Source organism: Acartia tonsa, chromosome 10, assembly GCF_053477335.1.
Source record: "Acartia tonsa isolate MP-2025a chromosome 10, ASM5347733v1, whole genome shotgun sequence".
NCBI classification, from domain to species: Eukaryota; Metazoa; Arthropoda; class Copepoda; order Calanoida; family Acartiidae; genus Acartia; species Acartia tonsa.
Window position 1 is genome coordinate 12,357,669 of NC_137269.1, and position 144,179 is coordinate 12,501,847.

General features: G+C 30.7%; 3 protein-coding genes and 1 long non-coding RNA gene across 5 annotated transcripts; 1 reads left to right on the forward strand and 3 right to left on the reverse strand.

The window, feature by feature from the left end:
• Positions 1-9,523: 9,523 nt before the first annotated feature.
• On the reverse strand, positions 9,524-12,146 carry LOC145329419 (cytochrome c-like). 2 transcript variants are annotated; one of them, XM_080173535.1, is made up of 4 exons: positions 11,941-12,146; positions 11,289-11,367; positions 10,554-10,650; positions 9,524-9,922 (listed from the first exon to the last, which is right to left on the reverse strand). In XM_080173535.1, the coding sequence occupies exons 1-3, from the start codon at positions 12,088-12,090 to the stop codon at positions 10,565-10,567; spliced, it is 315 nt and encodes a 104-aa protein (XP_080029661.1). In that variant the 5' UTR covers positions 12,091-12,146; the 3' UTR covers positions 9,524-9,922; positions 10,554-10,564. The 2 variants fall into 2 exon arrangements, with proteins under 2 accessions (XP_080029661.1, XP_080029662.1); XM_080173536.1 differs by having other exon boundaries at positions 9,524-9,918; positions 10,550-10,650.
• Positions 12,147-18,081: 5,935 nt separating this feature from the next.
• Positions 18,082-108,738, reverse strand: Ca-alpha1T (Ca[2+]-channel protein alpha[[1]] subunit T). Its single transcript, XM_080173539.1, has 62 exons — positions 108,660-108,738; positions 107,648-107,682; positions 105,342-105,388; positions 100,303-100,359; positions 99,865-99,954; positions 98,070-98,167; positions 97,627-97,683; positions 86,192-86,297; positions 85,520-85,649; positions 83,833-83,886; positions 83,163-83,242; positions 78,292-78,389; positions 77,773-77,862; positions 76,969-77,068; positions 76,532-76,600; positions 76,182-76,262; positions 75,522-75,555; positions 74,832-74,924; positions 74,499-74,591; positions 74,000-74,050; positions 73,378-73,469; positions 69,263-69,350; positions 68,589-68,644; positions 67,132-67,238; positions 66,844-66,932; positions 66,465-66,524; positions 66,000-66,092; positions 65,432-65,517; positions 64,288-64,353; positions 64,035-64,097; positions 63,711-63,753; positions 63,049-63,182; positions 62,680-62,766; positions 58,111-58,230; positions 57,376-57,481; positions 56,447-56,602; positions 53,385-53,402; positions 51,672-51,801; positions 51,158-51,246; positions 50,107-50,153; positions 49,546-49,607; positions 48,914-49,013; positions 48,466-48,510; positions 47,875-47,943; positions 46,971-47,102; positions 46,384-46,474; positions 45,803-45,938; positions 45,456-45,521; positions 44,747-44,918; positions 44,382-44,517; positions 43,878-43,947; positions 43,196-43,275; positions 42,787-42,956; positions 42,446-42,525; positions 35,440-35,591; positions 34,832-34,941; positions 28,284-28,356; positions 24,770-24,898; positions 24,212-24,290; positions 23,859-23,954; positions 23,099-23,295; positions 18,082-19,630 (listed from the first exon to the last, which is right to left on the reverse strand). The coding sequence occupies exons 3-62, from the start codon at positions 105,362-105,364 to the stop codon at positions 19,460-19,462; spliced, it is 5,550 nt and encodes a 1,849-aa protein (XP_080029665.1). The 5' UTR covers positions 105,365-105,388; positions 107,648-107,682; positions 108,660-108,738; the 3' UTR covers positions 18,082-19,459.
• On the forward strand, positions 31,272-32,192 carry LOC145329420 (uncharacterized). Its single transcript, XR_013882896.1, has 2 exons — positions 31,272-31,660; positions 31,743-32,192. It is a non-coding gene; the product is annotated as an uncharacterized LOC145329420 (long non-coding RNA).
• Positions 108,739-109,040: 302 nt separating the features above from the next.
• Positions 109,041-114,669, reverse strand: LOC145330441 (uncharacterized). Its single transcript, XM_080175075.1, has 6 exons — positions 114,600-114,669; positions 112,993-113,100; positions 111,870-111,931; positions 111,277-111,449; positions 109,457-109,523; positions 109,041-109,107 (listed from the first exon to the last, which is right to left on the reverse strand). Exons 1-6 carry the CDS (start codon positions 114,651-114,653, stop codon positions 109,041-109,043), a joined length of 531 nt encoding a protein of 176 aa, XP_080031201.1. The 5' UTR covers positions 114,654-114,669.
• Positions 114,670-144,179: the final 29,510 nt, after the last annotated feature.

Here is a 144,179-nt window from a genome sequence, read left to right on the forward strand (position 1 = left end):
ACTAAAAGAACCGGCTAGCTATAAAAAAAAAGTTGATACACCTTCTTTATAGTTTTTTGCTGCATAATATTGTTATACTGACAACCAATATCAATTGATAATCACTTCTAATAAAAAGAAAGTGTATTAAAAACTACAAAATTAAGCAATTGATATTAACGCTTTATACTCATTTTACTTGCCCCTAGCCTCTAATTTTAAAAAAATTAAAATAAATAAAAAAATGGAGGTGCCCCTACTATTTTCGAACTTTTTTTTTTTTTTGGGGGGGGGGTTAGGGGTGTCCCCCCCCACCCAAGGAAACAGCCTGAAACCACCACAGGACCAGTAGGTATAATACCTGAAGAGTATAATCCGATCGGTTCAGTGGCTACAGAGATCTTAAGGAACAGACTGACGGACGGACAGACAGACATCGTTCTACTTTGTATTATAGATATATCAATTCGGTAACAGACGGACGGACGGACAGACAGACATCGTTCTACTTTGTATTATGGATATATCAATTAATAGTGACATATATATACAGTATTCACACAATATACATAATGCTTTGTATTTATCCCACTGTTCTTTGTTCCGATGCTCCGAGGTTACTATGAACACTTATTGCGTAGATTTCCTTTATGGCTAGGCTAATGAAATGGGAGTGGAAGAGAAGATCGAGAGAATAATTCAAAGATACCTTCACTATAACCTGACTATAACAAATATTATATACAATTTTTAAAAGCGAAGCTTTTCTATAATTAAGGTCGGTCCCTCCGTTCGTCTGGAACGGATAATTTTTTCGTTATTTTAGGCATGTCAGAATTATCCTATTGATTTCAAACTTTGCATGGCAATTCCTGTAGTAGTTAGAAACGACTTAGAACGCGGAGGAACTATTTAATCGTTTCCAGAATGTTCATACGTTCATTTTAAACATGATGATATTTAACTATCTTAACAACAAATTTTTAAGTGATATAATAATCCGATTGCTCTGATTTTTGGAATAATGAATTCTAGGACAACAAAGTAGAATGTTATGAGCGAATCATCTCTTTTATCAAGTACTAAACAAGTACAAGTAGGAATGTCCTTAAACATTATCCTGTATTTAAGCAGTTTTTTAAACAAATTTACTTTCAATTTTGTTTTGACTGTTATACATTTATATTCTGATTATTTAGTTCTGACACTCAACAAGTGTTAATGTTCGTTTGTCCTACCATTTCAAAGTTTTGCTTTCATGGATGTTTTAATCCTTGTTTATTTGTAAACAATCCAACATTAATATTTATCAACAGAAAATAAAGAGTAAATGTTTTCTTATTATAATCTTAATTTTTCATAAAGAAGGTGTATCAACTTTTTTTTTATAGCTAGCCGGTTCTTTTAGTAAGTAGTAGATGTAAAATTTTTCATAGAATTCAGATATGCAATCGGTTTTTTTGCAGACCTCTTATTTTTTAAGTAATTTAAGTTTAAAAAAAAAAAAATTTAGTCGATTTTAAGGTACTAAAATGCAACAAAAAAAAGAAAGAAAATGGCCATTATGAACAAAAATAGTAAGATCTTTATTTTGACTCCTTACTTTTTCAATTCTGTCAGGTAATTATTGAAAAAATCGATTTTTTTAAACCCACGAGAATAAAAACTTTGAACTTAATTTTATTATTTCACAGATAAAAAAATATGGGTTCATATATACCTTTAGAATCAGAAAAATATTACGAATTCATTGTAAGCAAAATTGAAAAAAAAGTTTACAATATAGTATATAAACTACAATAAAAGAAATTATGTGAAAATATCATATTATATTGTACAGGCAACATCTTAATTCTTGAATTGAGTATAAAAATGGGAAGGGGGTAAAGAGGGGGTAAAAAAGGGAAGACGATAGTGTTGCCTGAACAAAAAATACAATTGGCCATTTGTTTAATTTTTTATTTTTTTACTTTTTTTCAATTTTGCTTACAATGGATTCGTAATATTTTTCTGATTCTAAAGGTATATATGAACCCATGTTTTTTATGTCTGTTTGATAAAATATTTAGGTCTAAAGTTTTAATTAAACCAAGGTTAAAAAAATAGATTTTTTCAATAATTACTCAACAGAATTTTAAAAGTAAGGTGTCAAATTAAAGATCTTACTATTTTTGTTCTTACTGGCCATTTTCTTCTTTTATTTTGTTGCGTTTTAGTACCTTAAAACCGACTTAATTATTTTTTAAAAAAACTTAAATTACTTAAAAAATAAGAGGTCTACAAAAAAACCGATTGCATATCTGATTCTATGAAAAATTTTACATCTACTACTTACTAAAAGAACCGGCTAGCTATAAAAAAAAAGAGTTGATACACCTTCTTTAAACAGAGCCGTACAGAAGAGGGATGTAATCACCCCATGGCAGTTTTGCAGTGGGGTGTATACCACTTCATAGGGGTCTACTCTACACCCCCTTAATGCAGCCAAAGAAGGAGTCAGGTAATAAAGTCACAACCCCATTGAAATTAAGGGGGGAAGGGTGTATAAAAAAATTTCTATATAAGGACTATAAGGCTAAGGACCCCCCCCCCCACATCCACCTAATGGGAATGTTTATATTTTACATGATGGGAGTAGCTCCATTCCTAAACTAGGAAATTGTCTAAAATATCGGATTAAAACTAAATAATTTTCCAAAAAAGGTAATAGAAGTGAGGAGCCCTTCCATACATATTTATATTATATATCCTAAAATTCCCCGCTCTATTTTACTTACACCACTCTATGGTCCCAACTAATTTACATAAAACTGTAGTATGTATATCTCTCTATATGAGGAAAACATGCAGCGGTGTACTATAACTGACGCATACTATAACACTAGCTTACAATGACTCTAAATCGCAATTAATGCTAAATAGAAAAAACTGTACCTTCCTCTAGCTTAACTCACGTTAATAAACAACTATTATAATGTCTATACAAATATTAATATGATGAAAGGTAAAAAATTGGAGAAAAAACATGAATGAATCCATAATAGAGCAAAGAACACAAAGCATTATAGAACATACTTTATGAATATTAAATTTTATGAAATTCTTTTATATCTTTAATGTTCATAATTAACTATTTAAATAATTTATTCAATGTTTACTTTGCAGTGTTTCGGAGCCGTTTGATTTTGGTGCGGCTCCGGCACCGGATAGCCGTCTGTGATGCTGGCGGCTCCGGCCTAAAATCAAGAATGACTCGACATATTTTTTCCCCCATAAAAATATTTTTTATTTTTTACTTTTGAAGGTTTTAAAAGCCGGAGCCGTTTTTTAACGAAAATTACGGCTCCACGACTCCCGGTACCGAAACACTGTTATTTTGGCTATGTTGTAATTATAACTGTACTCAGTTTTAGTATTTGACTTGAGTACATTGTTTAAAGCATTAATGTCTTTCCCAGGGATATTAAGGAATAAGACAATGGACGAAAAATTTATAAACACTCCTAATGAGGATTAAGATTAATTAAGCTGTAGATTAAAATTATTGGTTGAAAAGTTTAGACTTTTGAACTAACCAATCAAAATTAAGTTAAAGTATCCAATTTTTTTGAGTCAACGAATAAGAAAACTCTAATTAACAGCCCAATGTTCCCTTCTACCTGGCTTTTTCTTGTTTAGGTAATGACCGACCATACAACTCTCCAGAGTAAAATAAGGCTTTGTTTAATGAAGCAACTTTAGATTTTAAGTCATGATAAGATTTATAATAAAGTAACAGGATGTTTGTCTGTGTGTTTGTATGTTTGTACCGAAGGATCTCGCTAACCGCTGAACCGATCGGGTTCTCCTTAACAGGATAGCTTCTCATAGATCCCGGGAATGTTTATAACTATTTCCTTGGGGGTTGGAACACCCCCAACCCCCCAAAAATGAAAAATCCCCCCCCAAAAAATCTTTTTTAAAAATCTAAAATAAGAAATTGAATTATTAAATTCGACTCTCTCCTCCTCAAGTGCCCCTAGAGGCCTCTAGGTACGTGGTTCTAGGTACTTTGCCAAATTTTTTTTTGGGGGGGGGGATTTTTCATTTTTTGGGGGGTTGGGGGTGTTCCAACCCCCAAGGAAATAGTTATAAACATTCCCGGGATCTATGAGAAGCTATCCTGTTAAGGAGCCGCTAGTATCTAATAATTTCATAGAAGAACTGTTACAGAAGTCACAGAAATGTGATAAAAATGGCCAAGAAGACATGCGAAATTTCTTACAGTCAAACATATACCACGTACCTATTATCTATAATACAAAGTAGAACAATGTCTGTCTGTCCGTCTGTCTGTCTGTCCCTTAAGATCTCGGTAACCACTGAACCGATCGGATTCCCCCCAAAAAACAAAAAATCCCCCCCCATTTTTTTTTTTTTTTTTTTTTTTGCTTAAGATTTCCTTGGTCCTTTAACGAATTTCGTCTTAATTTTTTTTATCACCCCTTGGGGCAAAGCCCCTAGAGGCTAGGGGCGAAGCCGCTAGTACTAAATATTTGAACATATTAACATCCAATTACTACATAACGCAATTTTTTAATTGGTGGAAAGATAGATTATTGTATAGATGTAAATACAGTTTAAGTTAACTACCTGCCCCCATTTTTCAAGGACCTTTTTCGTCTGCTACCAAATTGTTTTCAGTTACTTAGCTGTGTTAATATTTCCGATACTATTGGTTGATTTTCAAAGACCCAATTGAGAGTCAACACAAGGTCCTTGGAAGGGAGAAATGCAGTTATTTAACCCCTTCCCCCTCTAGTGTTTTACTCTATGGTGGAAATGTAAAATTCATAATCCATTTAAAAGACATCAACAAATTTTGTGAATATATAAAGAAATTTGTTTTGTTGTCTATTAACAAATTTGGAATGGGTAAACATTTTTTAACTTCAAATATAACGAAAGCGCTTAAGAAATTAGATTAGTCCATACATGCGTCCACAGGAGCCATCCTAAATTCTGATATATTTTTTAAGGTGCCTAAAAAATGTTTAAATACATTCTTATTAGTTTAGCGCCTTCAAATAAAAAATTAACAATTAATCAATTAGCAAACCAACGCGGATTTTGCATATTTACTATAGAATAGATTGTAGAAAATACTTGCTTCTGAAAAGGAATTTTACTTACGTAGGTAAATTACCACTGTTTCCAGAGATAAGAATATTCAAATTTGTATGAGAGAAAAAATCAATGAAAACATTGTTGTATTAAAATTATTAGAAATTTTAATAAAGTATTTAACAAGGACGATTTGTTTCTTAAATAAGGTAAAGTTTTATCCAATAATAGCAAAGCTGTTTGAAATATATAGGCAAACATTAAGTTTGGCAAATTCAGAGAAAAAGAAGAATATGTATAAATACAAGTATAAGTATTCACGAAAACTGATGTATTTTAAAATGACCTTGTATTGTGCCCCGAAGCTTGCAGACTGGGATTGTATCAACCCCCCTGTAAAAATTTATAGGGTTGAAATCCACCCCTCGTAACAATGCATTGGTGTATCTAATCCCTCCTAAAACAGCCAAGAGGGTATCAAGTTAGTAACACCCCATAAATTTATGTAGGGTGTGAAAAATACACCCCTCTTGTTGTCTGTACTGAAACATTTTGGTTTAAGCGGTGCGTCATCCCCCAAGGCAAAACCCTGTGCTTATTATTTGAGAAATCTTAAAAAATAATATGTTTAACTTAAATACAAATATAATTTAAAGGGAAGCATTTTACTGATATAATTTACTAAATAATCTTTTCAGTTTTTAATTTATTTTGATCTTTAAAAATCTATAAATCACGCAACCTAAATCTAAGTATATATTGACTGTGAAATAAGAACAAGGATGATAACATTCATAAGCAAATGGATGAAAGACCAGCGACGTGACCGCTGTACATCCGGCACAGTGCAGCGCATTGATGATCCTAGGAGCTAAACCAGATGAGTTCAACTGTACTGAAAGGTTCTAGGGTAAAGTTCTGAATGACTTCTGTTCACTTACCCCAGTTCAGGGGGTTTTGTTGGGGCTAACAATCCTTACCTAGAAAAAAACCTGCTCACGTTCAAACCGCACAAAGAAAAAGAATTGCAAATTAAGTACAAAATACAGATGTCTAGGGGTCTTAATTCAACAAAATATATGTAAAATCATGCAACCCTTCACCCATTTTAATATCAATATTTTGCAGCAGCGTTGTGGAGCCGTTTAATTTTGGTGCGGCTCCCCCTCCGCGGAGCCATCTGTTATGATGGCGGCTCTGGCTTAAACCTAAAATCAAGAAAAAACTCGACATATTTTTACCCTCGTCTATTTTTGACTTTTGAAGGTTTTAAAAGTTTAATTTCTAATAAAAATTAACTTGAAAAACTTAATAGGGGCATTTGCACATGACAAAACAGAGTTACCAAATTATAATTCATAAAAAAATCTCTTTATTTATCTAGTCCGGAGCCGTTTTTTAACGAAAGTTACGGCTCCGGCAAAATATGGCAGCTCCACGGCTCCCGGCTCCGCAACACTGTTTGCAGAATAGCTGTTCTAAACCAACAGACCAAGTAAATTATATACTGGATGCTCAATGTTATATAATAGGGTACCTTCACAAATAAAATAGCTGTCTATTTTAGGTAGCAGCCGAGAAAATCTTAATTCTTCCATAGCTTTAAGGACTGAATGACTGATGGACAGTAAAGTTAATTATTGAGTAGCTTTACTACTACAAATAAAGCACGTGAAGTGTATATCATAACTTGAAAATACTAGTCTTGCCACTGCTTATTCAACAATATTACAGTGATGGATATAGAAAACATGGATATAATGACAGTGCAAAATTTGTCGTAAATTTTGGTTGCTAATATGGACCTAATTATTGGTCAGTTTTTTTTTATCCAGCATTAAAGGTAAAGGGGGTGGTTGGAGGGTAACGCTATATTCTAGCCAGCTGGGAGTATCATATTAATAGAGTACATGAAAATGTGGTGCGACATCCAATTAATTATATATCGATTATTACAGTCATGACGTAAACCCTAGATTTCTTTGGATTAACAGGGACAGTGTGACAAATAAGCGAGCTTAAAAAAGGCATAATCCAATAAATTGATGTACATCCCAAATGATGATATATAAAAATACTCCTTGTGTAAATAACAATTAGTGGTTGAAACGCTTGGACATTGAACATGATGTTCCCACCAGCAATTTTATATTAAAGTAATAAATGTTGTTGAACCAACGAATAAGAAAACGTTATTGTACAACTTTGAGTATTAACAGCTCAATGTCCCCTCCATCCCTGACTTTAGGTGATTTATATTTTTGTCTGTACCTCGATATAACCTCGCTGTGGAGGCTACCTTCAAACCAAAAGTATAAAAAATATATCACTTATATTTTTGTAGTTTGTAAAAAAATACGTAAACCCAAATGGCTTGAAATCATGACAATTTATGTTAAAGGAAATAAAATGTATCTTTTCCCCAAGATAATAAGGCTTCAGTATGTTTTCTATCTTGTGTCATTTGTGGAATGTTTTAATGATTATCAGCTTAAGTTTCCCTGTAAATAAAACAGCTTTAGGTACTATAAAACATAAAAATAACATGTTGCTGTTCCGTACATCTCTGAATTTGAAAGTGAAGCCACATTTACATGGAAACAAATCTTAATTCTAGTAATTTATGCAATAAGAAAAAAGGATAATATTATTAACTAGCAGCTACGCCCCATCCATAGAGGCCTCTAGGGGCATTTATGGTGGTACAGAATAGAGAGAATTCTGCCACTCAATTTTCAATTTTGATATGAAAAAGTAAAAACAAAATTTTTGATGGGGGCATATTTTTTTATTGGCCATCTCTTGGGAGGGTGGTGATACCCTCCCCTAAATTAGTTGTAAACCTTCCAAGGACCTAAGACAAGCTACAATGAATATAGCAGCTATCCTAATTTAATCCTCCTTGGAACCTACCTAACCCTAGTCTGTATGTGGCAGGTGACCTACTCTAATCCTCCTGAGAACTTAACCCTAGTCTGTACATGGCAGGTGTTCTACTCTAATCCTCTTGAGAACCTAACCCTAGTCTGTATGTGGCAGGTGTCCTACTCTAATCCTTCTGAGAACCTAACCCTAGTCTGTATATGGCAGGTGACCTCCACTAATACACATGGGAACCCAACCGATCTGTATGTGGCAGGTGTCCTACTCTATAGTCCACCTGGGAACCTAACCCTTGTCTGTATATGGCAGGTGAGTGTGACATACACTAATACACCTGGGAACCTAACCAGTCTGTATGTGGCAGGTGTCCTACTCTATAGTCCACCTGGGAACCTAACCCTTGTCTGTAAATGGCAGGTGTCCTACTCTAATCCTCCTAGGAACCTAACCCTAGGGTGTTGCAGGTGTCTTACTCATATCAAACTAGAAAATAACCTAGTCTGTATGTGGCAGGTATCCTACTCTAATCCTCCTTGAAACCTAACCCTAGGGTGTGGCAGGTGACTTGCTCATATCAAACTAGAAAATAACCCTAGTCTGTATGTGAAAGGGATTCTACTCTAATCACCCTGGGATCTATACCTCTAGTAAGACTAAGTAGCCTGTAGTGTATATGGTAGGAAATCACCCTAGTTTACATTTAAGTTTAACCTTTTTTCAGCAAAAAATAACGATCCAAAGAAGTCTTTAAAAAAACAGGGACATTTCCTGCATTCCTTTTTGAGGTTTGAATTGCAGAGAAGCTATACTCCTAACATGCGATGTTTAGGTTGTTGGTATAAAGTAGTGTGTACAAGAATTCGCCATCGGGAATCCACATCACCCATTCCCTGCCCCTTCAACAAACTCTAGTAAAAATTTGACTTAAATTTCACATTATGACATACCTAAGAACAATTAAAGGGGGGGGGGTTTTTAATGCAACCATCTCGTAATCAGTGATTAAATGGCACTTAGAATTCGAATTTCGATCAGAAATTTTGCATGAATAATCCTTGGTAGGTCTATTTTCCCTAAATCGAACAAAAAGTTGTAAAAGTATCGGCTGGCGGCTCAGCCGTTTAGCCGTTTTTTGCCTATTTTCAGGGCAAATTCATCATTAATTACGTAGGAATCAACTTTTTAAAACATATTTTTGGTTTAATTCATGTTAAATGATAGCAATAACCAATTTTTAAATTTCTAGTACCAACAGCTACCGGCTAGAACCGTTTGATAAGGTTTTTGAGTGAGAAAAAGTATTATGTGAAAATAGGTTTCGTGACTTTTTTGCTCTTAAGATAGTAATAAAATGGCAAAACAGCTGAACCGCCAGCCGTTAGCCGTTACTTTTCTAACTTTTTGTTCGATTTAGGGAAAATAGACCTACCAAGGATTATTCATGCAAAATATCTGATCGAAATTCGAATTCTAAGTGCCATTTAATCATTGATTACGAGATGGTTGCATTAAAAAACCCCCCCTTATAGAAAAACTTAGCTTAAGATAAACTTTTAAGTCGGGTTTTTAAATTTTATTAACTAGCTCTAAAATACATTAATCATATTTTATCAACACGGACAGTCTTTAAAATGGTATTCCATACATAAATAATAATAATAACGCGTGGCTGTTGTACAATAGGTTCATACAACATCATAAAGTGATATTTGTGCCAGTTAGTAACTAATTTTCACATAGTCAACAAACCAGCATTCAGTTAGATCTTTTGTTTCTATTTAAACTACGAGTTTATTTTTGTTGTTGTCGACCTAACCAGATGGGCTGGTCAACTCTATTGGTGGTGGAGGGGATGTCCAGGATCACTGCCACACAGGTACAAAGATACACAGGATAGTGGTGTGAACAGGACATCAGACAGGACAATTGAATGGGGCTATAAGGAGTTTAGGCCTATCTGTAATTAAATAGGTTTCATTTTTGTATTTATAATGTTTGTTTAATCTAGTTGTCATGAAATTTGACAATGTTTAGGTAAAAAAAAAATAAAATAGGAAAAATAGTTTTAAAAATCAAATCTTGCTTAGGTAGGTAGTTAAAATGCTAAAATTGATCAAATTTCGGAAGGTAAGACACAAAATGTAGATATTTTTATTTTTTACTAGGTAGATACTAAGTAAATAAGATTTGAAAACAAATTTGGCATAATGTTATAAAATAAAAAAAGTTTCTGGTCCATAGCTTAGGTAATTAAAAACAATTTTCTCGTGTTCATTCGAATCCGGTGGACAGGAACCGGTTCTCATCCATACGAAAAAACTATGTCTAGCATAGTATTTTAACCAGCTTTCTACGAATATAAAAATGTACAATAATAAGATTAAAACCAGTTTTTTTAACCCGTGCCTTCGGCACCTTGGGGCTCCAAAAACTGGTTTTACCTATAATTGTACATTATTTATCCGCGGAAAGCTGTTTAAAATACGATGCGAGAAATAACTATTATTTGGCAAGTTTTATGTAGGTAAGGTATATAATTTTTGTTGAAGATTTTATTTAACAAGAATTAATACAAGAATGAAACTTTCCTAGAATGAATTTAAGCCTTGGTGGAAGCCTCCAAGTAAGCGATGAGGTCAGCCCTGTCCTTCTTCTTCTTCAGACCAGCGAACACCATCTTTGTGCCTGGACAAGAAAAAATATAATTTTTTTTTTCATTACCTATCTTATACATGGAAATAGATTAGAAAAGGTACATAGAAAAGACGCAATTATTTGAGAAAACTCAGAAAAGAAATGTTTTTTTTTTAATGAGTAGGTAGGATTTTAGAGATCTCATAATTGGATTCATTCTATAAGATAGGTAACTATTTTTTAAGCCTAAAGAATGATTACAACCATGGGGCAGATTAAAAAACAACCTTACAAAAAAACCGCGATATTTTTTACAAATTGATTCAGTTGTTGGTTACAGGGGATGAAATCTAAAAACTACTCAGAGGTGGAATCTTAAAAAAAATTTGACCACTAATCTCTTAGTGGGGCAAAATTGTTTTCGTGAAAAATCCACAAAAATCACATTAAAAATCTACAAAAAAAAATACCTAAACAAAATCATATGTTAATAACCCTTCTATGATTTTGTTTAATTTTTGTAGATTTTTAATGTGATTTTGGTGGATTTTTCACGAAAACAATTTTGCCCCACTAAGCGATAAGTGGGGCAATTTTTTTTTTAAGAATCCACCTCAGGTAGCTAAGTTGTAAAATACCCTTTATGGTTATATCCTTTCTCCTACAAAGTATGAATACTTATGGCTTACCGGGGATGTACTTCTTGGGGTTGATAAGGTATTCATCGAGGGTGTCAGCTCCCCAGGTGATTCCCTTGTTGATGTTAGCCTACATAAATACATTAAAATTAACATATCATTCATTAATTTACACTTCATTGAATGACAAGACAGAATCATAGATCTTACAAATCTTCAAGCTTTCCTACGATTATGGTCGGTCAGTCCATATCAGTAACGAAGAGCTCTATTATATAATTATTAGGGCATGTTAGAATTGTCAGATCTTTGGTTATCTATCTGAACCCCTCCTTTAAGATTTTTGTAAGGTTTTTTAAGGAAAGGCCAATAAGGTCAGACAAAGTATCTTCTTAGCTTTATTAGGTAATAATTTCATACCTACCATTACAATATAATTGAAAAATCTTTAAACTTTGTAACAATGGCATGTACAGAGATTCAACAAGGAGGGAGGGGGCGGGGGGTAGTAAAAAAATTAGGGGATAAAAAAAGAGTAAATGCAGCCCTTCCTATTTTCATGTTTAATGGAAGGGGGGGGGGGCTAACTATAGCAAGCATAGAATCTTAATCTAACCTAATTAAAGAATGATTCTATCGTTTCTTTATGACAAAGTTAAGAGCATGATGAACTCGACTTAACCAGACCTAACCAAACACTTACAGCTGTGTAGGAGAATCCATCGGCACCACCAGTCTGTCTGCCCCAGACACCGTGTAGGTTGGGTCCCTGCTTGTGCTTGCCTCCAGCCTCAACGGTGTGGCACTGGGCACAGGCCTTGGTGAAGATCTTCTTGCCGTTATCAGCAGACATTTTTTTGGATTTTTATTTTTTTAACTTCTGAAATATTCATGAAATTTGAAATAATTTTATAACCACATAATCTAATTAGTTTGCTCTTTTACTTAGGGTACTTTTATTCAATTTTGATTGGTTGGTTTATTTTAGAATTGTTCAAACATTTTAACCAAAAATTCTACTCGACTGAAGTGCTTAATTTTGTTCATCATAGATAAAATAATAGATATACTAAAAAGTACCATGCTCCACGTGTACTATTCACATGATGAAATAACTAGTACGGCCTAAAACGTGATTTATTTAACTTCTAAAAAAGGAATTTTAGAGTAAAAAAGGTTTATTTTATCACTTATTACTATTATAATATAGACTAAAATTATCTTACACCAAAATTTGAGGTCAAATTAGAATTAGACTGCCTTTCTAATGAACAGAATAAAATGATGAATATACAATATAGATTGAGTAAGAACTCAGCCTGCCTGACTGACATGCAGCAGAAACAAACAGACACTAAAGTACACACACACACCACTCTGTTTGCGTGTGTGTGTGAAGTAGTTGAGGTCGCTCGGTTTGTGTGTGAGTGAGGGGAAAGTACAACTTCAGAAAGCAGAGTTGTCAAAATGTACAAATTGTAAAATAATAAATATGTAAGAAAATTATATTTTTTTAAATGCAGAAAAAATGTTTCAAGTGATTTTAACAATTTTTTTTAATTTTTAAATTAAAGCGACAAAATTTGAAAACTTGACTGAAAGGAATATATAGCGTGGCTGGCTCAACACGCAATTGGTTGATCTATATTTATATGTTTGCCCTACAATTTTTAATTCATAAGCTTTCGATTAATTTACGTAATCTCTTTTCGGATAATTATATTTTTATTACTTGTAAAAAGCAGTAAACTTAAGTTTGGCAACCCTTATCTAGAAATCTCTAGAACTATGAGGAGTAACATCAATTTGCAGGTAAAGTGGAAAGCATTTTGAGGTTAAGGGGGAATGAATTCGAGGATTTTTGGGGGTAGTGTAAATTATTGGGGCAATGTAAAATTATTATAGGCAAAGGGGAAGTCTTTACTATGCTAAGGAGTAAGCATTGACATAACATTTTTTCTTACAAAAGTCGAAGGTTATCAAAAAATTAAACTTATCATTAGTTCAATGATCAATCTTACCTAATTTTGATGATTTACAAAGAAACAGATTTAATTTTAAAGAATTTAATCTTTATGTTTATATTGGTTGCAAAACACGTTAGCAAACTGCCAAAAAGGTTAGGATTGCAATTTTGCAATTGAAGGTCAGGGCCACAAAATTGCATTTACCCCCCCCCCCCCTCATTTTCATCCACCCAATTCGGCAGGGATTGAGCTATAAGGATAATCCAATGAAAGATAATTCATAAAAATCATCCATAAATTAATATATTAACATAACTAGCTGTATATTAATATGAAATATAAACAAGGATGACAACATCCATAAAAGCGAAGCAATAAAACGGTAGGACAAACGGACATAAACACTTGTATAGTGTCAGAACTGAATAATCAGAATATAAAAGTATAAGAGTCGAAGCAAAATTGTAATTAAATTTGTTGAAAAACTGCTTGATACAGGATAATGTTTATGGACATACTTACATTTTTAGGACTTGATTATAGAGTTGCTTTGCTTATAATATTGTAATTTGTTCTCCCAGGAATCAATATACCCAAAATCAGATCAAACGGATAATTAGATCACATAAAAATTTGTTGCTAAAAAGTAGAAAAATCAATATGTTTAAAATAGACGACCGGACATTTATAATCCACCCCTCCCCCTTCAAATACGGATCAAATGTTTTATATTTACGGTCACACCATAAATCTCAAGTGCGTACATCAACATTTAAGCTATTAATTTGTAGTTTGCACTTTTAAGTAAATAAAACAACTGCTGTAACTTTTTTTGTTTTCAAAGATAACTTCTTGGGATAAAAAGTATTTTAATTTTGATGTTAAAATCTAAAATACTATAAAGTTTGTTCAACCAAGAAAAACGAGAAATATATGCAATTTGTAAGGATCTAAAAAGCGTTTTTCAGAGAAAAAAAGGGAAATAATGACAAAAAATTAAACATGCACTTTCATTTACCCATTTACCATATTATCAATGGGATTTTAAAACTTTTTTCTCAAAAATTTACAAGTTATTTCAATCAAATTGATATATCAAATTTAACATCAAGCATTTTTCTCCTACATGTACCTATCAGAAAAGCCGTATTTTTAGAGATATTAAAAAACACCTTAAGCAAATCTGGTGTACATTTATACATAGAATATGGACCTATAATAATTTTTTTCATACTCCCACTGGTTGTTTCCCAAAACCGGAAAACGCAGTTTTTTTTAAACAATTTACAGTCCAATGTCCCCTCCCTTTCTCCCTGAGTCATAGAGAATTTTAAAATAAAAAACAAGTATTTTCTAGATAAGACTTAACTATTACGTTTATTTAAACATGTAAGATTAAAATGTACTTCTGACTTTATTTAACAATTTACTACAAAGATAAGGGAAAACCAGGACAAATAGGTCCAGAAGAATATTTAGTAATAACAATCTTAATATCAATTTAGATAATATGTATTTTATATGTTGCTAGTTGCTTCACATCTAGCCTCTAAGGAAGGGAATGAAAGGTGACAAAAATAGCCTTAATCCACCACAAGACAGGTATAAAAATTCTTTGAAAAGTATAGCCAATTCAGATCAACATCTCTAAAGATCTTTAACAACAGACAAAAAAACCTATTATATATGACAGGATGTGGGTAGATTTTTTTTATATTCAATGTTTACTTATAATGATATTATTCTTAACTTACACGGACATACATAGTGGGGTACAGACAAACATTAATTATAGAGTAGCTTCGATACTTTAATAGGATACTGGGGGAGAGCAAAGGAGGTCAGGAAAATACCACCCGAAGACATTTACAAAGCTTCCATGAAAAGTAAAAATAATTCGAACCAGCAGTTTCCAAGATCTTTAACTTTAGCCAAAGAGAAAACCTTACCACTTTATATTATAAAAATATATCACTTGTATAGTTTTCCCCTTCTTCTTTGCACTATAAATCTTGTGCTGTGTTGTGTAAAGAACTGTATTAACTGTGACAGAACTGTCCTAGAATCCTGGCTTTCCCACAATATATATACTCTACCTTTCTTTTTTTTACCTTATGTCAAAAATTATATTTCATAACTTTACTTCACATGACTCAACTATATATAATTTTTATAATTATATTTGGAAAATTATTTACAAAATTTAATATATTTAGCGTCATAAAGTTTATGGAGTTTTTGTGTAAAAAATTTGGAATTCGCCATATTGTAGAAAGCTGTAAGTCAGCCATATTGTCCCCGTATACACTAAACCTTCATTTTACACATGCCTAAAATGTACAATTTCAGTTCTAATTTCTAAAAAGGGACATTTGCATAACATTTAACATTACATAAAAATCCTATAAGACAATACACTTTTTGGAAAAGTAATATTTCAACAACAAAAAAGAGTTAGTTCCAACATATAAAATGTATTACATTGGCATTTGCAAATCCTATGTTTTGCACTTGCGGATTATTTTTTGCAAGACATATGTGTACTATACATATAAACAGGACATTTGGGTCGCGTGTAGAAAATCAATGAATTTGTACACTTGTGTATTATAGTAGAATTGTGTAGGCATTATCCTTTTAAATCCATTTGATGCCCTTTAGTCACAGAAGTACAATAAAAAAGAGAAGAAATAGAATACCAACATCAGTTTAATTTAAGGGACAGGGACTTCGAAGTGGGGGGTAGGGATATTTGTCCTTCCCCATCAAAAAAAAGTTTGGAAATATATATTAGATTTTCTCCACTCCCCATTAAAACTTTACCCAAACCTTTTTTTTCTTTTTTACTTGGCGGAGGGGGGGGGGGATATTATTTTTCCCCTCCTCTCAAAAACTAAAGAAATTAACCCTTCCACCCATGTAAAATTTAAAACAAAGAATCTAAAAAATTCTGGGTGGAAAAAAAGATTTAAAGCGCATCAATGATTATGAACAAAATAACTCCCTCTGTAGATTGAAATAATAGTTTGACCATGGATAGTTGGATATAACCAATAACCAAGTTTAATATGTGTACCCAAAGTTTTGGAAAGCGTTTTTATTTATAAAACTTGGGTGCCCTTACAATTAACAGTTCAATGTCCCCTTTCTCACTGCTGTAACAAGCTGTTGCTACAAAGAGTCAACTAATATGAAAAGATGTTGCCAAAAATCAAAAGTACGTAAGCAACATTTTCTCTAATGCTGAAATTTTTGCACGCAAAATTACTTTTAAGGAAAAGATGATGCTGGCGTTGCAAATAAAGCCATCATGTGATTTTTAGCAGCGAAGCTTGCAAAGATTTTTCGCATGTCTGTGCAGTTAAATTCGCGTAGAAACTGTTTAGCTATAGAAATATAGGCAGTTTCCATAAAAATTGAAAATAAATTTTGAGGGGGACAGTTTCATGTGTCTGTTTTCTACTTTAGGTTATGTTAGGTTATATTGGGTACAGGATAGCTCAGCAGGTTTTATGCACCGCAGGTATAGTCCCGGTAGGGGTTAGTTAAGGAGGAAACCCCACTCCCTTACTAATTCTGTGCTCGCTAGGATCATTAACGGAAAGTACCGAATTTTGCAATAAACTATAGCTGAATTATACATAATATAATTTGTTATTAGATTTGAGTTAGAAACTTGTCAACACTAACTGTTAAAGTATTATTTATGTATTTGATATAACTCTTTTCAATGTTTCCATCCATGTTAACCTCACGTTTAAAGAAGCGGACATGTTAGCAGCGCTGAAAGCAAGATGCCATATCTTTTATAAAAAAAACTTCTACCTGCAAGTTAAAAAAACTATTTAAACACTCTCATTTATTATCAAAAAACGAGGGGGTTGGAGATTTCCAAGGCAAAAAACAAAATAAAAATGTCTTCTCTGATAGTTGTGGAACTTTCTGTCTGGTCGTTTACGATATCTTACTAGACATACACACACATATAAATTCAACTTTCTAAATATAAGCAGCTACGCCCCTAGATGCCTTCAAATGTAAATATATTGCAGCCAACCGAAAACAATATTTGGCAGATTAAATTTTAATCTAATAAATAGAGCAAAATTATTGTGTCTTTACATACACATTTTCTAAATATGTCAAAGATTTGAATAATTTTACTTAATCCTATTCCTATGACAGTCAGTCACAGAGACAAAGATAATAAAAAACAAGTAAAAAAATAACTTTTACTTTTTACCTCCCTCCCCCTTCTCTACCTTTAAAAAAGCAAATTCTTTTTTTCATAAATGTTTTTAAATGATGGTGTAACTCCCACCATAAAACAACAAAAAATTTAGCAATAAAATTTAAAAAAAACTCTATTTATTTTGAATAGTTCATTAGGAGCTAGTAGCTGCGCCTCTAGAAACTAGAGATCCTTAATTCGATAGGAAAGAGGGTGAAGGGTAATTTTTTCCAGGGGCGATTTCTGGTACCCTCCCCCAAAATAGTTATAAACCTTCCCGGGACCTAAGAGAAGCTACCTTGTAAAGGAGTACCAGCGGTTCAGCGGTTCGGTACAGGCAAGCAGACAGACAGAAAAAAAGACATCCTGTTACTTTATTATAAGGATAAGTCTTTATCCCTTGTTACAATAAATAAATAGGTCAAAGCAATGTCATTGTCAAACAAATTCTTAACATTTCTTATGACCAGAAAAAAATGCATCTATATTAACTACTTATGGTATAAATCCCCCCTCAGCCACTCCATGTAAATTTTAACACCGGGGTTTATTTGTAGGGGAGAGGTAAAATAAAATTTACACCCCCCCCCCTCTGTAACTTGAATTATACCCCTCTATGAGATTTTGTAAATTAAATAAGACAAAATTCAGAATAAAAATATATTTCTATCTAAAAATACATATATAATCTAAAGGATACTGCAGGGTTGAGGTTATACAATATTTATGAATTGATAATAGAAATGTTAAATACAGTTTTATCATATATTGTTATCACTTATTTCTTTTTATATATATCTTAATAAATAAATTTAAAGCATTGGTATATAACATTTAAAGGTTTAACAAAATTCAAAATTTTTGATACATTTTTATAAAATTTTCATTTGAAACTTTTCTAAAATTAGTGTAAGTATGTCCGTCCTGATGCGTACTTATTAGATACGATTTAGTAAGTGTAGCAACTCTATATATAAAGTCCATTTAAAACATTCGGATTTTTAACTTCTTTAGTAACAATTTTTCATAATAATGTCAATTCCTAGGACAAGCGAAGCATCTCTATAACCATGTTCCAAACATATAAGTAAGTATGTCCTTACACAGAATCCTGTAATTATGTTATTTTGCAGCAAGTTTATCTACATCATTTATGCTTAAACTATCATACTGTTTATTAAGTTTTGACACTTCACAAGTGTTCATAATCGTTTTTTCTACCTTTTGATTTCAGAACTTCGCATTGATGGATGTTCTTATCCTTGTTTTTTTATACGTCTTTTAGATATGAAACTGCATATTGACCATAATTCTCAAACTTGTAACTATTGGATAAAATACCTGTAATTTTTTTTATTGACAACTTTAAAAAAAATTTCTCTAAGCCCTATTAGTTTTTAATTGGGTTAAAATTAAATATAGTTTTAAACCCCACAAAATTAACAAAAATAAATTGGGTTTCCATTATAAGCAGCATTTGTTTGGAATCTTGTACCCAAAAATGATACAATATATATATATTAAAATTTGTTTAATAACATTCTCATAAATACTTTTTAATATTTAAAATATTGCTCTCTATGTTACTGTATTGCATTGTTTTATAATTCATATTCATTTTATTTTTAAAAACTTTTTTTGGCAATATTTTTATTCATTTTCAATTAGTTTATTTTGAATGCCAAAATTTTCTAAATAAGTAGGTACATCTTCATAATTGGCATTACATAACTGAACTTTTTTTATTAAAGTGTATTACTCATTTTATTATTAAATCAAATAAAAGAAAAATATAGTAAAAAGGATTTGTAATAAAAAGAAATTATAGCTTTAGTCTCTTGTTATCATGTTAAATTTGATTTTGTTGCCAAAAGACTTGCAGAAAAACTTAGTTAAAGGAACAAAACATTGATTATAAATTCATATTTTACTAGAGACTTTTATATAGGACTAGGATGTGCTTTGACTGAATGAAAAACTAATTTTATTATTTTTAGGTGCTGAATACGGTTTTGCAACAAAATTTAAACATTTGCTCTGATGACAGTTTCATGTTCTGTTGTCTGTTGCTGATTAGATTGTGAAGATTGCCAGGGCCATCCTGTAACCTGTCCAGCTCCTGGCACTGGGAATAATTCTCTGGCCAGAGCAAGTTGTTTCTCAAGCTCCAGCTCAACCTCAATGTCGTCCTCCATCTAAAAATGTGTAAAAGCAATCTTAGTACATGAAAAAAAACTACTTTAATTCATATCTTTAAAAAATTGTAAATTTGGTACATTTAATGTTGGTTATTTTTAAAAAATCAATAGTTTTTTGCAATACTTAATGAATTTAATTCAAATCAATGTAAGGTATAAAGAGGTTTCTATTTTTGATATTTCTATGTTGCACTGAACAAACCATTCTTTTTTTTTTTGAAATTTAGAATAATCATGTAAAAATAAGGAGATTTTTCTTTATTAAGAAAAAAATTATTTCTGAAGTTCCTCTACAATAGAAATAGATGATAATCTGCATATCATTGATTAAGATGTTAAGCCCCAATTTTGCAAATATTTTAATCCCCATGAAATAATGTTTTTGCTCAGTTCAAAATAGAATTAATCAAAAATAATTGTCATGGTTTAAAAAATATTTAACCTCAAAATTGATACAAAAATGAAACTCTTACTTGTATACCTAGTACTTGAAATTGAGTCTTATTATATAATAAGTGCTTACAATAAGATTTTGATAATCATTCTTATTTTATTTCATGAATAATGATATCATGCAAAAACATGGAAACATATCAGTAATCAAGTCTTAAATGAATACTGTTATTTATATTATTAGAAAAATATAAGTGGCTGTTTGTTTTTTAAAGACATACAATTAAAAATATCTGCTGATATTTTACCACTTACTTAAAAACTGTGGTTTTAGTGTCTAAAAATTTCTTTAAAGTTTTCTTTTCTGAAACTTAGTCCTATGTAGTGTTCTTCAATGTGTTTAGAACTTTAGAATCTAACTGTCAATTGTTTTTAAATCTTAGAAAAAAGTTATTCTATGTCCTTTCTTAGAATTTCAACAGAAATAACAATTAAAATTTTATGATACAAGTTTAAATTGTAAGGCTATTCTTTCACAATTGAAAGAAGACTTAATGAAGGAAATTGAAAGAAGTTAAGAAAGAAAATACATAAAAATTACTGTTGTAAATTTATTTGTAAACTTAGTTATGTACAAAAAAAGAAAAATAACAATTAGCCTTAAAAATTAAATTTTAATTAAAATATTGTCTGTATTTCTTTATTCCCATAGTATTGAATAAGATCATGCTAAAAATCTAGTTGTCTTGAATACATCAAAGGTGTGATATTCATTAAATTGTTAAATTGTTGCCATGTAATTAACTTGGTTAAGAAAGTTGTTTGAATATGTTCAGATAAGTTTAATTAAACACCATTCAAGAATTGTGAATTGGGAGATACTTAATTGTGTACTTACAACTCTTCATCTCTCTATTCCTAAGTTGCAGACAAATTTTATATTTTTTATTTGAAAATAAATATTATTTTTTTTCTATTTTTTTTTCGATGTTCATGTATTGTACAATCTATTTAATTTAAAAGGGAAAAAATCTCCCCCTTGCCTAAATATAGGAGAAAATCATTTGGATTTAAAATTTGTTTTATATCTTTTTTGGTATCACAATATAATGAAAGAGAAGCTATTTTATACTTTGAAAACAGACAGTCTAGTAATTATAGAAGTTGGTGATCAGTGCAAAATAAATATAATCTTATTAGCAAAGAAAATATCATACCAAGAAAATATGTTTGTTCTAAAGTGAAAATACAGCATGCATTGTAGTTTATGTTTTAGTATTAAACCTTGCTATGATATTTTCTACCTTTTTTTTGGTTTAATATTAAACTTTTAATTCAAGAATTCAGCTTTGATTTGCTATAGGAATCTAAACTAAAATCTTGAATGAAAAGTTCTTTTATATTAACTTTTTATTATAGTCTTTAATTACAATTTTCTGAATAAATATAAAGTCTTATAACATATGAGCAGATTTCAGCTAAGTATAATGCTGACAAACTCAAAATGATGTGTCTTTCACCTATGTGTTTCAACCATACATGTACAGTCTGTCTCAAGACATTTCAAGTTTAACAGGGTTACCACCTCTTCATTTTATTTGTAAAATTGTATTTTGTTTTATTTTGAAAGTTATGTAGATTTGAAAGAAAAAACAACAACATTTCACCAGCTATTGAAAATAGAAATTAAAAAAATAACAGTTAAATAATAAGTGGTGAACCCTGTTTACTGAATCCATTGTGTCTGTACATTAATTTATAAGTTGTGCTAAATATATTGCAAAAGAGAATCAATAAGAATAAGTTGAAGTCTTTATTTTTGTAAGAATTCTACCTCATCAGTCAGATTCTCAAAATCCAATAACTTAAAAATTAATTATTTTATTTAGTTTTATCACCATACAAGGCCATAGAATGGCAGATTTTTATGTGTTTTTTCAGGCAATTTTTATTTATGTTTTTTTGTTAACCCAGGACATTTCTTTCATTTAGATTTTAAGGAAATGATACAATTGTAAACATCTTGTTGTAAAAATAGATTAACAAAATAATATTAATTGTATCAATTTCCAATCATTCCCTTTTTTTCAGTTGATAGACTACCTCCTAATCAAAATAAGAATCAATTTTGTGAGTCAAATAAGACTTGAGACTTTTCTCATCATCTGTAACATCTCTGCCCAGGAGGTTACTGACTCGATGCTTGGTCTCCAGGTAACAGTATTTTACACACTGGACCACAAGCATGTCCTCAAATTCAATCTGGACACACACACATAATTTAATATTTTATAATTCAGTCATTTATTGCTTGATAAAATTATAAAATTTGCACCCGATTATGGTTAAGTACCATAAAGAAAAGGTCATGATTTCACATAATTAATAATTAAATGTACACTATAAAAAATCTTCATAATTAACAGCTGAATATTAATCCCATCCTTTTCTATATCAATCTCTTTTACTTAATCTAACATTAAAGTCATTACATTTTTTCTTGCTTTTTAAAGCTTAAATTAGCAGTTTAAGCATTTTTTAATGTAATATTGGAATGAGCTTTTATAAATAAAGCATTGTTTAAAGGCCTACTATTTAACAAAAGTTATAGCGGCAAAATTTAATTGCAAGAATGTTTTTCTATTATTGAAATAAGGATCACTACTACACTAAAAAAAACATTTTTACAGCATTTCAGGCAAATTTATGTAATTTAATGAAAGTATAAAGTTTGACTCATAATTTAGGTAGAATTTGAAAGAAATATGAAAGGCGATGAGAATTATTTTGTTAAAAAATATTTTCTATTTCTAAAAAAAAGAATACAATTTTAACTTAACATTTTAAATATAAAAGTTTGAAATACATAAGTTTTTAGGTGAATCTTTAATAATTTTGAAACCATTTTGTTAAAAATATTATGAAAAAATATATGATTTTTCTTAAATATAGGTTTTAAAATATGATAATACTAGAAAGGGAATGATAAAATAAAAATGTATGGGACACCACCTAACTAAGACTAATATTTTCATGAAAAAAGCATAATAAAAGAAATAAAATTAACTTTACCTGTTTGTGTGACTCTTCTAAATGTTTCATAAGAACAGCAACCACAACATTAACAAGAACAAACTGTGCCATGAGAACGAAGACAACAAAGAAGAGTGGAGCAAAGTAGGCAGAGACACAACAGTTTCTCAGACAATCAACACTTGGATCACATTCTTCGCGTAGTGTGTCCTTCATTATACCATTCCAATTGTCTCCTGTATAGAAATTCAATAATGAGTGGATGGGTGGGGGAGTTTGGGGGGTGGGGGTTCTTAGGATTAAACTACTGACGGAGCCAACCTAGCACATTAAAAAACATACTTGCATAAAATACCTGAAATCTATCTTTCTATGTTATATTACAAAGGTCTAAGAGTAGCAAGCAGTTTAAAGAAGGGAGGGGGGGGGGGGAGTTTTGGATAGGAATGTGTAATTTACAATAAACCAAGCGCATTCGCTAGTTATCAGAAAGGTGATAGGTTCAAATCTTGACCCGAACCGCATCATAACTATTATAGACATGTTAAAAACGGTTCCTACTGCTAATGAATCTTATGTCAGATGCACGACATGAATAATTAGAGTACGGAAAATGCCTTGGTCCAAAACAGGCACAAGGTATTACTATGCACATTTAGGACTTCCAAATAAAAGTCGTGTAATCAAAAGACTGGATGTTTATAGGGCGTTAAACGATATGGCCATTTACATAATTAAGCAAGCCCATATAGACTATCAGTATCCAAGGCTACAAAAAACAAAAAAAAACTAAATGGACCTGTTGCAATTCTGAAAAGGGTTAGAAAAGCCATTCCAAAAGATCTAAAATGCGCATGTTCACCTAAACCTTGGCATGGATACTCCTCATTACATTCTAAATTAGAAAATAAGTTTTATAAATAGAAAACAGCTATTTCTTACTGCCACCACCTTAAAATTAAGATTTAGTCGCAGATAAGCAACATTTTTTTTTTATATATTTGTCATAATTTCAGATTAAGTCGTACTAAATGGTTTATTTGATATATTTTATTTATCTTATTTTTAAAATATCTATCTACTTACGTGAGCAGCCGAGCACCACTTAAAGCGCAGCTGCCGAGCCATGAATTGAAAAGCTTAAAATTTTACCTAGTCTGCCAAACATTTCAACCCCCAGAGCTGCAAAGATAAAGAACAGCAGGAAGAACAATAAGCCAAGATTTCCAACCTGAAAATTACATAAATTTTTAAAATTTATAATACAAATATCTTCTTTGGTGGTTTTTCCCTGGGGGGAATAAGTGTAATGAGTTCTTACGAAAAATTGCTGTTGTTATTATGATTGATCTATTTTAACCTATTGAACATATTTTTTAATCCTTCCCCAAAAATACATATATATATATATATGAAGGCAACTATTTCTTTTGTAATGTACCCAACCTAACCTGTAGATAAATTTATTTAGTATAGCTAAAGCTTTGAACCAATACACTTGTGAAATAGAATTATTTGTTGTAGTTGATTTCTGAGCGCAGCCTCTCTAAAAAGTACAAGTTCGAGCATCCATTGGTACCACAACTGACGTCCATCACAGTACAAATAGACAAAAAAAATACAATTATTTTCTCCAGAAGTTACATGTGACTTTTGTTTAAATTTAGACAGTCGGTCAAATGTACACCGTTTCTAAAAAGAAAGTTAAACCTGTGGCAAGGCTTGCATAACAGTGTCAAGAAGAGCTCGGATACCCTTCGCCATCTTAAGAAGCTTGAGAACTCTGGCTATCCTCAACACTCGCATCACTCGGATAATTGTAGGATTTATGGGGAATACCTAGGACAAAATATAAGAATCAGCAATAAAAAGGAGTGGGGACAAAACACCTAATTTAAAAATGCCTAACTAAAAATGCCTAACTAAAAACACCTAAGTTTAAAAATACCTAATGTTAAAAACACCTACGTTAAAAACACCTAATTTATAAATGCCTAATTTATAAATGCCTAATTTAAAAATGCCTAACTAAAAATGCCTAACTAAAAATACCTAATTTTAAAAATATCTAATTTTAAAAACGCCTAATTTAAAAATACCTAATTCTAAACTATCTAAACGCCTAATTTAACAATGCCTAATTCTAAAATATCTATTTTTTTCACTAAAATACTTAAAATTTTGATAACATTAATCCAATTGGCTGATTGTTCTTGCTGAAGGATCTCGCTAGTCATTGAACCAATATGGTTCATCTTTACAATGAAGCTTCCCGTAGTTCATGGGAAGGTTTAAAACGCTTTTGGGGAGGTTACCAACACCTTCCAATGAGAAATCGCCCTTTGAAAAATCCCCCCCCCCTCCCCCCGTTTTTTTTATATTTCTTCAATCTTTCTTTATAAAACTAGAACTAAAATGGGGGATGGTCAACCATCACCCCCCAAGAAAGCAACGCTTTGGCTACTTAGGGAAGAAACCAATAAAAAAATTCATTTTCTTTGTCCTTCAACCTTTGATTTTACTAAGTGGGGGTTTTTTAATGCAACCATCTCGTAATCCGTGATTAAATGGCACTTAGAATTCGAATTTCGATCTGGAATTTTGCATGAATAATCCTTGGTAGGTTTATTTTCCCTAAATCGAACCAAAAGTTGGAAAAGTAACGGTTAACGGCTGGCGGCTCTGCCGTTTTGCCAATTGTTGTCAATCTTAAGAGCATATTAGTCACAAAACCTATCTCCACATAATACTTTCTCTCGCTCAAAAACCTTATCAAACAGTTCTAGCCGGTAGCTGTTGGTACTAGAAATTTAAAATATGGTTATTGCTATCATTTAACATGAATTAAACCAAAAATATGTTTTAAAAAGTTTATTCCTACGTAATTAATGATGAATTTGTCCTGAAAATAGGCAAAAAACGGCTGAGCCGCCAGCCGTTACTTTTCCCACTTTTGTTCGATTTAGGGAAAATAGACCTACCAAGGATTACTCATAAAAAAATTCAGGGCGAAATTCGAATTCTAAGTGCCATTTAATCATTGATTACGAGATGGTTGCATTAAAAAAAAACCCTTAATTTATTTCTACCTCTAGGCACTTGAGAAGGAGAGAGTCAAATTTAATAACCCAATTTCTTATTTTAGATTTTAAAATAAAAAAATTTATGAGGGGGCAATTTTTTTTTTGGGGGGGGGGTGCCACACCCCCCTCAATTTTTAATTTTAGTTAAAAAAAATTAAAAATAAATTTTTTTTTGGGGGGGGGAATTTTCATTTTTTTGGGGGGTTAGGGGTGTCCCACCCCCCAAAAAAATAGTTATAAACCTTCCCAGGACCTATGAGAAGCTACCCTGTTAAGGAGAACTCGATCGATTCAGCGGTTAGCGAGATCCTTCGGTACAGACACACAAACAGACATCCTGTTACTTTAGTATAAGGATGTGAGGTGCCACAAACTAATCATAAAATTTTATTTTTAAAAGCGAAGCTTTTCTCTAATTAGGGTCAGTCCTTCCGTACGCCCGTTCAGTTTTCTAGTTGGCGTAGCCGCCGGTTTAATATATTCAACAACAGTTTTAAGATATGCCTAAAATTAGGTTTTTTTAAATTAGGTATTTTTAAACTTAGGTATTTATAGTTAGGTGTTTATAAAAATAGGCATTTTTAAAATTAGGTGTTTTGTCACATTAGGCATTTTTAAAATTAGGTATTTTTAAATTAGACATTTTTAAATTAGGTATTTATAAATTAGGTGTTTTGTCACATTAGACATTTATAAAATTAGGCATTTTTAAAATAGGTATTTTTAAATTAGGTGTTTTGTCCCCACTCCAATAAAAATGCATCATTACTTTTTAACTACATAGTTTTCAAAATATGAAGCTTGTTGTTAAACAGAACTTCTTACAAACATTATTTCATCAACATACAAATAGCAAGAGCGTGCGAATCAAAAGGATATTTTTGATAATTACTCCCCCTTCCTTCATACCTAAACCTCTTACTTGTCTCCACATGGAAAGCAAAAGTGTCAAAATGTTTAAAATGTCCCCCCCCCCCTCCCCCAACCCCTAAATTGCTTTGCACGCCTATGCAAAAAAGAGAGAAGTAAGGAAAGTTTAATTTATAAAGGTTAATTGACTGTCGGCATTACCATATTATAATTAGTTATCAATAATGGAAACAAGACACATTTGACTGGCAAAATAATGGCATATAGTTGAAGTAATTTTTTTTTTTCATGAATGAACCATAACTTGTACTTTACCCCGTCCCGTTTTAGAAAAATTTTGTTAAAATTTTGGCTCTCAGCCAAATTATGGTTGATTTATGCAAAAAATGACCCATGCAAAATATTTTTTTTGTAATGCAAAAATTTCAATGGTACAAGCACTGCAAAGTTTTTAAAATCTGCAAAAAGACCTGTTTTTAAAGCACTTGTACCATCTCAATTTTAAAGATTTTACAAAATTCCAATTCTAGTGTGTCGATATAAACCTGATTTACAAAAAAAAATGGGGGCCGTCTAAATTATAACATATGAAGGACTAAGGTGTAGCAAGTAATCTTCCAAAGAAAAAAAATGCCAAATTGCATACATAAATAATAGGGTTGGGCCGGACGGATACAGATATCCGGCTGATTTATAATTAAAATTAAGATGGTACAAGAGCTTTAAAAACAGGTCCTTTTGCAGATTTTAAAGACTTAGCAGTGCTTGTACCATCGCAATATTTGCATTAAAGAAAAAATATTTTGCATAGGTCAATTTTTTTTGCATAAATCAACCATATTTTGGCTGGGGGCTAAACATTTTTTAAAAATTTTTCTAAACCGGGACAGGGTATTGTGCTTACATAAAAATATTGTTATATTATCCTTCCCTCCACCATTTGATGGTAAAAATATAGGATATTATGAGAATGCTGAATGTTGGTCAAGGAATGACATCGATACAACAGGCATGTTAATGGAATGTCAGCTTTGATCTGTTTTATTAAACGTAGTGTAGTCAACATATTACAATAAAATTCGTAACTGGACAAAGTGTTTAAAAAATCAGCAATGTGACGTCATAAAAATGAGGGATTATCCATCTCATTTTTAGGGGTTTTCATTCCCACTTCTCCTCTTATCTCCCTCATTTTTATGACGTCACATAGCTGATTTTTGAGACAAAAATTCTGTGTCATCACAATTGTTCCAGGTTGATTCTTTGTTTACCTGTCCTTCAATTTCTTCTAGACAAATACCAATAACAGACAGAAGCACGATGGCCACATCAAGCTGATTCCATCTAAAATTATTCTTTATTATAAAATCTTATTCAATCCTGTTATAAAAAGTATTAAGGCTTATTTTGTTAGTCCGTTAATATTTTGCTAGCCACTGAACCGTTTTAGCTATTTATCTAGGTGAGCTTCAGAAATGTCCCCGGAAGGATGTAATTATACCTATGCCAAGCTATATACTTTTTTAAATACTAGCGGCTACGCCCCTAGAGGCTTCTAGGGGCACTTGAGAAGAGTCGAATTTTATAACCCAATTTATTATTTTTATTTTAAAAGAAAAAGTAAAAAAATTTTGGGGAAGGAATTTTTTTTATTTTAGTTAAGAAAAATTTATAAAAAAAATTATTTTAGGGGGGGGGGAATATTTTTCTAGGGGCGATTTCTCTTGGGTGGGTGGTAGCACCCTCCCCCAAATTAATTACAAACCTTCCCGGGACCTATGAGAAACTATCCTGTTAAGGAGAACCTGGTTAACGAGATCCTTCGACAAACACACAGACATCCTGTTACTTTAGTATAAGGAACTTAAATACAGGGGATTAGGAATGGTGCAATGAAACTAAAACTTATTTTTACGACTTCGGGTACTATGGCAAAATGCCTTTAAAACTAAAGACTTCCAGCAGACGAAGTTTACAGAAAATAATCAACACAAACGCACTAGCAGACAATTAAGTTAAAAATCAACAAATCTTTAATGGCTATTTTTTGCATTGTATTATAGACAGCTCTTTGAAGATATTGAAATAAAAATTGTACGACTTAAACCATTATGTCCGCATTAAACAAAACTGGTATTAGTAAATGATTTTTTATCTTAAAATTCATGGAAAATTGTCTGTAAAGCGATGCTTTATATAATTTACTAAGTATATTAGCGATTACTTTTATTTAATAGATTTTTCCAATTTTTAACATTTACAAAAGGGCCTGCTTTATTGCTTCAAGATCCATATCAGATCTATATAGGAAATAAATTTCTATAAACGAGCTCAAGTTTTCCAAGGAATAAATGTTTAAAACTCATAGTGCTCCAATAATCCATAATAAACTCTCATTGCCCAGAACAATAAAACCCAATATTTTACTTTATTAAGAATAAATTAATTTTTTTTATTTCATCTTGCTATGTACATAATATTGAAGTATTTAATTATTATTCTTAAAAAAGAAAATTTAAATTCATAATATAGTAAATTTAAGAAAACTTAGTTTTAAAATGAGTTGATTCTAGTGCCCCTCCCTAATGTGTCCAAATTTTGAAACAAAAATTAAAAACATTTTAACCCTTTCCTGACGGTTATAAAAAAATATATATTAGAAAATAAATTCCGTAATTTAAATTGCATTTTTGAAAGAATGAAAATGGCTTTATTATAAATACGTATTTGAAGATTAAATTAAGAAATCAAAAGAAAATGGAAGAAAAAGCAAGTTAGAGAGAGATTTAAAAAAAAAAGAAAAAAAAAAAATGCTAAGGCAGAATGTTAATACGTTCATAGTATCAAAGGCTTTTATTATAAAATAAATAACTAAAATCAGCCGGACAGAAATTCTAACGTAAGTAGTAGAACTTGAAGTAATCTTTATGTGTAAGTTAATATATTTATCTCTTTCTATTCTAAATGCATAAGAATATTTTAAACTAGCAGATGTGTACCTAGCATCCAGGGGCTTTCAATTAAAAGGGGCAGAAACAGGCTAGAAAAAATAGCTCAAACCCATCTGAAAATGAAATAGCCTAATACCATCATGGGACCTATTTAAAGCTTACCTAAAATAGAGAACCCAATTGCTTCAGTAGTTATTGAGATCTTAACCTTCATAAAAAAGTGGAAAAACATATTTTTGCAGACAGACTGACGGGCCAATTGAGATGCAGAGTAGATGCTCATCACCCTGTAAAATTTTACCAGGGAAAAATTCATCTTTCTATCAGTCAAATGACAATCAGAGCATTACCGATAGACTGACAGACCAGGTAAATTATATAATGGATGCTTATTTGTAAAGGAGAACCATATCGATTCTGCGTTTATAGAGATCTTTTAGTACAGACAGACACACACACACACACACCGAGATCCTTTTACTTTATTTTAAGGACTATAGGCTAGACTTCTATTTTCAATAGAAGAAAAGGCACATTTCCCTACAGAAATTGATGTCATCTGGAGGGTTACAGACAGACTAACCGAATAAATAAGGTAGAGAGTAGATATTCATCTATCAGGAAAATCTTCTCTAGAAAAAATCAGTCGTGATCGTCTATCTAATTTATAATTTGATAAATAAAATTTTTACATTTTAAATTAAATGCCTTGCAGGGTATTTCCGACAGGCTGATGGAATAAGTAAATCACATATTGGATGCTTAAAGGTATAGGGTATATTCTCAAAAATTAAAACCGCCTTGCGTAAAAAATATTATATTTAATAAAAAAGCAAGGTCAGCCAAAGTGAGGATTAGGGTGCTTTGATTTACTTTTATTAAAAAATACACAAAAATCAATTTGACTAACGTCCAGTAAATTAAATAAAAAAAAAGTTCTAAAAAATTAAAAAAAAACATAAAAAGAATTGTAGTTTTAAAATAAATAAAAAAAAACCAAGTATTAGTATATTTTGAGTTTCCCACAGAAAGTGCAGTTTTTGCTACAATTTTACAAGAGCAAAAACTAGGATTGCACAACAATTCAAAGTTATATAATTGTGTTTTATATCTAGAATATTCTAGACTTTTTGTAGGAAACAAGAGTATAGTTATTTACTGTGATTCAATAATTTCATCATTATTTTGTATTATGTAATTGTATATAGATACTAGAATGTTCTTAGAAACACTTTAATTATACAAGCAAAAACCAATGAATAAGTTTTTGTCATACATAAAAAGCTAATATTGCATCATGTATAAGTTTCCAGAATCTTCTTTATTATATGACAAAAACTGATGTAGAAGTTTTTATTATGCTTTTTAATACATAAACAGCTAATATTGCATCATGTGTAAGTTTCCAGAATCTTCTTTATTATATGACAAAAACTGATGTAGAAGTTTTTGTTATACTTTTTATTGCACAAAAAAGCTAGGATTGCATCAGATTATGCCATTAACTAAATTCTAGAACATTCTAAGATCTCAGTATAAATAGAGCAGCAAAGTATCTGGTTCTCAATGAGCCTTGCACACTCATTCACTCGTAACATTTTATTTAACCTCTGTATCTCTTAATGTTTAACCTATCTAATGTGTTTATCTGTATACTATCTCTTTTCTTAACCATTCTGTTAGTTTTTATAAGAATGGTGTTTATTTTTATGTGTATCAATTTTTCATTTATCTTAATTTCTGTTTTACTCTTATTGAGATTTATAGAAATTTTACAAGTTCCCTGTTGGGACTTGTAAAAATCAAATGAAGCTCAAAACTAGAGAAATAGTCTAAGTTCTGAAAAATCATATACTTAAGCTGCTTAAAAAATCTATCTTTAGCAAATTTATCTAAGTTTAACTATTATATCTTTGGACTTGTAAATTTACAAAACATAATGAAGTTTGATGATTATTTTTCAAAGTATTTGGATAACAAACAATTACATGTCAAGTGTAAAGAAAATCTTAAAGAATCAAATATTATAAGTTTAAAGTTTACTTTCTTATTAAGAACTTATGGTTTACATTTTGCAAATCCAAAGATATGTTTTAACTGTCATAAAACATATTTAACCTTATATAAAATAATTGAAAATAACTTAAAAAACATTATTATACTTATGTTAGAATACAATACTAAACTATGATACTCACATTTAATCAACAATAAAGTATAAACAATAAACACTTAGTACATTTTTTGCTTTGGTATATATTGAATAATTTGAACTTGAAGTTGTGAGACAACAGTTCTTTATTGCACAAAAGTTAATAAATAATAGGAGATCCTCGCGTGGAAGTGTTTACAACACTTAGGTCTTTGTATTAATTTTGCCATTACTTGAGCAGTTTAAGAGTAAAAGTAAAACTAATTTAAAAACTTAACTTATAAGCATATCATAACTTACTAAAGGACCTTTGCCTCTATATTATCTTGGTAAATGTTTATTATTTAAATATTCTTTATCTAATAGACTTTTTCTTAGAAAGCAAAATAATTACTAATTTAAAGCTTGTTAGAAAGTCCTAGTACCTTTGGAAGCGATTAGTAAAGAGCGGAGTTATTCCTGCGGAGGGAATAGCGTGATTAGTGATTATGTATATAGTTGATATTCATTAGGTTATGATAGTCTACATGTACAACTTATTAAAGGACCTTTGCTACTATATTGTCTAAGTATAAAGTAACTTCAAAAATACTTTGATGATTCCTTTTATTTAGAAATTCAAAGTAGTTGCTAATATCAAAGCTTGTTACAAAGCCCTAGTACCTTTGGAAAACGTTAGTAAAGAGTGGAGTTCTTTCCTCCAACTTGATTAGGAATTATTCAAGTGCAAAAATAGAATCATTCTTAGTTGAGGGTTAGGAATCAACGTGGTTAGCAATTACATATATAGTAGATACAAATATTTTAAGTTTTGCAAAATTACTAGAGATTAAAGGACAGCTATCTGTAGGCGTTTGGAGCTTTAGGGACTGAAACGCACGACACAAATGCAATTGAGAACCTTGTGTACAAGCAATTGCAACTAGATGACACTCTAGAGGCCCTAGAGAATGCTAGTATATTTGTGGCCATTGGTCGCGGCCCTAGGGGGACACTCGCACCGGTTGACACTCTAGAGGCCCTAGAGCACACCGGAACATGGGAACCTCTATAGTTGTACCTCTCTTTAAGGATGCTTGATAAGAAATATTAAGTTGTATAATACATGCTGAATTAGATTTTGGGACACTGATTAGTACAGCTCTGTAGCTTAATAGCTTGGATTCTAGGAGTAAGGGTACGGTAGCGCATCAAGTTGTACTTGTATAAGCCGGCTATGCAGTTTACTCTGAGTTTCTATTGTTATAAAAAAAGCAAAATACATCTGGTAGCTTGCTAGAGTTTAATTAAGCATTGGACAAATCTTTATTTATTTATTCTTGGAAAATCTAGCTTTATTTAATATTCTCACAAATTATAGCTTATAAGTACTTCACAACATAATTTTAATCTAAGTTAAAGTATTGAATTGAACTGCTTTTCTTTGGCAAAGTTGAATTGTTTATCACATCTATCACTTGAATCAATTTAGTCTAACCAGCTAAATGTTGTAAACTTTGACAATATTGCGTTTAACTTATTCGGTTTGGTAGCTAAGTTTATGCTTTGTCATATGAGTTGGAGATTGGCTTCAACTTGGTTGGTATTCTCTTTTTGTTCTGAAACTTGGCACGTTTTATTAGAATTGGGAGAAAACATATCAGCTTTCCCATATCGAGTGCATATCAAGCATTGAAAATACACTTCCATATTTTAGAAATAAATCGTAAATTAGAAGGGATAGTTTTTTTGCATAAGCCTAACTCCTGCAGGGGGCCCTAACCCACCAAGGTTTACCCTTGATGTGCCCTTACTCTTGATAAGATATTAATTATAGAACATATAGAATTTCTTAGAAATTTTAAAGCTAAACAAAGATGACATCATTTATAAGTCCTTAGTAAAGCTAATAAACATGGAAATCTTTACAATAGAATTTATATAATATCTTTGATAGTAGATGCATATCAAAGCATTCCAACAGACGGACGGACAAAGTAAGTTCATCAGTATGGGGATGTTTTTAATTCCAGCCATTGATCTTTTATAACTGAAGAGAAATTCACGTTTACTTCTTTACGGTTTCTTACAGACAGACAGACATTTCAATTAGAGTACAAAGAAACATATGATAACATCCATAAACTTTGTGAAGTTCATAAAAATCTAATAAAATAGACGGACAATATGGTTAAAACATTAGATGTCAATAGAAATATATACAGTAAACTTAAAACATAAAATACCATAAAATCTAATTACTAAAACTTTAGCATAATGGACGGACTGACTGACAAAGTTAATTAAATATATATGGTGCTTTTTAGTCAGCGAAATCCTCACAGACAAATTTGCTTTTCATTTTTAATTTTAAAAAAATCATAATTGTGATTTTGTACCAGACAGACATACAAAGTTCCAGTAAGATTTTCTGCTAAAATATTTTTTAGTAGAAAGGCTACTCCATAATTTATAATATAATAATTTTTCCTAATAACTCGGACCCTAAGGCGGCCTGAGGCTGCTTCGTCATATCTTAATAATTTCATTAGCCTTCTACCTTTCCAGTACGGATATTTAATATTCTCAAGAGTATTACAGACCAGCGAACAATGTGAGCTGTAGGCTAGTATTTCAATATTGCTGAGAACCAGTTCTAATTCACTGGATTTAAATCGGTTTCGAAGCCATACTAGAAAAAAGATATTTAAGCTAAGTAAATAATATTTATATTTACCTATCTGACATATATCTTTTTAGTCCCAGAGCAGAAACCTTCATACAAGCCTCAAGGATAAATATTGCAGTAAAAAAGAAGTTGAAGATTTTCAGCGCATATTCCAGCTCCTAAAAATGTTATCCGTGTTAAATTTGAAGAAAAAAAATAGACGATTGCTACATTTAATTTAACAGGACTTTGTAATGTTTAATTTACTTTGGATCCCAGTTATTCAATAAAAAGCTCCAAAAAGATAACGCAGCTTGTACAAAACCTGTTAGGTATGTCTGTAATAGTCATCCAAACAGGTCAATTCTGTCTGATTGGCAGTGCTTAGTTCAACAAATAAAACCTACACCATTATTTTGTATAGAATAAGCGAAAGGTAGTTTCTCGTGTGTTTGATTTTTATTATAACCAGGTTAAATTTATGTTTTTTACAGGATAGACCTGAAATGTTAAGGCACCGCAAGTTTAGGCCCCGCAGATTTAGGGCCTTTCTAGTAATTATACATAAGAATTAAACACTTCCTCTCCCATTGCTTTCAATTTAGTTAGGCACTCTGAAAGATAACAACAGAAGAATTTATAATCGTAAAGAAAAATATTTCCATTATAAAATTTACCCTGGGCATCATGTAGAACTCCATGGCCATGGTGATGACGTTCAGGCCGATAACAGCTGAGATACCCAGGTCAAAATATTTGGAGGTCACCACTTTGTGCACAACCAGCCGCATTGGGGAATAATCCATGTAATAAGGACGCTCCAACATTTCTACAAAATAAAATTAAATTACTATCATTAACTTAAAGATTTAATAATAAATAAATATAATATGTATTATTTTCAAGAAAAAATAATTTTACATCATGAAGAAAGAAAATATGTTTCAAATAACCAAATCGATTGTTTTTAATTAAACCAAAATTTGAAGATTTTTTAGATTTATTAAAAATATACTTCAAATTTTTTTATAATTTTGATCCAATTAATTTTAAAATACTTGACAATTTCAGACTTAGGTAAGCTACAATATACATTCAGATAAATAAAAAAAATATTAAATCTACCAATGTTTAAGCAAAGAAAAAATGGTTTAAACTATTTTAAGATTTCCATTTTTAGAAGCTTTTATTCTTGAATTTATATCTTTAGATATACAAACAATTTTAAGAAATTTTTTTTCACATATTAATTTCCAATGAAGGAGAAGACAAAGACAAATGATTTAATCTACATCCCTTTATTCCCCCTAAACAGATATTAACTTCTAAAGCTACAGGTCACAGAATGGGGATTACGATTTATCATTCCTTGTCTTATCCCTGTATCCCTAGAAAGTTCACAATGCAAATGTTGATTTTAAAAGTAAATACTACATAAAATATAAACTTTTCATGCAAAGTTGAAGAAAATACACATATATAATACAAAAATGAATTAAAAAGAGACTCTGAAACATGCAGAAATATTGGTAAAAATATTATGCTGAAAATAATCCTTTAGAATGACAGCATCCTTGATGAATTATATAATTACTACAAAACAAAACATTTTGTTTTAATGATAATCTTCGCGCGATTTGTATCCAAATAGTTACTAAAATAGACTGTTTTAGTATTTTTTATTTTACTTTAATTTAAAAAAAATATTGTTTAGTTTTCAAAATTAACCCTTGGGGGAAGAACCATGTTAAAATATACACGACACAATAATTGAAAAATTCTTTTCGTATGCTAACGAATATCTGTTTTTCTTTTGTATGGACTTGGCTGTGTTTATATTTCCGAAGCTATTAGCGGATTTCCAAGATCCAATAAAAAATCGGGACAGGGTCCCTGCTCTGAGGGGAGAGTTATATGTAGCTCATGCTCCCTCTATTTTTTTACTTAAATATGTTAATAAGTTTGTTATAAAATTAAAATGCTACTTAAATCAAACGAAATCATAGAAATTAATATTTTAAGAGTATACAAATTAGAGAGATATATAGATAATGTTCAATACTTCAGAATAAATATGAAATTAAATAACAAGATGCAAAGTAAACAAGATTACTTTCATGAAAACTTATTCCTTTCCATTACATTAAAGCTAACAGTTTATTTAATGATAAAAAAAAATTGTGATATCATAGTAAAGAAGTTTAAATAGGTGGAAACAATACGCCTTAATTTGAATATATGTATTATTGATGAATCACTAGCATAAAAAAAAGATGTTATACTTCAAATCTAGCATTATTTTTTTATAGAGCAATACCAAGGTGGAATCCCATAAAAAATATAACGCTCATCCACTATTAGCTTGTTCTAAATTTGATATACCTAATTTTTATGCGATTCCATCTATTTTCCACATTAATATATAATGATGTTATATAATGAAAAAGCATTATTTTGTTCAAAGCATTATATGAATTATTTTTTTTTGTACTATGTGTTATATTTGTAAAAAAAATACTAGATAAATTATGGATTGAAAAACTTTCTACTATTATTTTATTCGATTAATACCTATAAAATCATGAATTTATAATAATATATTTTTTTATTTATCAGAAACTTAATTTATAGTGCCTTCTCTAATGAGATATTTGAATGGATGGGGTAATTCTCCCATTGCAACACCAAAAATCTTTTTTTTGGGTTATACAACTATTGGATCATATGAAGGAAATGAAGTCATTCCTAAAAAGGACAGAAATCCCCTTCCTTGGGTATAGGAAGGCTGTTTCCTTTCCTTTTTCTTACAAATTCTCAGTAAGGAAGGTGATTTCTGTCCACTATCTAACAAATTCTCACTAAAGGAAGGTGACCTCTGTCCACCATCTTACAAATTCTTCCTAGTTCTTAGAAATTCTTAATTTTCCTCACTATTACAACCATGTTTAATTAATCTACCTTATTTCACCAAATTCTTCCTTATTCTCAGAAATTCTACCTTAATTACACAAATTCTCCCTTATTCTCAGATAACTTACCTTATTCTAAGAAATTCTTCCTTGTTTCAAGAAAATCTACTTTATTCCCCCAAATTCTTCCTTATTCTAAGAAAATCTACCTTATTCCCTCAAATTCTTCCTTTTTATAAGAAATTCTACCTTATTCTAAGAAAATCTACCTTATTCTCCCAAATTCTTCCTTATTCTAAGAAATTCTTCCTTGGTCGAAGAAAATCTACCTTATTCTAAGAAATTCTTCCTTATTCTAAGAAAATCTACCTAATTCTCCCAAATTCTTCCTTATTCTAAGAAAATCTACCTTATTCTAAGAAATTCTACCTTATTCTAAGAAAATTTACCTTATTCTCCCTAATTCTTTCTTATTCCCCCAAATTCTACCTTATTCTAAGAAAATTTACCTAATTCTCCCAAATTCTTCCTTATTCTAAGAAAATCTACCTTATTCTAAGAAATTCTACCTTATTCTAAGAAAATCTACCTTATTCTAAGAAATTCTTCCCTATCCTAAGAAAATCTACCTTATTCTAAGAAATTCTTCCTTGTTCTCAGAAAATCTACCTTATTCTAAGAAATTCTACTTTATTCTAGGAAAATCTACCTTACTCTCCCTAATTCTTTCTTATTCCCCAAAATTCTACCTTATTCTAAGAAAATCTTACTTGTTCTAAGAAAATCTACCTTGTTCTGAGAAATTCTTCCTTATTTTAAGAAAATCTACCTAATTCTAAGAAATTCTTTTTTATTCTAAGAAAATCTACCTTATTCTAAGAAATTCTTCCTTATTCTAAGAAAATCTACCTTATTCTAAGAAATTCTTCCTTATTCTTAGAAATTCTACCTTATTCTGAGAAAATCTACCTTATTCTAAGAAATTCTTCCTTATTCTAAGAAAATCTACCTTATTCTAAGAAATTCTTTTTTATTCTAAGAAAATCTACCTTATTCTAAGAAATTCTTCCTTATTCTAAGAAAATCTACCTTATTCTAAGAAATTCTTCCTTATTCTTAGAAATTCTTCCTTATTCTAAGAAAATCTAACGAATTCTACCAATAAGGAAGAATTTCTTAGAATAAGGTAGATTTTCTTAAAATAAGGTAGAATTTGAGGGAATAAGAAATAATTAGAGAGAATAATATAGATTTTCTTAGAATAAGGAAGAATTTCTGAGAATAAGGTAGAATTTCCAAGAATAAGGAAGAATTTGGGGGAATAAGGTAGAATTTTGGGGAATAAGAAAGAATTAGGGAGAATAATATAGATTTTCTTAGAATAAGGAAGAATTTCTTAGAAAAAGGTAGATTTTCTTAGAACAAGGAAGAATTTCTTAGAATAAGGTAGATTTTCTTACAATAAGGTAGAATTTCTTAGAATAAGGAAGAATTTCTTAGAATAAGGTAGATTTTCTTAGAAAAAGGAAGAATTTGTTAGAATAAGAAAGAATTTGTTAGAATAAGGAAGATTTTCTTAGAATAAGGTAGAATTTCTTAGAATAAGGAAGAATTTCTTAGAATAAGGTAGATTTTCTTAGAATAAGGAAGAATTTGTTAGAATAAGGTAGATTTTCTTAGAATAAGGAAGAATTTGTTAGAATAAGGTAGATTTTCTTAAAATAAGGTAGAATTTAGGGAAATAAGAAAGAATTAGGGAGAATAATATAGATTTTCTTAGAATAAGGAAGAATTTCTGAGAATAAGGTAGAATTTCCAAGAATAAGGAAGAATTTGGGGGAATAAGGTAGAATTTTGGGGAATAAGAAAGAATTAGTGAGAATAATATAGATTTTCTTAGAATAAGGAAGAATTTCTTAGAAAAAGGTAGATTTTCTTAGAACAAGGAAGAATTTCTTAGAATAAGGTAAATTTTCTTAGAATAAGGTAGAATTTCTTAGAATAAGGAAGAATTTCTTAGAATAAGGTAGATTTTCTTAGAATAAGGAAGAATTTGTTAGAATAAGGAAGAATTTCTTAGAATAAGGAAGAATTTCTTAGAATAAGGAAGAATTTCTTGGAATAAGGACGAATTTCTTAGAATAAGTACGAATTTCTTAGAATAAGGTAGATTTTCTTAGATTAAGGAAGAATTTCTTAGAAAAAGGTAAATTTTTTAAGAATAAAAAAGAATTTGTTAGAATAAGGTAGATTTTCTTAGAATAAGGAAGAATTTCTTAGAATTAGGATGATTTTCTTAGAATAAGGAAGAATTTCTTAGAATAACGTAGAATTTCCAAGAATAAGGAAGAATTTGGGGGAATAAGGTAGATTTTCTTAGAATAAGGAAGATTTTCTTAGAATAAGGTAGAATTTCCTAGAATAAGGAAGAATTTGGGGGAATAAGGAAGAATTTGGGGGAGTCAGGTAGATTTTCTTAGATTTAGGAAGAATTTCTAAGAATAAGGTAGGTTATCTGAGAATAAGTGAGAATGTGTAAGGAAAAGGTAGACATTGTTATGAAAAGGTAGAATTTGGAGGAACTAGGTTAATTTTCTTAGGATTAGGAAGATTACGTGAGATTTAGGGAGGTCATTTTTATTCTCTTTTTCAGAGAGTGATTTTTGTCCATATTTCACTTATCTGAGAAAATGGAAGATGATTTCTGTCCTTTTTGAAATGAAATTTCTGTCCTTTTAAGGAATGACTTCATTTCCTTCATATGATCCCAACTTTTTAGTTAATCCTCCTAAAAAGAAATAATAAGTTACATACAATTTTTTTATTTATCCTAGCTAGTAAAAATCCTTGAATTAGAAATCAATTTTTTTTCTTGAAATACAATTTTTTAATTTCCTCGAATTTGTAAGTTTTATGTAAATTTTGTTTCCATTTTACCTAAGAAGCAAATAAACAAAGCAAAAATAAATGAAAATCCTGCAATAAAGAATAAAAATCAGCGTTTTTTATGTTCAGTATTCGCGAGATAAACCAATGTCCAAGTAAAAAGTTGCCATTTTTAGTTTTCAAACAAAATGAATTTGATAAAGCTTGAAAACAAGTAAGATTGGGACCAATAAACAATAGTAGCGTAGCTCTCTGACCAGAACAAAAAATGAACTGAATTTATAATGAAATAAGGGTGATTTTCCTAAAGGTGCCTAGTCTACAACAGAACCCTTATTCCCCTTATTTTCGAATCAATTAAAATTAATTAAGTTGTTTAGTTTGTTTTTAATTATTACTTTGGTTATAATGGTTACTGAGAACTCCTGCATGGTATTGCATGGAAAAATCCACCAGCCCCCCCCCTCCCCCTTATTTTTAATATAGGTCAAAATAAGTGGGTGAAGTACCAAAATAAAGAAAAGAGGGGGAAAATGCAAGCCTGAGGTGGATTCTTAAAAAAAATTTGCCCCACTAATCGCTTAGTGGGGCAAATTTGTTTTCGTGAAAAATCCTCCAAAATCACATAAAAAATCTACAAAAATTAAATAAAATCTTATGTTCATATCCCTTCTATGATTTTGTTTAATTTTTGTAGATTTTTAAAGTGATTTTGGTGGATTTTTTACGAAAACAATTTTGCCCCACTAAGCGATTAGTGGGGCAAATTTTTTTTAAGAATCCACCTCTGTAATTTAAATGAACAAACTTATATGACTTGTAGAGTAGAGTTGCTACTAAAAATAGCAACTTTCTATGTATATATGATGTAATGTTATGCAAAGTATAAAAGACAATTGCGCCCTTACAATATACAAGAACTTTCTCTAAAGCGGAGCGAGCCAAATTTTGCGATATATAAATAATCATCAGAGTTGACTACATACCATTCGGACCATTATAATCACCTTTCAATAAATTAATATGTCATTATTTGTGCTTTGGAAATAAAAATAAGAACCTATTAACATCTATATTTTATATGTGATACAATAATCAAGTTTAGTCTAGGGGGTGCTTTTTAGGTCACTATCTAACTACTTTCCTAAAAAAAGGGTATTTTTATTTTTATTTTTTAATTCACACTTATTTTAAACAAACAAAATGTTTGAAAATTGAGGGGAAAAAGTTACTTAAGTTTCATATTGTACAATCAAATTTCAACGTTAGTGGTAGCTTGACTTTAAAGTAGCATTTGATTAAAATATAACTTTTACTATTAAAGTTAATGCGATATTAAAATAAAATGTTAGATTTTAAGAAAAATTATGACATGAAGAAAAATGTCAGATTATCAAAAAAAAACAGTTATCTACGGCTTGCAAGTTAATTTAAGTACACATAAAAATATTTGAAAATTGTATTTAGAGTGCTGAAAGTAGTTGGTGCAAAAAATAAATTTATGAGACTTCTTTGAAAAATTGTAGTCTTTTAATATCGTTTAAAAATTAAAAAATAAAGCTATTTTGAGTACTTTTAGATTTTTCTCTTTATAAAGTAATTATTTAAAGTTTAACCCTTTAAAGACTAAATAAAATAATTTATTTAAATTTTATGACCTATAGTACTAACACAATACACCTATCAAACAACCAACCCCTTTCATGGTAAAAATCCTAGCTCTGATTTTTCTGTGTTGCACCTGTTTAAAGGCAAAGGCGTTTCCCAACTCCTATTTTTTTCTGGCTAATAGAAAAAAGATAATGAAGAAACACCACCATTTTGGGTTGAATCTTTCATTTAGCTGTATTGTATGAGCACTCTATACTTTTGTAAAATCAAATCTTACTTCTGCGTCTCTCTTCGATCTTTTTAGCGCGTTTAGCTGCTCTACGTGCCCTCTCCTCCTTCTCCTGTTCGGCTCGGCACCTAGGTTACATGGCTATTACTTATTACTATTTATTAGGCTCGGCACCTGGGTTACAAAAAATTTACATTATATTAATTATTATGCTCGGCACCTAGGTTGCAAAACATTTACATAATTTACATTTATATGGCATTTACGTAATATAAAATATAAACATAATGCTCGGCACCTAGGTTGCATGGCATTTGTATCAAAGGATTATTATATTAAAAGTTTTGATAACACTTCCTATTGCAGAATTCTTTAATAAAAAATGTAACCTGTGAAAATTTTCCACCACAACCCCCACAAACATGTTGAGTACGAAGAACCCAACCAGCAGTAGGAAGGAGATAAAGTACACCAGTCTCCATTCATTAAAGTTTCTCTTAGGTTGTAGGTCTATACCACGAGCATCCAGCCCATGGTACATTATATCCACCCACCCATCCTGAATATATCCAGCAATCAGGGAAGACTAAGCGTGACTGATACGCAGCACCCTTCTATGTCCAACACCCAAGGACCTATCATCTTCCCGACGACGAGCGGATGCGCTACGTGTTAAGCCACGGTCGCGGGTATATAGATAGATGGATAGATATTTAGATAGATAGATAGAGAGAGAGATAGATAGAGAGAGAGATAGATAGATAGATAAATGAATAGATAGATAGAAATATTTCTCACCTTAGAAGAAAGAACAAAGAGTGACATAAGAGCGTGGCCGAGATTATCAAAATTATATTTCTGATTCACCCACTTGTTTCCTAAACAAATTTTTATTTTGTAAATCAAAATTGTCTCTAAAATTAAAAAAAATGTATCGAAAATTTTTTTACTGTGAATAAACTTGAAAAGAAAAAACTTTAATGCCTAAAAACTTGGAACTGGGACACTTCTTTTTTCGTCAATTACAGACAATCGACCCTATATAATTCTAAAGTCTAGAGGTCTTAACTGTACAGGGAGCATGGTAACGAATATAACTGCTTTAGGCCAGATCATTCGCCCTAATTATAATAATTTCATGCAATGTAAAAGCACCTGTCAATTTTTAACAGACACACAGAAAACTGTCCCGAATTTGTATTAATTTTGAGGAACAAGACTCCAGTGACGTCATATTTTTCTTTCCCGAAAAAGGGAAGAGGGGAAGAAAATCTCTTTAAAAGAAATGGGGAAAACCCCCTTTTCTCCCATCTCTTTTTTCTTCCCCCCTTCCCTTTTTTTTTCTTTCCCCTTCCCTTTTTCGGGAAAGAAAAATATGACGTAACTGGAGTCTTGTTCCTCAAAATTAATACAAATTCGGGACAGTTTTCTGTGTGTCTTTTTAACATATTTAGTTTCTCTGCAACAAGCGTATATTAACCTGGTATGGCTAAACAGTCAGCTTTTGTTTCAACGCCTCTTAGATCTCCTTCACAATGGTAAAACAGACCCTAAAACAATGATGATACCGTCCATAAAATGCGATTCACATGAAAAATCATGGATGGACAAACAGACAAAGTTAATTAAAGATATTTAGTTGCCATAATGACTAAGTATATCATATACTAAATTTGGTTGAGGGAATCTTAATTCAAGATTTCAGTTGTCTATCTTTAATAGCAGATGAGGAAATCAAATTGCCACATAGCATTGACTGACGGAAAAATTTAAACCCTAACAAAAAGTATATAAAATTGCAACTAAGAAACAACAATGATTAAATTGAAAATCTTGACCAATATCGTTAAAATATTTAAATACTAATAAAATGGGCAAATGATGAAAATTTGAATTGCGCATTTAGTTTACCTCGGATATGCTGCAAGAAATTGTGTTTAGCATTACGGACGGAAACACTAACAGAGGATAGTCCTTTGATTACCTTGAAAAGTTGAACTCCAAGAATACCAAATATGATGAAAAAAGTACAGCAGATGAGAACAATATTACCAATGGGTTTCAAAGATGACAACAAGGTTTGTACCACCAGCTTTAGACCAGGGGCTCGATTTATCACTCTGAAAATTTTAGGAAAGTAATTATTATGATTTTTGAAGTATGACCGACGATAAATAAATATGTTATGAACGCTGATTCGTACAGGAAATGTTTATCAAAATTTCAGCTGTCTATCTCAAACATCAGCCGAGAAAATTTTATTTCTCCCATGGTGTTACATATTAACTGACAAAATGTTGGACCAAAAAGGTGAATTAAAGAGTATATTCAATGCAAAAAAAAGCCTACCTTAACGGGCGAAGCGCTCTAACAAGCCTAAAGACGCGAAGCATGCCAAATATTTTGTTTGTTTTGCCCATGCATAGAGTTATAGCTGTGTCTACAAGTGATATAACCACCAGGGTACCATCCATTCTGTTCCAGCCAGAAGAAAAATAACTGTCTTCGCCATAGAATAGTCCTAAATAATTAAAACTTTTGCATTATTAGTACCAATGGAGTATTTTTTCTCCTGTTTATAATACTAGAGGGATCTAAATTTAAAGGAATAGCCTAAAATCATTCCGGGTTATGTAAGAAGCTTCCATATAAAGGAGGATCACATCGGTTCAGTGGTTAGCGAGATCCTTTAATAAAAACAGAAAAGCTTACTACTTTATATAATAGGATTTAAATTAAATAAAAAATCTTGCTAACCTAAAAACCGTTTAGGTTTAGTTAAGTTTCTTACAGGTTAAGTGAAGTTTTTTTTTTCATTTTGAGAGAGGGTAATTAAAAAAATTACCCCTAACATTTTACTCTTTTTATTTTTCAAACTAAAGCCCTATGATGTGGTATTTCTTTCATTTCTTTAAAGTGCCGAGGCACGGTCGTTGGAATCTTCTTTAATATGGTCATTACTCTTTAGTCTTAAAAGTGTTCGTGTTTTTTTTTATAAACAGAATCCGATGAAGACGACATTACCGACATAATAACCAGTTTTAAAGTTAATTTTTACCTGCGGCTATAGCCTTCAAGAACATTTCCAACGCAAACACAACAGTAAAGATATTGTTTAGAACATCTAGTGGGAGAATTTACAAATTACATGTCATATTTTTTAGCAGCAAAGATCCTTTTTAATTTCAAATGTTACCGTCTGATTTTTTGTGTATTATAATGATTTAAAAACATAGACTATATAACTTATTTTGTCTGTTAGTCTATATATGTATCTGTCTATGATGTCTTATAGGACTTCCTGAAAAGGAGAAAACACATTTATTTGAAAATATCGATAATACAAGCAAGCTTAACTAAAGACTGACAGCCCGACATATTTTGTCCAAAGATTAGCAGCATTACAAAGAACTTTTAAAATGTAAAGTAAATTTCCTAGGATATATCTTTCAAGAGCCCAAGGTGGTATATTAGGTCTCTCCATAGCCAAGGTTATACAGTTAGCAGATATAAACACGAGAATCACAAAATCAAACCATCCCTACAAAGAAATATGTACATTAGCAACATAAGTTACCTGGAAAACCTCTGAGAGGTCATATTTTAGTGTACAATATACAAAATGAAATATTGCTAATAATTACGCGTCCAAACGTCCTACAGACAATTAACTGTTTGATTAGAAGCCCAAACTGTGAATGGCAATGAGTAGCGCCTGATTTTAGCCAGAGCATTCTCCATGCTCTAACTATTTGGTTATGACGCGGTGCGTGGACAAGATTCCAACATATAACCTATCTTACAACAAAGTTTTACTTCTTAGTCGCGGGTTAAGAGAGAGTTGATACTTTCATCAAATGTAAAATACAAAGAATGATTAATATTATAAAAAATGTTGGCACTTCGTACATTTTGTTTTTTTTACGAATCAGATAAATTTTTTTAAATCAAATCCATGAATAAAACTTGATAAAAAGACAACTTGCCTTAGAAGTAAGATCTTGGCAGAAAATTCTGAACTTATCATCTGGAGGAAACAAATACAGCGAGTACGAATCCCTACCAGCAATTTGGTTTCTGAAATAATAGAGTTCCATGATTTTTCTTTAATATGAAATGATAAATCAATTATTGCTATAAAAATGTTAGTTCTAATTTTATCATGTGGTAGTTTCCCTAAAAGTGTTTAGTTTAGCACAGAGAAGCTCAACCTTTATTTTGAAATAAATTAAAAATTAGAAGGTGGGGTTTATAGTTTTTGTTTGTTTTTTTATCACTTTAGGTCAGGTAAGATTAGGTTATATTGTGTACTGTAAAGCCCCGAAGGGTTAGGAAAAAACAGATATAGGCCCAGCAGGTGAAAAGCCGCCCTCAGAAGTTAGAAATAGGAGAAAAAACTACCAACTCTCCATTATTTTGTAATTGATTGAGAAGTTCTTTGAGGTAAAGTACCAAAGCAAAAAAAATATACAATAGTCTGCAGCAAAAATGTTAACATATATAGATAAATTATGCAGCATCGTATTGTGGTTATACTTGTCTACCGACACGTAAATAATATTGAATATAATACCTGAACCAAACAAGTAGAGAGTTGGATTGTTGTGGTTCAGCAGACTGGGGTGCGCTCTCTGTCAGATTATTATTTGTAAAATCTTTTACAAACCCTTTCTTACTCTTTTTCTTATTCACAGATGAATTATTCCTTAAAAAATTAAATTAGAAATAAAATTTAAATCAGCATGTAAGAAGTGTATATTTCTACCTCAAATTTTAAAAACGTGTTCTAGTTTAATTAATTGACTATGCAGGAATAAATGATTCATTATAATCTTTCCCAGAGACAAATTTAGCATTAAACAGGGAGGGAGGGGATATTGGAGAGTAAATTATACCAAATATAGTACCCAAATATTACATCCAGTTTTTTTATGCCTTGTCTCCAAATCTTTGGATACTTTAATTTTAATTGGTTGGTTCCAAGCTAGTTATTTTTACAATTTTAAACAATTACATCACTGAGGATATAAATCAGTATCGTTCATTGTATCATCCCTTAAGACACCTGTTGATTCTACATATATAAATTTCTGAAACATAATTTAAATTTTCAGTAAGTTCAAACAATTATATTAAGTAGAATTATTTTTGTAAGTTAGACCTAAACAAAACAATCGATTACTCATGAATGGAAACAGTTACCTTAATAAACATAGTATATCTATGTATATAGTCCAACTAGCCCCATTTTTCGTCAAAATTAAAAAGTGAATTTTTGCAGACAGAATCTATTGTTTACATTTTGTTATAAACAAGATACGGGCGACAAAATTTGAGACGAATTTATTCGATGATATAATTTTCTGTAACAATATGTGTACACAATTTCAACCAATGAGATCTCTTGTATATTCCTTTAGTATTCTTCTATTGGTAGAATCAGACAGTATGTCTCTTGAGTAACTATATTTAGTTACCTTAGACTATCTTGTGAACTAGAACTTAAACAATTGGATGATTTTCTTCGGGCTGCAACTGACGCTCTCCTGTAAATTGTAATACATACATTATCAGTTTTAAATCAAGTATTGTAATGGAGAAAAGTCTTATTTAATAAAATTATTATATAATTCCCTAAACTTCTAGAAGCAACATTTAGGATATTGTATTGTTTACAATGGATTGCATGGATTTGTCATACTAGAGACGTTAAAATGGCATGTTCTGCTGCTATGTCTTGCACGTGAGCTTTATAGTGAGAGTAAAGGGAATGCCTTGGCCTGTACACTGGTACCACTTATTACCATACAAAGTTAGTACAAAATTTAGGCAATCAAAGAATCTGCTGTCTGTTGGTTTTTATTTACTTAATCCAATATTTTATAGAGAGCGTCTGCGTATTATATTCCATTTAAATAGAATAATGCCCTTGGGTTCTCTAGATGACAACTTGAAGTGGACCCACTTAGGTATTAGGTTTATTCTAACAACAAAAATTACCTTTTCTAATAAATCACTCTTATACTTTTTATACATTGGTCATTGAAAAATGAGAAAATAAATTTAACCTGTAAGGACCAGTGGTTTCAGCTGATCCAATTCTACTATGAGCCCTAAAAAAAATAAGACATGAGGAAATGAATTCCCTTAGTTTGAGTACATAGGATCGAAGCCGTCCTTATTCAATTTATATTTTAAAAAATCGAACTCAAATTTCATAGTTTGTGAAAGGTTACAAATTGTTCTGACTTTGTAAATTGCAAATGCAACTTTTTGTAAAAAAAAAATATTTTTGTATCCATCAATGCTGGCGGAAACAGCAGCAATCCAAAATCTAGATATTAAAGCCTAAAAATACTAAATCGTATTACTCATTCCTTTTTTGCTAAAATTACAAAATATAATTGATAATAAACTTACTAATAAACGTATTAAATAAATGAGGACTATAGTTTTGTTCATTACATAAGTAAAACTTTAAATACAGAAATTATAACATAAAATTAGTAACTTTACCTGAATTCAGCAAAAGCTGGATTATTTTCAACCTCTTCTTTGGCAACAACCCTTGCTGCCATCAAATCCTTCTTCTCTCCACAGTAACCACAAGGTATCACTAAATATTTAGCAACTCAGTTGTTTTTACGTTGCGCCCCAAAAAGTATTTATGTCGCGCGCACTTGACAGTGCAGCAGTAGAAATTATTTTAGCGTCTTTAGTGATAACGCTGTTGCGATATTCAACTTGTAACCATCCCGGCATGCAACAGTCGTGGGTTAGCTAAGAAATGAGGTTATCTATGGTTAATACCTAGTTATTGCCTCATTAAGCGGTATTCTCTTTCGATTTTAAGTGAGTATCTAGAGAAGCCAAGGGCATCATCCGCTTGTAATAGGATGCCAAGTTGCACTGTTATTTGGTAACCAACCCTTTGATTGCACGAATTTTGTCCTAACTCCTAACTGTGCATGGTAATGAGTTTTTTTTTATGTTTACAGGCCAAGTCACCTACCCTACTATCACTGCTAGTGTCACGTGGCAGACATACCAGCAGTGTACAATTTTTAACGATGCGGTATTCCCAGACTCGAACCGGATAACTTGCTGACAGCAATCAGGCACGCTATCATTTATGTTAATTAGGTTACCTATGGTAGTTTCTTGTCCCATCTCCACAACACTGTTCAATAAATTTTCACGCATCATCCTACAATTAGTGAAGATTTTTTATATTTTGGAGAAATTTTAACAAAAAACAGATAATTATTTTATTGTAGTATGTGATGATTCCTCTTTGCTTGGCAAAACCATTTATTTAAACACGAAGCCAAACTTTAACAGCTGATATTAGTTACATCTAATTTAACTAAATCTTTGAGTAACAGGAATTATTTGTGGTTGAATTGATCCATCATCCCTCCCTCAAACTGAGGGCTTGGCAGCCACGCGCCAGCCGCCTGTAAGTCTCAGGGAAATCAACCTTTTACAATTAGACAAATCAACTGAAAGTCCAAACCTGACCCAATTATGGCAATCACTCTTTTCATAAAAGTTTTAATGGTACCCAACCGTTTTTAATTTGAGGCTAAGTTGAATTTTCAAAATACAAAACATAAAAGAAGATTGGACACCAAGTTATGTTTAAAATGAAACTTGTTATCAAACACAAACATCCTATTACTTTATGGATATGTTAGAAAATGACATACTTGGTCATTTTTGGTGATCTCCGCGGTAAACCTGTTCTTGAACCATCCTACGAAAAAAACTTGTATTATTCTATAACTATTAAGTCATTTATGTCCACCTGTCACAGGAAAAATATCTAAAAAACTATGCGGTTAAGCTTTTCAGGTAATATTTCTACTGTTCATTTTTCTCTGGCGCCGGACGTACGAATAAAAAATACTCCCCTCCCTCCTCACTTTTCAAATTCAAATTCAATCATTATTCGGTGTTTTTCCTAAAAGTACATGTACCCCCAGTCTCTTATCTTTAAAATATATTGTAAATAATGCGGAAAGGGGGGGGGGTGGTTTTGATCACTAACCCCAGCTAGGTAATCTATTACTTTAAAAATAACCTATCCTAAACTAACTAAATTTGAAACAACATCATACAAAACAAGGATGACAACATCCATAAAAGCGAAGCACTGAAACGGTAGGACAAACGGACATTAACTCTTGTATAGTGTCAGAACTGAATAATCAGATTATAATGTATAAGAGTCGAAGCAAAATTGTAAGTAAATTTGTTGAAAAACTGCTTGATACAGAATAATGTTTATGGACATACTTACATTTTTAGAACTTTGTTATAGAGTTGTTTCGCTTTTAATATTGTACTTTGTTGTCCCAGGAATCAGTATACAAAAAAATCAGATCAATCGGATAATTAGATCACATAAAAATTTGTTGATAAAAAAGTAGAAAATCAACATGTTTAAAATGGACATACGGACATTCTGGTAATGATTAAAGAGTTGCTTCGCTTTCTAAATCGTACCTAACTACTACAGGAAAGTTTGAAATCGATACTATAATTCTTACATGACTAAATTAAAGAAATAAGCTATCCGTTACGGACGTACGGACCGACCCTAATTATAGAAAAGCTTCGCTTTTAATAATTATAGAAAAGCTTCGCTTTTAAAAGTACCCCCCACCAACTCCTAATTCTAATTTTATTTTCAAAAGGTGGAATTTTGTGCTATATTTGGCAACGCCCATAATTTTAACAATTAATATCATATTTTACCTTGATTAAACTTTGTAGAGAAGTTGAGCACTGTTTACACAACCTTGTACCTGGAGGCAATATTTTGGACCCCTTCCGCTGAATTTGTTCTGAATTATAATTCATTGGTATGACTTCGTCCCCTATTGCATATTTTGTTTACAAGAAATATAAAATAATTTGATTTAAGAAATGCTAAATTTTAAAAATATTCTCAATTAGACCCCTCAATACTAGATTTATTTCTTTTACTTTTCTTCGGAAGGCTGTAATGCGATGAAATGCGATTTACATTTTCTCGTAGCAGAACAACCCTGCGGGGTCTAAACTTACGTGGCTATCCAGTACCCAATAATTCTAACATAACCTAACTTGAAGTAATGATCATGTAACCGAAAACAATACCCCACCATCTTTTTTAAAATTTATATCAAAATAAGGCGGTTTTGTGCTTGACAAAGCAATTTGAAGGAATTTGGCAAAATGCTTTTTAGCATGAAGCTGCCTAGCTGCACTAAACAAGGGTGATATTTACCTTTGACAATGTTGCTCTTTGCATAAACTTGTTCTTGCTCCGGTGTCTCAGCTTCTCCTTCAGACTCAAAAGAATTTCTGAAGGCATCATCCTTCGACTCAGAATTTCCGATCGAACTTTTCTTGTCGTCCTAGCAAGAAAACATTAAAAATTACAAAATAAAAAAAAAAACGATTTATTTTATAAAAACACTGCAAAATTGTATTAGAGTATCAACGTAAATTTACGTGTGTAAAACAAAACTTAATAAAGAAAGTACAGTTAATGAGTTAGGCGAATTGTTAATGGAAAGTGAAAATTTGCCGAAAAATTTGAACAATAAATATATTATCAATAGTTGTGTTTTACTATAGAAATTTCCTATTAAAAGACAAAATAGTTAATAATATTACTTTTTTAAAACTTACTGATAAACATGTATATAAGTGCTTAATGAAACCAAAGCCTATTAAAATCAGTGCTCTATTTTGTGCATTTCATGCATATTTAAACAACTTACTTTAGATCATATTTCTGTATTTTTAAAGGCAAGTATCAGAGTAGAGTAGAGTATTGTGGAGTACCTTTCCATTAAACACGAGATAAAAAAAACCAAAGTTTGACACGGCTCATGAAACTAAATCTACCCCGGGATCAAGACAATGGACGATCAATTGTTACTAAACAAAATTATCCCTTATCTACAATAAAATTAATGGTTGAAAAGTTTGAATATTACTAGTTTCGAACAAAACAATCAAAATTAATTTGAAGTATCCAAAGTTTTTGATTCAATGAATAAGATAAAGTTATAAAAAATGAGTACCAGTCTAATTTACAGTCCATTATCCACTACGTCCCTGAAAGCTACCCATGTTCAAACTCAGGTTCTTGACAGCTTTCCAAAGTCGTGTTCCAACGAACTGTGTGTTGGAGGTGTTAGTTAAATGAGCAAAGTGATATACATAAAAGAATTGTGACCGTAAACATCATTTTTTTGTGCACTGTTACAACTCTTGTTAAAAGCGAAGCTTTTTATAATTGGGGTCTGTACGTTCTTTCATCACAGTTGGGTATTTTTGTAAATTTTTGCATGTTAGAATTGTCTTATCGATTTCAAACTTTGGATGATGAATCTTGTAACAATTAGGTACCATTTAGAAAGCGTAGCAACTCTATAATCTTTACCAGAAATGTAAGTCCTGAAATAGATTATGTATAATTTTGTTTATACTTTTAAATAAATATTCTGCTTTTAAGTTTTCACATTCTACAAGTGTTCATGTTCGTTTTTTCCACCGTTTGACTTCAGAGCTTCACTTTTATGGATATTTTCATCCATGTTCAAAAAGTATTTAGTAAAAAATAATTGATAAAATGAAGCATTAATTTGCATTGATTATGGTGGATAAGCAAAGCAGGGCTTGGCAGTTGCAGCCAATTCATGCCCTTTTTTCGCTGCCGAGCCATATAAAAAAGCATAAGTGCCCTAAAATTCAAATTGCAAAGACAAGACAAAAGCCAAAAGTGCAAAGATTGTTTTTAATTATTTTTTTGGTCAAATTTATTTAAAAGTCAAAGTTAAACTACTTGAAATATGTAATAATTTAAATAATAATATAAAGATAGAATTTATTTTGAGAAAAATTCTTAATAGAAATTGAAATTAATTACTTAAGTGATGAATAACTTAAAACAAATCAAGTTAGAAATAAAAAATAAAAAAAACCTTACCCTCTTCAAGGGCTGAGCCTGATGTGAATTAATAAATAAAATAATAATCTATACTAATTATAAGTGTTTTAGTGGTTTCCCTCAAAGTTCCTCCCGAACACTGAAACAAAATTTTCTAAAAATTTAAAAATGGTTTTCTTCCCTATTTCTAAACCTTTTTTTTTTGACCCCTACCCTGCGTGGCCTATATACACAATACCCAGTATAACCCATTAGTGCCGAACCGGGTTTTAAAACCCGGTGCCAGAAAATGGAAAAAAACCGGTTTCCGGCTTCATAATTGCATCATTCTCAGTATGAATCCCCCCTCTACTACCCTGGCTTTCATTTCCCCCTGGAGCAGGCAGTTTAGCTTACTTCCGTTTGCTGGTATAGATCAACAAAGTTTGAAAATCATGACAATTCAAAATACCCCATCTAACTTTTTTGTTTTTATAGTAAAGTCGCTGATTTTTTTCGTGAAATCTAATGTTTATTGACAAGTACATCTATTTGTGAATTCGTTTTATTTAAATTATTATTTTTTATATGATTTTTTTATCGTTTTTTTACGCCCTATATAGGCCCGGTTCGGCATTTCCATTTTGAGTCTGAAATTTTTATTACCCGGTTTCACTAATAGATCTTTTTTGAAAACAACAACAAAACAGGGTTTTTTTACCCGAAATCGCCGGCTAAACACGAAATTTGAAATAAATCGCTTCGTATTATACTTGTAGCTCTTTAGATTACATGAGGTTGTGTAGTTTTCAATTACGGATCGTATCAAAGTTCTAAAAAGTGTTCATCTCACTTTTGGCGTTCAAAAATTACATTTTTCGATTTTTGGTCAAAATAACCGGGTTTATACAGGTCAACCGGGTTTTAAAACTGGGGGAAAGCACCAAAAACGGGTGTTAATGCCTGGTTGGTATTTATGGCCAAGCCGAACCGGGTTTTTTTGCAACTTTCCTGTGCACGCCACTAGAGCAAAACAAAAAAATACGAATTCCGTTTTGACCATTATAAAGCTTCCCTGAAACTTACAGCTCGATCGGCCCATAAAAGTGGCGCTCGGCACTAATGGGATAATCTAACCTAATATAAAGTAATAAAACAAACGAAAAACTTCAAACCTTCTTTTATGATATATTTCTTGTAAAAATCATGGTGGGGGTGTGTTCAACAAGGCCCTAGGAGGGAAAACACCAATCTTTAATGGACATTCAACTGTAGATTATTTAGGAATAGTCCCTTTCGTGGCAACGCCTATTAAGGGGAGTTTCGTCGTATTTTTACAGTAGCTTTTCTAGTCCCTGCGGGGGATTCTAACCCTGCGGGGCCAATTGCCTAACACTGCGGAATAATCACCTAACCTAACCTAAAATGACCTATCAAAAGATACTGTAAAAATACGACGAAACGCCCCTTAAGAGGCGTTGCCACGAAAGGAACTATACCCAATTATTTTACGTAAATAGCGAAGGCGTGCATTTCATTTTCATTGGCAATTTAATTTTTAATCAATTAGTGTTCCTTTTTAAGGTTCATTTTGTTTATATAAAGATCCTGAAATTATTTTATTTTGTTGATTTTTCGTGTTTGCTTCATTTATGCTATAAAGCCATTTTCCCTGCCAAATGTATGTCTTTTTGTTTTGTTTTGGGGCAGGGTAAATCATTATTTGGATACTTGTAATACCTCCTTCTTCACACACTTACATTTTCAACAAGTAAAGAGTTATGCAAAGAAAGGCATAGTTAGATTTTTATATTTTCAGGGATATATATTTGATAATAATATGACTTAGTTTATTGTGTTCCTTTTTTGGGGTTGGAGGGGGTGGGGATGTTCTGATGAGGTTCAAGGCAAAAGAAATGGAGAGGAGAGTCTTTGCAAGGTTAGACAAATGTTCGTGTTACCTTAAGCAAGGACGTCCAAGCTTTTTAAAGAGGGGTTAATGAATGATTTTAAAGTTTAAGGGGGGTAAAGACCCTTTTATGCGAATGACCTTAAGACCCTCAAAAAATAATCAAAAGAAATAAAATCAAAATAACGACCTCAGGAGACTTTTAACCATAAGAGACTAACAATTACCTTATTTTAAAGTGTGTGATAGTTATTTCTCGCATCGTATTATAAACGGCTTTCGTATGGATGAGAACCGGTTCCTATCCACCGGATTCGAATGAATACGAGAATAGTTATTTCTCGTATCGTATTATAAACGGCTTTCCGCGGATATAGAATGTACAATTATAAGATTAAAACTAGTTTTTTTAGCCCCGTGGTGCCGAAGGCACCGGCTAAAAAAACTAGTTTTAATCTTATGATTGTACATTTCTATATTCGTAGAAAACTGGATATAATACGATGCTAGACATAGTTTTTTCGTATTCATGAGAACCGGTTCCTATCCACCGAATACGAGAAATTTTATTAAGAATATCTTTTATAAAATTTGTAAATTGAAATAGAAAGTCTTATTTCAAATGTACAATTAATCTTTTAAAACAAATGTAAACAATTTAAGGCTTTTTTAGTTTCAGGCACCATTCACTTAAAATATCTAATTTTAATAATGTATCAGTAATAGTTAAGAGTTATTAAGCTGAGAAAAGACATTTAACGAAATTGAAATATTCCCTCAAAATAAAGGTAGAGAATAAACTTCTTGGTCTTAAAATATTTTTGTAGCGCATCTTCTTTTTAACAATGGTCTGTTCGTCCGTAAAACAACTCATTAGCGCTTTCTCTTGCAAAATTACTTATACTTTTTACAAAGATCATCTCTTTAATATTTTTCTTTTCATTAAGATCAGGACACCGTTCGTCAATTATTACACACACAAGTAGGCCTCCATAAGTGTGTATTTAAGATTATATTATCTGTATAGGCCATTAAAAAATTCTTATTTTCTTCTGTATTTTTCTCTTTATTTACAGTTTGACGTTCTTTTCATTATTTAAACTAATTTTATCTCGGTGATAATGCGCTACTTTGGACATGACAGTCCTTTTTTGGTATTCCGTTATTTAATTAAGATCCCAAATAGCTTTAAATCAATTAAATGTTTTTATACCTGGCTGGAAAACCCCTCGACCAAAATGGCAACCAGAAGGTTGAAAAGAACATAGTTGCCAAAAGTCATGAGAGCAACGAAATACAGGGCTGCCCACTGAGAGGTTCTCTCCATACCAGCAAACAAAACTATGTTCCAATCCTCTTGAGTTAGTACCTAATTAAATAGGACAAAGTAATTAACCGGGTTTTAGGGTGTAATTTGTAGAAAAGTTCGAAATATTTTTTTCTTATACAAAACTCCACAAGCCATTTAAGAAAATAAGATATCGATTATTAATTTCTATCAATGGTAAGTGGGTTAAATTAAGTGATACTTTTGTCCTATTAAAAAAAAACACCCTGTAATTCCAAATATTTGATTAATTAATTTTTGTCTGTCCGTCTGAACATCAGTTAGCCAACTTGTACAAATAATAGCTGTACCTACTGCAGTTAAAGAAGCTGGACAAAGTGTCTAAAGAATCAGCCATGTGACGTCATAAAAATGATGGAGATAAGAGGAGAAGTGTTAAAGAAAACCACTAAAAAAGATTAATAATTCCTTATTTTTATGACGTCACAAGGCTGATACACTTTGTTCAGCTACCAGTTAAATGGCATCTATAGGAAAAGAAATGTAAGTGCCTTGGCCATTAACAGGCCCAACCCATTACCATGAACTATGATGGATCACGAAGTGCCCCTTGAGCTCTTAAAACCACCTATATTCTTTTTATCTATGACTAAGTCCTGCGGGTTTACCCTAGTAAATAAAATGACCTAACCTAACCTGACCTCAAAAAACTTAAAACTGCCCCTAATGCTCAATGTACTTTGTGTGAAAGCGATAACATTCAACAAACGTATGGACTTTAGATGTCAACATGACAACTAATCTGTGAGTTAATAATGAATTAATTTGCTCGTCCTATTAACTTTAAACCTTACCTGGAATACAGTAACAGTTGCCCAAAGTAGAGAGTCAAAATTCTTGCGGTCTGGTGTTCCAAATTCATCTTGAAATTTACATCCAAACAAATTCATTCCAAGTATGCTAAAAGTAAATATTTTTGAAGATCTTCTCAAGACATACCTATTTACTATCTATGTATCTTCGCTGGCTAAAAATCAGTCCAAAAATGAATAAAAAACATGGTTTTATATAAATGTTTAAACTTAAAGATGAATTACATTTATTTTGTCATAAAATTTTTTTCAATTGTCTTTATTTCCATAACCGCGGGTAGCAATGCAGTAGGTTAAATTATCAGTACCAGTTCCCCCCCACCCATATCCGCACGCCGCCAAAAATTGGTAATATTCATTCAACAAACTTTCTGAAAAACTAATCTAATCCATGGAGAGAGGGGATATTGGGCTGTTTATTACACTAGTCCCCAAAGTTGTCCAATGACGTTTGCTTATTTATTGGTCTAACAACTTTTGGGACTTTTATTGAATTTTGATTGGTTGGTTCATTAATTTGAGTGTCTAAACGTTTCAACAACTAATTGAAATCTACAGAAGGGGTAATTTTGTGTATAATCATTGGGGATTTACATCAATTTATGTCCCTGAATCTAATCCTTGTTTGTGACCTTTCCTAATATTGAAAAAAATACCTATCCTACCTGCCCCCCCCCCCCCCTTAGTTCCTTGTATGGATTAGGGTTGAAAGATTACCTAAAGATAAAAATGAAGAGCATGAGAAGGCCAAAGAAAACGGCGACATTGTCCATAGTTCTCAGCATAACAATCAGCTGCCGCCGAAGATTTGGTAAAAATCTTACCAGCTTTAAGATCCTGAGATAAGATTTACATGTAACATATTATATATTTATAAGATGTAACATTTGGTCTTTGTAAAAGTATTATTTGAAATTTGCTGAAGGAAAGCAAAATTGCTAAATTTAGGAGGTGGGGGGGGGGGGGGCCCGGGGGGGGGGTTATAAAATAAACATATCATCATACCTTAAAAGTGGAATTCATGATTTAATTCAAATTGGTGTATAGTTTTAGAAGGTCAAGTTCTTAGAAAAGTTTATAATAGGCAATCCAACCGTATTTGACATGAATATCAATAATACTAAAATAATACTTTCTTAAAGACCAAAGATATGTCAATGGAATATAAATTGAATTGCAATATAAAACAATGGGGATGGAAAATCAGTAAAGAATAGGTCAAGTTTGATTTATGATCCATTTATATATCCATAGCAATAAAATAAATGTTTGCGCTTTGTTTTCAATACCGTTTAATATATAATGATTTACATGTTAAAAATAACGGGACAATTGTTAGAAAAAATATACTAGAGTTTTTTTTATGGGCTCTAAAAATACTCAAGGTTTAGAAAGCATTCGTTAAGTTTTTAATACAAGCTAATAGTTTTTTAAAGCGTTTTTTTTGTTTTTGCTTTGCATTTAATAAAAATATTTGATTCTATTGCATTATCAAAAGTTTAAAGCTAAAAGAATAATTTCCTCATTCGGAATTTGTGCTCTTTTTGTTTCATCACAAAATTAGTATACACACACTTTTAGGGTAACTAAATTTTAATCTAAAATATTTTCAAAATCTTATGCAGCGATATGGAGCCGACGTTTTTTATACGGTTGAATAGAACCAGTTCTCAGCTGTACTGCAAAATAGTGTATAGCATCGAATTACAGAAAACTTTTCACGAATATAAAATTAAAAAAAACATTTTTTTTTTAAGCTGGATTCTTCCTTGAACTTGGGGATCAAGTTGAAATTACGACTTCAGCTTCGGATCCACATCGCTGATCTTATGATAGTATGGATTCTCACAAATTTTATTCAAACTTAAGGTAGATTCTGCTGCTTTATCGGGAGCCAGTAAATAAAATAAAGGCTTTCTTTCAATTCTTTAAATCTAAGCTAGGCACAGGGTTAGGTAATATCCCTCCAAGAACTTAGTGGACCAAACAATCTCCTCCATTTCTACTCCTGCCCCACCTCCTACTTTTGATTTTTAAAAGCGAAGCTTTTCTATTATTAGGGTCGGTCCGTTGTCCGTCCGTACGTCCGTTCCTAACGGATAGCTTTATTTGTTAATTTAGGCATGTTAGAATTGTCCTACCGATTTCAAACTTTGCATTGTGAGGATTCCTGTAGTAGTTAGGTACGATTTAGAAATCGTAGCAACTATATAATCATTACCAGAATGTCCGTACGTCCATTTTAAACATGTTGATTTTTTTGAACAACAAATTTTTATATGATCTAATTATCCGATTGATCTGATTATTGGAATACTGATTCCTGGGACAACAAAATTTAATATTATAAGCAAATCTATAATCAATTCCTAAAAATGTAAGTATGTCCATAAACATTTTCCTGTATCAAGCAGTTTTACAACAAATTTACTTACAATTTTGCTTTGACTCTTATACATTTACATTCATATTATTCAGTTCTGAAACTATACAAGTATTAATGTCCGTTTGTCCTACCGTTTCAGAACTTCGCTTTTATGGATGTTGTCATCCTTGTTTTATTAAACACCGGGATGGGGGATTTACATGGTACACTAGCTATTAAAGGGACTATACCAGCTAAACGATGCATTTATTTATTATTATAGGTTGTGCTAAACAAAAATTTCAACTTCCACACTTGTTCAAAATAAGTCTGGGTTTACAACTAATTTTAGGGGAGGCTTAAATTGTTTTACCTAATTTTTCGTTTTCATAAAATTACTTAAAATTTGCTATAAAAGCAATGATGATTTAAAAGCAAGGCTTGGCTGTATTTATGTTTGTCTGTCTGTCTATCAGCCACAAATATAAGTTAGAAGTTATTTATAAACACAGTACTAAGGACCTAGTATACAATAAACTCTTTTTAAAATAAGCATTAGTTTCGCTTGTATGGATTCTTTTTATTCTTGCTTTTAAATAGCTGCTCTTAAAGTAAGTAAAAATACTAATATGAGGTTTAAACATTTTCGGCACTCTGAAGCATTTTCATCAAAAAATTTGTTTTAAATCTTTTTTCATCTAACCGTGTATTAATAAAATATTTTTCAAACCCTATTTCATTTTTTTGTGCCTAGAACACGATTTGGAACTTTGAATTTACCCAACAAAGTTATTGAAAGCATAAGTCTTTGGTTTTAGTTTGTTCTTAGATATTACTTATCAGAAAACTTTAATTTGATTTCAAAAAATTTAATTGTACAAGGACGTAAAATTTATCCCCGACGAGATACAAATTTTGGGCTGGGCGCAAAAAAAATGTACGCATTTCATCCCCCTAAAAACCAAAATTACCTCCAACCCCAGGCCAGTTTTGTACCCCTGCCAAACCTTTTTTTTAAACTATTGGTAGTATCTCCTGTTAAAATTTTAATTAAAACACACGTGAGATAAAATGAGTAAAAGAAGTATAACACAAAACAAAAATATTCATATTCTTCAGGGCAAATGATTTTAAACTTTATTGTACCTTTTCTGCAATGGAAACAATGATAGGTCTTTAGAAGATAAATTAATACCACATCACTTCTCAAGATTAGAAACAAATATTTTAGATAATTATGTTCTAGTAACCTATCCATAAATTTAGGTTTAATACTCAAAATCTTAAAAAACTACAATTTTTCACTCAGCATCTAAAAACTAGTTTTAGGGTACCTTCAAAAAGGGTACATAGCAGTTTGCCAACCAACAAAAGTACATAAGTTAGCTTTTTTGTTGCAGGAAACAAAGTAATTTTAGTTTTTAAATCATTATGATATTTGCCCATATCAAAGGAAATAAGTTATTGTAAAAAGAAAGAAATTAATTAAACATGTAAGTTGATTTGGCAAAAAAAAAACTTCTAAACTTTTGCTAGTTGTAAATTTGGTTGCTACCCTTAGTTGCTAAAATGTGACTAAAATTCACTGCAGTTTAAAAATCAAAATTGTAACTAAGCTGACCGAATTCATAGCATATATTTTTATCTAGGGACTATATTCGGTTTTATCGAAAAGTTTTTACCAAATTGTATGAAGCAAAAATATTAGTGATGATGACTTAAACTTCAGATCATCAAATTGACCTAAGGACAGATAGACAGACATAAAGACTTATAGAGTAGCTTTGCTACAAAAAAATCAATAAAAGCAAAGATATTTAATAATTAGGTATCAATTTAGCTTAACTACAATTTTGATTTTGTTAATATTTAGGATTAAATGAAACGCAGTGTAGTGCAAACTTATCTATTATTTAATCTCTATGCTGTTGTATATATTACCTGAGAGTTCTAAATATATTTCTAATTAATAACTTAAACACTAATAATAAGAATTTATAATTTATCCAATAATTAATTAACTGGTACATGGTGATATTCTGAAAAGAATAATTTAGAAAGGATGATTTTGTCCCCAAGTAGAGCAGCAATATGAACAATATGAAATAATTTTCCACAAAGGGCCTATTAAAGCATATGAAGGCCCCCCCCCCCCTCTTATTTTAAAATAAATTGATAATAGGAGGGGTGTTATGTATTAATTGTTGCTAGTCAGGGTTAGGTTATATTGCATACTTTGTAGCCCCACAGTGTCCAGGCATAAACAAAATACTTACTCATACTTATTTTCAATAAATTTTAAAAATGATGGGAGAGGGGGTGGGTGTTTGAGCACATTATCCACTTTGAGGGAAAGCATCAGAAAATATAATGTGAATAAGATATAGAAATTGTTTTTAGTATGAACAATTCAAAAAGTATTTTGATCAGATTTTATAAAGGTGTTTAAGTATCTAACAATCTATAACTTAAAATTCCTAAAAAGATTCATACAGTATTTTTGCTGACCTATTAAAAGGGGTGATTTTTTAAAATTAGTCTTTTAGAATATCTACCATGCACCTTAATATTTAGCAAGATTTTTTTGTATAAAAATGCTAGATATAATTAACATCAATACTTTAGAGAAAGAATAAAAATTATAGAATTAAGAACCACAAAATATATAATTATAATTTAATTAGTATGTTGTAAAAATGAGAACAAAGTTAATTATTCTCTTAAATATATAAAAAAAATATGCATTTTAAATGAAATTCTGATTTTAAAAAAATTGAGCTAGTTAAAATTATCATAATTTAAAACAAAATAAATTTTTTTAATTATTGTATAAAAGAGATGTTTTTTTTTTTTTTGGGGGGGGGGGGGAAGACTTTTTATATATTTAAGAGAAAACTTTAAATATTTTATTTATAAATAACCTGAGTAGTCTAAAAGTTCTGAGAACAGATAGACCAGAGCCTTCGTTGGATATACCAGCAGTCAAGTCATTATAAATCTCAAATCCACTAAATTAAAAAAAAATACATAAAGCTGGGATCTTAAGGGATGAGGAAATGGACTAGATTAACAATTCTGAAGATTAAAATTATTGGCAGAAAAGTTTTAACATTATAGTTTGAGAATAACCAAACAAAATTCAATAAAAATGCCCAAAGGTTTTGAGACAACGAACAATGATATATAATAATCATAATTCAATAGCATTGCTATTTTTGGCAGTCGTTGTTATTATAACATTTTATAATTGTTTTAATTAAACACAAGAAAAGCATTTTCATTTAAAATACCTTAGAATGACAATAAATCCGTCAAAAACATTGAAACCATCGCTAACATACAGAACAAATCCATAGGCGCACAGCTTCAATATCATCTCGATAGAGAATATGATGGAGAACACCAAGTTAGATATCTCTACAACCTAGATAGATAGATAGATAGATATATAGATAGATAGATAGATAGATAGATAGATAGATAGATAGATAGATAGATAGATAGATAGATAGATAGATAGATAGATAGATAGATAGATAGATAGATAGATAGATAGATAGATAGATAGATAGATAGATAGATAGATAGATAGATAGATAGATAGATAGATAGATAGATAGATAGATAGATAGATAGATAGATAGATAGATAGATAGATAGATAGATAGATAGATAGATGGATAGATAGATAGATAGATAGATAGATAGATAGATAGATAGATAGATAGATAGATAGATAGATAGATAGATAGATAGATAGATATATAGATAGATAGATAGATAGATAGATAGATAGATGGATAGATAGATAGATAGATAGATAGATAGATAGATAGATAGATAGATAGATAGATGGATAGATAGATAGATAGATAGATAGATAGATAGATAGATAGATAGATAGATAGATAGATAGATAGATAGATAGATAGATAGATAGATAGATAGATACCTTGGTTAAAGTTTCTGGCTGATCATGATATTCTATTCCCATACTAAGATGACAAGTTTTCATTGGATTAGGATATTCATGTTCTTGTTATAAAATAAAATAAAAGATCACATCCTTTTATGAAAGTAACAGAAATTTAAGTCTAAGCAGCGTAGAATCTCGCTAACCGCTAAACTGATATATTTCCATTATAGTTTTAAAAGTTATATTTCTAAACATTTAAATAATAAAAATTATAATAGACAGACACAAATCATGATCAAAAGTGTCTATTAAATTTAATTGTCATTTTTTTTACATATTTTGTTTTAATGAAAACTGTTCCTGAATGTATTAATGAAAATACACAACAAGATGCCTTGCTGAAAAACTGCATGTTCAACCAATCTAATATGTTTTTTTTTCAAAATCAGTTTCGATTAAATTTTTAGGATTGTTCGGTTCAGGGTGCCAATCCTTACTGTTGAAGATGCTTTATTAAAACTCAAATAATAACTCATTTAAAAATCCCTTTGATAAAAACCAATATCTAAAATAGGTGAAATTATTCTTTTTTATAAAAATGATTTTTTTTTTCCTGTTAAGAAGCATTCTGATTGTGGACAGAAATTTTGATATTAAGCCACACATATGACTCCAACATCTAGATAGAAATATTTAGGTAAATAGATAGAAAGATAGCTAGATAGAAAGGGAAATAGATTTTAGTTTTTCATAATCCAACTATCAATAAGTAAGGTAAATAAAGGCAAAGATTTATACGTATATATGTATATAAATCAAAATATACAGATAAAGATATAGACTGAAAATTAGCCAGAAATAGGATAGATACATAGAGTAACATTACATTGCAAAATAGACAGATAGATAGATAAATAGATATATAGACCAACCTAAACATTGGTTTCTTCTGAGTAGGTGTAATAATATCTAGCTGACTATCAAGATAGACAGATAGATAGATAAATAGATATATATACCAACCTAAACATTGGTTTCTTCTGAGTAGGTGTAATAATATCTAGCTGACTATCAAGATAGACAGATAGATAGATAGATATATATATAAACCAACCTAAACATTGGTTTCTTCTGAGTAGGTGTAATAATATCTAGCTGACTATCAAGATAGACAGATGGATAGATAAATAGATATATAAACCAACCTAAACATTGGTTTCTTCTGAGTAGGTGTAATAATATCTAGCTGACTATCAAGATAGACAGATAGATAGATAAATAGATATATATATACCAACCTAAACATTGGTTTCTTCTGAGTAGGTGTAATAATATCCAGCTGACTATCAAGATAGACAGATAGATAGATAAATATATATATAAACCAACCTAAACATTGGTTTCTTCTGAGTAGGTGTAATAATATCTAGCTGACTATCAAGATAGACAGATAGATAGATAAATATATATATAAACCAACCTAAACATTGGTTTCTTCTGAGTAGGTGTTATAATATCTAGCTGACTATCAAGATAGACAGATAGATAGATAAATATATATATAAACCAAACTAAACATTGGTTTCTTCTGAGTAGGTGTAATAATATCCAGCTGACTATTAAGATAGACAGATAGATAGATAAATAGATATATATACCAACCTAAACATTGGTTTCTTCTGAGTAGGTGTTATAATATCCAGCTGACTATCAAGATAGACAGATAGATAGATAAATAGATATATGTATATACCAACCTAAACATTGGTTTCTTCTGAGTAGGTGTGATTATATCCAGCTGACTTCCAAGATGATAGACAACTTCCTCCTCTCCCTCTTTAACCTTAAACAAGGATGAGAACATTAATAAGCACTAAAAAATAATTGATTAAAAGATTAAGTCATAATTATGAATGTATTTTAGAATTATCAAACCTTTCACAAATGTCTTACATGTTTTAATAATATTTATATTTGTTATAGCTTGACGGATAGACCAACGGACCAAATAAATTATATACTGAATTTGTATACAAAAAATCAGTTTTATCAGCCTAGAAAATCTCATTTCCCTTATAGGTTTAAGGACAGACTGACGAACGTACAAACAAAGTCAATTATAGGATAATATTGTCCATTAACAGCCAAGCTTTTAGCTTTTCAGAAAATGTTAGGATGGGATAGTTTCATCGTTTCATGATATAGTTTTCCTTTACAATGAAACTTCTCAATAAAGAAAATAATGAAGAAAAAAAATTTAAAAGTGGACGGTCGACTTCCCGTTAGGTTGTATTAATTCTCTAAATCCTATAGAATATTTCTTACCTCCGCCAAATTATAAGTAGAACAGTATTTTAGTTTTCTATCCAAGATCAAAGATTTGTTGTTCCCCTTAGCTTTGGATACAGCCAGCAATTCCTAAAAATAATAATTTTTTCATGTACAATACAGTAATACAGGGCTTGGCAGCCGTTCGTCAGCTGCCTGTAGGCCTCAGATAAATCAACCTTTTACATTTTTAGAATGCAGGACTATTGTGAACAGTGGCGTTCACAGCTGTTTACAGGAGTTGTGTTAAACCATTAGGGATTGAAAAAGGGAAAACACAGGCTTTACCAAATATGATTTTAAAGAGGGTGTTGTGAGGCCCCTTATACCCCCCCCCCCCCCCACAAAAAAAAACAAAAAAAACAATGATTCGCAAAGCATTTTAAATTCTTTATTTTATGTCTACTTAATATTATGGAAAAAGGGCTTTTATTAAATTATTATATTAGATGATGTTTTTACCTGACATGAAACTGAAGGATGATTACACGGGTTGGTTCCATTTGGTGTAAGATCCATATCCTACAAAATATACTCATTAAAAGATAGAAAGAACAACAACAATGATACAGTAAAACATTAGGAAATATCCAATCAAGGATACCTTACTGAAACATAGCCATAACTAAAAATATAAATGTAGGTAACTGGACAAAGTGTCTCAAAAATCAGCTATGTGACGTCATAAAAATGAGGAGAGGTGGAAGAGAAAACCCCTAAAAAGAGATAGATAATCACTCATTTTTATGACGTTACATGGCTGATTTTTGAGACACATTGTCCAGTTACCAAATGTAGTCTCTATTTAATTTTCTAAAAAGACTGTACATTTAACATTTACCTTGATGCCATTGTGGAAAAGGTCTGTCTGTGTCATTTTTTCTGCTAACTGCACCGGATCTCCATCCACGCTTCTCGAAGGATACATACCTACCAATTAGAATATTTTAATATCTAAAGTTAGGCGGTTTGCTTGAAGTCTCTAGTCGAGCACTTCCCCTCATCCCCTCCTAATTTTGAATTATATTGTAAAATGTCCAAACGTCAGGTTACAGTAATAGCACCGCAGGTATAGGCCCTGCAGGGTTACAACCTTAAAATTCAAATGGAACACACGATTCAATCATACCTATATCTTCTATTTCCAGCCGTAGTTGAAGTTCACCATCAGTTGCGTTGATCATGGAATGGGTTGAAACATTTTTCATAACGTTAAACTGTTTTCCACCATCATTCTCCTACACCCATGGATTCAATATTTATAGGGTTGGTAAATAAAACAAGTCAGTGTCCCGTTTTATATTAATTTGTTGGAAAAAAACAAAAAGTTCAATTATCTAAAATTTGAAAATGGATAAATAGGAAGGTCTGGCTTTTAGTTGGTATTAACCATAAATCGAAGTATTTATGAATTTTTGTTTCATAAGGTCTCAATAACCACAGTAAATCAATTCTTCAGGTTATCTTTAATTTATTTTTGTTTGGGGGATGCTTTGAAGGGGGAGATGGGGGGGGGGGCGGTGGAGGTAAGTCCAAACATTCCAAGATAACATAAATTATATCACTAATATTAATCAGGTAGTAAGGGAGGGGACAATGGGCAATTAATTTAATTTTAGAGTTCTAACTCAATATCTTCAAAACCAGATATATCTGAAAAATTCCAAAATTTTAGATATAGCAATCTTTATTAGATTTGTATAATAAAAAAATTATTAAACACCAAAAGAAAAGTATTTAACATTAGGTTAAACTGTCTTATTTTCTTGTGAATAGTCTGTAATTTATCAGAAAAGGTATGACCTTAGTACTGGCAGTTTCTTAAAAATAATACCATAATTGGGGGTTGTTTTCATATTTGAAAAAGGGTTGATTAGAATGGTTAGTTACAGAAGTATCACATTAGAATTTCTGGTTTATCCCACCCATTCTCAGAAGAAAACTATTTTGTTTAAAATCCAAAATAAACTTGTTTTGAATTTTTTTTTCAAATTGTCTGCTAGTATTTATATTGGTTAGTTCAGTAAGAGTCGTCTGGTTTGGGAATAATTGTTTTAGCGGCATTCTTTGCGCTGGTACCCAAAGTCTTTTAAATTTGGCAAAATAATATAAGTTGCATGTGTTCTGAGCTGGATCTTTAAATGTGTAGCCGTTGGCGTGGCTGTAGCCGTGGCCTTAGTCATGGCTGTGGCTTTAGCAACGCTTTAGCCACACTAATGGACTGTGGTCACTTTTAGCGTGGTTAACCACGCTACGACTACGACCACGCGTTGCCAATATGATTTAAAGATCGCATTTTTTTTTTGTGGCCACGGCAACGCGTGGTTAATATGATTTAAAGATCGCTATTAGGTTGGTGGCTGTAACTCTGACCACGACTACGGCAACGGCTACGCTTTTAAAGATCCAGCTCTGGTACCCAAAGTCCAAGACTGTCAGAAATATGAATTTTAGATCCATTGTCCCCTCCCTTCCTCCCTGAATATTAATATTTTGTAGAGGGTTTTCCTACCCCCCACACTCCCTCTTTCTTTAAGATCTAGAGGATTGATTTGAAGAAACCACGTCTAAATACTTTGAATCCATTCCTTTGCTTTCATTAGTTTCTTCTCTTTGTACGCCAACCTTCGAGCTCGTAATGTCTAAAAGTAAAAGAAGTTTTACTAACGCAGCTGCTCTATAACTAAGGAAAAAATCACGATTAAGACAAGCAAATAAAGTTAGTTTTAGTTTAGACAACATATAATTTTGAAGCAAGACAAAGAGACCGACAGACTAATTAAAATACATATAACTTAAAAACAGGGAGTGGCGGGACATGGTTATTTCTCGCATCGTATTATAAACAGCTTTCCGCGGATATAGAATGTACAACTATAATATTTAAACCAGTTTTTTAGCCCCGAGGTGCCGAAGGCACGGGCTTAAAAACTGATTTTAATCTTATGATTGTACACTTTATATTCGAAAGAAAGCTGTGGATATAATACGATGCTAGACATAATTTTTTCGTATGGATGAGAACCGGTTCCTGTTCACCGGATTCGAATGAATACGAGAAATAGACTTTATATTACCCAAAGTTTCATCTTTTAAAACCTTCCTAAAACTATTGGGTACTATTATTAAGTATTGATTGGTTGGTTTATTTACTAATCATCCAAGTGAAGTATAATTTAGGTTTATTTTCAATGAAGCTGTACATATTTTATTACCTCCATTGTCTTATCCCTTAAGATCCATGGTAAAGAGTAACTTACCCGATATAAACGGTGACCCTTTGAATAAGCTTTTCTAACTGTGTGTGAGATTAATCTTATTATCTCTCTGTACAGGTTCGTTGTCTCACTAAATATAATTTATTATTATAGTATCATATACAATAGTACTAGCGGCTACGCCCCTAGAGACATCTTTAGGCAATTGAGGGAGTGGTGAAGTCGAACCTTCACTTTATATTATAGTTTCAAAAATAAAAAGCAATTTTTTTAAGGTTAGTTTTTCTTATTCTCTTGGGAGCTTGATGTACCCTCCCTAATAATAGTTGTAAACCTTTCCAGAACGTATGGGAAGCTTTGATTTAAAGGAGAACCATATCAGTTAGTGAGATTCTTCGCTACACGCAGAGATCCTGTCGCTTTTATATTAGGATTATGTCAGAATGAATCAGAAATAAATCCTTCGAAACTTGAGGGCTTAAATTAGACTTTCATGGTTTAGTTTGAACAGGATTGAAATGGTTCAATGTCATTTATTCCTTTTTTTGGGATCTGGTGCATTTCACGGTAAAATGTTCCAAGGATCGATTATCTTAAAAAATCTATTTACATTAGCTGACTAACGACTGAACGTCGTACATGATGTGACTTCAATTCGTTTTTAGCGGCAAAAGAAGGCCTATTGGCCTATGAATAATCATGAAAGATCTAATGCTGGATAGAGAAAGCGGGACTGAAGAAAATAAATCTTTTTTAAGTTTAGTATTGGCCATTCCAAATTATTGAAAGGTCTTCTTTAGTCGTTTAAGATTTTGTGCAAACAATATACATATATATACATTCGCCGTTAAGCCGTTAGCGGCCTTTAAAAGTACTTATAATTTGAAAATATATTCGATCCCAGGAACATTTTACCATAAACTTAACCTGATCCAAAATAATTTGCATAATAATTGACGAAAGTCTAATTTAGAGTCCTTAGTATAATTTATGACACACCAAAGTTCTAAATTATAAACTATTAACCACAATTGACTGATTTATGACTTGAATAGACATGTATCTGTTAGTTTCCACCATTTTTCCGTTTTTTAAACACCTTAAAATTTTATTCTCATAGTTTAAAATCTACAATCAAAAGTAAAATATGTATGTTTTTGTTCAAAGTATAAATCAGTAAATTGTAGTTATGGTGAAGCAGACACAATCATTATTAAGACCGAAGAATATATAATTAAAATATTTTGTTTTATAAAAAAAAAGTTTAAATAAATTAAACGTTTCTTTCAAAAAGCATTTTGAATTGAAAGCAGTTTGAAAGAATATTTAATGTATTAAAGTATTAACTTATTATTCTTTTAATGTATAAAAAAATGAAAAAATCATTTTAAATATAATTTTGGTCTTATTAATACTTTTAAATAAATAACTTTTAACAAACTTGTAAAACCTTCTATGACTAATAATCTAAATAGAAATAAGATAAATTATAAAGTTTCATACAAAATATTTGAAATTTTATTTTTATTTATTTTACATTAATTTATTTAGCAATTTAAGCAAAATTTAAACAAGTCGATGTTTCAATTTTGGATGTAAAAGATGTTTAATAAGAACAATCACTACTATTTCTTACATATTTTTTGTTCCATAGAAGGAGCAAAATTAGTTTTTAAGTTTATAAGTCTTTCAACATTAAATTTTTTAATTAAAAAGCTAAATTTTAAGACTGATCTTAAGCTGAAATGCCCTGTGAGGGTTAACAGATGCTTTTATTAATTTCACAAACAAAGTTTGAATTAATTTAGATGATGTTCATTATAAAAATAAATTATTCAAGAAAAATGCAATTGATTTTTAATCTCTTTAACATTATTATAAAATTATTTGAAATTTATAAATATTTGAATTAAAGTTAAAAATCAAATTCTTTTCTGAATAATTATAAAAGTTAATTTGAAAATAAATAAAAAAGAATATCATAAGATAACCTGAAAAAAAGTATATATTTTAATGTCGCATATTAAGATATACATGAAGTTATTATAATTGATATAAAAAATGTAAAATTAAAGCTAAATCGAAGCTGAAAGTAAAAACCACTTTTGGCGGACTATAAAATTTACCCATTTTCAACTTACCATACGCTACTATAAAAATTAAGAAAACAAGATCTTTTTAATATTTTTCTCATTAAAATTATCCAATGATTTTCTCCCTTTTTACAATTAATAAAAGTTAGGTTTGGCAGGGATGGTTTAGATAAGGTTTATTAGAGTAATATAAGCCTAACCCAGTGATTGGGGTTTAAGGGGAGGGTTTTCCCCGCAGGGCCTAGTGGGTTAGGATCAGTTTTTTTATTTTTATTATAATTTTTAATTACTTAAATAAAATAATGAAATCACTCGGTATACTAAAAGTTAATTATAATGAACAAACGAAAATAATTTGGTATAGCGTCAAAACTTAACATATGTCAAATGTTATTATAAAGTCAAGGTGTCATTAATTATGTAAAAAAAAACAGCACAGTTTTGATATAAGTGCAGGCGCTCTTTTTTAGGGAAAGTTTATTACTTGATGTTTCCGCGCTATCTATGGAAATGACTGTATAAAACAAAATAATGACCTATCCATTGATCTTTGAATAAAGAAAGTAAAATTAGATCATTTAGAAGGGTGCAATCGGATAAATATTGTTAATTTCAGATTTACTTAAAGGGGTAGTCGCAAGTAAATGCATTTAAACTTGAATTCAGTGAACTAAATTTCTTTCCTGTTTAATGGTTTAGAAAAGATGTACAGGGCACATATTATCTACATCTTCAATTATCTACCATGTATTTTTAAAAATAAAAAGACTTGAAAATTGAATTCTTTTGATATATGCAATTTATATAGCTGACTTATTTTCACAAAAACAGACTGGCGACTAATTTAGTGATGCCTAACCGTTTGTTATTTATTGTAATACAAAATTATATATGTTTGATGGTATACTTGTAACTTATGCTTGAAATCATTATTCTGAAATGCATTTTATGCAACTATCCCTTTATGTTTTGTTTTATTTGTTGCAACATTGTGCGCCTTGTTCATCTGGAGCTAGGGAAAATTTGCAAATAAAACAAAACTCCCACTAACTTTAACTCACCACCCCCCCCCCCCTCCTATCAACCACTTCACCAATTTAACTTAATTTAAAATTGGTTTACTATGAAACATAGGTTCGCCTCAAACTTTAGATACCGCCGATGCCCTTTCCCCAACCCCAAATTTAACTTCATTTAAAATTAGTTCACTATGAAATAGACTATAGCAAAATATAGGACCCCGATCTAACTTCAAGTACCCCCCCCCCCATTTAATCATTAATCTAACCAGATCTAAAATTGGTTTACAAAGGGAATCAAACAGGAAATTTGGAAATTTAAAGAACAGATTCATAAATTATAGATTTTTCTCGTCTAGAATATTAAAAAGAAAGATAAATAGAAAGATAATAAAATAGAATGAAAGCTGTGTAGCTTATTTTCTTCTCTAGTAGATATAACCTGATGACTGATTGTATGATGATGATGAAAACACTCTTGCTAATATACAAGTATTTTAATTTTTTAACAGTTTTAAATCAATTTCTGTTAGGGGAATTTTGACGAACGGCTGCCATCTTTAATAAAAGATTTGCTTTTCATTTCATACCTAATTTGATTATGAAAATATCAAAAACTTTCTCTCAAAATGCCTAGCAAATTCAGCACCCCCAAATGGGACTTAATGAACCTAACTTAGCCTAACCCAAGGGTGTTCTTGGCTCGACAAGGCCCTTTGAGGGAAACTGCTTAACGGCTAGTTATCCTATGCGACTTATTCTTTTTATTTATCACGGTTTTTCCTAAAGATATAATAAAAATTGTAAGTCTTTGATAAAGAATAACACTAATAAAACATTACACTTTTTATCAAGGCTCGGCAGCCAGGCATAAGCCTCATCTTATAAATCGCTAGTGAGCAAAAAAAATTGGAAAATATGGATTGTTTGTGTGGGAACTGGTTTATACATCCAGCTGAATTTTAAAGTTATAACTTAGGCTTACACGTGGCTGACGCCCGACTGTCGACCCTACAAAATTCGCCTACAAATTGTGCAGACTAACCTGTTAGTGAAAGAGGAGAGTGTTGAAGAAGAATTAAATTTAGCTCTTTCAGCCTTCATCTTGGCAGTTTCCCGCCGTTTTGTCTCAGAAAACTAATTCAAATTTGATTGTAATTAGTAAATGTTTAGATCTAAACTCTATTTAAATTGTTTTTAATATTTTTGTATAAAATGTACATAATTATCAAATATGTTTTGTAAAAATAAATATATTGTTAATTGGATGTTACACCAAATTTTCATGTTCTGTAATAAAGTGAAACTTGCAGTGGGATAAAATAACAATTCCCCTCTTCCATCCTTTTTACCACATCCCCTTCCCTCCTACTGAATGAACGAACTGACCAATACACGAGTTCCATGTTAGCAAGCTAAATAACGACAATTTCCTCACTGTAATAATATCCACTTATACTCTACATCCATGTATGTATAAGACAAAATAAAATATGTAATTCTTTGTTTAGGATTAGGTTGATGAAGGAAAAGGCGAGCTCCGTTGAATCATAGCTTTCCCAAGGGACTATAAAAAAAAGTTTTATAAAAAATAATAAAGAGAAAAAATAGATAACGAACCTTCTCTAAAAATTAAGGAGTAGCTAAGCTATTAACCTTAAACTTACCTGTGTCGCAATAACAACCAAACAGAGATTAATCATGAAGAAAGATCCAATCTAAAATAATATTTTGTATGTTACTTACACTTTACTGTATAAGTCTTGATTTGTACCAATAATTGAAAAATTAACCCTCAAAAAAGCACACAACCTCCCCCACCTTTTTTTTTTAAATTAAGGTGTGATGCTTGTTTTAAATTTTTTTTATTTATTTCTTTAGATCAGGTTAGGTTAGGTTATATTGGGTTCTGAATGTAGGCCCAATTGGGTTAGGGCCCACTACAAAACCCATCTCTTATTTTAAAAATAAATTGAAAATAGGGGTAAACTGACTCAAAATAACCTGATGTAAGAAAATACTAAACATGTTCACTATGCATTTTTTGAGGGAAACTGCCGAACGTTCTATATCAAACTTCCCTAGAAAGTGAACCAAATCGGTCCAGTGAACACACAGACAGACAGACAGTCATCTTTTTTCATAATATTTTTTTTGTTAACTTACAACAATAAGCATGACAAAATAGATCCAGTTCCAGAAAGAATGCGCATCTTGTACAAAATACATCACGTCCGTCCACCCTTCCAGGGATATCACCTACAATTAAAATAAAAAATCAGGGAGGGGGGGGGGGATATTTAACTGTAAATTTCACTGTTACCCAAAGTTTTATAACCACGCGTATCTTATTCGACGGATACAAAACATTGGGTAATTTTTTAACCAATAATTTGGATCTAAGGAAGGGATAATTTTGTTTATGATCATTGGGGATCTTCTTGGTGTTTTAAAATTTAAGAAAAATTATTTAATTTCTTAGAAGGAAAAAAAACTTACCAGAAATATTGCAACCCAAGCTAGGCCAATATTATCAAAGGAAATTGCTCCGTTGAAAGGATTACTCGGTCCAGTTGTACATTTTGTGAAATACTGAAGTAAAAAATTAGTTTTCATAAAATCTGATACATTTTGGAACTGAAATAAGATTACTGATTTTTTTCTGTAAAGACATAAAAGCTTTAAATTTAAATAAATTATTAACTGAAACTTAAAGGCTTAATAAGTATAATATAAGTATATAGCACCATTGCCCTCTAAAATGCCCTCAAAATTAATATAAAGAAAACATTCTTGAGATTTTGGAGGTCCTAAAGGGGTATACACTATACACATTACGTGTTAGCACAAAAAAAATAGAATTGGTGTTAGAAGTAAAAACTACAAGCCTTTTTGAAAAAAAGGCTTAAAAGGTTCGCAATTAGTATAAATAGCAAAGTGCACATTTGGTGTCGTGTCAAAAATTGACCAAACCTTGTCATACTAGAGAAGTTAAAACTAGCACTTATATTGATGTATAAAGTGTGAAATTAAGGGCAATGCTTTACCCATGAACAGGCTTAATTTCAACTTTAAGTAGATTGGATTTACTTTAAGGTCCTGGGATTAAAGTTTTTGTCAGTATTTGTATAGACTGCAGCCTCGCCTTTATGCTATCAATAATATTATTAAATAAGTTTTTAAACTCACCATGTTCCAATTAACGCAGGCTGACTTATTGAATCTAAAAAAGGAAAAAAAATATATTGGATTTACAACTAAAAGAATAGATTAATAGGAAAATATTCACTATTGTATCGTGTTCATAAGGTTTAAATCAATGAAATAATAATTCATAAAATAAACTTTGCCTGAAAGATAATTTTTAAATCTTTCTTACCAATGAGAACTAGTACAGGGATACGTCAATTAGAAAAAAATGGATCTAGGGCAGTTCAGGGTAAAATGTTCCTAGGTTCGAGTATTTACAAAAATCAATAAAATCAATAAACTTTAAAGGCTGAATCTATATAATAAGCCAGTACAAAACTTTAACCACCATAAGAAGGGCTACAATAAATTAGGAAAAGCATTACTCAATTAATATTGCAGATTTTCTTGCTGCGAACTATTATGCGCGAGAAAGATTTATTTTAAGAGTGCTTTCTTCATTCAAGCTTTCCCTGTGCATAATTGGATCTTGCCTATTAAATTATTTTAAAGCCTTCTCATGCAGCTCATTACGTTGTACAACCGGTTGGCAGTAAGTAACCTTTAAAGCTCACAGATTTTTGAGATAATCGTTCCCAGGAACATTTTACAGTGAACTGCACTAGATCCAAAAAAATGATTTTTTGTAAGACAACAAACCTTAAAGCTTCGGCTGGGCTAGAACATTCTTCTCCATTCCGTTTGTAGGGTGGTAGATTTGTACACTTGTGCATACCAAAACTAAATATATTTATAGTTTGTAGGGGGGAGGTTTTTACGACCAGGGACAAAATACAGGCATTCTACCAAACAAGTGAAAATTTCCCCACAACACCCTTCCCTCTCACCCACTTTTTACTGATTTCCCTTTAGTTACAACACAAAACAAGTTTTAAGCCAACATTACGCCACAATATATCCAAATTTTAATGGTTAAGACGAACAGAAGGACATGTATGATACATTATTTATAGAGGGTAGATAATTTATTAAATTAAATTTGGATCAACCTGTTTGGATTTGCACAAATATAATCTGGCAGAAGGTCTTCCTCTACTTTGTAATAAAGATGTGGAATCCTAAAAAATAAGTGTCAAATAAATGTTATTTAAGATTTAAAGATTGCTAAATATTTTTCCAGTTTTTTAACCAGGGCTCGGTAGCCTATGCCGCAGTAACAAAAAAATTCAGCTTACTACACCGTGCAATCTAAACCGCGCAAAAAATTAAAATTCAGCTGTCTCCGCATCCAGGCTACACCAGAGATCATAAGACTTATCCGCAGCTACAAAATTTGGATTCAGCTACCCTAAGCCTTACTCAGCGGTAGCCACAAATTTTATTTTAGCTGTAGTCGCTTCCAGGCGGTTGGCAACCCCAATTTTGAACCTTTTACTATTAAAAACTCATTTAGCTTTTTTACAAAAATCATCATATGAATACTTACTCATTGAAGAAAGGTTTCTGTAATTTCTTTGTTTGATAAACCTCATCAATATAACATCTCTGTCTAAGCAAACCAGCCCACAGCTGTACACCAACAATACCTGGATAATTTTTTTTATTCTAACAGATTCTTTAAACATACAAAATGTGTACTGAAATGATGAGATTAAACTTCTTAAATAGATTTTCGATCTGCCCAGGGAGGGTTGCGTGTGTAGGTTTAAGGCTATTTTAGAGGTGGAATTGGTAAACTTCAGAAGGAGAAAAGGTTCTAAAAAACGAACACAGTAATAGTGTCTGACTGATTATGACGTAATAAAAAAAATTAGCCAATGAGAGACCACTATAAATTTTACCATTGGTCAAAAACGGCCTCTCATTGGCTATTTTTTTTGTTACGTCATAATCAGTCAGACACTATTACTGTGTTCCTAAAAAACTAGTATTCAAATTTTAAAACTAAAATTAGATGTACATATATAAGGAAAGTATTATTTAAACATATTTTAAGATTTCATACTTTATTACACCTCAGAACGTATGTTATAAAAAGGATATAAAAATACGTGGATTTTATGACAGGTGAAATTTTTTCATCAATTTAGGTTACCTACTTTTAGTCCTGATTTATTAGTCAGTTCGTTCCTTCAGCAGGTAGGGAGGGAATGGGTAAAAGGGTAAGCGAGGGCAGCGTAATATTAGCCAGCTAGAAGTAGCATATTATAATTGAGAATCTCTCGCAATATCCGCATATTCTATATCGATTATGATAAGCAAAGCTTCTCTACAACACATCTTGTCTTACCAAATATGAAGAAAACAAAGAAACAGAGAAGCAGAACATTTCCCAACATAGGCAGGGTGTCCAACAATAACATCACCAAAATTCTCATACCTAAAATTTTAAATAATTTTATTTATTTTTTAATTAACTTCGTCGCTTTACAAAAATCTTTTAGCTGTGATAGAATAGTTATCTATCTGATAGCTTAATAGAGAGGAATAGAGGAGGCGAGAATTATTTAGCTGTACCCGACTGTCTAGTGTCCCTATAATGCAACAACATTGTTTCTAATACATGTCATCCCGCGCGCCAGCTGCCTGTAAGTCTCAAGGGAATCAAATTTTAAAATTTTAAAAATCAGATACAAGTATAAACCAGACCCAAATATCCAAATGGGTTTTGAATTTTAGGATTATTCAAGGCTGACTCGTGACTACAGAGCCCTAACATACACATTAAAAATATTTTATTATAAGCTTCTCTTTTATAGATGATCTTATTCTTTCATTTTTCAAAATCAATTAGGAAATCTAGACTTACTTGGAATCCTGTTGATGGCTCTCAATGGTCTGAGCACTCTGACCGTTCGAATTGCTGATAAGTTCAGCTTCTCTACATCCAGGCAGTACTCCAAGGCACTAAAGTTTTTCATATGATAATTTTTCATATCAATAACCAAAAGAATCCAAACTAAATATAATTGTCCTACTGAATAAAATTAAGAATGAGATTTAGACGTCTTTACTAAATATTTGAAAATAAAACATTGAAATTACTAATTTTAAAAGTTAAATAGAGCATGTAAATAATTTTATAAAAGTAATACAGCACTGACAACTAAATAAATAAGCAAATCCGAGTTTTCGGATGAGCGACAGCTCTATGAAATTACAATGATTTTTCTAAATGTATCCTTTACAATGTTGATTTGCTAAAATCAATGCAAACGGGACAAAAGTATTCAAAAAAGTATTGTTTCTCACTAGATTTGCTTATCTTTTGGTTCACTAGTACAAACCACCCACTCCCCCCCCCCCCCATCCAACCTAAAAACATTTTAATTTCTTGTGCTACATTAGCTCTGATTTTCAGCAAATAAATATTTGTTAACTAGTAACCATATATGTAGTTCTACTCATTTTCCAACAAAAATATTTTGATGCTGTGAGTATTGGTTTAAAAAATATGACGTAACAAAAAAAATTAGCCAATGAGAGGCCGTTATTGACCAATGGCGGCATGCGTAGTGGACTCTCATTGGCTAATTTTTTTTGTTACGTCATATTTTTTAAACCAATACTCACAGCATCAAATATTTTTTTTGAGTTTTTAGCAATATATCTGAAACGTACACACATAAAGCGATATATTCTTTTTTTTTACCTTTTGTCAATTACCTGTAATCATCTTACCCGTTAAATAATCTATGTACTGTACAAAGCTTTATTTTCATATTTTTTATATAATCATTAAAAGTCAATTTTTTTATATTCATTTAGCAAAAAAATATTAAAAAAGGGGTCATTGTTCATTTGGATATCATGCATATTAAAATATATAAACTTTATCATTAGAAAAGGGATTAAATGAAAAATTAAAACATGCATCGTATTAAAAAAATATTAGATCAAGCAATATGTGTTTTCAAAAGACGGAATACAAAGTAAAGCAAGCTAAAAGATACGAGGACAAATATGTCCATGAGGGGCGTAGCAATGGTAATTTGTTTAAAATAAATATAAAATAATAGTAAAATTATTAAACTACTTTACTGTAACAGTAATTGTAACACACTCTCTTTTTATTTGTATAGATTCCTAAAAACCACCCAATAAACAAGTAAAACATTGTTTACTAATAAGATAGGGATCCAAAGGGATAAGACAATGGTCGACAAATTGGTACACAATCCCAATAACGATACACAAATTGCCCCATCTTTAGATTAGAATTAAAGGTTGAACCGCTTGGACACTAAACTCAATGAACTAACCAATCAAAATTCAATAATAGTTCTCAAAGTTGTTGCAAGAACGAATAAGATATCGATATGATAAAAATTTAGGGACTAGTGTAATAAACAGCTCAATGTCCCCTTCCTCCCTGCTAAGAAGTATTTTTGACAAACTCTATTTCTACAGCATCTATGCTTCTAAAAGTCAAAGGATGATACGCTTTTTAATGCTTTAAACACAACGAACAGCAAAGGGATAAGACGACGGACAATTTATTAATCTCTCCACTTCTATTTTTAAAGCAAAACTTTTCTTTAATTAGAGTTGTTCCTGACGTAATTAACGGATATCTTATGTCTTTAATTTAGCTTGTTAGAATTGTTAAATTTAAAACTTATAAACATTATAATTCCCTAAACAGTAACCTGTATTTGAGCAATTTTACAAGAAATTTATAGACATTAATGTTTAGATTTTATAATTTATATTCTACATATCAAGTGTTAGTTTAACTTGCCGTCTGATCTTAGAGCTGCGCTTTTTTGGTTATTAGTATCCTTATTTTCTTATTATTTTTTTTAATATTCTAATCACTAGTAAATATTTTTTTGTGGAAAACGGTGGCAACTCATTGAAAAACAAATATAATTTTCTGCATTTTTTCATTTTTCAAAGGTAATTAAACAGTTTCCCCATAGCTTTTTTTTTGTAGTTGTTTGTTGGTTACACTATATTACCACTTGTTTAGATTAACATTTTTGTGAAAGAGTTTGAAAACTGCTAGTTTTTATTATCTAATCATAATCTAAGTTATCAACTTGTTAAAAATTGTCTTCTTTCATTAACCCAATGCTACAAAGATAGTCGAGTTTACTAAATATTGTTTGTGTTTTTATATAGAACCCAAATTACTATTTGATTTTTATTTTAAATTCTAAATTTAATGTCTAGAAATCTATTCAACGATAAATCTAAATTAAACAATATTTTCCATATGTAAAAATTGTAAAAATGTTCATTATGTTTTTTGCCAGTTTTATTATTTTTTAATTCATACCATATTCTTATAAAAATAATTAACAATTTAAATTGTATGAAAAACTGAATCAAAAGTTAACTATTTATATTCTTGATATTTTAAAAGAATTTTTAAATGCGAAGCTTTTCCATAATTAAGGTCAGTCCTCTCCGTCCGTGCGTCCGCAGGTCCGTAACGGTTAGCTTTTTTCATTAATTTAGGCATGTTAGAATTGTCCTATCGATTTCAAACTTTGCATGGTGATTTCTAAAGAAGTTAGGTACGATTTAAAAAGCGTAGCAACTCTATAACCATTACCAGAATTCCAGTACGTCCATTTTAAACATGTTTAGTTTTAACTTTTTCAACAACAAAGTTGTATGCATTATAGTTATCCGTTTTATATGATTTTGGAATACTGCCAAAAATGTACAATAATATAAGCGAATCATCTCTGTAATTAAGTCATAAAAATGTAAGTATGTCCTTAAACATTATCCTGCATTTAAGCAGTTTTTCAAAAATTTACTTTCAGTTATGACACTCTATAAGTGTTAATGTTCGTTTGTCCTACTGTTTTAAAACTTCGCTTATATGGATGTTGTCATCCTAGTTTAGCTAAAAATGTATTGCATTTAGCTTTATTGAACACTCTGTGTTATTATATGAAAAAAAGTTAGAGGTTGAGTCTTGAAAATGACTTTTAAAAGACTACAACTTAACTTATTTTATAGTAAATCACAGTGTTTCATCGTTTAAACATAAAACTTTTCAAAGCATTATAGCAAACCTAATGACATAATAATTAGACAAAGATATAATAAATATAAAATCTGAAGCATAAAGCAAGAACCAGAAAATATGAGTCAAAATTCTAAATTTGTCTAAAAGTCGAATATGTATTGGAAATGTATTTTGCATATGTATAAATATGTAGAATGTAGATATAAAAAAAATAATTAGATATTTTTCAAAACAGGCATGTTATATCGGTCACCCTGTACTTGAAATTAAGTGAAATTTTATTGCATAAATGATATCCAAGATAAATTTTTGTATCTTTAAAATTTATACATTCTGAAAAAAACTTGTTAGAAAATCTTTAAAATTTCAAATAAATTCAAATACAGTGTGTTTATGATAGATAGGGCAAAAAAATAGAAAAGTACATGAAAAATTACCTCTCCACGACTCTATAAAAATGTTTGATGATTAAAAAAAGGTTTTTATTGATTACTGGGGAACCTGGGGTGGTGGATTTACATATTATTATTTTAATTTAATCTCTAACACTGGCAATACAATTTTGATAACAATTATAGGCAAAAGAACATATGACAATAATTATCTATAATACAAAGTAGAACGATGTCCGTCTGGCTGTCTGTTTGTTTGTTTGTAGCGAAGGATCTCTCTATTTGCTGAACCGATCGGGTTCTCCTTTACAGGGTAGCTTCTCATAGGTCCCGGGAAGGGTTACAACTATTTTCTTGGGGAGGGGGGGGGGGTGAGACACCCCTTAAAAAATTAAAAATACCCCCCCCCCCTCCGAATTTTTTTTCTTTTTAAAACTAAAATTGTGGCATCGACTAAATACCCCCCCCCAAAAAAAAAAATATATATATATTTTTCTTTTAAATCTAAAATACGAAAAATTAGGTTGATCAAACCTCTTGGGGAAAAAAGCCCCTAGGTGCTAGGGGCGTAGCCGCTAGTATAACATATAACAATTAATCTCTTCCTATATATCTTATGGAAAGAGTGGAAAATTTAAAGGATCTTAAGGGATAATCCAATAGACGATAAATCGTAAGCTAACCAGATTATGGGAAAATAACTAGCCTATAGTTTATGGTTAACAGTAAAATTTACAGCCCAAAGTTTCGTCCTGTCTAGCTCACCTTGTTATGATTAATAAATGTTTTAGTCAAAAATTATTCTGATTTAGTCGAAAAACTAGAATGAAATTCTGCTAAGGCTAAAATTGACAAAACATAAATACTAAAATGAATGTACATTGTATAGGAATTTTTATGTTCTTTCGCCTATATTATTATCTATTAAAAAGTTCATAAAAATTGAACTTTAAAAATTACATTGCTACATTTATAATTTTTTTACATAGAGGGACAAAAATTACATCTTTGAAAAATTATGAAAAAGTGTAGACACTAAAAATTAGGTAGTGTTTTTATCTTTTTAAAATTAGTTTATTATTAATACGTGTATTAAATTGTTGCAACTAAAGAGACACTAAATGATTAAAGTTTATAAAGTATATAACATATTTATATATTTACTACATTAAAACATTTTGATATACATTGACCATTGAACATTTAATTAAGCATTATAAGGTCTTTTGAAAGTTTATATAACAATATAAAACATAAACTCGTTTAGTGTCCCTTTAATTGTGTTTATTAGCTTATATTTACCCCGACAGGACGATGAAACAGTCAAGTTTATTCCAAGTTTCTGCCAGGTAACAACCACGTCCATACACACCCAGCGCAACCTAGAAATAGTGGCAATAGGTTAAAATATAAGCATGTAATCATAATAACCAAAATCCTTTTATTTCCTATGCTAGCCAACGACTTATTTTTCTTATAGCCTGGGAGTTAGAGTTTCCTTAGACTTACATAAACATAAAGGAAAAGGGAAACTTATTTTACTCCTAGCCTAGAAGTTAGGGTCACTTTAGCCTTACATAGGCAAAAAGGTAAGTATAAGACTGGTCTAGGAGTTATTGTCACTTTTGTCCTACATAGACATAAAGGAAAATTAAGAAAAAATTTCTCTCCTGACCAAAGAGTTATAATGTCTTTAGCCTTATATACATAGGCATAAAATAATATAAAACTTATTTTCCAATAAGCCTATAAGTTACGGTTTCTTTAGCCTTACAAAAAAAAGGAAAATGTAAGACTTATTTTCCTTCCAGCCTGGGAGTTAGAGTTTCCTTAGCCTTACATAAAGGAAAAAGAAAACTTATTTTACTCCTAGCCTAGAAGTTAGGGTCACCTTAGCCTTACAGAGACATTAAAATAAGTATAAGACCAAGTAAATTATAGAGTAGCTACCCTAATAAAAAGACATATTTACCATTTTAATTAACATCTCCACAGAAAAGTAGAAGTAAATTATATCATCACAAATCTAAAATAAAAAATAAATTGTTAATTATATCACACAAAAAACTTCATTCTAATGTCTGATAAGTCACACGAAAAAACTACTTTTTTATTGCCAATTTTTATTAAAGTTTTATTAATATCATGAAGATTACAAATTACAAAAAGAACCTACGCAAATGAAAGATATAACAATAAAAAAAAATTTAAAGAAAAAAATATATATCTTATATTAATCAATATAAAATGTTTAGTAGGTCTGTCCACCCCAAGGACGTCCAAGCTTTTTTATTTGGGTGGTGGGGTGGGGGTTAATTCCCCCACCAATTCCATTTTTTTTTTTTGGGGGGGGGGGTAATCTTTATATCATAGAGGCAAGGACGTCCAAGCTTTTTTAAATTTAGGGTGGGGTGTTAATCACCCGTTCCCCCCCCCCTTTGCATATCCCTGGTCCACCCTCATCTAAGTCCTGATCCGATATTGGTCTACACAATATGCTATCAATATGTTCTAGATGAGGCTTAGCACGTTTTTCCATAGATTAATGTAAATTGGGAGGATATAAAATTATGAAAATATTTTAAAGCAATTCCTATCTTGATATATCATGTGATAAACAGTAAGTTTTTTGACTGAAGCAAAATATCTCAGAACATACAAGTTCGAAATGCTTTTACTTTTCTTAAAATCTTTGAATATATCTTAATTGTGGTTTCATTCTATTTTACTGACTATGCAGTTTTTCAACAAATTTTCTTAAATTTTGTTTCGACTGTCATACATTTACATTCTAATTATATAGTTTTGACACACTACAAATGTTAATGTTCGTTTGTCCTTCAGTTTTAGAGCTTCACTTTTATGGATGTTGTCATCCTTTTTATCTTGCAGTTGCTTTTTATTTCTACCCCTCCTTTCTGATAAGGCTAGTAAGCATTCTTATTCTAGACTTCATGATAAATCCCATGAGACTAAAGCATAACTCAACAAAGCGAGAGAGAGAATAGAGGCCAATCCTTAAAAAGTAATCATCAAGAATAATAACAGTTTTATTTGCGGAGCACAAAAATTAAATCGCATTCCATTAAAGTATTAAGATTAGGAAAGCAAAGAGTTAATTGGCCCGGATAATTTTCTCAAGCTTGGCTTGACCCCCAACCCCCGCCAACAAGTCTTATTTTAAGAATTAGACCCAGATCCATGAATGTTATCAATACATGTTTGAATATACATATTTACAAGCTTTAGGTTTATTTGAATAAGCAAGACAGTGGCAAAAAAAGACTAAAACCATCCTAACATAGATTAATAGCTTCTCTGACAAATACATCCTAATCTGTAGATATTTTGTCGTGCATTTATGTCAGGTAATATAAAAGCAATTTCTATTTATATACTAAAGTAACATGATAGTTATATATCTCTGTCTATGGTTATTAGAAGGATCAAGCTATTGATTAACAATTTTGGTGTTAGTCCAGGTAACTCGACAAAGTGTCTTAAAAAATTAGCCATGCGACGTCATAAAAATGAGGAATTATCGATCTCTTTTATAGGGGTTTCCTTTCCCACTTCACCTCTCATCTACCTCACTTTTATGGCGTCACATGGCTGATTTTTAGACACTTTATCCAAATAAAAATCTTAAAAGTGATTACCTTCAGCATTTGGCAATTTTTTCCACACTCTGGTTGTCCAGTTTCCGGATCTATGGGCGGACAAGGTTCGTACATACCAAGGGTTATACAGTTGAATAATATAACTGTCATGGTCAGCCGTTCAAACCATCTAAAATATAGTTCTAAATTTAGTCGCTAGATGGGGAGAGTGTTTATAATTTCTAAGAGGTATTTGTTGATTAATATAACAGTCATGGTCAGCCGCTCAAACCATCTAAAATATAGTTTTATATTTAGTCGCTAGATGGAGAAAGAGAGTTTTTAATTTCTAAGGGGTATTTGTAAATTAATATAACAGTCATGGTCACCCGTTTAAAACATCTGAAATGTAGTTCTAAATTTAGTCGCTAGATGGAGAGAGATTTAATAATTTCTAAGAGGTATTTATTAGTTATTATAACTGTCATGGTTAGCCGTTCAAACTATCTAAAATATAGTTTTAAATTTAGTCGCCAGATGGATTATACTATCTACAATATAAAAGTTTCTTGATGAACATGAAAATTTTTAACTATACTTAAATCTACTTATTAGGATAATCGCTAAGTAAAGTTTACATAAACTAAATATAAAGTAAATTTTAAATTTGAAGTAGTGAATTTAGTTAAAAATTTAAGCTTTAGGCGATGAAGAAATTTAAAGTTAACTTACGGGTTGATGAGGATTTTGATGCATAGTTTTCTGATTGGATGATCGAGTGTGAGATATTTGAATGATGTTTCTGAAAACTGTGGCTCCATCCCCTCAGACTCCATTGCTGAAAAAAAAATTTGTTATAAATATGAAAATTTCGAAAAGTTTCACCAAAAAAAAAATAATACAAATTTGCATTTGCTAAAAGCCCCAACACTATGGCTGAGCAGCAGCCGTCTTTTCCTAATCTAACCAAAAAGGAATATAAATATTGCTTATTTTAACCAGGGATCGGAAGCCTCACGTAAGCCGCGCATAAGCCTCAGTTTTAAACCTGCTTGTGAGCAGAAAAAAAAATTTCAGAAAGAAGGATTGTCTGCTAAAGAGCCGTTTTATACATCCAGCTGAATTTTATAGTGATAAAATCACGATTTCACTGAGGCTTACACGCGGCTTACGTGAGGCTTCCGATCCCTGATTTTAACTCACTTACGCTAAACATAGATCAATTCATTAATATCTCATTTTCTTAATTGACATGATAAGTTTGATATAAGAAAAAAAATATTTCGTGGTTTTTAACAAAATATGCCTTAAAAGCTTGATTGATTTGGAAATGTTGTTGGACAAAATAACTTTTATAGCTGCTGCCAAACAGCAGCTGGCAGCATATTTTCTGTTTGTACTCCAAAAGAGCCAGAAATGGAAGGTCTAAAATAAATCTGGATGAACCAAATATTAAAGTGGATAGGAAGAGCGACCTTTATCAAACACGTTAACAAAAATTTCCTGTATTTTTAGTGTATTAAATTGAGCAATAAATTAAGCAAAACATCTTGTAAATCATTTAATTAAAAAAACTAGAACACATGAAAAACATCTAAAAATGATGATTAAAATCCCTTACACTTACTGTCTACTAATGTTAGTCTCCTTACTGTCAACATTTTAAGGTCTACAAAAAATCAAAACGATTTTGATTACATTTGTTTTTAGATCATTACAGGACAAAAAGTAACGTAAATAAATAATTTTCTCGTATTCATTTGAATCCGGTGGATAGGAACCGGTTCTCATCCATACGCAAAAAACTATGTCTAGCATCGTATTATATCCAGCTTTCTACGAATATAGAAATGTACCATCATAAGATTAAAGCCAGTTTTTTTAGTCCATGCCTTCGGCAACTCGGGGCTAAAAAACTAGTTTTAATCTTATAATTGTACATTCTATTTCCGCGGAAAGCGGTTTATAATACGATGAAAGAAATAACTATTATTTGATTTTTTATGGAGCAACGAATATACACTCCTAGTGGGCTCGTGGGACACTTTGATGGGAGTTGACCCATGCCCAAAATCAATTTTAATTTGAAAAGAAAAAGGGTAAAAAATGGGGTAATTTTTCTAGGGGCGAACTCTACGCAAATAGTTATAAACCTTCCCTATATCTATGATTAGCTATTCTGTATAGGAGACCAATATATATCGGTTCAGCGGTTAGCGAGATTCTTCAGTCCCGTACTTTTATATTTGGATTAGGTCCATTACACTGTCTATTGTTATTCCTTGTGGTTATTTTTCGAACATTTCTATGACAAAAAATGCTGTGCACACTTCTTGTGAAAAATATGATTAAAAATGTTACTTAAGTTTTGATAACAATCCCTCTTCAGAGTTTAGAGTGTTACTTCTTTTATAATTATCTTTAATAAGATATGGTATAGTTTGTATGGTTTTGGATGTACTGATTTAAGACTGGCCGGGAAATTTATATGGCAGAATATTATAACATACCCTAGTAGAAATTTATTAAATATTTCTTTTTGGGTACATTTTGTCTATAAAACTTAAAGCAATATTAAATTTAAGAAAAACTTTATCAAAATAGAAAGTGACCTTTAAAAAATTTGTTTTTCTAATTTTAAAGGCTTTCTATTATACTTTGGGACACGTACAAAAAAATGCTAGTTATAGAGCAGCTGTGCCATTTCAGAGAGTTGATGTCAAACTAAGGTTTTTTGACAGGGAAAAGCCTTGCTATATGAGAGGGCAAGATTTAAAGTTTGTTAAAGTATAATCCTTTACAACTAACTAACCAACAAATAAACTTTTATTTTCATGAAGATGTGTGAAGAGTTTCACAACCCCTAGTTTCTTACTTTAGATTATTACAAACAAGGATGACAACGTCCATAAAAGCGAAGCTATGAAACGTAAAGACAAACAAACAATAACAATCGTAGAGTGACAGATTTTTTAGAATATATGTAAATGTATAAATTCTAAACAAAAGTGTATGCAAATTTAATTGCAAAACTGCAAAACTGTATACTGTTTAAGGTATACTATCTTTGGCCTTTGTTGTCAAAGGAATCATTATTACCAAAATAGATAATTATATCGAGAAAAAAATAGAAAATTAAAAGATCAATGGGTTGCTACGCTGTTAAAATCACATCTAACTATTACATGAATCATCATGTAAAGTTTGAAATCTATAGGACAATTCTAACCTACCAAAATGAAAGATAAAAGCTATCCATTACAGACAGACAAACGGATCAACCCTAGAAATAAAAAGCTTCATAGTTTTCAAATATGTTCTAAATCAAAATATATGAAAAAAGAAGAATATAAAAGTTGATGTAAAAAAAAAGAATTTAGTTTGATGTACATATGAAAGCAAATATTGAGTCTGCAGGGCCTAGCATCATGTTTTTATAATGCCACCAATAAAAGACGTCGAAACAAATTAAATGACTTATAGCTTTACCCTTATTGATATTCTAGATTATAGCTTAAAACCATACAAAGGCCCGAAGAAACAATGGCACAAAACCAACACAGAAGCTATGTGAAGCTTACCCTAAAAAGAGAACTCAATCGGTTCAGTAGTTATTGTGATCTTTTTTTTCAGACAAAAAATCTTACTACTTTATAAGATAATAGGATAAGACAAAGTATTGAACAGGCTGCAGTTATATTCTTTACCTTTAAAAGCAAAGTATGTCCTTATACAGTATCATGTGTTAAAGCAATTTGGCACCAAACTTTTATTTAGCCTTAAAAATATTTTTTTTTCAAATTGGTTTCATATTCTTAAGTTATCACAAAAATATTTGTGTACAGTTTTGTAAAAATAACACGTAGAAAACTTTAACATTCCCTTTTTTTACATCATTTTTGTTGGAATATTTGAAAAAATCTCTTGAACCTGATATAAACCACATAGAACCCCCTACCTTCAGTGAAAGTTAACAAGCTAAAAAATCTAAATTTTACATATTTATAAATCATTTTTTTAGTATTTCTGTTCATAAAGAAGACTTGCTCCAAGGTGTGGTTGGGGTTACCCAACCTTCCTTGTTTGTTTTTTAATGTGTGAGACATTTTTTTGGAGTGGTGGCGGTGTCCCACATCTCAAGGAAATACCTTCTAACCACTTCAGGGCCAGAATCTATATTCTTATAAGAGAAGAGCTAAATCGGTGCAGCGGTTACTGAGCACTTAAGCTTCAGACAGATAAATTGTTCTACTTTGTTCTATACTAGCGGCTTCGCCCCTAGCCTCTAGGGGCTTTGCCCCAAGAGGTTTTATCAAACTAATTTTTCGTGTTTTAGATTTTAAAGAAGATAAAAAAAAAAATTTTGAGGGGGGAGGGGTATTTTTTATTTTTTTTTTTTGGGGGGGGGGGGTTAGGGGTGTCCCACCCCCCAAGAAAATAGTTATAAACCTTCCCGGGACCTATGAGAAGCTACCCTGTAAAGGAGAACCCGATCGGCTCAGCGGTTAGCGAGATCCTTCAGGACAAACAAAAAACGCTTACTACTTTATATTATAGGATAGGATATATCTTGGATTAGAATAATGTTACAATAACTTTATAAAACTGTATAAAACTTGTTTATCAAAATACATCTCCCCCTCTTGTTAAATCCCAAAAAAAAGATATAGCAACAAGGAATTAATTGTTTAAGCCTATTTAACCATAGCTGCTTAAAATCTAACATAATAAACATTGCGTTATTATGCCCCAAAATCTATTTTAGTATTAATTTACTTGTTGGTTAAACCTTATTCCTGTGTTAAGGCAATTACTTTTCTAGTATGTTGTTGTGCCTCTGCTATTAATATTACATTCCTTTCTTAACATAATTGAATAGGGGGTATGTTTATATAAAGAAGCTGAATATTTCTTTATATAATTTAGAAGGGATTATATTTTCTTAAACAAGGTAGGGGGACAAAGTGACTCAAAAACAGCCATGTGACGTCATAAAGGACGCTGAGAAGAGAAGTGGGGAGAAAACCCCTAAAAAAGAGATGGATAATCCCTCATTTTTATTACGTCACATGGCTAATTTTTGAGTCACTTTGGCCCTCTATAAACAAGTTAAAATGATTATTTTGAAATATTGATTTTGGGAATGCCTTCGACTTATTTGGTCGTCTTAAAATCGTTTTTTTGTATGGTTTTGTAATTTGTAGTTAGATTAAAAGCCAACAAACGCCTGACTTTTTTGCTATTATGTAATACTTTCTGTATTGTAAGTAACCCAATAAACATTGTTACAGAAAATACATTAGACAACTTTTAACCAGAACTGATAATATATTTGCCCTTTCTCTAATGTTCCTTTCTTAAACCTATATAAAAGGTCCCAAGGGGCTTAGGGCACAGCCCTTCACCCTCTGTTATCTTAGAAATAGCAATAGATGTTTTGTATTTTCTCAATTTACCAGCTTTAGAGTATTTAGATAGTTATAGGCAAAATCATATTACAAGGGCCAAACGAAACCTATTTTATTTTTATCTAAAAAAATACTTTTTCCTATAACTGTCTACATGGAATGCAGATAAACAATTTTCTAACACAAATAAACCAAATTCAAATATTGTTATTCTCTCCATCCATTTGTATTTTCTATTTCTCAGTGGAAAGGGTAAGGTTTTTAAAAGCAAAGCTTTTCTATAATTATGTTAGTGAGAAAGCGAAGCAACTCTATATTCGTTATCAGAATGTCCGTTCGTCCATTTTAAACATGTTGACTTTTTAAACTTTTTTATCAACAAATTTTTATGTAATCTAATTATCCGTTTGATCTGACTTTTGGTATACTGATTCCTGGGACATAAAAGCACTATATTAATAAAAGCGAATGAACTCTATAATCAAGTCCTAAAAATGTAAGTATGTCTATATACATTATCCTGTATCAGGCAATTTTTTAACAAATTTACTTACAATTTTGCTTCGACTATTATACAATTATATTCCGATTATTCAGGTTTGGCACTCTACTAGTGTTAATGTCCGTTTGTCCTACTGTTTCAGAGATTCGCTTTTATGGATGTTGTCATACAGGTTTTTCTAAAATTCGTGATTGGAAATTACCACCTGTATCAATTATGCTGCTCTAAATGTTATCTTTTGGTATAAGTGTAGGATTATTGATTATTGAAAATATTAACCGAAACTCAGGGATCTCAAGTGATAGGACAATGTACAATGGATACACAACCAAAATTATGATTAACAAAATTACCCCTTCTTCTAAATGGTGATGTTACTGCTAGCTTACACAATCCAATAAAAGTTGCAAATTTTTTTTTAGCCAACGAATGAGATAAGGTGTTTACAAAACTTTGGTTGCAGTACACTCTCCAGTCCTACATCCTCCCCGGCAAAACTATATCCTCATATAAAAGTAACAGAATGTTTTTACCAAAGCATCTTGCTTACTGTATTGGTTCTGGTAGGGTTTATAACTAGTTTGGGATATTGTCCCTTTTCGTGGTAACGCCTCTTAAAGGGCGTTTCTTCGTATTTTCACACAAGTTTTTCTTATATTTCTAGCCCCAGCGGGGAGCTCTAACCTTGCGGGGCAATTACATTACCTAACTTAACCTAACCCAAAATAATCTATAAAAAGCTACTGTGAACAGACGACAAAACAATACTAAAGGGTCTATACCCCTATTTTGGGATGGTAACTACCACCCTCCCGAGAGAAATCATCCTAGAAAAATATAACACCCCCACCCCCCAGCAGAATCAAATCATCTTTCTTTTTTTTTAAATTAAATTTTAAGTGCCCATAGAACTTGAAAAACTTTACAACATTTTTAAAAACTTGAAATATTAAATATAAAAACTTACTAAGAAAGATAATTCTATGAAATCTTATTAAAAAGTAGCATAATTATTCATAATGTCACAAAACTTACATATAAACTAGAAATAAAATATAATTAAATTGTGAAAATGTCATGAAACTTTAACATTATATGTATGTTAGTTTTTTTTTATTATTTTTGTTAGCATAGCAACTTTTAAAGCCTTAATCACTTTATATCTAATCTATTATATAAAAATTTCTCATTGTGGGTTGGATTATCTTTTATTTCCTTATTCAAATAAAAAGAACCCTAAGGGATAAGACAATGGACGATAAATTGATGTACTTTTCCAATGATGATAAACAAAATAACAAAATTCTATAGATCTAAATAATTGAGGTAAAAATGTGGATACTGCTAGTTTTGAATCAACCATACACACCCCATTAAAAGTACCCAATGTTTTTGATCCAAAAAATAAGATACTAGCACACATAAAAGGAATATAATTCAAATTTCTACATTTTTTTGTAGTGCTTAGTCCTGATCTAGGAAAGGTTTTCAGCTATCTCGCAGAAATATATCACGCTATGTATAATAAATATTCTCGTATAATTTGTTATTATATGTTGTTGTATGGAGCTAAATTAATCAAAACTCTCGGGGGAATATAAACAAATAATTTTTAAGTCGTAGATTTTTACAAAAGTGTTGTAAAACAAGGATGACAACATTCATAAAAGCGAAGCTCTGAAACGGTAGGACAAACGGACATTAACACTTGTATAGTGTCAGAACTGAATGATCATAATATAAATGTATAAGAGTCAAAGCAAAATTGTAAGTAAATTTGTTGAAAAACTGCTCGATTCAAGATAATGTTTCTGGACATACTTACATTTTTAGGACCTGATTATAGAGTTGCTTCGCATATTACATTATACTTTGTTGTCCCAGAAATCAATATACCAAAAATCAACATGTTTAAATTGGACGTACGGACATTTTGGTGATGATTATAGAGTTGCTATGCTTTCTAAATCTTACCTAACTACTAAAGGAATCACCATGCTAAATTTGAAATCGATAGGACAATTCTAACATGCCTAAATTAACGAAAAAACTATTCGTTACGGACGGACGGACGGACCGACCCTAGTTATAGAAAAGCTTCGCTTTTAATAATTATAGAAAAGCTTCGCTTTTAAAAAGAAAATCTATTTGTGTTTTATTATTAATCATATTGTTAATATTAATAGTTATTCCTATTTGGAATAAACATAACAAGATTTTTTTAATATCAAAATCTAATCAAATGCAAGTTAACTTTCTTTGAGCTTAAAGTAAACAACCCAAAATATATAAATAAAACTTATAAACAAAATCTTGTAAAACTTGTAGTTTTTTTTTAATTTTTCATATTTACCTATTAATATTAAATTGAGTTATAAAATATATATAAAAAAAAATATATGTATTTATTACTTTACAAAGTAAAACAAAGGAAAACAGATTATGAATAACACTTTAAAAAAATATTTGATAAAATCACATTAGAATAATTATTACTAGACTGTCACTAATTAGCTGTTGTATACCAGCAAACAATAGAGGTAATTATAACCATAATAACAATCATACACAGTTATGGCACACCCCTTGTTTTGACACACACACACATACACACACACACACACACATGGCATGTGTATATAATAATGTGGAGGATAGTATATATCCAGGCGGCCTCTTATTACTACCACCTCTCTCACTATCTGACTTGTTGAGCTAGAGGCCAGGTGTTACACCAGAGACAGAGAGAGAGAGAGAAAGAGGGAGAGAGAGGGAGAGAGAAAGATAGAAAGAGAGAAACGTATAGGTTATGTTGAATGTGTACCCTCAAAAACTTCTAAAAAATCAAAAGCAAATTTATACTGTTGCTTTTCTTATAAAACAATCCTGAAAATAACCCAAAAAAAGGGCGGCAAATAAGAACAAGAGTAATTCTAACATGAAGTAACAGGATGCCTATTTGTCAATATTTGTGCACAGAAAGATAGGTAGCTTGTCATAGGTCTTGGTTCTATAACAATTTTAAGGGTAGGTTTTACTACTCTCCTAAGAGTAAAATGTTCACCCCCTACATTTTTTTCTTTACTTTTTCTCTTTAAAGTGTTTTCGCTCGAAGGTCGTAAAATTAATCTAGAAAATTTTAATTATTTGGCAAAAGTGAATTTTAAAAAGTTTAAAAATCAAGGATGACAACATCCATAAAAGCGAAGCACTGAAACGGTAGGACAAACGGACATTAACACTTATATAGTGTCAGAACTGAATAATCAGAGTATAATTGTATAAGAGTCGAAGCAAAATTGTAAGTAAATTTGTTGAGAAATGCTTGATACAGGATAATGTTTATGGGCATACATACATTTTTAGGACTTGATTATAGAGTTGCTTTGCTTATAACATTATACTTTGTTGTCCCAGGAATCAACATACCAAATATCAGATCAATCGGATAATTAGATCACATAGAAATTTGTTGTTAACAAATTTTAAAAAATCAACATGTTAAAAATGGACGTACGGACATTCTTGTGATGATTATAGAGTCGCTACGCTTTCTAAATCGTACCTAACTACTAAAGGAATCACTATGCATAGTTTGAAATCGATAGGACAATCTTAATATGCCTAAATTAACAAAAAAAGCTATCCGTTTGTGACGGACGGAAAGACCCTGATTAAAGAAAAGCTTCGCTTTTAACGACCCTAATTATAGAAATGCTTCGCTTTTAAAAAGATAAGTAAGATTGATCAATTAGAAAAGAGTTTTAATTTAAATAATGATATGGTATCCACCCATTATAGTCATTTTATAACTTTTTGGCTGTTTGATAATATCGTGTAAAAGAGTACGAACACTAAACTGCGGCATCCTCCTTCCACCCACTTTTCCTCATATTTGGGGAAAAAAGGGCCTTTACATTTTTAGGCTAATATAAACAGAAATCTCAAAAAATAGACTTAATCAAAAACTAAATGACTACTAAATTTAATAGGTTAGTTCATATTTTACAGACTAGAAGTTTTATTATTTATTTTCTATTGTTATTTTCTGTAAAATTTATTCTTTTTTACATTTCTAAAATTAAATTGTTTCTCTCTCTTACTCTCTTTATCTCTCTATATCTCTATCTCCCTCTCTCTTTTTTCATTCTCCATTCTTAATTTGTCCTCGTTTATCTTTCTCTTTATTTCTTTCATCTCTCCATCCATCCATATCTCCTAAGCTTGCGAATATCATTTCAATATTCATAAATCTACATACATATGGTTGTAAATTTGGATAAAACAAAGACGACAACATCCATAAAAGTGAAGCTTTGAAACGGTATGTTAGACGAACATTAACCCATGCAGAGTGTCAGAACTGAAAACACAAAATATAAATATGTAAGATTTGACAAATTATACGTATATTTGTTGCAAAACTTCTTAAATACAGAATACTGTTTAAGGACAAACTAACATTTTAAGACTTGATTATATTGATGTTTCGCTTATATTATTGTACCTTATTTCAATAGGGATCAGTACTCCAAAGATCAGGTCAATCAGATTATTACATCACATAAAAGATTATTGTTAAAAAAAATAAACATGTTTAAAATGGACGTACGGACATTCTGGTAACGACTATAGAGTTACTACGCTTTCTAAATCGTACCTAACTACTATAGAAATCACCATGCAAAGTATGTAATTGATAGGACAATTCTAAATTAACTAAATTAACGAAAAAGCTATCCATTACGGACGGGCTGACCCTAATTAAAAAAAAGCTTCACTTTTAAAAATAAAAATATTTATATATAACATTTTTTACAAAAGAATTATTAGAAATACTTTTGAACATAGAAACATTTCTATTTGTGAATGCCTAGAAGGTTTTCTTTTAAGTTATTAAAATGAATAATATATTAATTTTAGCGGTTTCCTTAATGTTACAAATGGACCACAAAGTAAAATTTTGACAAAATCCTATTTTTTACAGCGAAGCTTTTCTACAAGGGTAGGTCCGTCCGTCCGTCCGTAACGGTTAGCTCTTTTCGTCAATCTAGGCATGTTAGTGAGAAAGCGAAGCATCTCTATAATAGTTGCCAGTTGATCTTTAACTTTTAAAAACTTTTGATTTTTGGAATACTGATTCCTAGGACAATAAGGTAAATAAGGTACATTGTTAAGAGCGAAACAAATTAAGTCCATGAAATGTAAGTATGTCATTAAATAATAATCTGTTTTAACAGTTTTTCAACAGATTTACTAACAATTTTGTTTCATTTGACTTTAATAAAAAATAATATTCTGATTATTAAGTTCTGACACTCTACAAGTGTTAATGTTCGTTTGTCCTTTCGTTTTAGAGCTTCGCTTTTATGGATGATGTCATCCTTGTTTTTTGCCTTTTTATATTAGAACAGTTTAGGCATGTGTGAGGACGGTCAATAAAGCCAATCGCTAAACATTATTCTTAAATCCAAAATCATTTAGAGGGTTGCGTGAAAGCAACTAAGTTTGACCTTAATAAATATAAGAAAAAGCTTTGTAATGACATAAAATTTAGACGTCAAATGCTTTGTTTAGTTCAAGGTGTCATTTAATAAGAAAATTTCATGCAGAAGGTTGTTGAGGTATGGAAGTTTTTAAATAGAAACAAGGAACATAATTTCTAGTATTCATTCGAATCCGGTGGATAGGAACCGGTTCTCATCCATACGAAAAAACTATGTCTAGCATCGTATTATATCCAGCTTTCTACGAATGCCTTTGGCACCTTGGGGCTAAAAAAACTAGTTTTAATCTGATAATTGTACATTCTATATCCGCAGAAAGCCGTTTATAATACGATGCGAGAAATAACTATTCTATTTTTTACGCAATGAAAGCAAACTGTCTATTTGGTACAGTCGCATTAAACACGTGAAAAAGAATTAGTACTTTAACTTTATTGACATAAGAACGAACAGACCGTAATTGTGTTCTTTATTTATTTCTCTCATTTCAAAGTATTTGTATTAAGCCAAAGGTCGTCTTGATTACGCATTATTTGAAAAAATACAATGTGCACAATTTAAGGATGGAAATTAATCTACAAACTTGATTCTCATTGATACAGGGAATCTACACCAAAAATTTCAGCTGTGTATCTTCAAAATCAGCCTAGAAAATCGCATTTACCCAATAGAATTATGGACTGACAGACAGACAAAGTGAATTATAGAGTTGCTTTGCTACTGAAAAAACGTTTGATATCTAAATCTCACCTTTTTCGTCATCATCATCACTATCAAGATCAGCCGGATCTTTGTGGTCTCCAGGATCTACGTTATAATCTTACATACATTCAGATTATCACCAATAGCGAAGTTACTTTATAGCTCACTATGTATGTCCGTACGTATAATAAAGTCATTATGCTCTTCCATATTTAAGATAAAAAGTTTCATAAGGTAATAACCATGAAAAGTAAAGAATGTTAAAATTATTTTTAACCTACCTTTCCTTAAACCTAACCAACCTTGCCACCTCACCAACATCTTAAAAAAGTATGTACCTATTTTATGGAAAGGGGGGGGGGAGTAGAAGCTCCGCTCTGCCTCAATACTTCAATAAAAATAGAGCCATTAAATCATATTTGATTTTTGTAAGATGGCTGTCTTTTATAAATTGCAAGTTTCTTTTCATATAAATGTAAATGTTTAGATTCCTGGGGGTCCAAATCCGCCTCCATCGGCTCCAGGAAGGGTCAAACTGCTCACTAATCCACCTCGGGGGCTCAATACACTCCCAGAGTAATTGTAATCCCTAAATATCAACAAGGATGTCACAACATTCATAAAAATGACGCTAACAATTTTTATTTTCAAGAGTGCATTTTTGCTTTTAATTAAAAGTCTTCGTTTTTTATCAGAGTATACATTTATTCTAAATTTGACAAAAATTTGATATCAAACCACTTTTATTTGTAATAAAAGGTTAAAAAATCTTTAAATCCTTATATGTTTTTGCAAAAACTTAGTTTAAGATATTTGTGCTATTCTTTACAAGCTACGGGAAAACAGGGCACAGTACCTTCGAAGGTGCTTTGACTTTAGTGTCAGAACCTAAATTGGGACATAGTGCATTTCATTACCCTAGGTTAGGTAACTTCATTTCACTTTTCAATAAAATCTAAAATGCAGCGGTTTTTGAGAAAATTAGATTTAAAAATTTCAAGTTCAATTTTCACCCTACCGCATAATCATGACAAGAAAAGCAAAGATTATTTAATTAAAATTTTGAACAACTTTGCTTTTATAAAGTCAGTCATAAAACCTCTCTATATATGATTTATTTAAGGCTGAATTTCCATGACCTTAGCAAAGCAACTGATAAAAATGGCCATTAATTAACTCACTTCAGGAGTGGTTTTATAAAGAGCTTTATAAAAGCAAAGTTGTTCAAAATTTTAAATAAATAATCTTTGCTTTTCTTGTCATGATTATGCGGTAACTCCTAGTGGGTGAAAATTGAACTTGAAATTTTCAAATTTAATTTTCTGAAAAACCGCTGCATTTTAGATTTTATAGAAAAGTAAAATGAAGTTACCTAACCTAGGGTAATGAAATGCACTATGTCCCAATTTTGGTTCTGACACAAAAGTCAAAGCACCTTCATTTGCACTGTGAGGGGTATGACAAAAAATTAACAGATCTACCAAATTTTATCAGTAAAAATCTCATTATGAAAGTTCAAAAAGAAAAGGGCGACGGAGGATATGTAATCTATTATGTATTGACATTATCCTCCTCTTCCCTGCAACACACCACTACAAACAAACACAGATTTTCTCAAAACTTAATTTTCTTTTCTAATTCATTAGAAATTCAAACAAAACTTTTAAAAATAAATTTTCTTTTAGAATTCAAGTTTAAAGAATGCCCTGAAGTTTAAATTCAAAACTGTTTTTTAAACTAAATTATGAGCATTAAGAAAAATAATTTAACTTGTGTTTCGTTTTATTTAATTTAAACAATGATGAAAGCATCAATAAGTATAGCACAGCACAGTCATGGTGTCAGTACTGTAGCAGTATAGAAGGACACATGGAAAATGTATTTACAGATACGGGTAGGAAAAATTTATCCGTTTATCTTAAATAATAGCTGTGAAAATCACATTTCCCATTCAGAATTTTAATGCCCTTAATAAAATAACTAACGCACCTACGGACAAATAAGTTATAGTCCTGATAAACCTACTAACAGACTGAATGATCATTGGAATAGGAAATCTAAAAGTCAAGTCATCAATGTTTAAGAGTTCTGATAAATCATATTTCTGGATGGCCGTAGTTATAAATTAGTTTATTAAAAAATAGCTATCTTTCACTAACTTTTAAGGTTACTTCTGGAATAGGCACAGGGGAAAAATCAATCCCTTTACCACTAACCCCCTTATTTTTTTTATTTTAAAGATATGGGGAAGGGGGGTTATCGTGCCAAAGCCCTGGTAGATCCTACCTAAGATTTGAATTATATCTTTCTTTAGAATCATTAAGATCAGGTTCAGACTCACTCTCAAAATCCCAGGGATAAGTTGGCGTCAGGGTTCTAAAATAAACAATAACAATTATATCTAGAAGTAGCGAAGCAATCTTTTACATCAAACCGACAACCAGGGGCTGTGATTCAGCCAATTAATTCCATTTCAAATTGCCGAAAATTAGATATTTTGTTGGCGTACAGTTGGCGTAAAACTTGTTTTTAGATGTAGCTGAAGGGAAGTGGATAAGAAGGGGGAAAAATAAGGGAAGAGGTTTGTGGGGAAATTTTAACTTAGAATCGTCTGCCTGAATCAAATTCCCTAGTCCCTGCCAACAATGGTTTAATAAATAAGAAGAACAGTAAGTTATTATACACATTAGCAATATTAAACAGTAGGGGTAATACTTGTTATACCTGCTAGATAGGTTAGGTGAGAGCAACAGAGTTTTTGTGTTGGATCTTAATTCATACCTAAACAGGATGGCAACATGTAATTAATGTATGTTGTTGTCCAAATGCAAATTGAATAGAATAATTATAAAATTCTAAAAAAAATTCTCAAAAAATCTAAAGTCTTTCTAGATCATATTAAATTGTTCATAATCAAAAGTTTGAAATTGAAAGGACAAATTTTAACATGTCTAAATGAAGGACAGACAGGCGGATCTATAATATAGAGTACACATACGGAAAAATGGACAAAATGGACAGGTATCTAAAAAATAACCTACTGTCCATCCAATTTTTAACAAAATTTACTTTTTAGTGAAGTTGAAACTTTTTCACTTTGATCCACACTACTCTGATTATAATTTTACTTGATGGGATTTGAATTTTATTCATAAGATAAATAGAATAGAAATTAAAACTTATCTTTAAACTGCTGGGGGTAAAAAATTGTTTGGGGTTGTGAAGGGGGTATATTATAATTGTAAAAATATACGGCCCCCTGTTTTTTTTTGGGGGGGGAGGGTAATATGTTATTTAAAACTAGCGGCTACGCCCCTAGAGGCCTTTTGGGAGGGTTGTGGTACCCTTCCCAAAAATAGTTATAGTTTCAGCGGTTGGCGAGATCCTTCGGTACAGACAAATATACAGACAGTCAAACAAACAGACAAACAAACAAACATCATTTTACTTTATTGAATTTAACGCTCAGCACAAACTTTTAGTTGATTGCTTTATAGCTTAAAGTTATATAATAGTTTTCTTTGTAAATCTATTTTAAAACCAGAATTAAGAATCACTAACTTTAAATTCTAAGCATATTTTTCTATGGATTATGTATAAATGCATTTTGGATCCCACACTACTTTAATATTAATGCATGGTTGTATGCAAGTACTGCCACCAGGGAGGGAGGGGATATTGGAGTGAAAATGTTAATATTCCATAAAGTTTGAAAAACAAGAATTCTCATTTGTTGCAGCTCTAACCAACAACCAAATTAATCCTAAACAATATTTTGTAATTTTAGCTGATTTTTTTCGTGATTTTAAGGGGTTACTCTTCGTAGTAAAGAAGACCCAAATATTTAGATTTATTCCTGCATTTGTTGACTTCAATTCTTTGGACACTTTTAGAATCTTATCCTTTAATTCATTGGTTATTACAAAGTCCCTTAAATAAAAAATTGTCTATGAGGTATTTTAGCCTAAAATGACAACTATTCTATATAAATTTTAATGTTTTATTTTTTAATTGTTGATTTGTGGATTTGCTTGAATTTTAGTAGCAAAAAATGTTCTTGTCCGTCTGTCGGTCTGTAATGATAGTCTGACTATTCCTGGTGATAGAGAGTGCCATAAAAGTACGACAAATCAAATCTATAAGGAACGGATTAAAAAAAACTAATTATTAATTTCATGATCTTTATACTGCGCTTTGTAGAAAATTGTCTGTAATACGATACAACACATGATTTTCAGTATTGATCAAAACCAGTTCTAATGCTGGGGATGTTTATTGTTTTTGAAGCCATCTGGAAATCAGTAATTTAAATGCTTAAAAAATCCTTACTATTAGGACAACTTTTGAAAGTATTTAGGATTAGGTAATTATAAAAAAAAATTTAATTTAAGACTAAACAACTAGAAATTATCGGCTGAGAAAGACTGTGTGATCAACCAATTGGCCACGAGCTCCTGTCAACGTTCACCATGCTAAATTTTTTTGTGTTCAGTCTACAATTCATTAATATCCATCCCTTATGCATTGCCACGTAGATTTTTATTTAAGTTTAGCAGATTTTTTATTTAAGGTATATCATAAAATTGCCAGTAACAGGCTGTTATATTTTTATAATTTTACTATGATATCTTTGATTTTAAGGGAATAATAAGGTTTTCAAAAAAAAATGTAGGACACTGTTTATTAAACTTATAATTAAAACGAGCCGTTTTGTAAATGTTAAAAATTGGAAGAATGTATTAAATAAAAGTTATCGCAAATATACTTATTAAATAATACATTGCATTAGTAATAAAGACCTTTTATGATATTAATTATATTAATTCATCTTATTTTGTTCTACTCCTGTATCCCAGACATGTAATACATAATATTAGGTGAATATTGTAGTGTATCATCACTTCCGCTTCTTAATTTAGAAAAGTTCAAATTCTTGCTAGTCTCAACGATCTTAGGGGATAAGACAATGGGCAACACACCTAATGTAGATTATAACTATTGGTTGAGATGTTTAGACATTGATAATTTAAATCAATTACCAAAAGTTTGAAGCTAATGAATAGTTGTATAGCAATATAATATTACATCAAAATTGTTCAATGCCATTTTGAAATATGTTAATTTATTATCGGTTCCATGATTAGTAAGATCCTTCGCATCACACACACACACATCCTATTAATTTTGAAAAGGATTAACAATAAGTTGCTTTCAGAACATTAATATTATGATAATTGGCGTTTTCTTTGAAAAATTTTTTCTTTACAAAACACTAGCGGATACGCCCCTAGAAGCCTCTAGGGGCACTGATAGGAGGGGGAAAAGTCGACCTCATCCCCTTTTAAATTTGAGTTTCAAAAGAGTTAAAAAAATATTTTTTAGGGGGGTTAGGGGGTAAAGACACTCTCTCCAAAAATAGTTTTAAACCTTCCCAGGACCTATAAATAGCTTCACTGTAAAGGAGAACAATATCGGTTTAGAGGTTAGCGTGATTCTTCGGGACAGACAAAAAAAAGCTTAGTACCTTATATAAGGTTAAACACATATTTTTAGCGGTTATATAAGCTTATGATGTTGATATTTAGACGGAAATATTGGCAAACCATGTGTATAATGTTTATTTATCTAGCTATGCAAATAAGATAAACATTATAGTGTTTATATCATAATTACAATTTAGTGGTTATATATGTTTTAAAAAAAATAATATTAATGGCTTTTTGTTTAAAGATTCACATAAAAATTAACAAAGCTAGCGTGAAAATTATTGTCCGATCGGTTCAGGACTTTACGAAATCATATTAGACATACATCCATGTTCTTTTTTATTTATTTATCTTTGAGGTAATTTTACTTTAGACATAATACCGACTTTTAGGGGGAGGGGGGTAAACCAAACTGTTGGCAACTTTCGACTGAAAAGAAAACTTAAAGAAAAATCTTCTTTAAATCAAGTTTTTGGTAAAAAAATGTTCACAAAAAAATGCTTGTCATAAGCCTTATCATATGGTATCAAATATAATAATGAATGAGCTTAAAATATATCTTAAGTTTGTGCTATTATTATTTTTTATTATATTTGAGGAAACACCAAATAAGTGTAAAAATGTTAAAATAGCTAAAAACAGTATATGGGTTCTAAAATTACAATATTATTTTTTGTTATTTATGTTATTGTTCTACTTACATATGTAGATTTATTTGTTAAATCACGTAATAAAAAAAGTCCAAAAGTTATAATTATAATAGAATACAGAAAATTAATAATGAAAGAGAGTATAAAAGAGAGAGAAAATAGTTAATTCTTGAGTCCAAAGTTTAGTACTTAAATAAAAATGCAATTGTATATTCTAAATTAAAAGTAACAGGATGTTTAAATGGGGAGTTACAGACTCTGTTACCACCCCCCCCCCCCTCCCCCCACCCACCTCCACTAAACGTCCATAAATCTAAGCTATAGAGGAGCTTGAAGCAAATTTTATTTAAGGATTCAATTTGTAATCTGTACATTTCAGTAGACAGAGAAATTTAAATAAATGTGAAGGAATTCCATAATTTCTACTTTTTGTCTTCATTTACTTTTTTATCATTTTATGACTTGCAGATCATGTTCTACAAAACTTAGACTAAATATCATAACTTCAAGTTTGAAAACTTTTGTTGAATATAGTTGAAAGCTTACTTTTTGTTTTTATTATACCCGTGTTTTACATAATTACACAGGGGAAATGTTTCTAAAACACCTCTTTGAAATCGAAGCTCCTTTATTATTAGGGCAGGTCTGTCCATCCGTCCGTAAAGGATAGCTTTTTTTATTACTTTAGAATTAGAATTGTTCTATCTATTTCAAACTTGAGAATTTCCGTACGTCTATTTTAAACATGTTGTTTTTTATTTTTTTTGACAACAAATTTATATGTGATATAATTATCCGATTGGAATACCGATTGGAATGATTTTTGGAATACCGATTCCTGGGAAAACAAAGTAAAACACTATAAGCGAAGTAGCTCGATAATCAAGTCCTAAAAATGTTAATAAGTCTACAAACATTATCCTGTATCAAGCAGTTTTTCAACAAATTTACCTACAATTTTGCTTCGACTCTTATACATTTATATTCTGATTATTCAGTTCTGACACTCCTACCGTTTCAGAGTTTTACTTTTATGGATGTTGTCATCCTTGTTAATATTAGTTTAAACTAGGACTGTAAATAACCGTATTTTTCTCGCCATATTTTGTTTACCATTGTCGCTCTAAGTATTTAGAGTAATCAGCACTAATTAGTATTCAGGTTGTCCAGCATTACCGAGATGGTATGACAGACAGACAGTCAAGAAACAATTGCGATTTTTAAAGCGTAGCCACTCAATAATCGTTACCATAATGTCCACACATCCATTTCAAACATGTTTTTAACTTTTTGACAGCAATTGTTTATGTTAAAAATTATACAATTCATTTGATTTCTGGAATAGTGATTCCTAGGACAACAAAGTAAGAACGAAGCTGCTCTATAATCATGTCCTAAAAATGTAAACAGTATCATGAATTTTGAATCAAATTTTACTTATTTGATATTGTTTAGACTTATACATTCATATTATGCTTATTCAGTTCTGACACTCTATAATTTTTATTGTTCGTTTGTCCCTCGCTTCATAGCTTTGCATTTATGGATATTGTGATCCCTGTTTCATTCCAAAGATATAATAAATGTGATTCTTGTTTGTCAAAGCTAGCTCGTGCATAATACTTACCTAGTAGATCCAACATCAACCATGGAATGTAGACTTCCTTGTTCATTCTAAACATAACAATAACTATTAATAAGCATAAGTAAGACAATAACTATTAGAATTTTTAACAATAGTTCTGTTCACTTGCTTTCCTTCACGTTTTACACCAGTTTGTAATTTTAATGACAGTTTGACTTAAGCAACACATTTAATATGATATTTATTAAAATAGTAAGTTGTGGGAATTTTTGCATATCTAGTAAGATCTCATAAACGGCAAGACATATGGCTACATAATTTTCATGGAAGATTAGTTTTGGTTCCAAAAGTTTTCTTAAATAAAATATCATTATTTTTAAGTATGAATCAAACATTGGGGGGGGGGGGGAGAGTAGGGGCACTGGGGGGGGGGGGAAGGGGGGTTAAATTCTCAAACGCAATCTTATGGCGGAAGTAAAATAAATTTACCTATTTTCATTTTTGTTTAAAAATTCTTTAATGACATTTTAAGAATAAGTCGTTCGAATTTTATCTTCCGCTTCCCTCATTTCTCACAAATTCTATTTTATTTTGGCCGAAACAAAGACACAATATTCTTTGAAGCTTGAAATTAAATTTGAATTCTGTTGGAAACGGGACGGGGCACAGTATGCCTTCAACCAATGGATGTATAATATTTGTGAATATTATGACAGGTGGAAAATTGTCGTCAATTTAGCTTGCTTATTAGTCAGTTCGTTCATCCAGTAGGAGGAAAGGGATTTGATGTTGAGTATCGTTATTTTAGCCCACTGCATGTTTCACTTTATCAAAGAACATGAAATTTTGGTGTAATATCTAAGTTTTAATATATCCATTTGACAACCATTCTAATCAAAATAGGGCAAAAAGTTTGCATATAAGGCCATATTTGGTAATAAAACGCAAGTTAAAATAGCATATTTAGTTATTAAAAAAAAACGAGAACAAAAGGATTCAATTAATATATAAAATAATGAGAAACAGTGTCCAGTAAAAAGTGACGTCATTCAATACAAATGACCAATGATAGGCCAGTATACATTGCAATTGACCAATTGGTCATTTGTATTGTATGACGTCATTTTTTAATGGACACTATACGCTGTTTCAAATAATGACAAAATTAGACGGCAAATATTGCATCTGATATGCTTTAATTATTGACCAATTATAAGTAAAAAGTTTACGAGATTTTATAAAGCAAAAAATCAAATTTGTTACAAGGTTTAAACATTGCTAAATTATATAACGCGACCCAAGATAAATATTGAAAATTATGTTTGATGAAAGGCCTATCCATCAAACATAAAATTTCCCCATAAAGAATAAAGATATAATTTCATTTTTCTGTCTGATAATTTTTGTTACGAAGAGAAACTTTAAAACCATTTGAAGAATGCAATGACATAAAAGCAGAGCTGGATCTTTAAATCATTTCAATGGTGCGCTAAATTGGGGTGCGCCGAATTTCAGCCAATCGCAACGCGGCTCTGCTCTCATTTGTGGAAAGTTGGCTCATCTCGATTTGGCGCACCATTGAAATGATTTAATGATCCAGCTCAGGGGGAGCATTATCTTTAAAGTAACTTAACAGCTATAGAATAAGTAAAATGTTAGGCGTATCAACATCAAGCTTACAAGGTTTTAGTTGAAACAGTTATATAACTCGAAAATAGCTACTATGATATATACCGATATGAAATACAGAAATTGATGTGCTGCCTTGGCTTATTTAAGATTTATAAAGCAGCTAGTATAGATAATATTTTCCATTATAGCTTCTAAACCGAATAACATCCCTTGGATTAGAACCGGTTCTTAAACATACTTAAAAATCATGTTTATCGTCGTATTACAGATTATTTTACACTAATATTAAAAAAAAATCTTAAAATTAATACCAACTTTTTTAGCTCAGGTTTTCAGCCCCTCGGGGACAGCAAAACTAGTTTTAATCTAATTTTCATTCTAATATCCGCGGAAAGCTCTTTATAATACAATGCGATAAATAACTATTACTTAAAGTTTATCATTTGAATTTTTGACAGAATACCTATAACAAAATAATTTATTACACTAGTCCTGAAAGCCTCAATAATATAACAATTTCTTATTTGTTGACTTAACAACCTTGGGGACTGATTGAATTTTGAAGGGTTGGGTTGAGTGTCCTAACGCTTCAACCACAAATTGTAATCTACAGAAGGTGTAATTTTCAGTATCATCATTGGGTATGTACATCAACCTATCGGCCATTGTCCTATCCCTTAAGATCCCTGAAATAAATACTAAAAGTAAATGTATACCTGAACAGGAGTATTGTTATTTCCAACTCGATTTTCTAAAAAAAATATTATCTTTTTATAGTTTTTGCGTAGCTGGACAAATTGTCCCAAAATCAGCCATGTGACGTCAAAAAATGAGGGATATCCATCTCTTTTTAGAAGTTTTCTTTACCACTTTTCCTCTCATCGCTCTCATTTTTATGACGTCACATGGCTAATCTTTTAGACACTTTGTCCAGCTACGTATTTTCAAAAGGAAAAAAGTATGAATATTACTTTGTCCTCTTACTCTCAGAAAAAAAACTCAAGATAAAACACATTTTTGTAATATTGTTTCTTATACCAGCTAATATAGATAACAATGATGATAACAACGTAATACCAAAATTAAACAAAAAATATAAATGAATAACAGAGCTTCAATAATTATCTTTTGAATCTTAGTTTATAACATGGAATATCAGCAAATTTGTAGCTGGACAAAGTGTCAAAAAATTAGCCATGTGACGTCATAAAAATGAGTGATTATCCATCTCCTTTTTTAGGGGCTCTCTTTCCCACTTCTCCTTTCGTCTCCCTCATTTTTATGACGTCACATGGCTGATTTTTGTGACAGTTTGTCCAGCTACGCAAATTTTCTAGAAAATAAAAATCACTATCATGTCAGAGATATATTGTTATTTCATTAGTTTCAACAAAAACAAATAACTATTTAAGATAATAGCTATACGTCCCATGGTAGCGAAGACGGTACTAAATATAAGAAGTTTAGTTTTTAAAAATAAAGTTAGTCATTACACCAAGATTGATTTAATATTAGACAATTTTCTTTAGAATTTTTGAAAGTGTATAGATTGATAAATGATTAATAGGTAGATGGTTAGATGGATGGTTAGATAGATGAATAAATGGATCGATAGATAGAATGATGGATAGATCGATAGAAAAGTGGATGGATAGATAGATAGATAGAGTAGTGGATAGATAGATGGATGGAATGATTACTCTAATGAATATATAGATCGATACATGCCTATTTTAGTAACATCATTATCAGCTGATTTACTGCTTGTAGGATCTGAAGGTGTCGCACTAGAATCACTTTTTCTTCCCTTTCTTCATTAAAAAAAAACATATACAAATCATCATTTTTATAAATAAATTTTATTTTTTTACAATGTTGGGAGTGATTTTTTTTTATCTAATGTTACCACTTTTTATATAACAGGCATTCTCATGATTATAATAAGCAAAATTACCCCATCTGCAGATTAGAATTATCGATGAAAGTTTTTACACTGCTAGTTTAAACCAACCAATCAAGTTATTAGGCCAACGAATTAAAGAGCCAGTATGATTCACAGTCCAATCATTCCTCCCTTCATGGTTTCACGAACCCGCGATTTTTATTATTTTATACATATATATTATATATGTTCCTAAGTCTTAAAGCAGATGGAGATGTTTCTTCGCCTTTTACACTGCTAGAAATAACGCATTAAGATAATTGTATGTAAGTATCGCAGCCATAATTTTATATTGTATGTTTATAATATTTTGTTGCTTTAAAGATAAGGGGCGAGGACTTCTAAATTACCCCACATCCACTTCCCTAGATACATGTAATACCACACAATAACATACCATATCTTAACCTTTATATGATCCATAAACATTAAGGGCCCATTCGCTTTAAATTTGACTCAAGGGATTGTAGGTAGGTATCTTAGCAATCAATAATGGAATCAATTTTATAATACTTTTATTTTATTATCCGTGGAAAACTATCTATAACCCGATGCGATGAATAACTATTATCTTAATGCATTCCTTATAAGTGTAGAGTGTTGAGATGAAGAGCTAAAATCAGATATATAAAGTCCACTGTAGCTTGTATCTAAAAAAAAAATATTTTTTACAGTGTACCATAACGGTTAAGATATATAATGACATGTGAATGTTTTTAGACCAAGGAATTGTCTATTAATTGTCCTGATATTCCATCAAATAAACTTTTTAAAATGTAAATTAGATAGTTAGGTTAGGTGAAGTAAGTAAGAACTTTAATAAAATTTATATTTTTGTGGCTCAGCCGCACCATTTGAAGTAAAAAAAACTATAGTTAACTTGTCTTCTACTTTTGGATATTGTCATCCTTGTATAAAGTATGAACGACGTAAATTTATTAATTTTGCAATTTATTGGTTCAAGATTTATGTGTTTAAATCTTAGCATGTTCAGCCAACAATTTATCTTAGCCAAAAGATTACATTCTTAAGTTTAGAAAATAGTACGTGCGTCCATTAATTTGTAGACAAGAAGATTCCTGTAACAATGAAGTAATATTAAGAATAAAGTTCTAAGTGTAGAATATCTATAATTGTCATAAGATGGAATCTTAGGCTTAAATATTCATGCCTTTCAAATAATTTTAAGATAAAAAAACTCAAAGCACAATGACTCAATCAATTTACATTAGTCCTATTGACTAACATATCATGTTAAGCTTCACTTTAATGGTAAAGGCATGCTTGTTAGATTACATTTTTTGGATGATATCATGAACAAACAAAAAATACTTATTTATGTACCTTAAAAGAATTATCTTTAGCTATATAGTATATTATCCCATAGGATATGAACAGATTTGTCTTATATTAGGATATAGATATTAGCATCTACCATAGCCTTTAGGGATTTCACTTTAGAAGTTATTATTTTTTTAGAGGTGGTTGGTCGTAAGATAAGCATGTATCTAGCGAAGGTGCCCTATGATTCACTTTATATTTCGTTCGTCTGAAGACGATGAAAGTCGCTCAAAAAAATTTTGACGTCATAAAAAGGAGGGACGAGGAGAGGTGGAGTGGGAAAGAAAACCCCTAAAAAAGATATGGATAATCCTTCATTTCTATGACGTCACATTAAGCGATTTTCACCATCTTCGTCCGTCCACCCGTCAGTCCATAGCGCAATGGGGGAAATTTTATTTTCTTGGGTGTTATTTAAGATAGACAGAGGTATTGACTACTAATGGTAAGGGGAGAGGAGGTAGTTCATTTTCCTTTAAAAAATAGCCGTAACCCTATAATAAATACACGTGTCTCTCTTAGGAAAATATCTCAAAACTCATTAACATTTAAAATTGTGTGCAAATAAATAATGTTAAATGTTGAACTGTATTTTGCATGGCTAAAAGTTTAAATTGCAGATATCCATGTGCAAATTTGGGACTCTACTGCAATTGTATTGTGCAAACCAAATTTGTAAACACACAAACACTCATACATGTGTATACTCAAAGTATAAACTAAAAGAGAAAACTCCCATTTTTCAAATTGTATTTTTTCAAGTATCTTATATTTGTGTCTGTCTATCATAGGCATATCAAGGAATGGGAAAAACAATGGATAATAAATGCGGATCAAAATTATTGGCAAAAAAGATTTGGCGTTGTTATAGTTCTTTATAACACTCAAAGGTTTTAAGTAAACAAGAGGCAGAATTATATTCCCATGTCCCCTCCCTCCCTTGTGTGTACATTTTTAACTTTCTTTAAAAAAAAAACAATCTATAATTGTATAACAGGTTTTCAATGGCTCTTTGCAGGTTCTCTTTGCAGGTTTTATGCTATTATTATGTAAACTGTGTACCTGTAACATATACCGCTGGCGCCAGATGTGCCTTATTTACATCCTGTTTCGGGGGTATGTTGTTGGATCCATAACCGCCGCCAAGAATTTTTTGTATCGGAGTTCTGGTCAAATTTCGCGGGTAAAATCTTCGCTCGTTTAGAGTTGGAGAAACTGTACTCACAATTCGCTCCCTAAAAAATGACATTCAATTTTAAGTACTATTTACAACAACCAGCTAAATGAGAGATTTGAGTTTAAACTTTTTTATCGAGGGGTCCAGGGGGTTTCCTTCAATCCTTACAAAAGGGTTAGGCTTATGCCTCTCCCCCCACACTCTGCTTTCTTGTACCAAAAAGAGATATTGAGACAAAAAGCAAGGATTTTCATTTATTTACACATCATGGAGAAATAGAACTAAAAGGATGACAACATCAAAAAGTAGTGAAGAACAAGAATATTGAAAGATATCAACAAAACAAAAGAAAAACAAACTCTTGAAGATAAAAGGTAAACAAGAAATTCTCAAAGCTGTAAAAATATAATTTTTTGTAATCAAAACTGACATTTAAATTTAAGGGTTCCTAATAATATTAAAGAAATAAATGACCTACCTTGTCTTTAATGGACGGATTCCTCTTGGGTTAATTGTATCAATCACCTGTCCAGCAATTTTCTACGATAAAAAAAGAAATTCCTTAATATAATCTTAATGAACTAAAAGTGTTCTGTATCAGAAATATATTTAAATGCATAAGATTTACAGATTATTCTATTATTAATTATAACATAACAGAAAAGCTGGCAAATTAAGAACAACAATTAATCTGCAAAATATGGCCCAAACTTAAAAGATTGTATTATCTGTCTGTAAATTTGCAAAGAAACCAAAGGACCCTTTTGCTATATAGATAAAACAGTTCTGCTATAGGAGATATTTTCAAGTCAAAACTTGATAGGTATCTATCTAATTTTTATGATTAAGAAACTATACATACATATACTATCTTATTAAAATGAATAGCTTGTTAAAAGGATACATTTAGATATTTTGTAGGTATCAGGTCCAGATGTAAAACTTCACTCATAGTTATAATAAAGTTGTGCATACTTGTGAAATTTAGGAAACCATATCAGCTTACACCACAAACGATATTAATTTTAAAAAACACAAAACCTATACATGGTTTTCAGCTGTTGTTGGGGGGCAACATAGTAATTATGACTACCTCTCCATTTGCCCCCCAAATATTATTTAAGATTGGTTATTCCTTATACTCTACATCATATTTCACTTGTAGGTTATACCTTATACCTGACACCATATGGAATTCTTAGATATCTATAATACACTATGTGTATTATTTGTAAATTTAGAGTATACCAATATTTTGTTTTCAAAGTTAGAATAACACAACAATGATAAAATATTCATATATTTATGTGTATGATCACAAAACTTTTTGCTTTCTCATTTCTTGTAACTTTTATATCTGAAAAAAATGGTTTGACATTGCACAATATTTTGTTAATTCAATAAAAATTCATTTAAATCAAATGAAAACAAATAAAATGGAGTAAGCAAGCACAAATTTATCCAATTTAGAGATATTTGTTGAAATAAGAGGAAAAGCTAAAAATGGGTGTATAATTTTATATTTGATATAACTCCTTTAATTATGGGGAGGAAAAACAAAATTGAAACTATGCTGTTGATCTTCTAATAAAGTTTCCTACCTTTGGCGATAGTTTTGGAGATAACTTTGGTGATAACTTAGGTGAGAATGTTGGAGATAATCTGATGCTTGGGATACTATTTACTCCTGGTAAACATCCACTTCCACTCTATAAACAAAAAAATCTGGTCTTACATAGTGCTGCCACTCATAACCACTAATTGTTTATGTGTTTATCGCACAGAAATATTTATGCTTTTAAGACATGTGGATGAAGAGGAATAAATTGTAACAGGCATTCAACAAGACCAAATTTACTTTTTCTAAAAATGCTATCTGATTATCTTACATAATTCTTAGTACTGTTTACTATCTTTTTGCTATCAAAATATTTCAGTTTATTAATTTTCATAGATCTGAATAGACTAATTTTACAGAATTCTTCTCAAAATTATAAATCTGAAAAGAAAAACAATTCTATAAGTAATAAGTTCATCTTAAAACTACATTTCATCTCTTAAAATATTATTTGTTCCTTAAAATATTAAAGTTTGCTGTAATACTTGGTGCGCTGGAAGAAAAGGAATTTGAACTAATCCAATTTTATCTGATTAAATTAAGCACTTGATTGAACATTGTACAAAACTTTCTCAAGAGATGTAATTTTGCTGTGAAGAGTAGGAATTATGAATAGTATTTCAACTTATATCAACTTGTTTTAATAGATTAATTGATTTCAATTTTAGAGCACTTTCACTTGGACAAAATTAAGACGGAAAAAGTTAACTAAAATCAATAAAAAAAAACAATAAACACAGTGTTTTAATTTCTTCATATTTTTTTTATTATAAAATGTATGTGTTTATGGCTATGAAAACAGCACTCTAAACCACCAATAATCACCATTATTTCTTACTTTGTTTTAATCTACCTCCTTTGTTTTCTTCCCAAATTACTTTCTTTGTTAGCATTTTTCTGTATTTGCAAATGTTGAGTTAAACTTCTCTTAATTCTTTGTCATAGATAAATCATGTAAGATTGGCTTTTTTATAAATAGCTCTTTTCTGCAAGGGACAAAATTTGAGATAAACTTTTTACCAGTTGTCAAAACAAAAAATAAAGTTTGCAACCTCGATGTCAAACAGAGGTGGATTCTTAAAAAATCAATCATCTCTGAATCCGCTATGGTAGCCAGATCACAAAATCAAATTTAAAGAAAAGTGTTCTAAATTTTAATATTATAGAATAGTTATTAACATAAGATTTTATTTATTTTTTGTAGATTTTCTATATGATTTTGTAGGATTTTTTACAAAAATAATTTTGGTGATCTGGCAACCATAGCCAATTCAGCGATCCTAACTTTAAAAAAGAATCCACCTCTGCTTTTTTCCAGGTTGCACTACATACTCTTAATAAACTGAAACCCAAACTAAAATACATCCATTGTACTGGCGAAAACACATCCACTGTAAATTGGCTGGATGTTTAAATGGCAGTCCCCCAAACTAACACACACATAAAATACACCAAACTTACCATAAATACCAAATTGTTTAACTTTCTCAAATCAAAACAAGGTTGAGAATGGTAAAATATATAAAATATAGTTAATTTTATCCAACCCTGCAGGGGCTTTTACATGCTCAACTAACCTAACCAAATTACCTTTTGTTTATCTTGATCCCCAGTTCCAAGCAATATCATTTCCTCGGAATCCATTTTTATTTTATTTTGTCTTTCTGAAATACATATTAGATAAATATACAATATAAATTGTTTAAAGAAACTCTTTGCTCCAATAGTTAGGCTGGCAAATGTCACCTAAGAGATATGATACTCCCACTTAGGTTTTTGCTATGTTTTATGCTATTGTTCTAAAAGGACTTATCGACTTTCTGGTAACGGTAATAGAGTTGCTGCACTTTCTTAATCGTACCTAACTGTTACAGGAATCACCATGCAAAGTTTGAAATCAAAAGGACAATTCTAACATGCCTAAATTAACAAAACAAGCTAACCGTTACGGACGTAGGGACTGACCCTAATTATAAAAAAGCTTCGCTTTTGAAAAGAAAAAACTTGAAAAAATGCTAGAGTTATATATAAAAAGTTTTAAAATTTTTGAATAGTATGTAATATAATATGTATAATGAATAGGAAATTACAACTGGTGGAAGTTGCAAATAACATCTGCTTTACTTCAAGTAATATCAATGACACTGGAAAAGGAAACACAAATATTCTATTTTAAGAATAAAATTATACAGGAAAACATCTAAAAGAAATTAATTAATTTTGCTAAAATTAAGTACAAGACAGAAACATAGGTCAGGTAAAAAGCAGAAATCTTATATGACATAAATTTATGTCCATCTCTGATGATCTTTGAAAGTGCCCAAAGCCCAATGTTTTAAGCCAACGAATGAGATAATATGCTAAAAAAATTTAATACAGCCCAGTGTCCCCGCCCTCTATGGATTTAGAAAAATTGTATGATAGGTATATAAGAAACAACATATATGTACAGTGGTTTGCGAGATCTTTTGGTGCAATCATACAGACAAACACGCACGCATTTATCGTAACTTTTTACATAAGAATAAGATTTGATAAAGTTGATCAACCACTTATTGATTAAATTATCTCGGCATTCGACAACAAAAAAACTTTGAATATTTATAAGCATGCCACATTCTTAAACAATATTAAACTTTGCAAAACACTTTCTATATATAGACATTAGATCTTTTGGACGCCCCTGCTGAGTTTGGTTATGTTAAAAAAGTTTTCTTTAAAAAATCAGTTTGATATCTTTAAATATTAGCTCAGAACTCATATTTTTTGTGTTTTGGGGGGTCTTTTGCTCCACAAGCCCCTCAAAGGAAAGTCCCAAAATGAAATGTGTAATCATTACTGAGTTCAGTTTTATTTAAAAAATTTTCTTTAAAAAAATCAGGTTGATATCTTTAAAAATAAGCTCAGAACTCAATTTTTTTGTGTTTTGGGGGGTCTTTTGCTCCACTAGCACCTGGAAGGAAAGTCCCAAAATGAAATCTGTATAGGTTGCTGAGTTTGGTTATGTGAAAAAAGTTTTTTTTTAAATTAGGTTGATATCTTTATAAATAAGTCCAGAACTCATATTTTTGTTTTTGGGGGTCTTTTGCCAAACAAGCCCCTAGAAGGAAAGTACCAAAATGAAATCTGTAAATGTTACTGAGTTCAATTATGGTAACAAAAGATTTTTTTTAAAAATCCGGTTGATATCTTTAAAAATAAGCTCAGAACTCATATTATTAGTGTTTTGGTGGGTCTTTTGCTCCACAAGCCCCTCAAAGGAAAGTCCCAAAATGAAATGTGTAATAGTTACTTAGTTCAGTTTTATTTAAAAAGCTTTCTTTCTGTGTGTTGATATCTCTTTTACTTCTTGAGATAACTACTGTTTACCGAAGAGGGGGGCAAGTAGGGGCACAGAAGTTTAACTGCCAGTTTTTGCCGGTTTTGGTGCTGGAGGCGCCGATTTTTTTTAACTGAGCATAATATCTTAATAAGTTGTAACTAGAAGCAGTGAAAAAAGTGACAAAAAAAGATATTTTTTAGGCCTTTTCAAAGGGCAGTTTTGAAATCCCGTTATTTCATAAAAAAAAATTAAATGCCTAGAGAATGGCTTACAAGATGAATTCAGGTGTTCTGCATATTTCAACTTAAACACATAAAGCCAAAGATATAATATCCCAAAAATCTTTTGTCAAAGTCTACTCTACACCTAGCACTGGCGATTTCTATTTTCACAGGTATAAAATGCATGATTTTAGAAAACTGACTGGCGCTAGGTGTAGAGTAGACTTTGACAAAAGATTTTTGGGATAATATATCTTTGCCCTTATGTGTTTAAATTGAAATATGCAGAAGAGCTTAAAACCTGCACATTGATGAGATATTGTTAAAACCGCCGTGCTACCGTTATCTGTTGATATTTTACATGCCTGGCGCTAGGTCGCCAGTAGAGATAGAGAGCTGAAATTTTGTACATGTATTTCTAGGCTCCTAAAGTAACTTTTTAGGTTAGCAGAAGACTAAAATTCGAAAAAGAGTATTTTCATGAAATGATCTAATAGACATTAACAAGGAGAACAACATCCATAAGAACAAATTAAAAATCATTGATGAAGAACTGTACAAAGTAAGTATTATAGCAGATGTTCAGTTATTATAAAAAAACAGAGAGAGAAAAACGGTAGAATAAGATACAAAGTAGAAAATCACGAAACTTAAAAAAAATATTATGCTTTTTGAATCATGACCAACAGACTGATGGATAATGGGTAATTTTGTTTAGAATAAATTGTAGCCTAATCATCCATTGTCCCATTCCTGCGTTTTTCTCCTTGTTTTAAACTGTCTGATTGGGGGAATGTCTGATTGAGCCAATAGGAGAATCGCATCGGTACATACATTTAATTTCATTGGTTGAAATTTTGTATACATCTTGTTACAAATGCATGTTTTTTTTTCATTTCATACATAGATAAAAGTCAGCTGTAAACAGTATATTTTCTTAGTAGAAAGCTTTGCGGAATCAGAATTAATTGCCCAAAAATTTTGTTTAAATTTGAAAGCTTCGAAACGAGGTGGATTCTTAATAAAAAAGTTAGGCTGGCTACTCGCTGGTGAGGCAAAATTATTTTTGTGAAAAATCCTTCAAAATCGAATAAAAAAATTTACAAAAATTAAATAAAATCTTAAAGGGGTTATTAACATATGGTTTTGTTTAATTTTTCTGGATTTTTAATGTGCCTTTGGATGATTTTTCACAAAAATAATTTTGCCTCACTATCGAGTAGCGAGTCTATCATTTTTTAATAATCCACATCAGCTTGAGTCGAAAGTAAACAATACTTTTGTCTGCTATAAATGTTCCTTCTTAGATTTGACGAAAAAAGGGTTCAGAATATGCTTCTATTCTTATATTTCTATTCTTTACTCAAAAGAATCTTTTCATAAATCTTGCTTCAGAATTTTGATGATTTAACATTAAGCTTTAAATAGAACATCATTTGCATAGGGTAACAATAAATAAGATAATACAATTAATAGATCCCGTATTTTTTTAGTTTACAGAGGAAAAATACTTGGAATAATCTAAAGTGTAGTTCCAATAAGACATGCATTTTTTATAAAAAAATATTTAAAAAGGCTTGATTAATTAAATGCAATTTTTCTTGTAGACGTCCAAAGGGGTGTATACCCCTCTCGAACTTTGACACCTAAAATTATTCCCGATAAAAAAAATAACTATATTAGATTACCCCCCTAAAACCTTTAAACCCCTCCTTATTTTACCCCCTAAAAATATAAAACTAGGACGTCCTTGATTGTTCTATTCACACTTTATTGATTAATCAGTTTAGGATTACAATTTCTTGCTTCTTTTTAGTAATCTTATTCATCTCAATGTTGAACAGTATTATATCAGTTAATCAATACAAAGAATTTGAAATGGGATTTGAAAATCTTAATAACTTCAAAATCTACATTGGAGAGGAACCCTTTGGGAAGATTAATATTTGTTTTTTTTCTTTCCGACACACAAGTCGGATGCCCGGCCTATCAAGAATGGCTGCTAAATCTGTCATGATCTGCGGCAACTCACAGCTGACCTTAAAAGGGGTGATACATTACCACCCTGTCGGCTACCTAGTTCCCGGCTACACAAGAAAGAATATCTATAAAATTGTACATATAATTATACTATTTGCTAATTTATCTTTCTTTGTGTGTCAAAATAAATCTAATCTAATCTAAATTTACTAGCTTTGATTCTAAGTGTGATTTAGATTTTTTTAGGAGTTAATCTATATTCCACTTACTTATTCATGTTTCTCTATAAATATGAGTATAAATATTACTCAAGAGACATAATGTCTGATTCCACCAATAGGAGAATCCTTAAGGAACATTCAAGAGATCTCATTGGTTGAAATTGTGTACTCTTTTTGTTAGGAACGTATGTTTTTTTTCAATTCATACATAGATAAAAGTCAGCTATAAACATCAAATTTTTTTAGTACAAAGTTTTGCTGAATCAGACTTAATTGCCCAAAATTTCGTCGTAAATTTTTTTAGATGTGAAAGCTTCAAAACAGAGGCTCTTAATCTTATGTTAATAACCCTTTTATGATTTTATTTATTTTTTTTAGATTCTTTTTGTGATTTTTGAGGATTTTTCACAAAAATAATCTTGCCTCACCAGCAAGTAGTGAGCCTAATTTTTTAAAGAATCCACCTCAGCTTATGTCAAAAGTAACAATTCTTTCGTCTGCTAGAAATGTTCCTTTTTTGATTTGACAAAAATCTTGTGAGACGGGTAATCTAGATATAGTACGTCTATTATATGAGTATAGTAACCTGATATGAAAATCTAGATATAGTATGTCTATTATATGAGTATAGTAATCAGAGCTTGATCTTTAAATCGTTTATAGGTGATCTAAACCGGGGGGATCCATTCAGCGCACCGTCAAATTATTAATACCAATCTTTAAATGGAATTTGCATGGGCGATTTGGCGCGGCCAGTGGCGCGATACCGGCGCGGCAATGCCACTCACTGAGTGGGGTGAATCATTTGTAATAAATGGATATTTTTTTTAATTACTTTGATATTTTATTGCAAAACTATCGTGAAAACATTTTTATAGTTATTTTTAAAATAAGTTATATATTAATGTTATTAATGTTTTATATAAAATACCATACTGACACGGCATTTTATATAAAATACCTTACTGACACGGCATTTTATATAAAAATCTTTTAAAAATCAATGTTTTATAGATGCGCTTTGGCTCACCATCAGCTCACCTACGAATCACCTCTGAATCGCCCCGATTCAGCGCACCATAAAAACGATTTAAAGATCAAGCTCTGATATGAAAATGATATTCTATCTAGATATAGTATGTCTATAATATGAGTATAGTAACCTGATATGAAAATGTTATTACTATATTCTATCTAGATATAGTATGTCTATAATATGAGTATAGTAACCTGATATGAAAATGTTATTACTATATTCTATCTAGATATAGTATATCTATTATATGAGTATAGTAACCTGATATGAAAATGTTATTACTATATTCTATCTAGATATAGTATATCTATTATATGAGTATAGTAACCTGATATGAAAATGTTATTACTATATTCTATCTAGATATAGTATGTCTATTATATGAGTATAGGAACCTGATATGAAAATGTTATTACTATATTCTATCTAGATATAGTATGTCTATTATATGAGTATAGTAACCTGATATGAAAATGTTATTACTATATTCTATCTAGATATAGTATGTCTATAATATGAGTATAGTAACCTGATATGAAAATGTTATTACTATATTCTATCTAGATATAGTATGTCTATAATATGAGTATAGTAACCTGATATGAAAATGATATTACTATATTCTATCTAGATATAGTATGTCTATTATATGAGTATAGTAACCTGATATGAAAATGATATTACTATATTCTATCTAGATATAGTATGTCTATTATATGAGTATAGTAACCTGATATGAAAATGATATTACTATATTCTATCTAGATATAGTATGTCTATTATATGAGTATAGTAACCTGATATGAAAATGATATTACTATATTCTATCTAGATATAGTATGTCTATTATATGAGTATAGTAACCTGATATGAAAATGATATTACTATATTCTATCTAGATATAGTATGTCTATTATATGAGTATAGTAACCTGATATGAAAATGATATTACTATATTCTATCTAGATATAGTATGTCTATTATATGAGTATAGTAACCTGATATGAAAATGTTATTACTATATTCTATCTAGATATAGTATGTCTATTATATGAGTATAGTAACCTGATATGAAAATGATATTACTATATTCTATCTAGATATAGTATGTCTATTATATGAGTATAGTAACCTGATTTTAAAATCTAGATATAGTATGTCTATTATATGAGTATAGTAACCTGATATGAGAATGATATTACTATATTCTATCTAGATATAGTATGTCTATTATATGAGTATAGTAACCTGATATGAAAATGTTATTACTATATTCTATCTAGATATAGTATGTCTATTATATGAGTATAGTAACCTGATATGAAAATGTTATTACTATATTCTATCTAGATATAGTATGTCTATAATATGAGTATAGTAACCTGATATGAAAATGATATTACTATATTCTATCTAGATATAGTATGTCTATTATATGAGTATAGTAACCTGATATGAAAATGATATTACTATATTCTATCTAGATATAGTATGTCTATTATATGAGTATAGTAACCTGATATGAAAATGATATTACTATATTCTATCTAGATATAGTATGTCTATTATATGAGTATAGTAACCTGATATGAAAATGATATTACTATATTCTATCTAGATATAGTATGTCTATTATATGAGTATAGTAACCTGATATGAAAATGATATTACTATATTCTATCTAGATATAGTATGTCTATTATATGAGTATAGTAACCTGATATGAAAATGATATTACTATATTCTATCTAGATATAGTATGTCTATTATATGAGTATAGTAACCTGATATGAAAATGTTATTACTATATTCTATCTAGATATAGTATGTCTATTATATGAGTATAGTAACCTGATATGAAAATGATATTACTATATTCTATCTAGATATAGTATGTCTATTATATGAGTATAGTAACCTGATTTTAAAATCTAGATATAGTATGTCTATTATATGAGTATAGTAACCTGATATGAGAATGATATTACTATATTCTATCTAGATATAGTATGTCTATTATATGAGTATAGTAACCTGATATGAAAATGTTATTACTATATTCTATCTAGATATAGTATGTCTATTATATGAGTATAGTAACCTGATATTAAAATCTAGATATAGTATGTCTATTATATGAGTATAGTAACCTGATATGAAAATGATATTACTATATTCTATCACTTTCAATTATCTAATTTAGTTATTGCTAACATGCTTTACATGCATTGTGCTGTAATATATGTATTGTATCTTATTATAGTTATTTATCTCTTATTACAGACAGCTTTCCGCGGATAGTAAAATAAAAAAATTACAGGATTAATTCCTGTTTTTTTGGCCATGAGGGGCCATATGCCCGTACCAAACAAAACTAGTATAAATTATTACAATTTTTAGTTTATTATTCGTAAAAGCCACATTAGACATTGTTTACAATTTTAATAGTTTGCTAGCGGATACGCCCTTAGAGCCCTCTAGGGGTACTTGAGAGGGGAGTTGAATCCCAAAATACGTTTCTTTTAAATTTTGAAAAAAGGAAAAAAATTGGGGAGGAGGGAGGGGTACTAAACCATTTTTTAATTTTTTTTTGAGTTTGGGGATAATTTTTTCAAGGAGAAATTTCTTTCAGGAGGGTGGGGGTACCCTCAACCAAAATAGTTATAAACCTAACCGGGCCCTGAAGCTACCCTGTTAAGGAGAACACGATTGGTTCAGCAATTAGTGATATCCTTCAAACAGACATCCTGTTACTTTATTAAAAGGATACTGCAGCCATTCTGCATCTGCAAAACACCTCGTCATTGCGTAAAATTAATACTCTTTTTTGATTATCTATGAATTTTAGTTTTTACAAAATCTGAACTTTTAATAAAAGTTTATTTGTATAAGAATTTTTGTTTTATTATAAATCTCAATTAAAGTCAGAAAGTTTTAAATAAATATACCTATATCATTTTTTTATTGCTTATGTATTTTTTAACATCAGCTTTGGAATGAGCAAACACTGACACTAATTGTTGACACAAAAAAAAACTTAACGGATTTTTTTAAAATACCTTATTTTCTTATCAATTATTTCTAAAATATAGATTTATTACATGCTCTCTTTCTTAATAATCCTGGCTTATAGGAAGGATAGGATGTAAGGGTAAGGAAAAATGCACCAAGAGTTTTCCAGTTTCCAGAATTTGGAGTATTTGCTGCAGGGATAAAAATAAACTTTACATAGATTTTTTGTGATTGAAGAATTTTGGTGATTTGTGGCATTACATTGTTTCTGTGTTGTTTTAAAAGGACGGACCGACAAATTAAGTTATATAGAAAATATGCTCTCTACCAAAGGAAAGTCTATTGGACAGAAGAACAAACATACGAGTAAATTCTAGAGCAGATTCATATTATTCACCGAAAAATAATTACTACCTTTTTTCTTTAATACCAGCTAAGTAAATCTTATTTCTTTCAGTACGCATCTTTTTTTGAGCATGATTAAATATTTCCACATAACCAATTTTTTGCTATTTGAAAAAAATGTCTGTTTTGCAAAAATATTTTTGCTTGCACAGTTTCCAATTTTTACAACTTTTCAACTAACTCTTTCTAACATTTAAACAACACAACCAATTTATTATTAATATAAGCAAACCCTGGATGTTTTACAGGTAGTAAATGTTATGGGATAACAAAGTAATTAGCTTTATACAAAAAGCAACTTTTAATGTCACATAAGAAGCAAAAGTACTTTAAATTCCTATATTTTCAACCAATACTTAAATGACTTTCAAAAATTGTGGTTTTAATATTGTGCCTAGTTAACTAAAGAATTATAAATTTAAAGATGAAATAAGTGAGATAATTTTTAGTATTATAAATTCAATGTGAAATAGATAAAAATAATCTTAATAGTTCTAAATAAATCATAAACATTTGCTAATTTAAGGAATATAAAATTTGTTATCATAAAAGAGAAAAATCCTACTCTATGTATATCTCTAAAATATATAAATCTATTGTCCTCCTATTTTGCACCCATCCACCCATCCATCCTGTTTTATACCTGGCCAGAAAACCTGCAATATTTATACAGCCTGGAAAAACCTTGTAAAATAACATGGAAAATTGTGTAGAAGGGTTGACAGGTACATACATAAATTTAAATAATTAAGTTATTAGAATTCTCAGTGTTGCTAAAGATTCCTGAAAAGTGTTTGTCAGAGAGGTTGGTACAAACTCCCCCCCCCCCTCCCCACCTTAAAAATGTCTTAAACTTGACCTTACTTGCTAACCTGCCCCGCACACACCCAAGGGAAGAATATCCAGTGACACTCAAATAAACCCAAAAATTTGAAATATGTCAGTCATAAAAATATGCCACACATACAAATTCCGCGAGTCGGCTCCTTTTTTTCTGGCTCCCAATATCGAATCTCATATGTATTTTAGTAAAGATTAAATACATTCCCGCTCTTATCATGTACAGGAATATTTTTCTATTCAAATAAATTTACTACACAGAGTGAAGAAAATTAAAATTGACACAGAAAATCTACCAAACCTACCTTTCACATACCTTAAATTCATTTTTTTCCATGGAATTTGATGAAGTCGACGTGTCATTTAAATTGCTGATTCAGGAAATTTTATCGTCATGTCCTTATACCTTTCTATCAATCAATACAATAGAATTTTCTAAATAAAAGTGAAATTGATCATCCATTGATTATTCCCAATGATGACAAACTAAATTACCCTTTTCTTAATTAGTCATAGTTGGAAGAGTTTGGACACTGCTTGTTTTAACCAACCAATATAGATGTAAACAAAGTTTTTAACCCATTTAATGAGAGGACGTGTTTGGGGTCTACTATAATTTGAATTTTTAGCTACAAAATTTCATCAACTTACGTTAATGCCATAAAAATAACCATGGACGTCTAAGTTTTTTTTTAGGTGAGTTAAATAATAAGAGGTTTCAAAAGTTTGAGTGGGTTAATTTAATGTATTTATAAAGTCAAATAAAGGATTTCAAACAATAAGGGGGGTAAACACCCCTTTACCCTACCTCCCCCCCTCCCCTTGGACGTCAAAACATATTTTCTGAACTTTCAACTTTTTATTTTTTATATTTTTAAAATTTTCTTTACTTTTCTTCCTTTAAAACGGTTAAAATAACAAATTTTTGCTAGTTTTAAAAAATTACAAACATTGGTAATTTATTCATAGGAAGCAGGATACAATTATGTCTTGTTAAAATTAATATTTTATTACTTGGTTTTACCAGATTTTCATGTACTTTTAAAAAGTGATGCTCGCAGCTGGCTAAAATAACCATACCTCCTATCCACCCCCTTTACCCCATCCCCTCCTAATGGATAAAGAAACTGACCAATAAATGAGGTCCATGAGCAAGCAAGCTAAATTGATGACAAATTTTTCCCCTGTGAATATATCCACGTAAAACTTATATCCATTGCTATTAACTGCTTTAAATGAGCAAGACTTTTTTAGCATACATTTTGAATAGTTTGTGGTTTTAGGCCATTTTGTCATTGGTTGAGAAACATCCCTAAAAAAATAGCCTGTCATATTTTTTTTGATAATTCCTCTAATTTGCTCGCAAAAGTTTTTTACATTCTGGTTGTTTGGTAGAAACTTTTTACAGATTTTTTTCTGTGTTGAAAATAAGAAATTAATTATTTATATACATTTACGAACTAAAAACATCAATTTTACATCATCACATTGAATGTTTCATTTTTCATTTCTTATTTTGAAAATATCTTTTTTAAACTTTATGGGTTAGAAAAAGGAATGATTTCATTGACAAAGCTTTTTTTACCAAAAACATTTTGCTCACAGAATTTTGTTGAAAATTATAATAATTATTTTGTGTGTTTTAATTCTTTTTAGATCTTTAAATAAATCTATCTTAAAATTACTTAAATACTGGATGCCTAACGTGGATTGACATACTAGCTTAGATAAATGTTTCGCATATAACATTATACCCAATAATCCAAATAAGCTATATTCCAAACATTTTAAGTGAATAGGATGATTATATTACATTCATCTAAATATTACCTTTAAAAGGCTAAAACAGACATACGGACATGCGGTAATGATTTTAGAGTTGCTACGCCACTTTCTAAATTACATGAATCATCATGCCAAGTTTGAAATCGATAGGACAATTCTAGCATGCCTACCTTAGCGATAAGAGCAATCCATAACACACTGACGTACGAATCAAACCTACCTATATAAAAGCTGCGATATTTAAAATTTAACAAACTCTACCGTAACAAATATGCTACAAAATATTATTTCAAGGCCATTTTCTTCCTCTGCATTTTTTTCATTGATGATTGGTATAATATATTTCAAAAAAAACTAGAGTAAATTTTTTATTCTATTATTCATGGAAATCTGTAAATAACCTATCTATTCCACTTCATGTTTCAGAAAATATTTGTCCTTGTTCACGTCCTATCAGTTTACAACATGTCCAAACTTTTACTTTTGTTTACAAGTCTCTTAATTAGATAAAGACATATTAAATTAGAGGGTTTAAGTTTACAGTTTACTGACTTGAGTTCATAGCATTCAGAAAATGACTAATTGCTAGAGTTACGATTGTTTACATGTCTCTTAATAAGATAAAGACAAACTAGATTTGAGGAATAAGGTTTACATTTTTTTGAATTTTGAAAGGAAACTATTTAATTCATCCTATTATTTTAAAAGGCATATCGTTTTTGTAAAAATGTTAGTATTTTATTTACAAGTATCTTAATTAAGATTTTAGGCAAGGGCATCCAAGGCGTGGAGTAAAAGGGTGATTAACTCCCCCCAAAACAAATATTTGGGGTGCCAAAATATTTGGAAGTATATTAGATTACCCCCCCCCCCCCCCACACACAACCTTTTAAATTTGGCTTTTATAAAATGGTTGAGATAATATTGACATGCTTTTTTGAAATATATTTTTAAAAATGTCCAATGATATTAAAACTTTACACTTATGTTGACATAAAATTGACCCAATTTTTACAGGATTAAACTAAAATGTGCTGTTATATATACCCCTTTGAACATAGTTAACTAACCTCATTCGCACACCTCTGTGCAGATCTCTCAGTATTATTCAAGGATATATGGTAACTATCCCTCTACAATTGATATGTCTATTAACTAATTGGAAACTAAAAGTTTCGACACTGACAGACATTTAACCCTTCAAACTTTTGTATCTAGTTCAATTAACAAAGGGGAATACAAGCTTTTTAAATACTTAAAAATAAACTATTAAATATATTATTGATGAGCATTTTATGTTTTTTTCTATATTGTTTATCTTAGTAGCACAGCAACTATATTATCAATGTTAGTCCAAATTTAAAGTAAGTCTCTTTTGAAATTAATAAATCATTGAGAAGAAAGTAAAGAAAAGGAAAGAGTGGGAATGGTAAAGTGAATTATCTAAAGAACTAAAAAAAAAGGCAAAAGCCTTCCCTAACATTACAATAGATTACAGATAGAAGGTCAGAAAGACAGACAGACAGGCATGAACGCTAGAAAGTTGCTTTGCTTTAATTTAAAAATCAAGATTATCTATCTACCAATTTTAAAACATTTGCAAAGTAAAAAATAAAACATTCAACTTCTTAAACAATTGTAGTTGATACTGACGTGGATACGACACTTAACTTTACTGTGGCAAGTCGGGGGGGGGGGGGGGGGGATCTCCCTTGTGCACGCCTGTGCTTTAATCCAAACCTTTCAAATTATGCATTTGTTGAAATATGTTGCTATTTGGTGATCACCTTTGAAGGCTAGTTTTATAGGCTTATAATTCTATAAAATAACATTTTTTTGTTGCTATATAAAGCCTGCAACTGTAATGTAATACTATAAATACCACAACCTTATTGGAACTCCACCTCAAGTTTAAGCTGCCTGCCTGCTCTACTTCAGTGCAACCAAAAGTTTCAAGGTGTTTTTACACATCAACAAAAGTATTGCCGTTTTGGCTTTTATAGTAGCGCAGCTACTCTAAACCTGGAAACATATGTCTTTAAGTCCATCACAAAGTAGCCTGGTAATATCAATTATGACTTTTAAATTTGTGTAAGAAATAAATAACATAAATTGTTCATAATAAATTTGCATCCATTTCAAATATCTATTTTTCTCTAATTATCTGTCTTTATTTTATTCTCTCTCTCTCGCCATCTTTTTCTCTAGATATCTCTCTCTAATCCTTGATTTCTTTTTTTGTTGTCCTGCTTTCTTTCATTCTCAAAGTTATTCTTCCCCCCAATTCTCATGTACTATGGTATAGTGAATTCTCAACTCACAATAATTATTCTCTCCCTCCCTGAAATTTACCTTTCAGTGGGATAGTGCACAGAATGGGTGTTCAACCGAAATAATTCAATTTTAAAAATAGCTAACTATTAAAAAGATTAAATTATTTACATTTATTGAAAATATTAACAATTTTCTTTGATTCGTTTTAGTATGGTTCCAGTTTAATCTTAGTTAAGAATGCTTTATTTACTTTAAAATGTAGATAAACAAGGATGACAACATTCATAAAAGCAAAGCTCTGAATTTTGAAACGGTAGGACAAACGGACATTAACAATTTTTATAGTGTCACAACTGAATAATCAGAATGTAAATATAAAAGGGTCGAAGCAAAATTGTAAGTAAATTTGTTGAAAGTCTGCTTGATTATAGAGTTGCTTCGCTAATAACATGGACGTACGGACATTCTGGTAATGATTATAGAGTTGCTACGCTTTCTAAATCGTACCTAACTACTAAAGGAATCACCATGCAAAGTTTAAAATCGATAGGACAATTCTGACATGCCTAATTTAACAAAAAAAAAGCTATCCGTTACGTACGGACGGACGTACAGACCTACCCTAATTATATAAAAGCTTCGCTTTTGAAAATTGCTTTGAAAATAGTGGGTATGCAAGAACACCTATGCCAAAGTTGCATGGCCTTGGTGAAAAGTGTTGATGCCAAAAAGCTAATTTTGTCTTCGGATTTATTTAAAATTTTCTAAATCCGCATGTATGTAAACTATAGCTCTAGATTTTTTATCTAAAATAAAAATTAACAAAACTGCGTCTGCAACATTTCTTTGAAAAATTAATTACAACAAAAAATCAGGTGACATTGCCGCTTAAGGAGCGTTTCGTCGTATTTTCACAGTAGCTTTTGTTAGCTTAATTTAGGTTAGGTTAGGTGATTGCCCCGCAGGAGCTAAAAATAGAAGAAAATATTTTGTGAAAATACGACAAAACGCCCCTTAAGAGGCGTTGTCATGAAAGGGACTATACACGATTTTTTTTTATGACAACGCCACTTAAAAAGCGTTGTCACGAAAGGGACTATACCCAAAAAATCTAAAAAAAATATGAAATTTTGTTATAATTATAATGATAATTAAACTGGCGGTAAAGTTTACTTTTATATAAAATATTCTAATATAGTTTGTTGTTTTATGGGAAAATCGAAGTTATTGGGTTTGAATTCTATCCAATAAAAGAAATAGAAATACATCCCAGCTCTTAATTAATAAACAGACATTTTACCGATAGTTTATGCTTTAAATGTATAAAGTATCCTGTTATTAAAGTAGTTTACATATGGTTTTTGTTCCAAATGATTTTAAACATAAATGCACTGGTCCCAAAGAAAATAGCCTTAAAAATAGAAAGCATAGCACAATACGTTCAGTAGTAATATAGATCTAACGTATCATCCGAACAGACGTATAAACAGATGTGTCGGACAGACATCGTTATACTTTTTATCATTGAAAATAGAAATACATATATTCTTGGAGAATAAGGCTTTAAAAGTTTGCCCTATAAGGTGATCTAAAACCCAAAATAGCCTGACCTACATTAATAAAAATAAAAAATAAATTCAAAGATGAGGAAGTGGGAGCATTGCTCAGAAAGGAACATTGTGTGAAAGCGCCACATTAAGGTATTTTTACAGCACCCTGTATGTATTTTGATAAAATTTGATAAAGTTAATTCAAGTGGCTTTCACAAGATTCTATCCTTCTCAACTCTTATAATATACATCAAATATTTCATAACCAATTATATTAAATTCTCAAATTTTGCCATAGAGAAAAGTAGTTGAAAAGTCTATGTAGATCATTTTACTCTATATAGTACTACTGTTACTTGATTTTAAGAATACAAGGGGAGGGGAGGATTGGGACAGAAAAATCAAGGGATCAAAAGGTTTGACTTTTAAAAATAAAATTTTAGACTTGTATTTTTAATATTTACTCCTATTATAACACAACAAGATTGACAACAGACCTGAGTAGCGAAGCAAAAATTGTAAGGCGGAAAGAAAAATTGACATACACATACTTATTAAACAAGGGAATCTTCCAAAATAACCTAAGTAATTCTTCAAAACTAACAGAAAATCATATTTATTTAAAAAAATTCACATCTTCTGAATGCAGGACTGACAACAATACAGACATTTAGAATAGTAGAGTTAGAATAGCTAATAACCAGTGACTGTGGCTAAACATGTAGCGCATCCGCTAATTGGCGGGTAGGTGATAGGTTCGAATCTATGCCCAACACCGCGTCAAAACTAAAGACGTTAAAATGGTTCCTACTGCTGCCATGTCAGGTGCGCGACATAAATGGTTAGAGTAGGGGGTATGCTTTGGCCCATGAACAGGCGCAACTCATTACCATGCACATTTAGGACTTCTCAGAAAAAGGTATTGCAATCAAAGGGTTGGTTTTCTGTTTGATGTTACCTCGTTACTAAAAATGTTTCTAATTTTGATTCATATAATCTATTTGAAGAAAAGAATTAAAGAACATAATGTAAGCCATGTTGTTGTTTTAAACTTTTATTTCTTTGACATGCCATATCTTTTTATCTTGGTTTTTGTTGAAATAGTTTTGTTTTTCCCATAATATCTGCAACTTTCACAAATAAAAGAAAGTCAGGGTTTGGCAGCCGCAGTTGCGTTCGTGTAATTATCATCGATATCAGCTGCCAAAAAGACAAGTTTTAGTTTACTAAAGTCGCAGCTCAGTATAAATGGCTTTACCATTAGTTAGATTTTACACGAGATTTTCATGTTCTCTAATAAAGAGAAACTTGCAGTAGGCTAAAATAACGATACCTCCATTCACACCCTTTGCTCTACCTCTTTGGGCAAAGCCCCTAGGGCCTACAGGCCGCTAGTAATATATAAAGTACTAGGGTCTATTGGTTTAAGTCTTAATATTTCAACAGCTACTAAACTGAATGAGTTTTCTTTTATAGGGAAGCCTCACATAGATCCAGTAATGGTTTAAGGCAGTTTTAATTTTAGATTTAACCCTTGAGATTGTTTTGGTCTATTCTCTGCCCCCTATCTGCCCCAATATTAAGACGTAACTAACAGGGATCTAAATGGATAAGATACTGGCCGATTAAGTGATGAACAATGATATAAAAGTCAGATATATAGAAAAGCTTTGCTTATTAAAAAAGAATGAGAACGAATGTATTATATAGGTAAGAGGTAGATTAATGATAAAGTAAATATAAACAATACAAAGCGCAAACAAGAAAGTATTTGAACAAGACAGCAAATAACACAAATTAAGCTCGGTATAATTTATTATTTTGTTATGGATTAGAGATACAATCATTATGTGCTTTTACGAGTGACTTTTCTTAAACACGCTAATAGTAGTGTTTAGTTGACATGAAATTAATTTTTAGTTTCTAATCTTTTTTATATTTACTATAAATGATACCTATAAATCTGCAGTTTTATATGAAAACTATGAAGCACTTATAGCTTCTTTTTTTTACACTTTGCTAATGATTTAATATTAGAGGTAATATGTAATAGACTGGAAATCATAAAATTTGCATAATATATAGAAAAAAAACAATTATTTTATTAGGACCCCAATTTTAAAAAGGTTAATAAAGCTATAGAGTAAAGTTTAATTTAATGCACCTTGACCTAAGTATGGTGTTTGATGCAATGAAAAGTATATTTTTGTACGTAATCTTTAAACTTATTCATATGTATGATAGATCTTCACGTTAAGTCTAACAGGGTTGTGGCTACTTTGTATTCTAAACCATAACATGAAATAAAATAAAATATAATAGTCTATAGTCTACTGCTAAACTAAAATATCCTATTCTCTTTTTCAATATTTTTTACAATTAGGTTTGGTCTGTCCGTCTGTCCGTAGGTCCGAGACTGATAGCTTTTTTCGTTAATTTAGGCATGTTTGAATTGTCCTATCAATTTCAAACTTTGTATGGTGATTCCTGTAGTAGTTAGGTACGATTTAGAAAGCATAGCAACTCTATAATCATTACCAGAATGTTCGTACGTCCATTTTAAAGATGCTGATTTTTTACTTTTTTACAAAACATTTGTATGTGATCTAATTATCCGATTGATCTGATTTTTGGTATACTGATTCCTGGGACAACAAAGTACAATATTATAAGCAAAGCATCTCTATAATCAAGTCCTAAAAATGTAAGTATGTCCATAAACATTATCCTGTATCAAGCAGGGATAAGGGATAGGAAACCTGGCCATTAATTAGGTCCCGGCCTAGATTCTAAAGGGATATTGCAACTATTACAAATTACTATCAAACTGGCGGACGCTCCCAAGTAGCTATAGCTCTAAACCAATAAGAATCGGCCTGTTTTTAACAACCAATCACCAATTGGCGAAAATTTTAAAAGCAGACAATTCTAGAAAAAATAATGATTTTGTCTGCTACTAAAAAATAAATATAAATGGTGTTAGATCACATTAGCTTAATTATTAAATCTGCTTAGAGTTAAACATTAAAAAAGGGCCATATAGAAAAAACAAAAATAACGGGATTATTTTTTGGAAAGGAGGTAGCTACGAATTTTCATTTGGTAGTTTATAAATTAGATGTTGTATTTTGAATTTTAAAAATCTAATACGGAATCGATACAACACTTTAACCCTAATATATGTACAATACACAACACAACACAGTACAAATATATCACTACTTAATAGAATCCAAAGAATACTTGATAGAATGTTACCCAAGTGCATATTAATTTATTTAATTTGAATTTTAATTAGCAATGAAATTTTCAAATAAAATTTTTACTCATTAATAAAAATACAAATAATACAAACTAAAATCTGTCTGAGGGAAACCCAACGATAGCTTTCTGACAGTTCAAATTACCAAAGTAAAAGATAAAAAAATTTTGGGAGAGAAAAAACTTCATTTTAACAAATGCCATTAATATATAGGTTTATAAAAAGTTATGTTTTTTACTTTAAACTAGCTACCTGAATTTGATTCTATACTTTATCTACACACACACACACAGCTTTTTTATTAGCGTTTTATACGAAGCACTGCGCCATCCCAAAACTGGTTTATTAGGCTAGAAATAGGCCTAGGCTTCAAATAGGCCTGAAATAATATTTTCCTACGTTTCCCATCCCTTATCCCTGGTATCAAGAAGTTTTTCAAGAAATTTACTCACAATTTTGCTTTGACTCTTATTCATTTATATTCTGATTATTCAGTTCTGACACTATACAAGTGTTAATGTCCGTTTGTCCTACTGTTTTAGAGCTTCGCTTTTATGGATGTTTTCATCCTTGTTAATATATATATCCTTTTAAGGCTCATCAGTATGGCACAATATATATATATATATATAATTATATGTATGTATATATGTATATTTTTTAAACTGACATCTTGGTTTAATATTTAAATGATGCCAGTTTTGTCAATCGTAAATATTCAATATCTGATTAATGGTATTTTCAGCGCTTTTGCAATGGCCATCACTACTATAAAACTACTATAACCTATCTTTTTGAATAGAGGGAATTAAATAAGCATTATTTTTCTAATGACATATATTTCTACTTTCTTGAGGTTTAATTATAAACTGCAATGAATGTAATATTATTCTAGTTTGACCACTTATGTGTTCTCCACATTTGCACCTGGTCCCATTAATTATGTATGTATAATATTTCTTTCGGGGTTTTCTCTCAAAGTTTCTGTTGAGCATTGAAATTTCCCTCCTCCCTTCTTATTTTTGAAATAAATTAAAAAATAGGGACTGTAGTGTTTTCTTTGCAATGGAAAAAACTACAGCCAATCTCCCCCACCCCCCCCCCCCCCCTTTTAAATTAAAATTAAAAATTAGGCGGATTTCAGTGCTCGACATTAGCTTAACTTTTTTCATCAATACAAAAAGTTTGGAGGTTGGTAAATGGAGGTTGAGGTTTCATCCCCAAAAATAGATAAATAAAATTTTCTGGGTCTTATAAGAAGCAACGATGTAAAGGAGAGCCACATTTGTTTAGTGGTTTGAGAGATCTTTGGGTACAAACGCAAAGATTTCATGCTTCTTAACAATCTTATGCGACAAACTTAAAATGTAACATGTTCACATCATTTACCTTTCATTTTATTAGCATTTTTTTACATTATTATATGGTTTAAGATATAATTAACTCATGATTCCATTAACTAATCCTATAATAGTACTTACTCAAGAATTACATAATGCACCAAATAAAGTTCATCCCAACTATCTTCTATTGTTATTGCATAATTTTAGTAATTTTTTTTCAGCAGTCATATCTGCAAGTCTTAGCAACCATATATCTTTTTAATAAGTTTTTCCTTTGAAAAAAGATCAACTTTTTTTAAAAATTACAAATTGGAAATGATTTCAGTTATTAACAAGAATGTCAACATCCATAAATAGCGAAGCATAAAAAGTCATGGATGTGAGTTCGGATAAAGAGATTTAAAGAGCATTTGCAAACTCACAAACCTTACTCATTTATTTCTATGTATTTAATATTCCTATTTTGTAGCATGAATGACCGGCCGACAGAGTAGGTAAATCAAATGAGGATGCTCATTGTTTAAGGGAATCATCACAAAAAAATTCAGCTTCTATCTTAAAAAGCAGCTTTAAAAATCGCACTTTCCCCATTGCGTTACGGACTGATGGACATAAATATTTTTTTTGTTAAGCTTTAATATTCCTTGTCTACTTATATTGTAATTTAACCAATGCAATGTTTAGATGTATAATCCAGACTACTACCTGACCCAAGTGGTGGAAACTCTTTTTGTCTACTAGCAATTTTTTCTGTTCTTTTATAGGTACTCGGCTATGTTTATTTTTCCAACGCTATTAGCTAATTTTGCTTTAATGTGTTTTATAGGAAAGTGGTAATGTCAAATATATTTATTTTTAGCCCCAACCAAAATACCAATTCTTTCCAATAAGTAATTAAACATCAAGACATCTAATAGACAAATACTACTGAGTAAGGATTTTGTAAGAATATTTGTATGTAAGTTTTCCTTATTTCATATTGTGATATTGCCATTTTTCCTCTCTTTCAAAGCTAAACTTTTCTATAATTAGGTTATCTGATTCATATATTAATCTGATTTTTGGAATAATGATTCCAAGGAAAACAAGATACAATATTATAAGCGAGGCATCAATATAATTGAATCTTTAAAATGAAAGTATGTCCTTTTACTGTATCCTGTATTTACAGAATTTTGCAACATAATTATGTACAACTTTGTTCAGACCTACAAATTAAGAATTTAAGTATTAACAATGATGACAACATCCATAAGTAGCGAAGCTCACGATTATGGATTGATATGAGGGAAATAATTAACTATAGAGGATTTAAAATGAATATTAAACTTGATAAATGTGAACTTAATCCATCCCTGAAAATTTCATCTCTCTATGTCGAAAAGAAAGTTAGAAATCACAAAAACTTTTTAAAAAACTAGGAATTGATCTAGCACCCCAATTATTAGGCAAATCTTGATGAAACTTAGTTGAAATGTGTCTAATATAAACTTGTTTACTCCCTGAAAAATTCAGATGTTTATCTTTAATAGGAGCTGAGAAAATCACGTTTCCCCATAGCGTTACTGACGGACGAACAGACAAAGTGAGTTATATAGTATTTTCGCTACTAAAAACATAGTTTAAAGACTGATCAATAAGCAAATTTATCATTCAAATGACAAATGAAAAAGTCTTTGAGAATTTTCACCTAAAAATTTTGATCATAGATATTCGCACATTCATGTCTAGAAAAAACTTTTGTATTCTTTCATCTTTCTAAAAAAAAGGTTAGAGACAAAAAATAGTTTAATATTAGAATAGTTATTTCTCGCATCGTATTATAAACGGCTTTCCGCGGATATAGAATGTACAATTATAAGATTAAAACTAGTTTTTTCGCCCCGAGGTGCCGAAGGCACCGGCTAAAAAAACTGGTTTTAATCTTATGATTGTACATTTTCATATTCGTAGAAAGCTGGATATAATACGATGCTAGACATAGTTTTTTCGTATGGATGAGAACCGGTTCCTATCCACCGGATTCGAATGAATACGAGAAATCTTTTTATTAATTTTTAAGCAAAAATTTCTAAAATCACAATGTTTTCCCATTTAAAACATTTTGGCATTAAAAGAATTTTTCAAAAATGTTTATAAATATAAAATTGTACCAAACCTATATGTTTTAGATAAAATATCCCAATAACCATCTAAACTGTCAATTTTATTGATTTTATGTTCGGCAATTTTAAATTTCAATATTTAGAAAATGTTTATATTATACCCTTTTCATTCAAATATTTTTAAATGTTTCTACATTTTGTGTCTGTAGCATATATTTTGGTTCTAATTTGAACCATTAAAATCATCCTACCTATTTCAAACCATAAAGAATCTTACAATTGCAACGGTAATTTTCAGGAAATAAAATTTTGACAGAATTACCATAATTTTTAAGACAATGCTGATTAACAAAAATTAAGTATATTTTACTGTAAAGCTAAAGTATTAAAATCTATGTTTATGTTGTAGTTTATATGAAAATAGAAAACATAAAACAGAAAATATTGCATATAAAATAAATCCTGTATTTTGCCTGAGGGTAGATATTCATGAGACATCTAGATACTTTTTATATACTACTAGCGGCTACATCCCAAGCATGAAGGGGATATGCAATTTTTTTATAGGGGCAAGTTCTCTTGGGAGGGTGCTGGTATTATAAATCTTTCCTGTGCAATTAAGAAGCTTCTTTGTAAAGGAGAAACATATCGGTCTAGTGGTTAGCGTAGCGAGATCCTTCGCTACATACAGACAGACAGACATTTTTTATTTTACATGTATTTTTTTAAAATTAAGTTTTGTAAATGAAAAAAGATATATTTTTTGTGTTTAATCTCAAGTAATCTTCTTAGGCTTTTAACATTCTGTGCTCATAAACACATCATTACATTTATACAAAACACAATATTTTTTTTCATTTTTTCTTCTTATACTAGAACTGCTCATATTTCCATCCGTTCATTTACCATCTAGTAAATTTTAACACACCGCTTAAAGGAAGTAATTACCCCTAAGTTAATTTAACCCTCAGATTAACAAAAATTGTTTGTGGGTTTTAATTTTTTTCGCGCGCAATAGACTTCTAATTGGATTTGAACCCCTTCAAAAATTTAAAAGCTTGGACGTCCTCAGATTAAAAGCACTCAGCTGTGCACAAATCTTAATCCTAACTTCAGAGAATAAGTTGGCTGCAGACAAACGAAAAAATGTAGGGGGACAAAGTGACTCAAAATTCAGCCACGTGACGTCATAAAAATGAGGGAGATGAGAGGAGAAGTGGATAAGAAAGCCCCTAAAAAAGATATAGATAATCTCTCAAGTCTATGACGTCACGTGGCTGATTTTTAAGTCACTTTGTTCCCCTAAAAAAAAAATATTGACATTGCTGTGTTAGCTTTGATCTGTTTTATACAAACGAACCATACAAATGTATAGTTTCAACTCTAGTAAAGAGTATACAACAACATTGTATTGAATTGCAAAAACCTTTTAGTTTCTAAAAACTTAAGGATATTTTTAAAAATTTCATGGGAGAAACTTCTTGACAGATATTAAACTCCTTTTTTTTCATGATTGTAATCATTTAAGTAAAAATAATTTCAAAATCTCCACACTTCAAATAACTTATAAATTTTATTTTTGAAAATAATTCTATGAGGAGTTTAATGTCCCCCCTCCATTGGGAATGCAGCCATTAGATATAATTCCTAGTGTTTTACCTCGTTTGGGCGGGATTATCAATGATTTAAGTAATATCTTGAGAAGCCAGAGCATTATCTGCTTGTAATGGGATGCGATACTATAACGGCAACGTATGTTAGGTTAAGTAACATCCATCAGACAACCAAGCCTTGATTGCATGACCTTGGTCTAAAAGTCCTAACGTTACATGGTAATAAGAAGCACCTGTTAACGGGCAAGGGCAATCCCTCTACTGTCAAAATAATGTTACGTGCCATACATAAGAGAAGTAACAGGTATCATTTTTAACGTCTCTAGGATGACGCCATGTGGACCAGACTTGAACTCTCTAATGTCGCGGTTTTTTTACTAAACATAATTAAAAATACTTTTTTCAAAAACAAATATTCATAAGTTTAAGTAACAAAATAACTTGATATAACACAAACAGCTAGAGGAAAATGTCTATAATTTATTAATTAAATTTATATAAAACTTAACATTTTCAAACTTTGTTCAATAGGATGGATAGATGAAAAGGTGAGAATAGACAGTTCATAGATAGATAAATATATAGATAGAAATATGCATACATATATATAGATAGAAAGAAAGATAGGTATTAAGTGATAGAGAATGATCTTATCAAAAATGTTTTTAATATTCAGAGTTATTTCAACAGTAGATAACTCAAAGATAAAAATTTTTAAGTAGAGAATATTTTAATTTTCTAAGCTATACTTTGACCAAATCTTAATACTTTTCTTATTTAGGGAAAAATCTCTCTTCCAGTATGGCTTCGAAACCGATTAATATCCGATGGATAGGAACCGGTTCTCAGCCATACTGAAAAATCATATATAGCATGATGTTACAGATCATTCTTAACGAAATTTAAAATAGAAAAATAAAAGTCATAAATATATATTCAGTTTTGTTACTTTTTGTTAATTTTTCATTTTAATACCCGTGGAAAATAGTCTGTTAACACAATGCTATACATTGGTGTACATATCCACAATTTTATTGAAATGTGTTAATATAGATCCCCCCCTCCCATAGTACCTTCTTTCTAAAAAATGATTTTGAAAAATTTTGTTGATTTTTGTGTACATTGAAAATCCTTTATCTACCTTCACCCGTCAAAACTAGAACTGAAAAGTTCCCTAGGCATAGATGTCAAGAATTCAGATAGAGATATTATTTCTGAAGATAATAATTTCTTCAAGAAACATAAAGACGGCATAATCTAAAGGCTTTTTATAATGTTAAGCGAAAAATTGACGGAAATTTATCCTTAGATAAAAGATATCTATCTGACTGTGGGTACCGAAGCATCTCGAAAACTGCTGATATGTTTCTTTTCTCCTTTAAAATGAAGTTTCTAATTTTGGGATAGGGTACGACTACCCTCTTCAGAAATATCTTCCCTTAAAAAAATGAACCCCAAAATCTTTTTTTGATTTTCTTTTAAAAAACTAACCCCCCCCCCCTCCCCCCCCAATGAAGATCCACAATGTGCCTCTAGGAGCGTAGGGCCGCTTGTTTTAGGAGCCAGATATTAATTTAAATCCTCAACTTCTTGAGTGTAAAGGTATTATTTTTGTTAAATCCCTGATAATTTTTTCCCTTACCAAAACTTAACTGTTGTTAATTTTTCTTAATCGATTTAGCATTGATTTAAAGATGATATTCTAAATAATCATATTTTATGTCTAGTAAAAAAAATGTTATTTTCTCAGATGAAATATCCCCTATCGTGAAGAATTAAGTTTGATATGAAAGTTTGGTTATATTTACACCAGAAAGACAAATCTACATAACTTTTAGTTATCTTATTTCAACACTTAAGGCGGTGTGGTATTTGGTTCGATTCCTAGTTTTTTATATCAACCTAAACAAATAAAAAAAGTCTTAACTAACCAAACTTAACCAAACCTAACCCATCTTATGCCTATTTTGTAAAGGCTGTCAGTGTCGACGTACACATCACAAAATAAGACATCAATTTCATTACCTATTCAAATTTTATGCTCAAAGCTTAAGAATTCAGAATTTATAAATGGTCCATAGTAATAATTAAGATAAAGTAAGGACTTGAAGACAATTGTCTTTCAATCAAATTGTTAGTAATACTTCACTAATAAGAATAAGAAATCTATTATCTAAAATTCATCTTTTAAAGTATAAATACAAATTAAGATAGTACATAAAAAGTAAAATTCAATCAAAACCGAAAACAAATCGTATTAATTATCTTAGAAAATCAATAATAATACTTCAAATAAATTTAATGGATTCTTAAAATTGCATATTTCCAAATTTCACTAGAGCATAGTTCACTTTCGCTCATCAAGTAATGGGAAACCAAAATCTACTACTGACGGAATATCCACTCTTCACTCTCTCTCTCTCTCTCTCTCTCTCTCTCTCTCTCTCTCTCTCTCTCTCTCTCTCTCTCTCTCTCTCTCTCTCTCTCTCTCTCTCTACTCTCTAATTCTCTCCTCTCTCTATCTCTCTCCTTCTCTCTCTCTAGCTCTTTCTCTCTCTCTCGGAGATGGCACAGTACTAATCAGAGACCCAATGGCAATTTTCAGATTTACCCCTTTACTTCCCTTTTTCTTATTTTCCCTTTTTCCCATTCACCTCTGCTATTGTATATGTAAACAGTAAACTTCCCTGAAAATTAGACAAAACTGCAAAGACTAATCAGTAAACAAATGCTTACACTGTTTTTAAAAAGATATAGAATAAAAGTAGCCTATTAATTTCAGTAGTAAGATTTTTATGTCTTTGGCTTAAGATCTCAGTAACTGTTTGACCGATTCAGCTTTCATGTTATGGAAGCTTCACATAGGTTACGGGATGGTTTTAGGCTATTTTATTTTTAGATATAAGTCTTCGGGTGGTTTCGGGCTATTTTTTTGCTTCTCCTTCACCTTATATTAAGAGCTTTTAGATGCTAAGGGCGCAATTGTTAGTATTAGGAACTATGAGAAGCTTCACTGCTCATTAGAACCACTTCGGTTCAGCGGTTAGTTAGATCCATTGCTACACACACAGAGACGCACATAAATATTCTGTAACATTAATCATCAAGTTATATAATTCTTAGTTAACTCTAAGCAAGGCACCTTTCTCATGCCTTAAATCGCCTTCCCTTTACATCAGAGCAAACTTTTCTATCCCCTTACCCCCTCTTCCTCCCCTCTGGGTTGTGACTAGGTTGGTTAAGATAAAGTATATTGCACCATTTTGTTAGGTCCAGGTGTTTTATACTCAATCATAGATAGATACAGGCATTCACCAATAAATAGAAACATAAATTATGGATATAGATAGATAGATAGATAAACATATAATATTTATACAAAGATAGATAGTTTGAGATAAAAATAGATATTTAGATATACAAAGATAATAGATAGATGGATAGTAAAAGATAGGTAGATAGGTTATTAATTGACGAGGTATATTATCCAATACATAGATAAATAGATGGTTGGATAGATAAAAAGATGGATGCAATTAGATATAAGAGGTATAAATATTTAAAACTTTAGATCTTTAGATAAACTAGAAAAAAATATTTCAATAAGAAAAAAATTTTTTTTTTCTACTTTAGAAGATGATTAAAGTCCCTCCACTGAATATGACGTCATACCATTGGTCAATTACAGTGTATACTGGCCTCTCATTGGCTATTCTATCGTATGACGTCATAATCTGTGAAGGGACTTTAATCATCTTCCTACTTTTTCAATTTTTTTTAATTTGGATATTATTCTTTAAAAGTAATTAAATAAATAGCTTTTGATAATATAAAAGTTACCCTCTTGGCCTTATATTCTCTCTTTAACTTTTAGCTTTAAGTGTTCATATAATGCATTAAAAAGAATTGGCAAAACTGATTGCAAATTAATAAACCAATTTTAGCAATAATGAAATAATTAAACGATTTTATCTATAATACAAAGTAGCTTGATGTCTGTGACCGTCTGTCTGTCCGTCTATCCCTTAAGATCTCGGTAACCACTGAACTGATCGGATTCTACTCTTCAGGGTATATACCTATTGATCCTGTGGTGGTTTTAATCTATTTTCTTGGGGGGGGGGGACATCCTCAACTACCCTCCCCCCCCATAAAAAAAATGAAAAATTTTTTTAATTATTTAAAATTAGTTGTGGAGTGGGGGCTTCTCCACAGGTACTTAATTTTTTTTAATTATAGGATTCGAGAATTCAAACTTCAAATTTTCAAACAAATGGGAAGGTAGGGGATTAATTTAATTAATCGGTCTAGTGAATGTCGATACCTTATGGGACAAACGCATAGAAAATATGATCATACCTAACTCTTATCTGTTAGGAAAAAGGATTTCGGTAAATTTTTTTCTGCTGTATTGTAAGTTAACTTCAGTTTTGTTGTTATTATTGCATGACAATTTTTTCAGGGAGAAGGGAGAGAGAGAAATACATTTTTATACAAAATTTAAAAATTCCCTTCATTTAAAGCCATTACTTTTTAAAAGCGAAGCTTTTCTTTATATTGGGTCGGTCCGTACGTCCGTCGGGAACGGATACCTTTTTCGTTAATCTAGGCATGTTAGAATTGTCCCAGAGATTCCAAATTTTGCATGGTGATTCCTGTAGTAGTTAGGTACGATTTAGAAAAGCAAATCAACTCCGATTAATCAGACTTTTAGAATACTGATTGCAAGGACAAAGTACAATGTTATAAGCGAAGCATCTCTATAATCAAGGCCTAAAAATTAATGTATGTTCTTAAACATCCTGAATTTAAGCAGTTTTTTAACAAATTCACTTGCTATTTTGTTTTGATTTTTAAACAATATTCTGATTATTCAGGTCTGACACTATACAAGTGTTAATGTTCTTTTGTCCTTCCATTTCAGAGCTTCGCATTTATGGATGTTGTCATCCTTGTTTTTGAATTGTTTATTTATGGCTAGCATTTAAAGAGAATTATTAAAGAGTAAATTCACTAATTGAAAAAGTTTTAGATTAATCTATACTACTATACTTGTCGACATATCTACCCTATACCTTTTATACCTGAATTTTTTGTCTAACTTTACGGAAAATAAGAAAACAAAAACAAACCTTTGGTCTCTAACTCCTTTTATTTATACAAGTGGTTGCGCCCCTAGAATCTAGTGGCACTTTAAACGAAAGAAATGGAAGGGAAGAAAAAAACCTAAAACCATACCTAGAGTTAATTATGAAACTAAAATAGCCTAAACCCTTCTCAGGACCAATAAGAAGCTAAACTGTATATAGGAACCATATCGGTTCATTGGTTATTGAGATCCTTTGCTAAAAACGGAAAAAGCTTCCTATTTTTTATAATAAGATTATAAACACTATCGGCGGCGCCTAAAGACTTTAAGTCGGGCCTAAAATCACCCTTAAGCTTGTACTAAGCTTCCCTCAAAACCACATCCCAATAATTTCAAAGATACCTTTCTTTTCTGAACGTCCCAACAACCGTTCCCTTGATTCTCTCTCTTAGAGAGTGACGTTCCGACATTTCCTGGATTATACAGTAGCTACAATACTTATATATCTTAGGTTCTTATATGTGTAGAAATATTCACCACACATATCTTTAATTTTGTATGTATTGTAATTTTGATGGATGTATAATTTGTACGTAAATGTTTTCTTTTATCATCTACTATTAATAAATATACAAGGATGATAACATTTATAAGTAGCAAAGCACAGAACCTATTATGAAATAGACAAACGGACAAAGTGAGTTATATAGCTGATTATCTGTTATCATAACAAAGAAAAGAAAGAGAGAGAATATGCAAAAAAAATCGCTATACCTTAAAAAATAAGCTTTATGTCTTTGAAAGACTAACATTGATTTTTTATGCCTTATTATGGTGCATAATGAAGGGAATATTGGCAAGAATTTTCACCTGTGTATCTCTTGTAATGGCCGAGAAAATCTGTTGTAAAAAGTAATGGCGGCTAAAAAGCTGTTTAAAAGCAGTCCGACCGCTATGAATGTTTTATATTTGATTATGCTCCATATTGATTGAAAAGTTTCAGCCTTATAATTTTTACAGGAGCCGAAAAAATCAGTTGTGCAAAATAAAAGCGGCTAAAAAGCTGCTCAAAAGCAGTCCGACCCCTTTGGATGTTTAATACTTCATTATGC

What these genes read in the sequence shown, in the direction of transcription:
- LOC145330441 (XM_080175075.1), bottom strand. Translation starts at nt 114,653, where the DNA reads ATGGATTCCGAGGAAATGATATTGCTTGGAACTGGGGATCAAGATAAA. An exon ending in CTCCAAAACTATCGCCAAAG is followed by an intron (nt 111,932 to 112,992) that starts GTAGGAAACTTT and finishes TTTTTATCGTAG; the next exon opens with AAAATTGCTGGACAGGTGAT. An exon ending in GCCAGCGGTATATGTTACAG is followed by an intron (nt 109,524 to 111,276) that starts GTACACAGTTTA and finishes TTTTTTTTTTAG; the next exon opens with ATACAAGCTACAGTGGACTT.
- LOC145329419 (XM_080173535.1), bottom strand. Translation starts at nt 12,090, where the DNA reads ATGTCTGCTGATAACGGCAAGAAGATCTTCACCAAGGCCTGTGCCCAG. An exon ending in ATGGATTCTCCTACACAGCT is followed by an intron (nt 11,368 to 11,940) that starts GTAAGTGTTTGG and finishes GTATTTATGTAG; the next exon opens with GCTAACATCAACAAGGGAAT. An exon ending in CCCCAAGAAGTACATCCCCG is followed by an intron (nt 10,651 to 11,288) that starts GTAAGCCATAAG and finishes TTTCTTGTCCAG; the next exon opens with GCACAAAGATGGTGTTCGCT.
- Ca-alpha1T (XM_080173539.1), bottom strand. Translation starts at nt 105,364, where the DNA reads ATGGTTGATGTTGGATCTACTAG. An exon ending in TGATGATGATGACGAAAAAG is followed by an intron (nt 86,298 to 97,626) that starts GTGAGATTTAGA and finishes TTTTTTTTTCAG; the next exon opens with CAATGGAGTCTGAGGGGATG. An exon ending in AGTTCTACATGATGCCCAGG is followed by an intron (nt 34,942 to 35,439) that starts GTAAATTTTATA and finishes TAACATTTTTAG; the next exon opens with GAGCTGGAATATGCGCTGAA.